Raw genomic sequence first — 142,477 nt, forward strand, 5'->3', positions numbered from 1 at the left:
GTTTTATGCAAATGGTGGTAGCGTCTTGAACATGAAGACGGGATGTGGCAAATGATTATTAAGAAAAAAATATCTCTATAACTCCTCAATTGCTTCTATGCATCATAGAGTTGATGATTCCCCATGCTGAACTTGTCTTCTTAAGATCAAACCTTTATACCTTAATGGCAGAAGAGTTAAATTAGGTATGATAAACTAGCCAAGTTTTGGGAGGACTCATGGATTACTCCTCAACCTTTGGACTAACTTATTTCCTGTTTTGTATGGCATTTGTATTGATAAGAGGATCCTAGTCCATTCTGTTTTGATAATAATTGGAATCTTTCATTTTTAAGATGGCTTTACTTGGGACGGCAGAGGCAGTGAGATTTGATTCTTAGTTGGGTTTTGAACATCCAGTTATCTAAGACTGATGATGTGATATCTTGGACCTTTGACAAAAAGGGCATCTATACTGTTAAGTCACTTTACAATTGGTTTGTGAGAGATTCTCCTAACTAACCTTTTACTCATATTTGGAAAGTCAAAATCCCTCTTAAGATCAAGATGTTCATGTGGTTTTTAGAATAGAACTTATGCCTTACAAAGAATAATCTTCTCAGGCGCAATTGGGCTGGTGGAACTTGTGTCTTTTGTACCCAGCCTGGATATTGTATTCATCTTTTCTTCTTATGCCCTGTTGCGAAATCAGTTTTTGGGGTTTGTGGCCCTTTGTATTGGTGTTGATACAATCCAAAACTCTATACATCAGTACCAGTCTAAAACCTATCTACCTAATGGTTGATCTTTCTGTTATCATTGGATTCTCCAGCTACTGACTCCGACTGGTTCTCTCGAAGCACATTGTCCACCAGATCACATTCAACGGTCTTGGACTCAGCCTCTCCGACGCTTTTGTCACCACCGATGACCTGTCCACATCCAACTACCTTGGACTCAGCTTAGCACCGCACTCGCATCTCTCTCAATAGCATTTTGTTAGCTCTCGAGTAGGCTAGCACCTCAAGCACTCTTGTATCAAGTGTATAAATAGAACCATGTAATGTACATTGAAATCAATTAAGGCAATACGTCCCATTTTACATGGTATCTGTTTCCCCTTCCTATGACCTTGTTTCTCTTGCGCTATGAGCTCTAACTACACCTTCCCATCCATGGAAACTCCTCCTGCTCCCTTAGCGCCATCGGCTCCCACAATTCCCATCGCTCAGGCTAGTACCTCTGCCGCTGTTCCAATCTCTCAAGCCATTCATAGCATCCACATCAAGTCCTCGATCCCCTTCCACCTTGACATCGCAGCGAACAATTTCACCAAATGGCAAACCTTGTTTCTCGTCATCCTTGGGCATTTCTACTTTCTCAATCACGTCAAGGACAACGAGCCACACTGTCGGTGAATCAGGAACCAGGGGTCCCCGAATCCCGAGGCTAGGCCAGCAAACCGCCACGTGGCGCCCTCCCGCGGGGATCATCTCCGTGAGGTACGAAAAGACTAAGTCGCGGGAGAGGGCGCTCGGGGCCACGAACAGTGGTCCCCGAGTACCCAGGTTCCCCGATGATCTGCGAAGACCAAGTGACCGGAAAGAGAGTGCTCGGGGTCATAAACAGTGGCCCCCGAGCACCCAAGTCCCCTGACGACCAGAAAAGCCGAGTACCGGGAAGGGTGTGCTCGGGGCTGCGAGCAGCGGCCCCCGAGCACCCGAGTACCCCGAGGACCCAAGGAAGGTAGTTCCGGGAGAGAGTGCTCAGGGCTGCGAACAGCGGCCCCCGAGCACTCGGTTCCCCGAGGATCCAAACAGTTGATTCCGGGAGAGAGTGCTCGGGGCTGTGAATAGTGGCTCCCGAGCACTCGGTTCCCCAAGGATCAAGAGAGGGCGTTTCCGGGAGAGAGTGCCCGGGGAGGTGAACAGTGACACCCGAGCACTCGGTTCCCTGACGGCCCAAGAAGTCCTTCATCGGTGGCCCCCACAGGGGTCCAGCGATGAGGTGTCAGTCAGTGAAAGGCCCGATGCCGCATTTAAGAGGGTGCGTGGCCTGTCACCTCCAACTGCTCCTGCCACGCTTGGTGTCAGTCTCTGCCACATTCTGGAAGAAGGGCGTGGGGACATTTAATGCACAGGTCCCATCCCGCGTCATCCAGCGCGCCTCGGGATAGCATTGCAAGGCCCGAGGCGCCCCGCCTGCCGCCCTGCTGTGTCAAACGAACAAGACCAGGCGGGCACGTCGGGCTGCTCTGTGACTGCCCGGTGGGCCCTCTCCACGGCGCCCGTTGCCAGTGCCATCATGACGACCGAAGACAAGGCGGGGGGCGCTTTTTCAACCCCCCATCACTTCGCGCTGGCGAGCCCATGATGACTGCCTTTCCATTTATGGCACCTTGGAACTTGTGCCCTCCCTTTCGGGGCACGCTACCACCGACGGGTATTTAAGGGAGCCGGCGGGCACGGACAAAGACAACTAAGAAACTCTCGAACACTCAGAGAACTCGGATACACATTCTCAGAGGCTGAAGAACACCTCAGTACAAGCACAGAAGCTGAGACCACCGAAGAACAAGGAGCCCGAAGCTCTAGGATAAACAAATATTCTTGTAACCAGCAACATTCCTGAGAGACATTCTCAGGGCATTTATAGCATCCACATAGGAGTAGGGTATTACGCTCAGTGCGGCCCGAACCTGTCTAAAAATCCCTCCAGTGCATTTACTGCATCCTGCATTCGATCCTTTCACCCCACCTGCCATCGCATTTACATCCATTTATTTCTCCTGCAAACATATTCAGAATCATCCCCCCGGCTGAATCTCAAAAAGGGGTCCCTCAGGATCTCTGCGATAGCAGTTCACCCTCCGACACACACAATGATTACCTGGAGTGGATCAAGGAGAATCTCATAGTTCTAATGTGGATCTACGCCACCATCTCCAATGAATTGCTTGACATGGTCATGAAGCTGAGCGCCACAACCCTTCGGTGTCTGGCAACATCTCACCGAGATCTTCTCTGGCAACAAGCCCAGTTGGGCGGTGCACCTTGAGCCTGAGTTCCATGGCCTCTGTGAAGGTGATCTCTCGGTCTCGACCTACTGTCATAAGTTGCAATCTCTTGCAAACGCGCTTGCCAATTGCGACCAACCTTTCTCCGAGTGGGCCCTCGTTCACCAGCTCATCCGTGGCCCTAACCTGTGGTTAACTGTCCTGAAGACCCTCCTTTTAGTGCTGCCAACCTTCATACAGGCTCAGGATCACCTACTGCTTGACAAGAAGTCTCAAGCCAGCTCCATTGCTCAAGAATCCGAGTCAGCACTCGTTGCTAAAAACGGTGCTCCTACTTCCAAGGACTCTTCTGGATCTCTGCGCACTCCTACTCAGCACACCGGATCTGGCTTCGATTGTGGTCGCGATCGTGGCAATCGTGGCAAGTGGTCGCTCGAAGGGCGGCCGCAGTGGCAGCAACTCCTCTTTTGACAGTCGTCCACAATCTCCGTTCTACCCTTCATCGACTTACCTGATGTGGGGTGTTCCTCTAGGAGAATATTAAGGTTCCCCTTGGACCGATGCTACTGGTCCTGGAGTCCTTGGCCCGCACCCGCCATCCACTGCGACGGGGCACGCATTCTCCAGTTGCTGACTCAGACCGGTTCTCTTAGAGCACACCGTCCACCAGGTCACGTTCAACAGTATTGGACTCAGCCTCTCCAACGCTTTCATCACCACCGATGACCAGACCACGTCCAACTACCTTGGACTCAGCTCAGCGCTGCACTCGCATCTCTCAACAACATTTCGTTAGCTCTGTAGGCTAGGCGCTCTTGTACGAAGTCTATAAATAGAACCGTGTAATGTACACTGAAATCAATCAAGGCAATACATTCCACTTTTCACTTTCTATATCATTGGCTTCCTTCATTACTGCTATTTGTTGGACAATTTGGAAAGCCAGTAATAAAGCCTATTTTGAACATAAGTTGATTCATGAGTCGAGTGAAATTGTTTTTCATGCTTGTACTTTCCTCCAAATTTAGGCAGATTTGCTTCATGTGATGAGCAGGGGAGAGCTTCTGCGAGGGGCGGGCTCAGGGTCTCCTTCAAACCGCGGTTCAGGTGCTTGCTGGTCATCAGCAACCACATTCTGGAGGAAGCTTGGTGCTTCTTCCAGGTGAAACTCGGCTGGAGGATGATCGGGCTCCGCTGGAAGAGGATGACAGGAACTGAAGTTGTCTTCTCTCTCTGCCTCTGGTTGATGAACATCATGCTTAGCTGAAGACTCTTGGACTTTTTTTTCCCTTTATGATGTGTTGAACTTTATCTAGTAGTGTGTACTCTATTTCTTCCATCCTATCCGCTGTAAGATGCGGTTGTAAACATACCTGATTCCATTGCTTTTGTAATGGAAATGGGGTATCCTCGTGTTAAAAAAAAAAACAGAACAACCTATCAGCCTCTGCTAAATTGATTTGTCATTCAGCTAGATGGATGCAGTACCTGCATTTGTATAAAAGAAATTCAAGATCTTGTACAGTGGTATCTCACGTTAAAACCATTTTGTTGAACTCTGTCGATATCAATTCTGCTTTTTTTTTAGATGATGCATGGGTTTGGGGCATTTGCAAATTTGTAATTGGTTTTTTATTTTTTACGAGAATGCTATTTGAATAATAGTTTTGATGATATTTTTATAATTTTCTAGTAAGAAGTTTTCAACAACGGTTCGAAGTAGTGACAAATTTGCAATTATTATTTTTTTATTGTTCTTTGGGTCTAAAGTCTGAAGCACTGGATTTTGGATCGGACGGTCAAGGGTAGCGGCAAAAGCCAGATCCTTCGTCTTCCTCAGGTTGCCGAGCAGAGCACCTGTTTCCTCTCCTCGTCCACCCGCCTCAGCAACCGCATGGCCGCCCCCGCCCCCACCTCCGCCGCGGCAGCAGATCCCGGGACGGCGTACAAGCTCCTCCTCTCCTGCCCCGCCGGCCTTCCTCGCTCCCGCGTGCGTACCCTCTCTCTGTCTCACTCCTTCTTCATCTCCCTCCCTCCGTCTGATTGCATGGAGTGGCGCCTGCCGCAGTTTCCCCATTGGACGACCGCAAAACCCAACTTTTGGTTGGCTCGTGTTGTGAATTTCCGCCTTTGGGTTCCCGGCTCGGCGAATGCTTATCATCTCAATTGTCGTTCCCCAATCTATGTACAATGGATCTGATTTTAGCTAGCTATGTAGAATTCTCAACAAGAAAAATGGTGAGCAGTAAAGTGCCAAAGTACTTGGAAGTGTCCTGCTATTGCCAGGAACTGCCGTGTAGATTTCTTTATCTTGTTACAGATTTTGTAGAGCTCTATTGCTGTGATTCCTATTATCAACGATTGCTAGTAGTACAGCACAATTCTGATGGGACTGATGTTGTGAACTGAAGGTTTCGGTTAAGTTTGATCAGTCATTCGACAGGATTCTCCATCCAGATGCAACCTTGGAGGAATCTATAAGTGAGGTAATGTGTCCATTGATGTGCCTTTTCGCAATCGCACGTTTATCCAATGCATGCATCCGTGGTCGTTATTCATATGTTTTGATCTTGCAGATATGGAACCAAAGTACAAAGTTTCGGGTATGTACCTGTTTTATCTTTGTACTATGCTGTTTTCCTTCTCTACTTGTACATGGAGATGCTGTCAATTAGTGATAAGCACCTCCTCTTAAACTCATAAAAAATAAATGTTTCTTCCATGTTATGTGATTTGGAGTATGCTCTATACAGAGATTGCATATAGTGAAAATATTTGTACATCAATTTCACGCTATCTGTTCAACATCGCTGTTCAAGGTTAACATTAAAAAGTAGGTGTGTGCTACCTAGTACCTAAAGGCAATTCCTAGTCAATTCCAGACACCATATTCATCCAAATGAACTGGCATCTTCATTTTTATTATCACTATGGAACTGCCAAACAATGAATTTATAAGTAGCAATGACTTTTGTCTTAGCTTCTTTTAGTATTTCTTATTTTTCTATTATAGATAACCATGTGCCATTATAAAAGTCCAGGTATGTATTATTTTGAATTAAGATTGCAAACTTTCACCACAGTCACAAATTTCAGTACGGAGGAAATGCCTTGCACCACAAAGATGGCCCAAATCAGGAGTACTGTGTCTCACTTCATTTGGGTCTCACGACTACAGGTTTGTTTGACCATCTTTATTCTATTTCACCAGCTTTTCGGAAACAAAATCCTGGCAGCCTAAATTTCTTCAACTTTTATCTCTTCGTCTACAACTTTCTGTGTAGTATTTGAACGGAATGCCTCTATTTAACAACTGTGTTTTCTTACACACTACAGGACATTTGTGGGAACAAATCTCAATCCATTGTTGGAGAAATTTTTGGTCCCATCTGAAGGTAATTTGTAATATTAGATAACTTATTCACACCTGGCTCTATGTGTCAGGGCCTTTTGCATCTCAAAACTTTTGAGTCTTCTAGTTTCATGACCTTTCACTTCCTAGTACCTATCTATTTCTTCCATGGTAAAATCTAAATTTCGATCATGCATGCGTTAGGTTTTCGACCTGCACACCTCCAGGACCGTGGGATTGCGATTCATTGGCTTTGAACCGAAGCGGATTACTGTGGTGATAGAGACATCTGTTTTTGTCACAGCGTGGAGAGGACGAGTCCCTTTCCTCTCCATTCCCGTCTCTCTCCCTCTCTCATCCACCAACCTGCTGCCCTACGCGTGTGGCGGTGGCTCAACGGAAGCCCAGATGGTGCATGCGCATATCGACAGGCTCGCTTAGAGCATCTCCAACTCACTCCTTAAATTTGCGTCCCTATTTCCTCCATGTAGGGAGCTCCCTATCATGATTCCCTCCCTATTTCTCAGCGCGCTCCAATCCACTCCCTAAATTTAGCTCTCTATTCTCCACTCACCTATATTTTATTAATATCTTGTAACTACCAACTCCACTCACCTATATTTTATTAATATCTTGTAACTACCAAATAGTTCTAACCGTTTTATATTCAACGACTATATTTCCAACTGCTAGATTTCCGACGGCTATATTTTACAGTTCTATATATGCATGGCCATTCACCTGGCTCCTAGACCAAGTCATTCGCCTTGTAGTTCCTTCTCTCTGTAATCTCTCCCTATTCCTCCTCTCTCTCCCAATCCTCCTCTCTCTAATCTCTGCAAAATGAGTAGAGCACGACGGCCGGGCGGCACTACGGCCTGCATGCGCTATGAGAGGATGGCCGGGCGGCGCTGCGGGATGCCCGAGCTCCCATGTAGCCCATGCCGGAGACCCCCGACGACGGCCCGTGCGGGAGGTGGGCGGTGGTGCGTGGCTTCAGGGGCAGCGGCGAAAGGGGTGGTAGCGCGAGTGGTGGGCGGCGGCGCGCGGCTTCAGGAGCGGCGACGTGCGGCTACAGCGATGGTGGCGCATCATTGAGCCAGCGCTCGGGCCTACGGGACGGGGAGAAGGAACCATAGGAAGCCGGGAAGGGGAAGGAGGAGCGAACCTGGGTCTTGGTGGGGCGGGAACGCAGCTATCGTCCAGGATAGCGAGCGGAGCAGTCTCCCTAGATGTGGTGTGCGGGGACGACGAAATAGCGAGCTCCTAAAGTTAGCGAGGCAAGTAGCGAGCCGATTGGAGACCTGTTTTTGCTACGTTTGCTAAAAAAAATAGGATAGTGAGTCGAGAAGGGGTGGGTTGGAGCTAAAAAAAATAGGATAGTGAGTCGAGAAGGGGTGGGTTGGAGCTGCTCTTAGGCGACGGCCGGTACGTGCAGTGCAACAGGCACTGGAGCAAGCAGATCGGCAGTAGCTCGTTCTTGTCCCCAACTCTCTCTCTCTCTCTCTCTATATATATATATATATATATATATACAATTTGTTGCGGATTGAACTCAGGAATGCCATATTCGAACCAGGATGAGGTTTGTGGAACACTTGTGCTTTTCATCGGTTTAGCAGAGCGATGGGATTGCTTTTTTTATTATTATTTCTGATGTGGTAGTGAGTTTCTAATGGATTTGGGTGGCTGTGGATGGCCCTGACCCCTGTCGCGTCGGCAACGCAACCAGATCTAGACGATAACGATGACGAGTTAGAAGTGCTGGAGGAGCTGTTTGCCTTCTATGTGGAGGCGGCATGAACTCCTTCGAATCTTGCAAATGGGTCCATGTTTGTGTGCTCCCTGGCAGATTCGTCCTCCTATGGTGAGCGCCCCCCCCCCCCCCCTGAATTTGTGCCTTAATCTATGCAGTTTGGCCTCTCCTCCCTTTTTCATGTCAGGATCGATGGAATGCTAGGAGACTTTGGTTTTTTCTGTTATGTTTTGTTACGAACGAATGATGGTGATACATGGTGTTTGGATTGGTTTATTAGAGTTGCAGGCAAGGGGCCAAAAATGGATTACCAGGGACAATGTCCCGTAGCATTAGGAAGCTCAGCCACCTACAGACAATGTATCGGTTTGGAAAAATGATTTCACTTATCAATTTTTGATCCATGTGTGTGATTGAAAGTAGCAAAATTATAGTGAATAGATAAGCAAAATTTCAAGTTTGATGGGATCTATTTTTCCAACATCTGTTCAGTTTAGTCTAGCAGCAACTGATGTATATGTATCATGCCAGTTGCAGCGTTTTGAATTGAGAAGCTAGAGACTTTATATTATGACTCTTGGTAAGTTAAGAGTTGTAGCTATTTTATTCTATCTGATAGGGTTTATTAAGTAAAACAAATCTGCCTTTGTATTTTGCTTAATTTTCTCTCTCCAAATTAAGCTACATACTATCGGTGACACAGGAACCAGGGGTCCCCGAGTCCCGAGATCAGAATCACAGAGTGCCACATGGCGCCCCTTCCGTGGGGGTTATCTCCCCGAGGTGCGAGAAGACCAAGTCCCGAGAGAGGATGCTCGGAGCCATGAATAGTGGTCTCCGAGTACCCGAGTTCCCCGATGACTCGAGAAGACCAAGTACCGGGAAGAGAGTGCTCAGGGCTACGAACGGTGGCCCCCGAGCACTCAAGTCCCCCGACGATAAGGAAAGCCAAGTACCGGGAAGAGGGTGCTCGGGGCTACGAACAGTGGCCCTCGAGCACCCGAGTCCCCCGAGGACCCAAGGGAAGTCAGTTTCGGGAGAGAGTGCTCGGGGCCATGAACAGTGGCCCCCGAGCACTCGGTTCCCCGAGGAACCGAACAGTTAGACCCGGGAGAGAGTGCTCGGGGCCGTGAACAATAGTCCCCGAGCACTCGGTTCCTCGAGGACCAAGAAAGGGCATATCCGGGAGAGAGTGCTCGGGGCGGCGAACAGTGGCCCCCGAGCACTCGGTTCCCTGAGGGCCTGAGAAGTCCTTCGCCGGTGGCCCCCACAGAGGCCCAGCGGTGAGGTGTCAGCTGGTGAGAGGTCCGATGCTGCATTTAAGAGGGCGCGTGGTCTGTCACTTCCAACTGCTCCCCCCACGCTTGCTGTCAGTCCTTGCCACGGCCTGACAGGGAGGCGTGGGGAGATTTAATGTGCGGGTCCCATCCCGCGTCATCCGGCACGCCTCGGGATAACGTCACAGAGCTCGAGGCGTCCCACCTGCCACCCTGCTGTGTCAGACCTGCTCTGACCGGGCGGGCACGTCGGGCTGCTCGGTGGCTGACCGGTGGGCCCTCCCCGCGGCGCCCATTGAAAAACGGCATGATGACGAACAAGACCGGACGGGGGCGCGTTTCAACCCTCCCCGTCACCTCGCGTAGCAGCCCATGATGGTTGTTTTCCATTTATGGCGCATCGGAGCTCGCGCCATCCTTTCTGGGCACGCCATCGCCCCGGCTGGTATTTAAGCTGGGCGGGCTCCCCGGGGAAAGACAAGGAAGTGAAGGACGAACGAAGTTCAGTACGAGCTAAGTTCAAGGCGAAGCTGAGACCGAGACCAGTTCGAGATCAGCCGAAGAACAAGGAGGACGAAGCTCTAGACTAGACAAATATTCTTGTAACCCAGCAGATACTCAGAGAAACATTCTCATAGCATTTATAGCATACACACAGGCGTAGGGTGTTACGCTCAGTGCGGTCCGAACCTGTCTAAAAATTTTCAGAGCATTTATTATTTCCTGCATTCGATCATTCCACCTCCACCTGCATCTCATTACTCTCATTTATTTCACCTGCGAAGCGGATTCAGAATCATCCCCCCGGCCGAATCTCAAAGGAGGTCCCTCCGGATCCCCGCTTGAGGAGTTCACCCTCCGACACATACACACACATTTTCTTTATTTTTGCTGATTTTTTATGTGTATACAACAAGGATTGCGGGGTTCCATATGTTGATGCATGCTGAACACTAGGTTGGTCACGATGCTAAGAGGTGTTGGTACAAATTTGATGAGTCTGTTGACCAGGATAGTCGAGTGGTGAACTCGGTTACGACTACGGCCTACAACCTCAACACCAACTGGTACACGGATACGGGGGTGACAGACCACATCACCAGCGACCTCAATAGGCTAACGATGTGTGATAAGTATCATGGTCGCGAACAGGTGCAGACCGCAAACGGGTCATGTATGTCCATTAGTCATGTTAGTAATGCTAATTTCAAAACCCTATATCGTGATTTGGATCTTAAAAATATTCAACATGTCCTTCAAGTTGCAAAACATCTCTTGTGTATTCACCGTCTTGCCCTAGACGACAATGCCCTTCTTGAGTTTCACCCTGATTACTTTCTTATTAAGGATCAGAACACAAAGAAAACCCTCCTTCGCGGCCCATGTGAAAGTGGTCTTTACCCTCTCAAGACTAGTTCTGCAGTCACACACCAGAGTGGTCTTTCAGCTGTCAAACCTACCAAGGAGAGGTGGCAAAGTCGTCTAGGTCATCCATCGTTCAACATCGTCCAACAAGTTCTTAGTTCAAATAATTTACCTTTTGCTAGCACATCAAGCAGTGAGTCCGTGTGTGATGCCTGTCAACAGGCTAAAAATCACAGGTTACCATACTCGGTATCTAATAAAGTTCCATCTTTTCCGTTGGAACTTATTTTTTCTAATCTATGGGGACCTACTCCTCGTTCTGTTGGTGGAAACAAGTATTATGTTAGCTTTATTGATGATTTTACCAAATATAATTGGATGTATTTACTTAAGAGTAAAGTTGATGTGCTACACATTTTTCTCCAATTCCAAATGCTTGCCGAACGTTTAGTTGGACAGAAAATCCTTTGTGTCCAAACTAATTGGGATGATGAATATCATAAACTACATCCCTTCTTTCAAAATATTGGCATTGCGCATAGAGTCTCTTGTCCTTACACACACCAACGAAATGGTTCAGCCGAATGAAAATATCGCCATATTGTTGAGGTTGGCTTAGCCCTTCTTGCGCATTCTTCCATGCCTCTCAAATTTTGGGATGAATCCTTCCTGTCTGCCACTTTTCTTATAAATCGATTACCCACAAGGACGATTAACCTTTTGATGCCCTTGGAAAAATTCCTAGGGGAAAAACCTGATTATGGCTTCCTAAAAACTTTCGGTTGCGCTTGTTGGCCCAACCTTTGGCCATACAATCAACAAAAGCTACAATTCCCTTCTAAACAATGTGTGTTTCTCGGATGTAGTCCCTTATACAAAGGATACAAATGTCTTGATATATCCACTGGCTATATCTATATTTCACGTGACGTTGTTTTTGACGAGAACATGCTTCCTTTTGCGGCTCTAGGTCCCTCAAGGTCACATATCACTACTATAGAATAGACGTTATATGCCAGCCTATCACTCTCAGTTCCTTACGAGCCGATAATGATAGAGTATTACTACCGGTTCGTATCAAGGACCGGCACTAAAAGTCCATTCGAAAAGAACAGGCAGTAATACTGTCACTGCTGGTCCTTTTTATAAACTAGTAGTGAAACTTGACTATCACTACTGGTTCTAGTCATGGATCGGCAGTGATAGTTCATCAAGTATCACTGTCGGTCCATGTTACGAACCGACAGTGATAATGGATGACAGCTTATCTTAAAAAAATCATAACTTTTTCATACAAAGTCGTATGGGTATAAACTTTATATGAAAATTATAGTCTTCGATGAGATGTACAACTTTGTAGTTGAAAACTTTTTCATTTGAAGTATTTAGGTGTTCAAATAATCATTTGAAGTTTTAGACAGAAGAGATTAAAAGGATTGCATATGCTATTATTTTCACTAGTACTTCTATGGTGGGATGGTAAGGACATATCGCACGAGCTGGGAGGTCCTGGGTTTGAGTGCCATGAACCCCACGTGCGCATATTTCATTTGAAAAATCTTGTGACTTGTGACGGTGTGGGCGCGGGGGGGGGTGCCTGGTCGAGCAAAAAAATCGCTTTTTTTGGTCAAAAAATGTCAATCGGGGACTGACTATCACTGCCGGCTGAAGCCTTCAGCTGGCAGTGATAACCCCCTTAACTGCCGGTCCCTGGGCCTGTAGTGATAGTCAAGGGCTTTCATTGCTCGTTGCCCACTGCTGGCTCCAAAACCGGCAGTGAATGTGGTTTTAGAGCCGGCAGTGAATGTATTTTCTGTAGTAGTGTATGCACACATGAGGAGTCTGAGGAGCCTGATTCACTAATAGCTGCATTGAGTAATCCAAATTGGAAGCATGCAATGGATGAAGAATACAGCGCACTCATTCACAATCAAATGTGGCGGCTTGTTCCACCTGATCGACGACAAAATGTCATTGACTATAAGTGGATCTATAAGGTAAAGAAGAAAGCTGATGGTAGCATTGATATATATATAAAGCTAGATTGGTTGCAAAGGATTTCAAACAGAGATATAGAATAGATTATGAGGATACTTTCAGTCCTGTGGTGAAACTTGCTACTATTCATTTATTTTGTCCTTAGTTGTATCAAAGGGGTGCAGTCTTTGACAGCCGAATGTGCAGAATGTGTTTCTACATGGCGTTCTAGAAGAAGAGGTGTTCATGAGACAACCTCCTAGGTATGAAAGTGCGAAGCTACCTCAGCATATGTGTTGTCTTGATAAAGCTTTATATGGTCTCAAACAAGCGCCTCGTGCGTGGTACTCAAGATTGAGTACCAAACTTGAGGATATTGGTTTTGTGTCTTCCCGTACTAATATATCATTGTTCATCTTCAATAGTGGAAAATTTGTGGTGTACATACTCATTTATGTAGATCACATCATAATTACAAGCTCATCAGATCAAGCCATTGTAGGTCTTCTTGGTGAACTACAATCAGATTTTGCACTCAAGGATCTCGATGAGTAAAGAAACATGATGATATTATAAGCGAATCATAGTCCGAGTACATCAATGATATCTCAAGAAATTTGGTATGACTCTATGCAAGCTAGTTACCAGTCCAATGTCCACTTCAGAAAAGCTATCAATTTCAGAAGGAAAATTGTTAGACCCTGCAGAAGCAACCGTACTGTTGGATCATTGCAATACTTGACTCTCACACGTGACCGAGTCCCATGCCCAGCTGTTCCGAGCCCACATCCTATAGACACGTATGTAACAGTTGCACTGTTTGGTTGTTAGGATGGGTTTTGATTTGCCTGTATCGTATACTCGGGCTGAATGAAAGCCAGCTGATGCAGGAACCCGTCTATATAAATAGATGCAAGAGCATGTATCATCCAAATCGGAATAAAACTATATATTTACACTCGTTAAACTATACGACAACAGTAAATAGAAATAACTAAATATATCTTTTTTTGAATTCGCAACTAACTAGCCCTGATGAACTAATACGAAGTACACACGCACATGCATGACTTAATAATGCACAGGCACACAACCACCTTGCATGTGACTTCACACACACACACATGGGACCCGCAAACATGAACGCCTGCAAATAAACACATGCATGTATGACAACTCTTCTTGTGCCATGACCACGCGTATAGCTGTCCTACCAATGACGCAACCAGTTGCAAGTCTGAAACCTCCACTTTATATGCACTGTTCTCAGCCTAAAAATCCCGCATGAAATGCATACATGTCTGTAAGACCTGGTCCTTCCCCAGATCTAGTTCCAATCTACTGTCATCAACTATGTTTATCCTCAAGAAACATCTCCACATGAAAAAACATAAAAATATATACAAGTATAAATTTTTTCTAACTTAATTCAAGATCAATTCATACAATATCACTCATATAAGTATATTACATCAACATCAAATCAACATATATTACTATGCTACTACGAGTATATCTAAGTAACATATTAGCAATACATGGACACATTATGTCATCATGCTAAATCACTTTGTTTTATCAAATTTATCACTAAATCAATTTTTAATGTTGTCAAGCTGATGGAGCATCTTGGAAATGTCTGAATCAAACCTAAACTACTGCTCCTTCTTCTATATATGCGGGCATGCATCTTCGTCGCTCTATCTTGCGGGAAGATTCAGATCACAAGCCCGAAGATTTAGCTATCCTGCTCCTCCTATTAATCCTGGCCATGTCAAAGACACTAGAGCAGTATTCTTTCTGTTATCCGTACAACGCGCCAGTCAGCAAGAGCAGTGCCACCACCAGCGCGCCCTCCTCCTCCTCCTCCGCATTCCCTTATCCTCCTAAATCTTCCTTTTCCTCGATACCATGTCCACCTAAATCTTTCGTTTCCTCGATCGAGAATCCGCATTCGTATTCGTTGCGTTATTCGTACAACATGTCAGCAGGAGCAGTGCCATCACTAGCGCGCCCTCCTCCTCCGCGTTACCTTATCCTCCTAAATCTTCCTTTTTCTCGATACCTAAATCTTCCTTTTCCTCGATCATGAATCCGCATTCGAATTCGTTTTCATTTTGTTATCCATACAACGCGTCAGTCAGCAGGAGCAGTGCCACCACCCGTGCGCCCTCCTCCTCGGTGTTCCCTTACCCTCCTAAATCTTCCTTTTCGTCGATACCATGCCCACCTAAATCTTCCTTTTCCTCGATACCATGTCCGCAATCGTATTCCCTTCCGTTCCGTTATCCATACAACAAGCCAGTCAACAGGAGTGACGATGAAAATCCGAGTGACTGCTAATCCTCTGTTGTCGTTCTCTTTCTTTTATGGCCCGTTCGGGAATATATGTGCTCTACCTCTAAGAAACATGACCGAGTTTGACTAAGGAAAAAGTTCTTTGAAAAAGACTAAGGGTAAAAAAATCAATTCAAGCGAAAGAGGAAGCGATGCTTACTTTGTGTGGAGCCCTGAGGAATAGATATTATTTTCTGTGACTTCACCGATGAGCGTCACGTCAGGTGACGCATGCCTGCCTGCGTACCTTTTTGTGTCGTCAAGCGGGTGGAGCATCTCCTTGGAAATTTCTGCCATGTAAGATTCAGATCACAAGCCGGCCCCGTGATGCGGTCCGAGAAAAGATGGTATCTTTGGCCGGAGACGCCCGCAGGTGCTACGCCGACGACCGCAAGCTCGCTCGTATGGACGACAGTTGCTTCGCCGACATTATGCTTTCGGACGGCTGCTTCCTGCTACAGTTCATGGCCTCCATGTGCCCCGACGACCCAAACGCGTCGCCGGAGGCGGACACGCTCATGCCCTGGATTCCGGGTGCTCGGGGCAGTAACCCCGCCCGCCCTGCCCCAGAGCCGGCCCTGGTCGCACGTTTATAACCTTGCATTGTTCTCTAATCCAAACGCCTCGTATGACATCTTTGATTACTAAAATTTCAATTCCTCACTTAATCTAGTTCCATTTCGCTTTCATTCACTGCACATGAAAAAACACAAAAGCACAATTTTTTCTCAACTTGATACAAGATCGGTCCATACAACACTACTAATATAAGTATATTGTATCAATATTAAAATCGCAAATATTACTATGCTACCACAAACATATTCAAGCAACATATTAGCAACACATATGCATCACTTATGCCATAATGCTAAATAACCTTGTTTTACCAATTTTATTACTAAATCAATTTTTCATCACACTTGATCTCACAATGCTAAGTCAGTTGGAACCTTTTGTGTTGTCAAGCTGATGGAGCATCCGGATCGAACAGAAACGCTAGAATCGAATTCTGCTTTACCCTCCTGCATTAAATGTCCGATAGATCCTCGCAGCACAGAACATGCATGGAAACTGTTAGGGATGGAAACGGATCGAATTCGGATAGTACGATTTATCACATTTTAATTTGAATGTGAATACGGATCTGGATATCCTCGAATACGAATACGAATCGGATAGTTCAAATACGAGTCCGCATTCGGATATCAACTCGATCTTCGAAATTCAGGTCGGAAATTTAAATTTTTGAAAATTTTTGATTGAAATTTGATAAAATTAGACTGAAATTTGTTCTAATTTGATTGGGCCGGAATTTTAGAAATTTTGTTCAAAATTCATGTTGGATATTTAAATTTTTGATCAAATTTAACTGAAATTTGATGAAATTTGACTGAAATTTGTTTCAATTTGATTGGGTTGGAATTTAGTTCTCTGGTTGGCAGATACGGATACGAATCGGATATATCTCGAATTCGGATAACCATATTTGAATCCGAATCTCGAAAACGAATTCGGATATATCCATTTTAGTATCTATTTCAGAAACGAATACGGATACAGATATCCATATTCGTATTTTAACGGATATGGAATCAGATAATTCGAATTTCCTGCCATCCATTTCCAACCCTAGGAACTGCCTTCCTTGAGGTCAGGTTTTGCTCTTGCACATCTTCTCCTATATATGCGTATGCGGGCATGCACATCTTCGTGGCCCGAAGATTTAGCGTACCCTAGTTTGCCCGACCATGGCTCGCTATTGTTCTAAAGCTTCTTTCAGATTTCCGCGGAACGAGCCAGTCAGCAGCAGCAGTGCCACCACCATCCAGAGGCTCCCTGAAAGCCTTCATCAAATCTTTCCGTTGAACCTCACCAACCCGACCGCCGTGTCCGTAGGCCCCTACCACCATGACTCGCCCAACCTCCAGAAGATGGAGGCGGCCAAGCGCGTCGCCCTGGAGGAGTTTTGCCGGGTGGCGAGCCGGCCCCTTGAGGCGGTCCGAGGAAAGATCGACTCTTTGGCGGGAGATGCTCGCAGGTGCTACGTCGACGACTACGAGCTCCGGGGCATAGACGACGGTTGCTTCGCCGACATGATGCTTTCTGACGGCTGCTTCCTGCTGCAGTTCATGGCCTCCATGTGCCCCGACGACCCCGACGCGCCGCGGGAGGCGGACCCGCTCGTGTCCAGGGCCGAGGTGCACACCCGCGTCGACGCCATCGCGCGGGACGTCCTGCTGCTCGAGAACCAGGTCCCCTGGCTCGTGCTCTAGGCCCTCATGGAGTTCAGGCCTCAAGTGCCAGTGGACAAGTTCCTCGCTCTGATGGCGACCGCCTTCGACGTCGGCAACAACCCAATTCAGCAGGCTCTGGCCGGAGAGCCAGAGCATGACCAGCCACCGCCGCATCTCCTCGGACTCTTCCACCGTCGTCAGGTGGGCGCGGCGCGAACCCAGAGCCTCCGCGTCCCGACCCTCTCTTCCGTGTCCAGCACCGCGGTGGAGCTCGCCGAGATGGGCGTCAAGCTGACCGTCACCAAGACCAAAAAATTCGGGGACATGACCATGTCCAAGCGCCGTCACCGCTTCGGCCTCTTCGGCGAGCTCTCCCTGGCGCCGGTGGTCCTGAACGATCTGACCGCATACTGGCTCCTCAACATGGCGGCGCACGAGGCGTGCCTGGGCGCGACGCGCGCCGACAACTTCGCCATCAGCTCCTACGTCTCCGTCGTGGCACTCCTCGTGAACAGGCCCGAGGACGTGCAGGAGCTGCGCGGCAGGGGCATCATTGTTAGCGAGTTCAGCGACATTCAGACGCTGCGATTCTTCAAGGAGCTCGCCAGGGAGCTGCGCATCGGCCACCGCTACTACGACGTCTTCGAGCGCCTCGAGGAGTACAGGCGGGAGAGGTGGGTGTGGATCGCCGTGCACAGGTTCCTGTACAAGAACATCAAGACCATCATCACCGTGCTCTCCGTCGTCGGTGTGCTCGTGGGGCTCTTCAAGACCATCCTCTCTCTCAAGCAGCCCCAGCGGTAACCGAGCAAGCCATGGCCATTCGTTGCACTGTTTGTTGATCGTGCAAGCCCTGCCAATCTGCTATCCTGTCAAGTTAATCGTCCGCTCTTATACCGCGTTTAAGTCTCATAAACAGATCGACGGTAATTCCGATCTGGTTCTTGTGCGGTTAAAACAAGAACAGAATAATTCGAAATTTTTATTGTTCCGGTCAGCCCTAGTACACTGCACATTGATAACTGGAGAGCATTCGCAGGCCGTGCAGAGCCTGTATCCGCACGGTAGCACTAGATACGAACTACGCTGGAGTTGGCCTTAGACATTAGGTACATGGACATTTGATACATGGGAACATTAGAGAGATGGGGAAGAAGGTGCCAGAGGGCTTAGCTCAGTGCTTGAGCCCGTCGGATTTGGGCTTGGGCTCAGGGATTTGGCCAGCGGCACTGGGTTTTAACCGGCAGCTCTCTGCTCTTCTCTGTTCTGGTGCTGTGCTCTACTGTGTGGAGATGATGGGAGGGAGACAGGGGGTGTGGTGGATGGAGGACGGAGGGGGCGCGGTTGCGAAGGGAGGGAGGGGGCGCGGTGGCAGAGGGAGGAGCTGGGGGAGGGGGCGGAGTGAACAAAGAGGAGATGGTGAGGGGTGGAGTGAAGGAAACGGTTAAAGAAAACCAATTTAATATATGAGAGAGAAGATAGGGGATGCAATATAGAGTATCTGTTGTAGATGGATGGAATGAGGGATGCTGTAATAGTGATAAAGGATATTGTAATAGTATTTTAGATGATAGAATTTTAGAGTAGCTGTTGGAGTTGGCCTAAAGCAGTCATAAAAAAGGTGGGTAGATCTAGGAGATACTTCATCCATTTAAGAATAGAAGACATATTTTGTTTTGGCTCGGTCTTCAAAGTTAGACATTGATCATTGTTTTCTCACAATATATATAGTTTAACAAAGCTAAAATGGAGGGAAAACATTTTGAAATATGAATCTAGTTGCATAATTTTTATACACTAAACATACTTATAATTTGACTAATTGTTGATCAAAATATATAAAGTTTTATTTTTTCAAAATAAAATACATCTTGTATTCTTAAACGGGGGGAGTAGGGTTTTTTTGGCAAGGTGGTGGTCTTAAAAAGAAGTATCATTTAGTTAAATGGTCTAAAATATATAGACCTAAAAAGAAGGGTTGTCTTGTGATTAAAGATTTGAGACGTACGAATCTTGCTGTTTTATGCAAATGGTGGTAGCGTCTTGAACATGAAGACGGGATGTGGCAAATGGTTATTAAGAAAGAAAAAAATATCTCTATAACTCCTCAATTGCTTCTATGCATCATAGAGTTGATGATTCCCCATGCTGAACTTGTCTTCTTAAGATCAAACCTTTATACCTTAATGGCAGAAGAGTTAAACTGGGTATGGTAAACTAGCCAGGTTTTGGGAGGACTTATGGATTACTCCTCAACCTTTGGACTAACTTATTCCCTGTTTTGTATGGCATTTGTATTGATAAGAGGATCCTAGTCCATTCTGGTTTTGATAATAATTGGAATCTTTCATTTTTAAGATGGCTTTACTTGGGACGGCAGAGGCAGTGATATTTGATTCTTAGCTGGGTTTTGAACATCCAGTTATCTAAGACTGATGATGTGGTATCTTGGACCTATGAAAAAAAGGGCATCTATACTGTTAAGTCACTTTACAATTGGTTTGTGAGAGATTATCCTAACTAACCTTTTACTCATATTTGGAAAGTCAAAATCCCTCATAAGATCAAGATGTTCATGTGGTTTTTAAATAGAACTTATGCCTTACAAAGAATAATCTTCTCAAGCGCAATTGGGTTGGTGGAACTTGTGTCTTTTGTACCTAGCCTGGAAATTGCATTCATCTTTTCTTCTTATGCCCTGTTGCGAAATCAGTTTTGGGGGTTTATGGCCCTTTGTATTGGTGTTGATACAATCTAAAACTCTATACATCAGTACCAGTCTAAAACCTATCTACCTAATGGTTGATCTTTCTGTTATCTTTGGATTCTCCAGCTACTGACTTCGACTGGTTCTCTCGAAGCACACCGTCCACCAGGTCACATTCAACGGTCTTGGACTCAGCCTCTCCAACGCTTTTGTCGCCACCGATGACCTATCCACATCCAACTACCTTGGACTTAGCTCAGCATCGCACTCGCATCTCTCTCAATAGCATTTTGTTAGCTCTCGAGTAGGCTAGCGCCTCAGTCACTCTTGTATCGAGTCTATAAATAGAACCATGTAATGTACATAGAAATCAATTAAGGCAATACATTCCATTTTACATGGTATCCGTTTCCCCTTCCTATGACCTTGTTTCTCTTGCGCTATGAGCTCTAACGACACCTCCTCATCCATGGAAACTCCTCCTGCTCCCTCAGCGCCATCGGCTCCCACAATTCCCATCGCTCAGGCTAGTACCTCTACTACTGTTCCAATCTCTCAAGCCATTCACAGCATCCACATCAAGTCCTCGATCCCCTTCCACCTTGACATCGCAGCCAACAATTTCACCAAATGGCAAACCTTGTTTCTCATCATCCTTGGGCGTTTCTACCTTCTCAATCACGTCAAGGACAACGAGCCACACCATGATTACCTGGAGTGGATCAAGGAGAATCTCACAGTTCTAATGTGGATCTACGCCACCATCTCCGATGAATTGCTTGACATGGTCATGAAGCCGAGCGCCACAACCCTTCGGTGTCTGGCAGCATCTCACCGAGATCTTCTCCGGCAACAAGCCTAGTTGGGCGGTGCACCTTGAGCCTGAGTTCCATGGCCTCTGTGAAGGTGATCTCTCGGTCTCGACCTACTGTCATAAGTTGCAATCTCTTGCAAACGCGCTTGCCAATTGCGACCAACCTTTCTCCGAGTGGGCTCTCGTTCACCAGCTCATCCGTGGCCCCAACCTGTGGTTCACTGTCCTGAAGACCCTCCTTTCGGTGCTGCCAACCTTCATACAGGCTCAGGATCACCTACTGCTTGACGAGAAGTCTCAAGCCAGCTCCGTTGCTCAAGAATCTGAGTCAGCACTCGTTGCCAAAAACGGTGCTCCTATTTCCAGGGACTCTTTTGGATCTCTGCACACTCCTACTCAGCACACCAGATCTGGCTTCAATTGTGGCCGCGGTCATGGCAATCGTGGCAGTGGTCGCTCGAAGGGCGGCCGCAACGGCAGCAACTCCTCTTTTGACAGTCATCCACAATCTTCGTTCTACCCTTCATCGACTTACCTGATGTGGGGTGTTCCTCCAGGAGAATATTGGAGTTCCCCTTGGACCGGTGCTACTGGTCCTGGAGTCCTTGGCCCGCACTCGCCATCCACTGCGACGGGCACGCATTCTCCAGTTACTGACTCAGACCGGTTCTCTCAGAGCACACCGTCCACCAGGTCACGTTCAACAGTATTGGACTCAGCCTCTCCAACGCTTTCATCACCACCGATGACCAGGCCATGTCCAACTACCTTGGACTTAGCTCAACGCCGCACTCGCATCTGTCAACAACATTCTGTTAGCTCTGTAGGCTAGTGCCTCAGGCGCTCTTGTACGAAGTCTATAAATAGAACCGTGTAATGTACATTGAAATTAATCAAGGCAATACATTCCACTTTTCACTTTCTATATGATTGGCTCGACTGGTATTTGTTGGACAATTTGGAAAGCTAGTAATAAAGCATATTTTGAACATAAGTTGATTCATGACCCGAGTGAAATTGTTTTTCATGCTTGTACTTTCCTCCAAATTTAGGCAGATTTGCTTCATGTGATGAGCAGGGGAGAGCTTCTGCGAGGGGCGGGCTCAGGGTCTCCTTCAAATCGCGCTTCAGGTGCTCGCTGGTCATCAGCAACCACATTCTGGAGGACGCTTGGTGCTTCTTCCAGGTGAAACTCAGCTGGAGGATGATCGGGCTCCGCTGGAAGAGGATGACAGGAACTGAAGTTGTATTCTCTCTCTCCCTTTGGTTGATGAACATCGTGCTTAGCTGAAGACTCTTGGACCTTTTTTTCCTTTCTGATGTGCTGAACTTTATCTAGTGCGTACTCTATTTCTTCCATCCTATCCGCTGTAAGATGCAGTTGTAAACATACCTGATTCCATTGCTTTTGTAATGGAAATGGGGTATCCTCGTGTTAAAAAAAACAAGAACAGAACGGCCTGTCAGCCTCTGCTAAATTGATTTGTCATTCAGCTAGATGGATGAAGAACATGCGTACCTGCATTTGTATAAAAGAAATTCAAGATCTTGTACAAAGTGGTATCTCACGTTAAAAACATTTTGTTGAACTCTGTCGATTTCAATTCTGTATTTATTTATTTTTAGATGATGCATGGGTTCTGGACATTTGCAAATTTGCTACTGGTTTTTTATTTTTTTTTGCAAAAATATCGCTCCAATAACAGTTCAAAGCAGTGGCAAATTTGTAATTATTCTATTTTTATTGTTCTTTGGGTCTAAAGTCTGAAGCACTGGATTTTGGATCGGACGGTCAAGGATCCTTCGTCTTTCTCAGGCTGCCGAGCAGAGCACCTCTTTCGCCTCCTTTCTGAGGGACCTCTCCCTCTCCTCGTCCCCCCGCCTCAACAGCCGCATGGCCTCCCCCGCCCCCACCTCCGCCGCGGCAGCAGATCCCGGGATGGCGTACAAGCTCCTCCTCTCCTGCCCCGCCGGCCTTCCTCGCTCCAGCGTGCGTACCCTCTCTCTGTCTCACTACTCCTTCCTCTCCCTCCCTCCGTCTGATTGCATGGAGTGGCGCCTGCCGCAGTTTCCCCATTGGACGACCGCAAAACCCAACTTTTGGTTGGCTCGTGTTGTGAATTTCCGCCTTTGGGTTCCCGGCTCGGCGAATGCTTATCATCTCAATTGTCGTTCCCCAATCTATGTACAGTGGATTTGATTTTAGCTAGCTATGTAGAATTCTCAACAAGAAAAATGGCGAGCAGTAAAGCGCCAAAGTGCTTGGAAGTGTCTTGCTATTGCCCGGAACTGCCGTGTAGATTTCTTTATCTTGTTACAGATTTTGTAGAGCTCTATTGCTGTGATTCCTATTATCAACGATTGCTAGTAGTACAGCACAATTCTGATAGGACTGATGTTGTGAACTGAAGGTTTCGGTTAAGTTTGATCAGTCATTCGACAGGATTCCCCATCCAGATGCAACCTTGGAGGAATCTATAAGTGAGGTAATGTGTCCATTGATGTGCCTTTTCGCAATCGCACGTTTATCCAATGCATGCATCCGTAGTCGTTATTCATATGTTTTGATCTTGCAGATATGGAACCAAAGGCATCAGCGGAACCCATCGTTGTACAACGGTACAAAGTTTCGGGTATGTACCTGTTCTATCTTTGTACTATGCTGTTTTCTTGCTCTACTTGTACATGGAGATGCTGTCAACTAGTGATAAGCGCATCCTTTAAACTCATAAAAAATAAATGTTTCTACCATGTTATGTGATTTGGAGTATGCTCTATACAGAGATTGCATATAGTGAAAATATTTGTACATCAATTTCACGCTATCTGTTCAACATCGCTGTTCAAGGCTAACATTAAAAAGTAGGTGTGTGCTACCTAGTACCTAAAGGCAATTCCTAGTCAATTCCAGACACCATATTCATCCAAATGAACTAGTATCTTCATTTTTATTATCACTATGGAACTGCCAAACAATGAATTTTAAGTAGCAATGACTTTTGTCTTAGCTTCTTTTAGTATTTCTTATTTTTCTTTTATAGATAACCATGTGCCATTATAAAAGTTCAGGTATGTATTATTTTGAATTAAGATTGCAAACCTTGACCACAGTCACAAATTTCAGTACGGAGGAAATGCCTTGCACCACAAAGATGGCCCAAATCAGGAGTACTGTGTCTCACTTCATTTGGGTCTCACAGACTACAGGTTTGTTTGACCATCTTTATTCTATTTCACCAGCTTTTCGGAAACAAAATCCTGGCAGCCTAAATTTCTTCAACTTTTATCTCTTCGTCTACAACTTTCTGTGTAGTATTTGAACGGAATGCCTCTATTTAACAACTGTGTTTTCTTACACACTACAGGACATTTGTGGGAACAAATCTCAATCCATTGTGGGAGAAATTTTTGGTCCCATCTGAAGGTAATTTGTAATATTAGATAACTTATTCACACCTGGCTCTATGTGTCAGGGCCTTTTGCATCTCAAAACTTTTGAGTCTTCTAGTTTCATGACCTGTCACTTCCTAGTACCTATCTATTTCTTCCATTGCTTCAGCTTTCGGAAATGTAAATCCTTGATAAGTATATTTCGTTCCCTCTGTTTTGCCTTCCATTTTTTAAGAAGCTCTCTCTTTCTAACGCATACAAGTCCATTATGAAGATGAACTTACTGGTCATCAGATAGTTTGTCTTAGTACTTTGTGTGCTCAGACAGCTGGTGTGAATCTTTGTACAGAATTATAAGAATGATCAATCTTGACCAATACATTTCCTCTTTCAATCTGATCGGGTTAGATGATTCTGTGTATTGCCAACACATGTCAAATCCACTGGGCAATGGTGCAATTGTTGAAACATCTGATGAAAAGATTATTGTACTGCAAAGGAGCTACAACGTGGGGGAGTTTCCTGGATACTATGTTTTCCCAGGAGGACATTCGGAGGTAAATTCTTAAGATCGTTTCACTGTATTGGGCACAAATGATGAAAGTTAAGATTTGCTTATAGAACTAATCTACAAATATAGGTCTAGGTGTAGTTCCTGTTACACTTTGAAATGACGAAGACAATGGCATTGCTACTGCCTGATTTAGTGGTTCTTCTGCCAGTTAGCATGCTGACTTTGGAGTGATTTTTAGAGGAGGAAGCTATACCTGATAATGAAGAACTTTGAAAAATTTAAATTGAGACAATAATTGAAATTTATGACTAGAAATAATAAATCAGGCATTACTACTGCCTTATTTATGGCTTGAAAGTGTTTTTTCCCTGTCAGTTATCATACTGACTCTGAAGTGACTTTTAGTGGAGGAATCTAATTTAGAACTTGGAAAAAACTTAAGCTGATACAATAATTGAAATGTGGTTCTGGAAAGTATTCTGTTTATACAGCCTGAAAGGATTATGGATTGATGAGTATTTGATCAGTAAGGTACATATGTCATAATTATGAGCTTTATTTGTTTATATTAGCCTCAAGAAATTGGAATCATGGGTCATCAAACTGATGAAGAAGACCTTGCTCGTCTCAGTGAAAGAGTTTCACAAGAGATGTTTGAAGGGATCATCCGTGAAGTGGTTGAGGAAACTGGAGTTCCTGCTAGTTCCCTGGTAAATGGAGGCCTTTAAATATAATCCATGACGCTTTTGTGGTGTATACTGGTGTATATACATGAACAGGACCCCATGGAAAAGGATGTTTTAACTTGTTTCTAATTGCTATGCAAGGAAGATTTCTTCAGTCCAGAATTTTCTTGCTAAGTTCGTTAACTGCCAACGTTTAATTTTGCAGACAGATCCTGTCTTCATTGGAGTTTCTCGCCGAGAAATGAATGTTAGGCCAACTGCATTCTTTTTTACAAAATGTAACATTGATTCCAGTGGTGTAAGTGAACTTTATTCTAGAGCTCAAGATGGCTATGAATCCACTAAACTATATGCGGTCTCAGTGGTGAGTTTAGTTGCGCTAGCAACTCTTTTGATTCTTAGCTTTCTTTTGGTTGCTTCTGATCATTGAAGTTGTTTTTGAATTACAGGATGAGTTACGAGGAATGAGCCAGCGGATGCCTGGTTGCCACAATGGTGGCTTTGCTCTATATGAATTGATGAGGAATGCTGCCGAAAGTTTTGAACATATTGATGTAAGTGTATCTCATTATCAATTTTACTCGATGGAGATTGCTTTAATACATGTGGTGTTGCAAAGCTGCAAATGATTATGGGACCTTGTCCTCTTTCAAGTTTCAGTCTTCTCTTATACCAAAGTCATTTCCTTATGCGAGTTAAAGTTATCCGATATTTCCTTTGCAGGCCTAGATTATTATGGTGGTGCTATATCACAAAATAAGTGTGGAGATATTCACAGCTCACAGAAACACGATGCGCAACACGATCGTATTGAAATTCAACTTCTTTGGAGTACATGTGCTATTTCTTTCTTCGTTGGGCTCGCTAGACCCTTAGCGGGAGTGCTGAAAGAAATAAGAGTAGCAAGCTTAATTTTTCCTGTCATACTGTAACGAAAAACTAAAGACTGATGTGGTGGTGCCTGATCTGTTGTTGCTTTGCTAACTGAGGTGCTCAAGGTTGCTTTCCTCTGTTCAACTTCATGGAGAGCTGATTTGTAGACTGTAATGGTCTTTCAGGTTTCAGTTTCCGGCTAACGCCGATGGCTGTGTTCGCTCAGTATATCACGTGTCAAACGGTCCTGAACAATTGTGACCATATTCATAGGCGTGCAATTATGCTTGCTCTTCATGTTCTACTTTAGATTCTGAAACATACGGCCCATGGGTACGCTCTCATGTTGGGATTACGTATGTTGTATAATACGCCGTCAATCTTGCAATACACAGAGGAAGCCAACGCAACCATCCATCACCAGGGTCCACTGACATCTACTTGGCAAGGGAACATCTTTTGTGCGACAGTTGACACACGCACTAACGTTACTCGCACGCCATTGATTCCAATAAGGCTTCACTTTAAAATTTTGATCGCAAATCTCCCGCTATTGAGGTTCTGTTATGATATTATTCACTTAGGATGTATTTGGTTGTAGTACGAGATTAGATAGGGTATAGTTATCTATATTTTTTTAATGTGATGATCTAATTTTCTGTTTGGTTAGGATGAATGGGATGAGTTAATTTTCTGCTTAGTTGGTGAGATTATAGTGGATATAATGAGCTAATTTTCTGTTTAATTTGTATGATTCGAATGGATATGATGATCTATTTATATTTATAGGCATTCCATAAGTATTTGGATCAATTTATGTATATTTGAATTTGTTTGAATTCAAATTAAATTAAAAAGAGAATATCACCTGAAATAATAAAAATACATATAAATAGAGCGTTATAAAGGGACTTATTTTTTCACCAAATAATCTAGGATTGAAAACTTTTTTATAAATTAGTAAATCACACGAGAAGAATATTAGTGATTTTTTTTCAGATTTGTGAGAATTTATTTGAGGCATTAAAAATTGCTAGAAGTTATAAAAGTAGGCTTCTTTAGAGAATTTTAATTAAATATTAGCTCAAGGTTTTTAGATCAAACTAATTAAAACGAGTTGCTAGTGAGTTTTAGTTTACTCTTTAAAATGTTTATAATGTTTAGTTCACTCTTATACTCTCAAATAAAATCAAGAGTTAAATGAAAAAACAAATACACACTTACCAACCAACAAAGAACGAATGTGGATGGCTACATCCACCTGATTTCGCACGGATAAGCTCTTTCAGCATCTAATTGAATATTAACTAGCGTTAGATCACTCCATGCACTCTCGTCCATGAAACAAACACTAGCTGTAGCCAAAAAAGTTGGACGGTGCGATTCCATCTGAACTCATCCCGTGAACCAAATAGACTCTTAGAGCTTAGCTAAGGATTTCATAAAAGAAGCTTTAGTCTCATGAAATATGTGATTTCGGTTAGATCAAGATTAGAGCAAAACGACACTAGAAGGAAGAATTATTTCATCGCATATTTCCACTATGATAACGGGCATGAGAGATTCCTATCCAGTTGCATATTTTTGGCTATTTTGTTGATGCTACCAGTAGCAGGTGAGATTACGTAAAGTTACAAGTACGCCTTCTATGTCGGAATACACACAGGATTGGGATGCAGCCATCTATCACGAGGGCCCACTTGCCAGAACCTTCGTTCACCCCGGTCCTCGGCCAAATCGAATCCCAAGTTCGATCTCGCCGTCCTCTCCGGTAACCGCTGTCCCTCCTCTCTCTCTCTCGTCTTCTCCGCGTCTCCGGCGAGGCGGCGACTTCGTATCACGTCACAACCCAGTTCGATTCGTTCCCCCTCCCGACTCGCTCCTACAGTGCCCGTCCAGCGGCGCCGCCGCTCCTTCCCCGTCCGCTGCCCCCTCCCCTCCCCCAGGGAGTGGGAGATGGACGCGGAGCTTTTGGATCTGCAGCGGCAGCTGGAGGCGGCGCAGAGCGCGCGGTCGAGCGTGCGGCTGTCGGAGCGGAACGTGGTGGAGCTGGTGCAGAAGCTGCAGGATCGCGGTATCATCAACTTTGAGCTCCTCCACACCGCCTCTGGCAAGGAGTACATCACATCCGTACGCCCGTCCTCCCTGCCCCCCCCCCCCCCTCCCCCCTCTCTGTTCGTGCCCTGCTCCTTTTCCCTCCACTTGTTACCCAATCCCACCAACACAGCGGCCCCTCCTCTATCTCATCGGAATCCTTTGCAGCGGAGGGATTGCAGTTGCCTCTAATTTGCGTTGCAGAGAGAAATTGAGAAGAATGGACTTGGGATCATTGGTGTGAATGATGTACACAACGTAGAAATTATAGTTATCAATGAATCTAAGCACTGGACTGCCAGTGCAAAGTATTTTTCTTCTCCATCCACTTTCTCGGGTTGTCTGAAATTAGTTCCTGAAGTAACAAATTGATAGAGGGTTTTTTTGGATAATGGGGGTGTAGAGTGTGCTGGTCATTGGGTTCTCATATGACATCATTCACCTCGAGCTTCGAAGCAGCGAATTCTATGAAAGCTTGGTCTGATGGAATAGGTGTTTTTGATTGGGTGCTGGGCTCTACTTCAAGAGTACCTTACAGCAAACCTTTAGATTGGTTCTAGTGTTCAGAAGGAAAATGTGTTCTTTCTCGCATATCCTCACTATAAAAGCAGGCTTGAGAGATAAAATATCCAGTGCTCATTTTAATATCTCTAGCAGGTTAAGACTTCTAGTGGAATTTTGTCCAGAAACTGCTATGATATAGCTCATGTTAGTTCAGTTTAGAGCAGTTACTCAATTGAGAATTCATTATGTTTAGCTGATCCACGGTCAACTATGGTGTGGCAGGACCATTTGAAGCATGAGATTAAGATGGAGATCAAGAAGCGAGGCCGTGCATCCCTAGTTGACTTATCAGATACCCTGGGGGTGGATCTTTACCATGTTGAGAGGCAGTCGGAGAAGGTCGTCTCGGATGACCTGACTCTTATGCTGATAAATGGCGAGATCATGTCACAATCTTACTGGGACTCTGTGACAGAAGAGATAAATGAGAAGCTGCAGGAGCGCAGCCAGATTGCCTTGGCTGAGATTGCTGCCCAGCTGCATATTGGATCAGAGCTGGTCATCAATATCCTCGAGCCTCGGCTTGGAACTATCGTACGCTTCTCATGGTTTTCCTTGTAGCAGTAGTTCATTTGTTGCTGTTCTTTATTTTAAATTCAATAATTTTGATGCAATCTTCTGTTTCAAGAATTATGAATTTGCTGATTGAAATGTATCAGCTCTTAGAAGAACCATAAGATAATTCTAGGCAGTAGTGAATGTGTTTAGTCTCTTGCTAATTCTGGTGCTCTAGATTGCAGTTCATTGGCATATGTTTCCCCAAATGTGATGCTTAGGGTCAGAATATTTAGTTGATTTCCTCATATACTAACTTTACCATAAGATAATCAGATCTTCTTGTTGCAATATGGCATTTTCAAATCTTACACATATTACACTTAAAAAAAACTTTACATATGTTCTGCCGTTATTATTATCCTCCTTCCAGGTGAAAGGAAGGTTAGAAGGTGGACAGCTATACACTCCAGCATACGTCTCACGAATTACTGCCATGGTCCGTGGTGCTGCAAGGGGTATAACAGTTCCGACAAACTTGCCATCTGTTTGGAACTCCTTGCAGCAACAGCTTCAAGAGATGCATGGTGCTAGTGGTGTTTCTGTGGAAGGTTCATTCTTCCAGTCCATTTTCAATGGTTTGCTAAAAGAAGGTGCTGTGCTGGGATCAGTCCGGGCAGGAGGGCACTGGACACCAGCTGTAAGATCTGCAATTGTTTAATTCATATTCTTAATTCTTAAACTGTGTTTAACATTGTTGTGTTTTCTTCTCTGTTAGGTTTTTGCCCATGCTCAAAAGGAGAGCGTTGATGCTTTTTTCTCACAGGTTGAGACATTTGTAATGTACATTTTAGTTCCTACAGTTCAGAGTATGTTAGAATCAGAGTATTTTGAGCTAGTAGCACAACTTGACTTCACAGAACTAAACAAGACCTTAACTCTACCTTAACTCTACGTGAGTATGGTATTCACACGCACACGTGTGCACACCCGCCTGCGGCGCACACACATTGTATCTTGTTAGTACTAAATCTCTAGGTCTAGTATGTAACACAATTACTTTATTCTGATCACATACTCTGCATTATTGTCATGCATTATCTCGTTTTGTATTGACTTCTCCATTTTGTTTACAGAACTCTTATATTGGGTACAACGTGCTTCAAAAACTTGCAATTCCACTGCCTAAACAGTACTTGGAGGTACTTGAGGCTGTCAATATGCATCTCCTGTTCCAATCATCTCTTTATTTGCTTATACTGTTTATCTAATTTTCTTCTATAGGCCCGATATCCAGATGGTATTGCACTGGATTCTGTTTTTGTTCATCCTTCTGTCAAGGATATGCTTGATGCTGCTGTGGGTGATGCAATTGAGAATGGACACTGGTATTGTTAACTTCCATGTCTCCTCAATAGTTAATTGCGATTTTTTGCTGCTACAAGCTCCTAACTTGGCACACATTGCAAAAATGAGCCTTTTAGTTCTCTTTGATTCTCTCCCTTTGCGCATGGTGTTGAACTATTACAAAGGGGTTGTGATCTAGTAACATCATAGCAGAGGAGCAAAGGGGGTAAACTAATCAAGAGATAACAAGCTATGGATTTATGGAAACAGATTAGCTAGTAACTTTAGTTCAGACTTTGCAGTATTTATCTAAGTTATGTTCACTGAAACAGCTGGGACTTAACACACTATCAACAATTTTGAGTAGCATCATTGTCTTTTGGGAAAAATGCAAACACCCCCCCCCCCCCCCCAAAAAAAAGTCACTTGGATTTTGACTTTCCCCCCCAAAAGTTGTTTTGTTGCAAATAACCCCCCAAAAGTTTGACTTTGTTGCAACCCCCCCCCCCCAAAAAAAATTCAAAAAAATAAAAAAGATCACAAAAAAATTCTTAAAAAAACTAGAAACAATTCTAAGACCTTCTGTGAATTTTTTTTTTCAAAAATAATACCCTTTGCATCATATTTCATGGAGAGGAAGTTTGAAAAAAAAGAAAAATGTGCAGCTCATTTATTAACTCATGTTATTTTAACTTTGTCATGTCTAACATTATTTTTCCTACACAAATAATTGTTTAAGTAAACTAATAAAAGTGGTTTCACTAATTTTGGGGGTGTTATGGATTAGTTATGAATTAATCTATCTGCAACACATTTACTCAATCATGCACGTTACAATAACTATTTCAAGATTTCATGTATTTTTATAAGATAGAGGATCATGTAAGAAGACTAAAAAAATTGGTTTCATGATTTTTGGATTAGTAAATAATTAACTATGCATTTAACTCGAACTAATAAATGAGCTGCACGTTTTTCTTTTTTTTCCAAACTTGCTCTCCATGAAATATGATGCAAATGATATTTAAAAAAAAAAATCACAAAAGGTTTTAGAATTGTCTCTAGTTTTTTTAGAATTATTTGTGATTTTTTTTAAAAAAAATTGAATTTTTGGGGGTGTTTTTGCAACAAAACCAAACCCTGTCTTTTTGCAGCGTTTTCCTAGCTGACTGTAAGTACTCTGTTTTTCTGCCGTGCCAACTACTTTTGTGGTGCCATAAGATGTTCTTCATTATTTCAGGATTGATTCTCTTTCGGTTCTTCCGTCATATATCAGTGGCTCTGATGCAACCAAAATTTTGTCTCTCTGTCCATCTCTGCAGAGGGCTATCAAGGTGGGTGCCTTTAAGTAGTTCGAGTTGTAGATTTTTCATGATGACCAAACATTTCTTTTTCTTTTGCAGTCTTCGAAAGCAGTGGTATTTGGAGAATCATGTGCCTTTAGTAATGTGTTTATAAAGGTGAATCCTCAAGGCCTGCTTCATGTCCTTGCGATGACCTTTCTTGCAATTTTCTACTCTGTGTATTTTATACCATTACAGCTTCTGAATTAATGCAATCTCTCTATTCTTCTGCAAACAATTTCAGGGTATTTTTGACCGACTTGAGAAAGAGATGGACTCGTTTGGTATTAAACATAGTGTTGGTCATATTCAAGGAAAGCCCATGAATATGAATCTGGGCAGTGAGCACGGGACAGGATCTGGTCAGTACTCAGACACAAAAGATGTTGGTGATAATGACACCAGCAGTACAGGTGTTTCATCAGACAGAGGGTCAAAGAAGAAAAGGGGGAAAGGGACAGGGTCTACCAAAGGTGGAGCACTTGAAAAGGATGATGACAACGAAGAAAACATTCCTGCTAAGGGCAAGAAAGCTCATAGGAAAAACAAGGATGCTGGTTCATCAGGTGATGTAAAACATAGTGGTAAAAAAGCGTCAGAGAAAATGAAAGAGGAGAATACAAACATCTTTCCTGATGAATTGATCGAGCAAAAGGTTTTGGCTGTTGCTCCAGAGTTAGAAGAGTTGGGAGGTCAGAAATTAGATCAAGATTTACACAATTGTTTCTATTGAGTTGAAGTGATTCTAAAAGATTTTCTAAATGTTTAAATGAATATTAGGCTCTGATGACTTAAATGGCCCCCTTAAATTGTTGTCTTCTCACCTGAGGCCAATGCTTGTCGATTCATGGAAGAAGAAACGGAACACTATGCTGTCAGGAAATGCTGAAAGGAGGCGACGCTTGCTTGATAATCTGCAGAAGCAGCTAGATGAGGTAATTAGCTTATGCATCCCATTTACGTGTTGGTTTCTTTTTGTACCATCCCTGATATTTTTTAGTTCCTGGGTAGCTGCGTTGGAATTATCGATCTTGTTCTATATATGTATTGCCTCGGGTTTTTATGCCATTGCTACTCTATTCTAATTTCTAAATTGTTTTTTCTGTACCTCTGCACCCTTTTATGATGCTAAATCATGTGTCCATTTCGATGCTATTTTCATATATTCTTTGTCTGTTGTGATCAGGCTGTCTTGGATATGCAACTCTATGAAAAAGCTTTGGATGTATTTGAGGATGATCCTGCTACTTCTGTAAGCTGCTATAGGCATCATTCTCACAAGATTACTTGCTTCTCAATTAGTTATGAGCATTTACTTATGGTCCTCTTGATTCTCTGTTTTCTGGTTGCAGGGTATCTTACACAAGCATCTGCTAAGAAGTATGGGCACTCCAATAGTTGACAAAGTTTTGATTACATTGGTAACCTTTATGCTCCTGCTCATGCACAAGCGTTTTTCAGCAAGTTTGTAATTTAGAAACAGTTTCTTTGCTGTATTCTAGTTTTGCTTCCACAGTTTTACACTTGCAATACATACTACTGCTGCTGAATAATTATCTTGTGGATAACACCCTGCTCTGGCTGTTTTACTTATCTGCTTCTTCTGGGTGTTTATTGTTTGTTGAACTAGAGAAACACAACTATTTTTAGCTTCTTGCTCAGCTTTGAATCATTTAAAGGTTCTTTAGAGCTAGACCTCTGATCATTGCATATATTTTGCACCGAACTACCAATAGGATAGGGACAACAAATTGAGGAATGGAGTGGAGGTTGAAGATAGTGAAGAAGAGCTAGTTCAATTGAGCACTGCTGACCGTACCTCTCTGGTATAGTTCACCTATATTTCATTCTTCCATGTATGATGTAACGTTTTCCTGCATCAGTCCTGAATGGAAACTTCATTTGGTCTAACTTTATGGACTTGCTCTCTGTTGTAAATGCAAAAATAATTCTTCAGGCAAAGGATCTTCCTGGTGCTTTGTCGCTGAAGACTCAAGCTTTAGTTGATGCACTGGAGGGAAAGGTTAGACTTTGAGTAAGAAATAAAGTTTGGCATATTTATTGAATATTTGAAATCCTGAATTTCGTTTTTCTTTACATCTTCTGTAACGTGTAACAGTTATAATTCTTGTAATGTGTTAGCAGTAGAACAGTAGCACTTATCAGTTAATGTATCGCCAAACTTCAGTCTGTGGTATGAATAGGAGAAAATATTCTCAAAGCAATGAAGTTCTTCAGTGAAGCTTCTGCATTATTAAGACATTCTCAAGTGGCGGAGCCTGGAGGCCAAAAAGAGTCTTGGCCCTCCCTTTGGCTAAAAGTTTCTTAAGAATAATACTAGGTTTTACCTTCTATATGCTAACTAGATGCTAGATTAGCCCTCTTGCTGAAGAACCCAAGTATGTTTGTGTCAGTTCACCCCTCCCAATTTGACTTCAAGCTCCGCCGTTGAATTTGTTTCAGCACCAGACTGTCAAGATGCCATATGCTGATATCGTAGAAAACATTAGCGAACCATAGTTTGTGTATTGTGCCTATATCTTTTAAAATGTTCTGCCAAGATACCAGCTCTTTTATTTTGTAATACCAGGTAGAATGAATATGAAAATAGTATCCACGAAAAATATTCATACACAAAGATAAGTGTTGAATTTGTTCTTAGTATATCTCATAACAAAAACTTATCTAATTCAAAACATGGCTTTAGACAACGGTTCAAATTTTATGAGATCATGCTTATAATAAGTATAGCATACCTAACAACTAAACTGTTATATATATTACTTCATCAAATATACACATTTAAGCATATGGTTCTAGTTCCTTATTGTCTAGTGAGTTACACTAATGACAAATTGCTATGTCTTGATATATAAATAAAGCTACTTAACGTCAAATATGAATTTATGGTCCTTTCTAACCTTTTATGTATAATCCATGGCAGAGATTTGATTCATTTATGGATGTCTTGAGAGATATACTTGAGGAAAGGTAATATTTAATGTTTGCAATTGCACCTGTAACCCACATTTTTCTTAAATATCAAAGTGTTTACTCATTTTTTTTGGGAGGCAGTGGCTTAATATTTAAGAAGCTTGATAAAAGATTAGAGAGGACAATGCTGCATTCTTACCGCAAGGTATGTTCTTTGGCTTTCTGGACTGCACAGCAGGGTTCAGAGAACCGGCATGAACCAGTTGGTTCCTTGTAACCAATCCCAGAATAGGTTCTAAATTTTAGCCGGCTCAGGCCCTAAACCACATCCACCCCATTTGATGTCATAATTCACAAGGAATTCGTCTACTATTACTCACTAGATATGCATAATTGCATATGCCCCAAAAATCAAATTATGAAAAGCTCAAATTGAAAATTTGGCAAACTCTGGGAAAGCTGGAACCATTCTGGTTGGATTTTGAAAACTCTGCTGTACTGCAGTTCTTTTTCCTTGTTCCCCTGTTTGTTTGGGTTTTTCTGTATCTGGCTAAATATTAGTTTGTTGATATTTACACATCAGTTATACGGTATGATACTGTGGTCTTAGTATCTCCATGAACATATACTATTTTATGTATTTAGCTCAAATTAGTGCAAGCACAAGTACCAGAACGGATGTCAAGCTCTCCATGATAATATAAAGTTACCAACAGACTGATAGATATAATTTTTGGAGTTCAGACTGCTGAACTGGTTGGGTTGGTATTGCATGTGTGAAAAAGATGATGTCCAATATAGTATGCAGTGTACTGAATAAAGAATTTGGTATTTGTTTGACATGTTAACTTTTTTATTATCTGAATTTCAATTGCTAATTATGACACCTGAACTTGTATATGCAATGAAGGACTTGACAGCGCAAGTTTCTTCAGAGAATGATCCAGTTTCTTTTCTCCCAAAAGTTGTTGCTTTACTTTTTCTGCAGGTTTGTTTGATTATGTCTTTCTCGTTCTCTTTCTTGACTTGTTCTATATTCTTATATTGATCTGTGATGCATCCCATTTTAATATTTTGTAGGCATTCAATAAGGCTCTTCAGGCACCAGGAAGGGCTGTTGGCGCTGTTATCACACTGCTGAAGGTAACTACAAGTACCCCGACTTTCATTTGTTTGAAGATAAGCTTCATGCAGTTCTTGCAGAATATGATCTTTTTTTAACAATAGTAATTACGGATGGCAGATTCATGATGATCTGCATATTTGTCATTTAGCTTCCTGAGAATTTTCTCACATCTCATAACAATAAACTTCATTATTAATTTTATGTTATTTCCCCTGGGAAAAGTAGCTGGTATGATGTGTTTGTGTGTTATGTACTCAGCTTAGCTTTGTTTACTCATGAACAAATGAGGCCAAAAAATGTTATAAATGGCTAGGCAACTGTATACTGGTTGCTTCCTGACTTGGCGTGAGAGCACAAAGGCAGAGTCGGTTCTTTCCTCACTGTAGATGAGGTATACTTTCATAAGACTGCACAGCTGCATGTATTTCTACTCATAGTGCAAAACCGAATTGGTAGCAATGTTCAAATAACTCAGTGAACATGCACTCCCTCTCTGTTTGCCGGAAACTGCCTGGTTTCCAAAATTCTTCTAACTGGTCTTATTTAGTTCAATTTATGTTTGTATGTTTTTAAGTTATCTGTTTCCTTCAAATGGAATCATTGCCAATGTGCATAGTATTCCATTGAAATAGCGTTATAAATACCCTGATTACCGCCAGTGTAACCCCAGGCCTCACAGGATTTCCAGAAACCAGATTAACCAGCTGACTCCTTAGTTTTTTTTTTTTCAGAATGCTGATTTTTTTTTTTTTTTTTTTTTTTTGGCCCCGGGGGGTGAGGAATCTAATGTGATGCTGCATTATGTCTCTTGTCTCATATTCAGATTAAATTCAATGAAAGCAAAATCTGTCTCTGTGTGGTTGTACAATTCTTCCCCATTTTGCAGGATAAGCTGCCAGCTTCAACCTACAAGGTATTGGCCGATTATCACAGCACTACAGTGAAACTTCTAGCACTACAAGCTGCTGCTACTGATGATGTAAGTCCACTTAAAACTGCAAATTTATATCTACTTATTCATGTCTTTGCATTGGAGAAAAAAGATTGATAATTTTGCAATAGTTATTTGATTTCTGGCTTGAAACTTGTAGTGCATAATGTTGTAAAGTTATATTCCCATTTCCAATCTATTTGAAAATTCTTGCTGTAACTGTATATATTGGTTGGGTTTACTTTTGAGATTACGAGGGCATGTGTGCTCAAGCACCAGCACCTACGCAAATGCGCACCCTAGCGGGCTAGCGCACCCATACATGGGCACCACCACCCTACCAGGAGGTGATTCCATATATATTGATTGACTGCTAATTGTTCATTATTCAGCTTGTTTATTCATTCATGGGCATGATGCATGAACAATTCACCGATCTTCTAGCATACGAATGAGTCTATAAACTATGAAATACTGCTGTGTTGTCCACTCGCAATCATGCATTGGTTTTTGTGTCTTTGCCCTGCAGGAAGAAGATTGTGCATCTGATCGGATGCTAGAGAAGAAGGAAGATCTGGAACAAAGGCTGATGCCAGAATTGAAATCCCTGGTCCTCGGCACAGGCAAAGAATGAGCAGGAAGATCGCATGCGTTTACACAAACAAGGCTATCCTCTTCGTTAGAGCTGATTTTGCATTCTGCTCCTGCAGATTTGGCCCTCTCGAAGCGAAAGAATCCATGTTCATAAAATAATGTACATTCCAGGGGTTCTTTCCACAACAGAATTGTCTTCCCATGTACTTAGAATGTAGTGGATGTTCATGTTAAATTTAGAAGAAGAGGTCACTGGTTTTACTACTGAATCCAGAATTCCAGATGAAACGGAGCGCCAAAAGCCCAAAACGAATTGCGATTTTTAATCAAGCTATCCGATCTGGCCCCCCAATTTGCAACAAAAAAAAAGGTAATCAACTGCGGGGGTAAAGCTGTCAGCTAGGAATTAAAACTCTTTCATCAACAAAACTTCGACAAATTTCAACTTGTCTACTTGCTATAAGATGCTTGCACGATGTTTCAGAAGGTAGTGTTTGGTTTTTTGTACGAGGTGATATATAGATGAGATGATACTAAATATGTTGTCATATTTATGTTTGGTTGGATGAACGATACTAATTTAGGATAAGTGTTATAGATTCTAAGGATACTCTATTAAGATGTTAAATCATTTTGTGTTATAGATTCTAAGGATACTCTATTAAGATGTTAAATCATTTTATATAGGAAAATTAGCTGAACGACTTCATACAAACCTTGTCGGTTCCTGTAATTACATATGTTTAGTGAGTATTAATGAGAATTAATCTTTTTAGTAACTAAATACATTTATATGCATTCTATATATCCAACCAAATATTCTCATGTATCACTCTATACATTGAAACAAACATGTTACTGGTATCATCTCATCTGAAATCATTCTATCCAGCCAAGACGATCCCATCCTATTCAACTTCCTACACCTAAACAAACACTACTAAAATGTTTGACAATGTAATAGGCTTTATGCAAACTCAAAAGTCTGACCTGCAAAAGTCCTTTCTTTGTTATAGTTTGGCTCTAGGTGCCGTGATCTCCTACATCTCCCAGCTAGTGGTATGCATGCATGTGCCTCCAACGAATTCTTCAAGCACACAAGACGCAGAAAGATTCATCTCGATTTCCACGAGCTCCTTGAGTGTGGGCTGCTAGCTCCTGAGCAAATAGGAAGTTTTTCTCCAGATCAGCTTTGACACCACACTGGTGCTGAAACTTAACAGCAGCTCCAGCGTTGATTTGTGCGCCCAGACGGTGAATCAAGAACCGTCCACCCCGGTGTCTTGCAGAGATCAGATTTGTGCGCCCGAGGATAGAAACATAGTAGCCGTTAGGGATGTTAACGGGAATCTCCATCCCGAACGAAAGAAAATTTCCTATCTTCATCCATAAACCCGTTTGTGAGGAATATTTTCTCCTTATCTCTGTTCCCACTACAGTTTCTATATAGCAGCAGGTCGTGCTCTGGACGGTCTCTGCCTCGCAGTCCATGCGTCTGGGCTAACTCTCGTGCTGAGCTGCACCACCAATCACAACCTGCTCCCGCTCCCGTATGGGCCTCGCGTCAAAACCATCTGCTCAACCGCCAGCCGAATACGCACCAAGCCACCCAGCCTGCTTCGCTCCTGTGTCTGGGCCGACAGCCTTGGCTACAGTTAGGCCATAGCCCTACAGGGAAACGGGGATGGGGGAGGGGGAACTGTACCCGTCCCCGCCATACTAGATGGGGGAACTTTTCTCCCATTAAACCTCTCGTGGAGGGGAAATTAGCCCCATCACTATTCACTAATAGGGGAATTCCCCATCGAGGAACGGAGATCGAAACCATTGACATCCCTAATAACCATTGGATCAGCCCTGTGCGGTCAAAATTGGCGTGGACAACTACAAAGACATAATTTCAGGTATGCCACTAAAGTTTAATCAAATTCTTATTCTTTCATACCATTAAATTAGTTTTTTCATCCTAACATTCGTCATAATGGAGGTGACGATGGTGGTACAGGATGAAAAATTAGGTTTTTTTTATTATTTATGTGTCATTGAAATCAACTTCGTTATGACAGTGATATCATGTAGGGAAAAAAATTGAGTGATGCTCTAAAAAGAACCATAATTTTTTAACAAATAAAAAATTTCGTTAATGTCGGCACTCGGCAATTATCTCAACTACAAATGGAGGCCCGTTTCTTCTTCCTCACACGACCGTCGACTCCTCGTCGCTTCGTGTCCCGAGCCAGCGGAAGCTTCTAGAACGTTCGCGACCAGATGGTGGTGCTACACGTGAAGCTATCGGCGCCCGCCTCCTCGTCGTCTCCGGAGGCGGCCGAGGAGGAGATGGAGTTCCTGCACGAGTGCGCTGCCTCCGCGTCCGTCGCGGACGTGGCGGCCGCACTCGGCGCGCTCGCCGGCCTCCAGGCCCGCCTCCTCTCCCTCTGCCATCGCCTCAGAGGTGAGAGACTTCCGAGGCCGCGTCCTCTCTTCGTACGGGCAGATCGAATCGAACTGACGCAGGCGTGGCGTGGCTGGTCAGGTTCTGCAGAGGCGTGCGGTGCGGATGCAGGTGCGGCGGGCGAGCTCGAGAGGGCGCTAGACGAGGCCGAGGCCTACGCCTCCAAGGTCAGATTCTCGTAGTTTTCCCCCACTTTTTCCGCGAGGAATTTACGTTCCATTTGATTCAGGTCCCGGTTTGTTAGCCAGGAGTTGCTTGAATTAGATGCGAATTCGCACTTGATTTTCAGAATTATTTGAGAGTTCAACTATGTCACTTGATTTTGTTGATCAGTGTTTAGTTGGTGGATTGAATACTAGTCTTTCGAATTGAACTCCATAGATCAAATACAGAAGGATACAGTGTGTGCTACTATAGGATGAGACTGCTCTACTCAGTCACTTGCAGCAGACACTTATATTTCTAATTAAATCGACCATGAGATATGTGCTAATTTTACTGGTGGGAGTGCCGTGCAAGTGTATTTGCCGGTTGAGTGCTTTGTACCTGCATTTCTAATTAAATCGACCATGAGATATGTGCTAATTTTACTGGTGGGAGTGCCGTGCAAGTGTATTTGCCGGTTGAGTGCTTTGTACTGGCAAAATTTTAAAAATAAACGACATGTTTGTTTCAGGAATTAAGTTCCTATTATTCAGTTGACGTTCTTTAAAAATTCACCAAACAACTCGTTGCCTGGTTGGGTTTCCATTCACCACTTCGTATGATCCTTGTTCTATATATCTAAAATTTAATGTTTTAGATTGGGAAAATGAAGCGAAATTAGCATTTTCCTTCAGTTCATAATCGATAAAAGAAACTCTGTACATGTTTCTGTGACCCAGGATATGTTGATCTAATTTAGCACATGTGCACCGCTTGTAATGAACAACATTATAGCTCCTAACGATATGAAACAATCGAGAACGAGTTCGATCCCTGGAAGAAAGGATTGGTAGTGGCTGGATTTCTTATAAATTTATTTTTTTAGTGTATCTGAAGGAGATTTTGAGAGGAGTCTGAATTTTACTGCAGGAGCAAGTGCAGCATAATAAATTTCTGTTGCCTCATGCTCTAAGGGAACATATCAAGAACATTCAGAAGAAATGTGCTACTGCTCTACAAGAATCTCCAGAGGCATTGTGTTTGCAACAACCATCATCAGGTAACATTCATTATAGTTAATAACGTAGGTGCAATTTACTGAAAAAAGTAATGCAGATACAATACTCCAGGAGAAAGTTAAATTGCTCGTTAGATGGGTTGTTATTTCTTTTGTAGTTTTGTTGTACCGGCATTTGAAGTTTTTTAACCTGTTATAAAGTTTATCAACCAAATTAAGTACTAGTTCCAACAAGCCAGCAATGCTTTCCTTTGATGAAGAGTAGTTACATCATTACATAGGGTAACTTCTGCTTACTATCAAGTTTTTCTTGTAAGCAATACCCAGGCAACAAGCATGAGAAGATACAGCTTTGGTGGGCTGGAAAAGAGCTAGCAATGGGCCAGAAGTTATCTGACTATATCGGTGTTAATGATAAAACAAAGGTAATATGCATCTGTACTTCTGTAGTACAAGACCGGTTTCTTCACTTAATGATTGCCTTTTGTAACTTTTGTGTTAATATATGCAGATTGTCATCAGGCTAACACAAGCTCCTGATGAGCCTTGAATGTGCTTCTACCCTTGAGTGATCTTGCAGAGTTAGTTTCTTTTTGGATAATGTATGCAAGCTATCGTCTTGTAAGATGTTTTTCATTTTCATAAGCAAGTATCCTCTTCACATGTACCACTTATAGTAGTTATTTGTCTCGCAGTTTGTTTCCTTTTGTGCCAGTTATTATCCCCTTTTAAAATGTTTTTTTATTTTCATAAGCTAGCATCCTTGTCATCTGTATAAAAACCTTAAAACTTATGGAGAGTTTTCTTATGATAACTTCAGCTGCACGATTTAAAGATGCCTTCTAATGCAAATATATGGAATTTACTAAGTAGAAAAATGGTGCATGCATTGCTCTTTAAATCGTTTTACTTTGGAGACAAGATGCTTACTTTGATTAATGGAATACTGTGTTTGAGAGCCCAAATTACTCGGGCTTGCCTCCTTGCACAAACTTAGAGGTGCATACCTAATGAATACTAATGGCTAGGTACAATCATGCAAATCACTTTGAAGCGGTTTCCCTTGGAGGGGGATGATGTTTCATTTGACAGCAGGAATGGAACTCACATTACTCTAGCAGACAAAGTCTCATTCTGTCCATGAGATAAGGATGGCTAGTCCAGAACTTATTGGTGCAATACAATTTTGAAGAAAAAAAGTCATAAACTAGTGTTCACACTTAAGTTCAGAGTAGAGATCTGAATCTATTCACTCTCGGAAATTAGGAGGCAACCTTGTAAGTGGATTGGTCTCCTATTCACATTAGGAGTTTGTTTTCTGTATGGAGAACTGGAACATGGTAATATGTTATCATTGACAGCTTCTTATCTATTTTTTTGGTATCTAGTTGTAAAGGAGACACTGGGAGATCATTGAATCCCTTATTCTCTCATGTCCCATAAGATAGCAAAGAAAAATATATATTCTTGCTAAATAATGTCCCCTGGTGTTTTCCTTTAGAAGATGGTAGCCTTATTCTGCAGTATCGTTTGTTATTCATAATGATGTTCTTATTTGATTCTTTTTGTTAACAAACTAGAGAATCGTGCTGAGAAATGTGGTCCAATGTGTCATTGCAGCCTACATGAGGGACCTAACATGCTCTGCACCCTTTTGTGTTTGATCTGGCTCAACTTTGGCTGTTGTATTTAGTTCCCTACTGAGGCTTGCTTGTCCTCGTATGCATGTCTCTTGATTTCCCATGAACAAACACTCACTGCCAAGCAAAAAGTGTGCTAACGTCATGTGGGTATCTAGTTTTCTATGTCAGTAGATAAACTTACCCCACTGCAGTCTGGTTGCAGACAGATGCAGCTGATTCTCTACTTGTATTTGGCTTTGAACACTAGGCAAATCAACACAGTGGTACTGGTACAAGCTTTGTTATTTGTTTCATGGATTATATATTTTTTTTTCTAGGAGAAAATTCCTTATTTGCCATCGAATGATAACCTAATGCCCTGCATGCCATTGAAAAAATTGAGTTTCCTTATTTACCATTACTTCTAACTTGCATCCCCTACATGCCATTGCCGTTTGTTTGGCCCCTAGATGCTGTTAAGTGGTAGTGTAAAAGACGCATTTGCCGCCGGTGATGTACAGGGGCACTCCCCGCCGCGCTCCTTGTGCTTGCCACCGCGTCTGCGCTCCCTGCCCTAGCGGCCGAGACGCTCGCGCCACCCCCACACACGCGCCCACCGTGTGAACCAAACCAACACTGTTCCTTCTGTCATCACAAGTTCAGGAACCAGCCACAAGTAGTGGTTTTGGCATGTCTCACCCAAGATATACCCTGCTCTGATTAGTGATTACTTTAAACTGGCCTGCTGTTGAGTTTTGGAACCACCTCCCAACAAAATTTCATTAGATTCCTATGTTTCGCAGTTTTGGCCTTGTAATCAAGCAAGTGATGAAGTCGGTGCCTCCTGTCCACAAACTACAGGTATAAATCCTGTTTCTTTGCCAGATCTCTCGTCTTTTGCTGATAGAAGATATGTTTCTATTATTTCTCTTTGTTTTTCTTTTTGACAGAACATATCATTTCTTTTTATAACATGAGCTAAGTGGCATAAAGCATTGATGCCTATCCTGCCACACAGTTGCATTTTGCAAACAAATAATGTACTACCATATCTTGGTCGATTTGTTCAGCTTGTCTGTTACTGTATTTTTATACTCCTAGCTTTGACCTGTCAGTCAAACCATCTGCTGGACTGCTTCTCCTGGCGTCTGCCGCTGCAACGCCACCAGATGCTAGACAGCGTAGCAGTAATTCCGTTGTTCTTCTGCTCCATCTGCCGACTTCTTGGCTCTGGTTTTGCAAATACTAATTATTTTGATCAATTAATTGGCTGCCCCTTCATCTTTGGTCTATTTCTGAATTTGCCCTCCATTCGGTCTGAGGCCGGAACACGACAATCATTCTACATGATCATGACCTAGTTATTCGCTAAGGATGCACACGGACCAAAGCAGTGCTGCAGCACACGAGACTTTTCCCCCCTTTTCCAGTTTGTTGTGATTGCAAATCTCTCTACATCACCTTTTCTCTCCCCCCCTGAACATCAGAAACAGAATGGTGAGAGCTTTTTTCATGGCCCCTGTAACAGTACCAGCTCCCTTTTCCTCCTCTCCTCTGCAGATTCTTTGGTTTGCTCCATCCATTGTTGCTGTTGCTTAAGCCTTTCACTTTAACAGACACTCGGAGAGAGGCATAGAGACGGTGAAAGGAAGGAAGGAAGGAAGGAATCTCTCGTGTTTGTATCGGGCTCGCTTTCTCTTTCTTCTCTGCCTGTTCACTCTTCAGTGCCCGTGCTCATCAGCTGGGCCTGTTGTGCTTGGATTGCATGAATGACCCGTCTCAATCAGAATTCAGAAGAGGGAGGAAGAGCTGAGCTGAGAACTGGCAATCATCAGCTCAAAGCTGCTCGCCTTTTCACCACCCTTGCACCCTATCTATCAATCTATAATGTTGCTGTGACCTTGTCAGTCAAGTGGCAAATGCTACTCTGCTTGTACCTCCAATTCATCACAAGCAGTAGCGATTCTTTTTACGCAAACAACATTCAAATGGTTTGGCTTTTTTTTTAAAAACAATTGAAATGGAGACCTGGCTAGTAGTTTGTTGTTCCTTTGTGGACAATGCGACAGCGGCATTCCAGATCTGCCTACAACTGCTTTGCTTCTGCTAATCTCTTCATTTGGATGGGCTGATGGGACCTTAACCTTGTTCGGTAGGGTTCCTTAAAAGCATCATGCTTGGAAAAGCCCAAGCATACGCAAACATTTTCATGGAGTCCAAATCTTTGTTTTGAACTTTAAAGCCAAGCAATGGCGAGACGCAGTTGCGTAGCGTGGAAGAAGATGATATGGCATGGCAGATACAACAGAGAGGTCTGCTACTCTGCGTTGCTTTGCGTAGCGTGGAAGAAGAAGATGGTATGACATGGCAGATGCAACAGAGAGGTCTGCTACTCTCCTCTGCACTCCACAGTCATTACAGGCTCCATGGACTGGGAATGCGAGGTAGGTGGAAGCAAGGGGGCGGTATGGTATGGTCAAGCGGTGTACTTTGTAGTGGAATCAAATCTGCCACCAAGTCAGTGCCACCCTTGCACCATTTACTACTCAGCAGTCAGCACTGTACACTACCCTACCCTGCACCATCTGGAGCACTAGCAGCTGCAGCAGGCACTTCTTCACAATGAATGGAGCAGCTTTGAGAGAGATGGAGAAGAATGGAGCAGCTTTGAGAGAGACGGAGAAGAATGGAATGGAGGAGGAGCTGCAGCTGGAAACAAAGAAGGAAGTACCAACAAGATCCACAGCTCAAATGAGAAATCTTTGCTCCAAGAAACCAAAAAAATTGGACAGGAAAAGAAGGGAATACAACAGCACATTGCATCCTCACAGCAATCCACAGCACAATGCTCGCTCATCTTCGCAAGCAAAGAAACAAAAGAATGTTGCTTTGATTTGTTCCATCTCATCTCAGTGGCATCTGCTGCATCAGCATCACCCCCTGCACATCTCCTGCCTCTCCTGCGTCGCCTCGCCGGCGGCCACGGTGGAGGCCCTGGGCGTGTTGGACACCGAGTAGAACACCACGTCGCTCACGCTCCTCCTCGCCGAGATCACCATCCCCTGCGGCTGGAGCTGCTGAGACCGCTTGCAGTGCGCGATGGCCCCCTGGATGGCGCCTTCCTCCGGACCGGCGCTGCTGCTCCGCTTCAGCGCCGGCGTCGCCGCCGCCCGGAAGAACCCGTTCGCGTTGCCACACGACGGCGTCGACGACGAGGAAGAAGACAAGGACGAGGACGAAGAGCACAGCGGCGAGATCCCCGGCGCCGCCGCCTTGGTCGCCACCAGGCGCACCCGCCGGATGATGCCGGAGAAGGACTTGCGGTGGCTGCACACCACCTCCTGATCCAGCACGCTCCCCCTCGCACTGACGCTGCCGTCGACAACAATGTCGCTCGGCTTGGCCAAGAAGAAGGACCTGATGTACTCCCTCGACGCCCACCGCTTCACCACCTTCAACCGCTTGGACCAAGACGGCTTCTTGGCTGCGCACACCTTGGCGGCAGCGTCACCCTCCCCCTCCGCCGCCGCCTCCCTCTTCAGCCCTTGCACCGGCAGCTGCTGCTCCTGCAGCAGCCTCTGCACGAGATGCAGCCGCGGCGGCAGGTGGAGCGGGAGCAGGTTGCCCTTGTAGAACAGCTCGTCCGCCGGCGACGCGAAGGCCTCCTCCCTGTGCTTGGTGGCGACGCCGGCGCTCTGGAACTCGAAGCGGGGCGAGGAGGGCGGCAGGGGCGTGGCGGTCGGGGCGAGGTCCATGTCGATGTAGTCGTCCTGGATCACCATTGCGGGGGGCCTCGCCATTGCTGCCACGCCAATGCCAGCTTTGGAGGGAGTGAGGGTGGAGAGGGGATTGGAACTTGGATGAACACGGCGAGGCGAGCCTGAGAGATGAGAGATGGTTTATAGGGTTTTGGGGTTGGGGGCAGTGTGTGACAGTTTGTTTGTGTTGTCGGGCAGGGCAAGGAAGTTACTGTGATCTGGCCATGGCAAGAGGGAGAGGAGTGAGGCTCTCTCTCTCTCTCTCTCTCTCTCTCTCTCTCTCTCTCTTCTCTTCTCTTCCAATAGAAATAGAAATAGAAATAGAAATAGAAATCAGGATCATCTTTAGGCTGTTGCTTGGCTCTTTTTGGGTTGGCCATAGAAATAGAAATGGGTGTGATGATGGATCAGGGATCATCTTTAGGCTGTTGCTTGGCTCTTTTTGGGTTGGCCTTTTATTAGTTTTGGGTTTTGCCCCCTCGTCTTTCTTTTTTCCTTTGATGAACTGTTTTGCTGTTAGGAGGCAAGCGTGATTTCAAGACCAGCTGCCGCTGATGCATTCTCTAATCTTGCTCGCCAATGACAAAAAGGAAGGAGGGGGGGGGGGGGCTACATTGCCGCTTCTTTTATTCCAAGCAATCTTCAGCTTATGCACGTCTATGGCAACTCTCTGATCCGAATCAGCATCTGCATTTCTAACTTTTTTAGTACTAGGGTACTCCACATTGCCTGCTCTCAGTCTCAGAATCTTGTGGTGATGGCAGCGGTAAAACTGTGAATTGTTCCGGTTGCCCATTCCATGCTGCAGCGCAGGCAGCCTTGAAACGTCGCAGCTATTCAATTGAATGCGATGCCGGGCTGGAAGCAAAGGCAAGCAGTGAGGGAGGGAGGATTGGCTCGGCATTCCAGGACAGAAAGGCGGTCAAAAAGACTTTGAACGGTTAAAGATGCAGCACTTATTAAGACGGGACGGTGGTAAATGTGCTGTATTACAGTGAGTTAGGTCCCGTTGGATTGGATGGTAATAGGCTAGCCCTAAGGGCTTTTTTTTTAAGACTAAAATTCGATCGTGAAGAGATTTTTTTTTTCTTTTAATGCTTTAATGGTTTTTATTTACGGTTCCTTTATGATGGGATTCTCAACGTCATTCCTTTCAAGACAAGATTACCTCTCTTTTCTCTTCGCTATTCCTCTCGAAGAGAAGCTGTTAGAGATGAGAAAAAATAAAGTAAATACGAACAGAAAAAAGGAATCGAAAAGGGAACAAAATGAAGGAAATATGGTTAAGGATGGTCTAAGCTTTTTCAAAGCCTCAAGCCTTGCCGGTGGCAGCACACCAACCAAACCACATCACCATGTTTGAGAGAGAGATGTTTGTGTGGTGTCTCTCTGTCTGATGCCCCTCTCTATCTTCTCTCACAAGGGAAGGGGAAATGCTGGCCGCCAACCGGAGATGGGTTTGTTCATTTCTTCTCTTTATCCCTTGGACTGATGTTATGCTGGGGTTAAACTAAACATGCTTTTATTTTACGGATTTACTACGTTTCAATCAATTGAAATTATAACTTTTTTCATTTGACGCGTTGTCTATCCGATCGTATGTCTGTCTTTTGATCTGTACTCAGTCAGGAATTTTTGTCTGGCATGCAACATAAAATTATATATATCTCTACTATAGAAAATTATTATTCACCAAAAAAATATTATTTTCACTCGATTAAAAATTAGCAATTCCCTTTATTTTACTACTGCTGGGGTTTGGGGTGCTTAAAAGTTGCAGGCGTTCATTCAGTCACAACTCACAAGAGGGCAGGACAGGGCAGGGCAGTTGTTTGACCAGCCTTTGGCCTTGGTCCAGTGCAAAAGGGGTTCTACCACTACCAGCTTCAACTGTGGACTGGGAGGGAGCTCAGCTCTGAGCCCAAAGGGAACCCTAGATATGTGTGCACCCTGCAGGGTAGTGGCTGTGTAGGTGTGTGACTCACTCCCAAACACTGCAAAATCACTTGTTTAGTAACCTGAGGCCCTGAGCCCATCATTTTTTAGTGTTAGCTTAACTCATTGTTTAAGCTGAATTGCTATCAACTTAAGAGCAAGAGAGCACTCCTAGTACTGTAACTACTACAACTAGTATATATATTACTAGTATGTGTGTAGGGATCAAGAGCTGCTTCATCTTTAGTTTATTTGTTTGTGAAGACTACTGTCAGGGGTTAGCTCAGTATGGTAATGATTCAGCCAATAAGATTGAGATTGCACTAGGATTAGAGATCAATGCCAACGCAGTTAGCAGCAGCAGCCTGTAGCTTTGGAGCTAAACAAGATATCTAGAACACTTTTGCTGCCCTCCGTTCATTTCAAGCAAAATGTTGTAGCGCCCAAGTAACATAATGGTACTTGCTACGAGTGCAATTTAGACCCTGGGAACTCACTTTTCTTTCATGTGAGTTTCTCGATCTGCTGGTCTATAACCAAAATGGTCTCTCTCTTTTTTTGCCAGGTTTAACATAGGGACACTGGAAAATTGAAATCCGGAGTTATGGCCTTATGAATCCTTCTGATTTAATCAGTGAATGGTGGGATTTCTACAAAAGAAAAAACTGCATTACATTAGTATTTTACATGCCCTACGAGAGTAAAAGTGGAACCTAGATAAGTATATAATGCTGTGATCTGATGAGATGTCCGTCATAGACACACACACTCACAAGGCTATATATAGGAGTATATCTCAATTTCTAGCTATTAGCAGCAACAGAGAATCATTATAACCCGGAGAGAAGAAAGCCTAAGCTATGGAGTGTGCTAACTCGGCATCGTCTCCTAGTCCTATCTCACATCTGGCCTCTTTGCTACAAGCATATATAGGAGCTGAATTCGATCGATCAGCATGCAGCTCTCAGAGCCTTTCCTTCGTTCCATCCCTTTCTTCCTCCTCTCCTCTTCAATTCACGTTGACGTGACCATCCATCCGCTTGTGCTGCTGCTGCTGATTCTTTTTTTTAGAGAGAGAGAGAGAGAGAGAGAGAGAGAGAGAGAGAGAGAGAGAGAGAAGATGAAAAATGTGAAGAGGGCCTTTATTTTGTGTGTTGGGCTGATTTCGTCCCACAATGTAGCTGAGGCCGAAATAAGGCCTCTCTCCAGTTGTGGTGAAGAATTGGCTGATGATTACACACACGTATGGTATGGAATGGATTTCAGCTATTCATTCATTCAGATGCTGAGACACTTTGAATCTTTGTTTTTTTGTCTATATTCATTCATTCTACTGCAGCAGTAATCTTTACAAACTCAGATATAGACTCCAAAGTGTCCACGTCGGATGATGTGTCCTGCTTCATAATCATAAAAAAAGGCATCACAAGCAGTGGACTAAACTCATCACGCTACGTACACTGCTGACAAGAAAAAGAGAAGCACGCAAAGTCACGAATTCAGCTGCCCTTGTGTTGTCGTGTGGTCAAGTACTGCAAGACAGCTCTGCTGCCAAACTTGAAGCACCTTACCTTCCCAGCTATTTAGAGATCTCTTCTCCTAATTCGATGTTCACACCTCCTAACTGTACTCTGATTCCTTCCAGCCCAACACCAATTCTTGCAAGCATCTCATCTCATCCCAAACTGTACTCAACTCTCCCTATGCAGATCTGAGCTGTCTGTCGAATGAAATTAATCAACTTGACTTCCTACCAAACTGTGGTCAGAGGCACATGCTTGCCCGTCTGGACCTCACCTCAAGAGGGACGAATATTTCTCTTTTGACAATCTTCTCGGCATGCATGTTACTCCATTACCTTCTGGTCGATTTAGCATAGTTTTCTAGCACTAGCACCATTGACAACTGAAGATAATCTCCTGCATGTTACTCTCTCTCTCTCTCTCTCTCTCTCTCTCTCTCTCTCCCTCTCTCTCTCTCTCTCTCTCTGGGTTCTCGGTGTCATCTTGTCACGCTGTGATTGGATACTGTTATATGACACTATATAGTATATAGTTAGCAGGAGTCTGAGCTGAGCTGAGCTGCTTATCAGTTGGATAACAAACAAACAGGAACAGCTCATAGTTAGCGGCAGCTTATCTCAGTTGGATAACCTCCAAGTGTCAGTTAGCACTACTATAGTCCTGCCACTATATATGAACCGTCACTTAAATTTAAGCATCTCTATCGCTGTCACCCTAACAAAACACGGTTAGCCCAAAAATCAAGGGTCAAGTGCGACCAAGTGGAACGCACAAGTTGGATGTCTGCCCCGTTTAGCTAAGAAAGAATAGATGCAGAGACGCAACACTCGCTCGCGCACATGGGCCATCTATCTCTCGATCTGCCGCGTTTCGTCGTTTCACATCGCAGGATTTCCTTCATCTCCTCTCCGTCGTCGCTGTAAAAGAACAGCGGCGCAGATTAGGAGCGATGAGTCCATCGACGGCAGATTCATCATTCGGCAACAGATCGATGGGCAGATTTTGCAACATTCTTTTATTTTTCCACGACCTGTTTGCGTTTTTGAACCATGCAAAAGATTCAGTCTCGCTCTGCTCAGAGTTTTTCTTGTTTTCAGTCAGGAACCGCCTTCGTTTCCTTTGGGTTCTCTGTCTTTTTTTCCTAGTACTCCAGTTGCTTTCTGGGCGGAGTATAAGAGGACAGCAGAGCAGGGAGGAGCGGCGCTGTGTGTCATTGTCTGCTAGCTGCACCGGCAACCGCCATTGCTTTGCTTGCTTTCTTCCAGCTGGTTTTCGTTGGCGCCCAGCACAGCCTGCCAATTTGGCTGATGTGCCGTGGTCTGTTGTATTGGGATGTTTTTAAAATAATATTGTTTTAATAGATAATTGCAAAAATAGATGACTGTCGCTTCCATGGGTTTCGAAAAGGGAGAGAAGTCATATTGTATTGTTTATTTTGTATACTGTAGGCAGTTTCTTTTTTTTTTTTCTCCATTAAGTTTGCCACCATAGAACTCCACCACCGCTAAGCCTTCTTGCTCAACGTTATCCTTCGGCTCGATTGATAGCCACGAGAGGTAATTTTTTTTCTTTTTTTCTTTTTTTTTTCTTTCATTTCAAAACAATGTGGGCTAGCAATTAGAGTAGAATAAGGATTGGACATGTTGACCTAGGGTTTAGACATGTGGATCTAGGGTTTTGAAATATAGATATTAGAGATTTATCGGGATTTCTAGAAATGTAGAAATTATATGTAGAAATACATTTAGAAATTATTTTAATTATAGTAATCATTATTGATATTGATGATATTTTTTATTTTATACTTTGTAACATTTTTTAGTAAGCGTACCATTTTGGTCGACATTGTTAAATTAGCTTATCCAAATTAGTATAATGTTGGATTAGGGATGTCGATAGTAGTATTTAAGAGTATTTTACGGGGATGGTTACATCAGGCAATGTGATTTCAAGGTAGACTTGAGCAATTTTAAGTATGTGGACAATATCTTCAGTGATTCGAAAGATATACAACCAGGTGAAGTGTTTGGGTGGCTACATAATTGCAAGTTAGTCTGTCACAACAACGCTTTGCAATGAAGGTTATGATTCCTAGGAAGCGTGAAACCGGGTGGTAGTGGGAACTAATGGAGGTCAAATGTTTGAAGCAATGGAATCAATTTGTGAGTTTGGGGTTGAAATGGGATTTCTCCATGTGATGCGTGTAAAATGGAACGTGGTAGGTGCCAATGGTTCAGGTTGAAACACAAGATTCGGATGACGAAGAATATGAGGCCTCAATGCTTGTTGATCGGGGGGAGAAGGGTGAGACAATTGTTGACTAGATGGAGATAGATAACAACGAGTTCCACATCTTTTTGGATGGCACCACTAGAATAGAATGGGACATGGGTCCCGGAGCAATGGAAAACCTGACAGTTAACGATGGCCGCCATTCATTTTGGGAATATTGTGATTGAGGTGACGAAATGACAGATGATCCATGACAAGGGGCATTTGTAGTATGTAGTAAAGAGATAGGCTTTCTTAGAGAAGAGGGAGTTTAAGTAGTAATTTCTAACCTAACGATATACAACATCAAGTGCACAGCTCCAGGTTGTATGTAGCAAGTGCATGATTATTGGCCGAAGTGTGACAATGTATAGGTAGTGTCTATTGTGGAGTAGCCCTCTTGCAATTCAGAGATGACTCTTGCCTCCCACAGGAACATGACTGCATCATTTGCGACTAAGGAGATGTACTTGAGGTCGTGAAGAAGATCGGTACACCATGTTCGCAATAATGTATGTTATGAATAATAGATTTGGGTTCAAGATTTTATATGATATGGTCTGAAGAGCAAAGCAAAAGGCATTAGAGAAAACGTTTGTGACATATCATGATTTGTACCACAACTTGCATTACCTACTTAATGTTCTTCAAGCAAGAAACCCATGCACATGCATTGCAATCCATGACTTCGTGAATGCAAAAGGAGACATGGTCCTTCGATGTGTTTCTGGTCATTCAGCCATATGATTGTTGCATTCAGACATTGCCACCTAATGTTGTGCGTGGACAGTACTTTCTTAACAAGTAGTTACAAAAAGACAGATTCTTACAACGATCGAGATAGATGACGAAAATCAGGTTGTGCATGTGGATAGTTGGTTGTGGCATATCCTTGAGTGAACGTGAAAGAAACAAATATATTGACGATTTCGATGGCTTTAAAGGAAACACGTCAGGTCTACAATGCTATTTGCATCAATCTAGCAACATCTACTTAAGCTCAAGTATATAAGAAGCTAAAGATCATACAATATATGCCAGACGAACTTGCCTTAATACATGATCACTACATTTTAGCTAGGGCCCTAATAATCCACGGCAGGAAAATGAATAACAGGACGTTTAAGGGTGTCTATCAGCTACATACTCAAAACCTAATTGGCCCATCTTATTCCTTTGTCAATTGTCATGTTGATATCGACTTACCCCTACGCAGAAGGGCATAGGTATATACAACAATGACACGAAAAATGGAATCTCACTTTTTTTTTATATCACTGGCCGAGCACATTTCCCTGTTCTGTAAAGCAGCGTAACAAAATTCCGATATATTTTAAAGGCAATTAACTCTTTTCAAGATAATCAGAATGAAACAAAAGAGGCGGATTTGAAGGATTTGGTCAAGGCTAACATGCATGTCCTTCCCCACAAAAATCAAACATCCATGATGGAGAAACATGTGACCACACTGCCATGTGCCTGCATTTTCCCAGATAATCATGCAGGGAAATGTGCTAGGCCAGTGATATCAAGGGAAAGAATGTCGCTTGCTTTTGTGGAGAATTAGAGTAGTAGAATAATTCTTACTTCATATGAACAATTAAATCATTTGCATTTTTCTTAAAATTCTTCATCTTGAGCTTCACTTGTGGTCAACATTCCAATACTAGAAAGTCTCACTAGCTGTGTGGTAGAAACATATATAAAGCTCAACTTGTTGATAATGTGACACTATTTAAATTTTAATCATAATTTAGATAGATCATGCTGTAGAAAAATAATGAGCTTCGAAAAGCGTGTGATTGATCGAGCTCTCATCACGGCGCAAATGGCTCCAAAAGAGAACAGCTGGAATAGGTAATTAAGGTTTGTACACCGTAGAGAATATGATTAATTGGGGGAACAATTAACAAATAGCTGTATACTTGAGTACACCTCATATATACAAAACAAGCATAAAAATATTGAAGCCCGTGTTGCACGATTCCAACAAACCAAAACGGCCGTACCGACCAATTAAAAATGCAGAAAAAAGACAAATGAATGATGGCTTCTCTCTCTTTTGCGTTCTTATAGTTTCTTCATTCATTATGATTGAATTGTCTATATGTTATTTCTATTTGAAAATTTGAGTTTCAACGTCGACATAAAGCAGGTATATATGAATGACGAGGTTGTAAGGGAAGCTTGAATGTCTGGTTTTTATTTTTCAGAGTTTCATGCTTCGCTATGCGGGCGCTAGTCCGGTTGGCAAGGACGGTGCTCGCACGGCGTAAGAGCTCGAGCCAGTCCGCGTTCGAGCCCAAAGATTCGTATGGGCATGCACGGAGCTGATGTGCACGGAGCGGCCTTGCTCGACTCTAACTAAAAAAAAAGCTATAAAAATAGATGCTACTGTTAAAAAAAAAAGAGTGTCATGCTTAAATGTCTACTAATCAAATAACTTCCTTTCTTGTTAAATAAAAATATTACAAACTCCAAAACAAATAAATGCAATACCATTTACACCATCCATCCCAAAAAGAAAAAGAAAAAGAAAAAAAGAAAAAACTTGATACATGTATAGCACACATATTACTAGTTGGATGTGAGGATACGAAAGCGAATGTAGCCACATGAACTGATGGTTGGAGGAGGAAGTGATAAACCAATTTACTTTTAATCAACGAAAAAAATGTTTTTTTCTAAAAAAGAAAAATATCTGGAAGAAATCAAGGACTAGAATCACTTCTTGGGAGCAGTAGTAGATATGGCTCATTTTTCGAGGTTTGTTAGGAATGGGCAATCTTGTCGTGAGCAAGTTTGTGATCCCTAGCATAAGATTATTCCAGGCAATCCCTAAAAAATATCTCATCTATAATAGTGTAAGTTTCTATGAAATTTTTTGTACGTAACGTAGTTCAGCCATATTTTACTCGATTTGGGAGAAATTAGCTTTGGTCATGTAGCGACTGTATTTCTAGCTTGTTATTCTTTTTATTATACTAATTCTACCGTTACAGTCTCGCCTTCTTGACAAACTCCGAACTTATTAGTAGATAACTTTGAAAATCAAATTAAACCTTAAAAAGGGGGAAATTTCATTGGCTTAAACACGATTATTTGTTTAAAGTTCGGACAGAAATAAATAAATAAGAAATATGCTAAATTTTTAGATGTCTAAAAACAGAGCTCCCTTCAGGTGACGTCTCAAAACCGTTTGAGCCCTATCTAACACGTAAAACTTTATCTTCAACCTTTGATTATTTCTTCTATAGTGTGTTTCTCTCTCATACTATTCACCCGTGCAATCGACCTACATCATCTTCGTCGTCAGATCCACTGTCATCGTCCACTGTCAGGCTAACCAATCTAGTTTCAAGGTCCATCGTTGCTAATCTTGTCAGCCCGTGGCTCCGACTACGCCACGGCCATCTTATGGTACTATCGTGTCGTAGCCCATCATTCATCTTATGGTCATCCTAACCTTTCTTTAACCCTGGAGTCATTGCTGAAAAAAAAACTTCAAACCATAATCTCTCTTCTAAACTCACCAGGGTTCACACGATTTCAGCCGCGTGGAGATTAGAAAGCGTGAATAAATAAACAAAACCCTCATTTGCGTTAGCATAATTACGCGGCGGATCTAACGGTAAAATAAAACAGGAAAGCTAGTACAAAACTCGTGCTCCCCACTCGCCTTTTTCTCTCCCTCCCTCCCTTCCTTCTCCCTCTCTCTCTCTCTCTCTCTCTCCAGCCGCCACCTTTTTTTGTGCCGCATCGTCGGTGACCTCACCGCCGGCGACGGGACACAGCAAGCCAGGGTCTACTTCCACAGCATTCTGCTCTCGTCGAGAGGCGTCGCCCTCCCTCTTCTTCAGCGACCTCTGCCGTTACTGGACTGGCGTCGAGTGGAGCCGGAGGAGATCCATCCGTGCTCCTTGGATCCGTTTCTGCTTTTGATGGTAAGTATCCCCGGCTTGCTTGGACGTGTAGTTCTAGGAGTTGGTGTTGTTCTTGGGGCTCTTTGGGTTGCTGTAACTGTGGCTGTGAGCAACCAAATCCAAATCTTTCTTCCTCTCCATTCGTTTAGCTGCGGATCTGATTGCTGCGTGGTGTGCTACGAGTTCAGTCCATCCACCCGTACTTCGATTAGGTTATCCTTCAGCGAGAGAGATCAATCTACCCAAGGCGCTAGTGCAGTTTATTGTCCAAAAACTTTTGGGAATTCAAGTGAACCTCATGCCAACAAATTTTGCCTTTTTTTTCTTTTTAGGAACCACGGCTCAATTTGATCCTGTCTCTGTTCTTGCCTATTAGATTACAGATGCCCAGTTTTTTTTCTGAGGGAGGAGGTTACGGTTTTGCATACCATCTGAAAATTGTGAACATGCTTTGTTACTCAGGTCAACATCATGATGGCTCCTTCGGGGAGGAAGGAGCCGCAAGTTGCAACCTTCATCGTGCTATGCATCTTGTCGTCCATTTGCGTCTGCAAAGCGCAATTCAAGCCTGCTGACAGCTACCTTATTGACTGCGGGTCCACCAAGAGCACGACGGTCGGCCAGAGGACCTTCGCTGCTGATGGGGCGTCTCCGGTGACGGTGGACACCTCCCAGGAGATTCTGGCTGGTACCTCGGCAAATGGGGTGGCCTCTTTCGATAACTCGGCGCTTTACCAGACCGCTCGCATCTTCACCAGCCCGTCGTCCTACACTTTCCCGATCCAGAAGCAGGGCCGGCATTTCGTCCGGTTCTACTTCTTCCCCTTTGCCTACCAGAGCTATGATCTTTCACTTGCCAAGTTCACCGTGTCTACTCAAGATGTGCTCCTTCTTACTGATTTCCAACAGCCAGACAAGACTGCACCGTTGTTCAAGGAGTACTCATTGAACATCACCCGTGATAAGCTTGTGATTTCCTTCAAGCCGTCGAACGGAATTGCATTCATCAATGCAATTGAGGTGGTCTCTGTCCCAGATAATCTCATCGTCGATAACGCCCAAATGGTCAACCCTGTGCAGCAGTACAGCGGTTTGTCTACACAGCCACTGGAGACGATGTATCGGGTGAACATGGGTGGTCCAAAAGTCACTCCGGATAATGATACCCTCTCGAGAACCTGGGTTACTGATCAAAAGTACCTATTGAACCCAGATGTGACCAAAAAGGTTGATTATGGCAAGGATGTCAACTATCAAAAGGGCGGAGCAACTCAGCTGACTGCCCCCAATATTGTGTATGGTACAGCTGCCGAATTGGCAGCATCAAATACTTCCAACGCACTTTTCAACATGACATGGCAGTTTGATGTGGATGCCGGCTTCAGCTACTTGATAAGGTTTCACTTCTGTGATATAGTCAGCCAGGCACTTAACCAGCTCTACTTCAATGCATATGTTGGGAGCTTCTCTGCGCAGCAAAATAATCTGGATCTTTCAACAATATCTGGGAATCAGTTGGCTACAGCTATCTATATTGATGCGGTTCTTTCTTCTAATGATGCATCTAGCAAGCTCAGCATCAGCATTGGCCCATCGACATTGAACAATGCATTGCCTGATGGGATTCTTAACGGGCTTGAGGTTATGAAGATGAGCAGCGGAGGCTCTGCTTTTACTGTTGGGCCTGGTGGTGCAAACAAAAATTTGGGTGTGATTCTTGGTTCAGTCCTTGGAGCTGTTGGACTACTGATAATTGTCCTTGTCCTTGTACTTCTTTGCCGGAGGAAAAAGACTCTGGAAACGCAGCATTCAAAGACTTGGATGCCTTTCTCTATCAACGGCCTTACCTCACTCAGTACAGGAAGCAGAACTTCTTATGGTACTACTCTTACATCAGGGCTGAATGGAAGCTATGGATACCGCTTTGCCTTTAGTGTGCTCCAAGAAGCGACTAACAATTTTGATGAGAACTGGGTCATTGGAGTTGGAGGTTTTGGGAAGGTCTACAAGGGAGTATTGAGGGATGAGACCAAGGTTGCAGTGAAGCGTGGAAACCCAAAGTCCCAGCAAGGTCTCAATGAGTTCCGTACAGAGATTGAACTCCTCTCGCGGCTGCGCCATCGCCATTTGGTGTCTCTGATTGGGTACTGTGATGAAAGGAATGAAATGATCTTGGTTTATGAGTATATGGAGAAAGGGACTCTCAAGAGCCATCTTTATGGCTCCGATAACCCCTCACTCAATTGGAAGCAGCGGTTGGAGGTTTGCATTGGAGCAGCAAGGGGACTGCATTATCTTCATACTGGTTCCGCAAAGGCCATTATCCACCGCGACGTCAAGTCTGCAAACATATTGCTTGATGAGAACCTCCTCTCAAAGGTTGCTGACTTTGGGCTGTCAAAGACTGGGCCTGAGTTGGACCAAACTCATGTCAGCACGGCAGTGAAGGGTAGCTTTGGGTATCTTGATCCTGAATATTTCAGAAGGCAGCAGCTGACTGAGAAGTCAGATGTCTACTCTTTTGGTGTTGTTTTGCTTGAGGTCCTATGTGCAAGGCCGGTGATTGACCCTACACTTCCAAGGGAGATGGTGAACTTGGCAGAATGGGGAATGAAGTGGCAGAAGAGAGGAGAGCTGCAACAAATTGTTGACCAGAGAATTTCAGCCACCATCAGACCAGATTCTCTGAGGAAGTTTGGTGAAACAGTGGAGAAGTGCCTGGCAGATTACGGTGTGGAGCGGCCAGCGATGGGAGACGTCCTCTGGAACCTGGAGTATGTTCTACAGCTTCAAGATGTGGATTCTACAGTCTCGGATGTGAACAGCATGAACCGTATTGTGGAACTCCCATCCCAAGTTCAGAACATTGGGGCCCTTGAGAGCATCAGTGTGACAATGGCAGAAGCTGGAGCTTCAAATGAGCCTGATCATGACCTCTCCGACGTGTCGATGAGCCGGGTTTTCTCTCAGCTAATCAAAGCTGAGGGGAGGTAAAGGTGCATGACACGATCTGTAGGGTACTGGCGAAGCCTTGAAAGTTATGTCTTGTCGAAGTTTACCTGAGAGATCATGTGTAATTGTCTTTTTTTTCTTTTTTGTTCTCTATAATTGTACTGCACTATGGTTTCGATTTTTTACGGTTTTAGCTATTGTGAGCCTACGCAGCTACATGTTAGTAGATAGCTTGTTTCAATTTGTTTCTGGCTAAGTGCTGGATTTGAAAAGCTTAGCACTGCAATTATGCAAGCACCCAGCCTGACATTTGAATGTCTCGCTCTCCAGCTCTTGCTATCTATGTATGACCATTTTCATGTATTTTTCGTGGCAGGTCCTGCACATACCTATTTCCTACATTTGACTAACTTCACCTTTTCTTTTTCTCTTCAGTCATTTTCCTGGCATTGCTTTCTTTTAGCTCCTTACCAGTGATCAAACGCAAATATTAGCTATGAAGCTGACAAATTGTTTATTTGGCCATAAGCGTGTTTAAGGCTGGAGCTCTAACTGTGAGATTTACACAAGCTACTTTGGTCAGTTTGCGGATCAGGCCTACGATCAAAGTTATCATATGCATAAGAGCTGACTTGCTGCTTCAACTTATGATTTCAGACTTTACGAACGTTTTACTATGGCCTCAAATTATTTGCAGACACTTCATGGTCAATTTATTTACCACCCAACATTTCTTGTTAAATACTGTTGCAGAAACATTCCAGGTTACTTCTGAGAAACAATGGAAAAGAAAACATTCAGAGATATCACAAACTTCTCCGGCTGCTAACGTTGGCCATCAACTCCTTCTATTTCTCCCTCTTACTGAGAACCGATATTATTGATTCCTTGGCTGAGTGCTTCAGAACTATCGATTTATTTCAAATGGATACAATGTTACGTTCTGCCATGAATTGGATAGACTATATCGACAATATGTATTTATCAGAAAGGCTTTAGCCTTCCTAAATCATTTTGCTCATCTGTTCGTTCTGTCATGTACTTACAGTACCACAGATGAGTAGTAGTTTTTTTTTTATTCCAAACCATAGGTACATAGTACATACCATGCACTAAATTCAGACCTACACCTACTTATAAGGTTGTCATACCAGGAGAGCATTTTTCCATTTTTTGTGTGTTACCTCAAGCCAATGACACGAATTTTCTGTACCCTTAGAATTCAAATCTGAGTTCTTTGATAACAACCAAGCAGTCACAATGAGGAAATAGAATCAGATGCACAATAACAGTAAATCAGAAACAGCCAGCTACCTCCGCACGCCACAGTAATGTATAACTTTTTGCATCCCTGCTTCACATATTGCAGCCAAAAACTGGGAAGTAGCATACTCAATACTATATAATTCACAGGATAACAGGTTGCCAACTAACTACTAAAACTTAAGAACAAGGCAACTAATTTGTTTTTGTTTAGCATCAGGAGAAAAAGGGAGAAAAAACAGCAAAAGCTTTTTCTGTATTGAATAGTTTGCTGTTAACATCCTTTAGCGACCACCTTTACATGATCAGAACAAATTGATTGATTTAGTTACTGAGGTTTGAATGATGTTAGTCATTACTCGCCCTTCTGCTTCCTCGATCGCCTCTTGTGACCTGAAGGGCTTGAAAGCCTGCCCGCAAACTTGAGAACCTCATCGATCAGCACCACCGGGAGTGCAACCAGCAAAACCAGCAGCCACTCGTTCAAGCTGAGCGGCACGATACCAAACACCGTGGCGAGGAATGGCACGTAGAGGATCAAGAAATGGAGCCCGAACGACACCAACATCGCAAGGAGCAGCCACGGGTTGACCCAAGGAGGCATTCTGAGCAGGCTGGTGTCTTCAGAGAGAGCATTGAGCGAGTTGAACATCTCAATTGCCACCAGGACAGACAGAGAGAGCGTTGTTGCCTTCACTTTGCCAGCCTGGAAGTACTCGCAGGGGTTGTCGAAGGTGAAAGTTCTAGCTCCAGCAGTGAAAGGTGCAACCGTGAAGTTGTCCCAAGTTGAGCACTGCCCCCAGTTTGAGAGCTGAGAGTAACTGACAAGAGAGTGACCATCTCCAGTGAGGTCGATGCCCATGAAAGATCCATGTGTGTACCAGATGACAAAGATGCCAACAGTGGCAATCCCCACATAGAGGCCAATGATCTGCAGGCGAAGTATAACTCGTGAGAAATTATCTCAAAAGATAAGATTCTGAAAAGACAAACAGAAAAGAGGGAGTAATACAAATCTGAGAGGTCATTTACCAGGTAACGGAACAAAATCCAGGGAGTTATCAGTGAATCATCGCTCCTTCTTGGTGGCTTCTTCATGATGTCCTTGTCAGGTGGATTGAAACCTAAAGCAGTCGCAGGGGGACCATCGGTGACAAGGTTAACCCAGAGAAGTTGAACAGGTATCAATCCCTCAGGAATACCCAAGGCAGAAGTTAGGAATATAGAGGCAACTTCACCAATATTTGAGGAGATCATATATCTGCAGCAGCCAAAAAAGATGGTCAGAATCCCCAAGGAGAACAAACATCATAGCTGGTCCAACTACCAAACGCATAATATGAAATGTCTATGCATTTGCAATCATGTAGTTGTGCTCCACCCAGGGGGGTTTGCATTATCAACTGACGAGAACTACAATGTATGCAAGAAAAACAAAAAATGCCAATTGTGAACCATAATAGAAACAAGCTCCCAAAGCAGACCTTATGAAAGCTTTCATGTTGTTGTAAATTGATCTTCCTTCACCAACTGCAGCAACTATAGTACTAAAATTGTCATCAGCTAGCACCATGTCAGAGGCCTCTTTGGCAACCTAAAACATATAAGATTTGTCAAAAAGAAAGTTCAAATCATAGCATGACGAAGTCATAGTCTTGCATTTTGCAGAAGCTATTTTGCAGACGCCACTCTGTCTCTGGTCCCTTTCAATAAAAGCAAGCATTGGAAAACCTTTGTCCAAAAAAAAGGGTTCTTTTATAGGCTCTCAAGCAGAAATAACAGAACAATTCAAAGGCCAGTAGGTTTCTATCCAGGAAACTTCGAAAAAAAGCAGTTTGGGTACAATCTAAGATGGAAAATTAAATATATACCTCAGTTCCTGTAATACCCATTGCAATACCAATGTCAGCCAGTTTAAGAGCAGGGGCATCATTGACTCCATCTCCAGTCATAGCAACAACTTCACCATCTTCTTTCAACAGTCTCACAATCTCTTGTTTGTGCTTAGGCTCTGCCCTAGAGAACAGAAGGCCACCTTTCCTTCGCAGCAGTGTCTTCTTGTCCTCAAGTGCCATGAACTCCTTCCCTGTAAGGCTCTTTAAGCTGATATCCTCGCCAGGTGAGAACACACCTATTTCACAGCATATAGCCTCAGCAGTTTCTTTGTTGTCTCCTGTTATCACCATAACACGGATGCCCGCAGCTCTGCAATCTTCAATTGCATCAGAAACCTCTTCCCTGGGAGGATCCTGACATAGTTAAGACATCCATGAAAAAGAATTGTTAATGTTGCAGAAAATCGAGTGCCGACAAGAGGATTTGGCACATTTTGCATATATACTGTTAAATCCAGGTCCCTGTGGGACAGGTTTCTGCATATTTATACTGTGAAGAAGAAAGTAGAAACAAAATTTATTCAAAATAGCCCAAAGTAGGAGCATCATCTTACCCTTAGGCCAACAAGACCAGCAAATATTAGTTCGGTCTCAATTGCTGCATAATTGGCTGGGTCCAGTAAAAGCTTATGAGCAGGATGGTTTTCTCCATTGTATGTTGCAAAGTCAGCTAGATCCTCCTTGTACGCAAAACCAAGGCAGCGCAAAGCTTTGGTTGACATTTCATGGAGGCTTGCCAAGATAGTTTTCTTTGATTTCTCATCTAATGGCACAACCGAACCATCCTTCAGTTGAATGTGGCTACTTCGCTCAAGCAACATTTCAACAGCTCCCTGACATAAAGGATACAACATCAAGCACTCTGAATACCAATCCAGGGAACATGTGATCAAATAAAGTTATATTTAGAAAAGCGGGGAAAGCTGTACAGGAAATCTTTCAACAAAGGGATCGGTGCAAAATGTCAACAACTAAAAATAGGGAATCGTCACCTTCACGAGTAGGGCATTGCTTCCTGAACTGGTCTTCACAATGACACCCATTGATTTCCTCATGCGGTCAAATTCGAGGGTGGCAATCCTTTTGGCAACATTGTTCCACCATCTGCAGCAGCCTGTCAGCAAAAGACATTGCAATTCACTCGTGTGAGAGTCGTTGCATGCATTGATTAAGCATCAAATATTAGGAAGGAAACAAAAACTAAATTAGGCACGAAAGCATGTATTTATTACCTAATGTATCAGATGGGTCCAAGGACAGTCCATTCATTCCTCCGGACAGACCCATTTTCTCAACCAGAACCTAGAAGAAACCAGAAAAGGAAGTTAGCATGAGCGCTAAACAACACACTGTTTCCCAACCGCAGTCTTGTCCTGTTTGGCATTGGACCAACACATGTGAGAAACACTACTTTCAGTTGTCTGTTGTAACCGTACCTAGACTGTTTATAGCATGATCATTACATTTGTAACTGGTTACCATACTCTTGGATTAAGACACCACAGCAGTTGTATAACTGAGAATAGGATGTAAGTTTAGCAATCCTCACCTTTAAAGCCGCCTCAGTTGGCATTCCAGTGGCGACATACTGTTGTGAAGAATGCGCTACACTGGCATCATTGCACACTGCTGCAACCTTTGCGATTGTCTCAAGGTTCGCATCCAGGCTCCTCGCAGGCCAATCCTGAATTTTCCCATCTCGGGGATCGTATGTTGTCCCGTCCACCTTGAAGTTCCTAACTTCCCCTGCCGAATTGCCGATGGCCACGAGTTTTGCCACTGACATCTGGTTTGTGGTCAATGTTCCGGTCTTGTCTGAGCAAATCACCGTGGTGCAGCCCAGGGTCTCCACACTGGGCAGCTTCCTCACAAGTGCATTCTTGGCGGCCATCTTCCTGGTTCCGAGCGCAAGGCAGGTGGTGATCACGGCAGGCAGGCCCTCGGGTATCGCGGCGACAGCAAGCGCCACGGCGATCTCGAAGTAGTATGTGCACTTCTCGAACGAGAACCGTATGTTCCTTGGCACCCATCCATCAAGCTCAAACGTCAAGAAGTACTTGACATTGATCAGCCACACCAGAGCACATACGAGGCCGATGATCTTGGTGAGCGCCTCGCCAAACTCGTTGAGCTTCTTCTTGAGCGGCGTGTCGTCGTCCTCCTGGGACGCCTCGTGGATCTGCGCGTGGATCTTGCCAATCTCCGTGGCCATCCCGGTGTGCACGACGAGGCAGACGGCGCTGCCGTTGACGACGGTGGTCCCGGCGAACACCATGGACTCCTTGGCCTGGATGTCGGTGTCCTCCGTGGGCACGGCGTGCGCGGTCTTGTTGACGGAGGCGGTCTCGCCGGTGAGGGAGCCCTGCTCGACGCGGAGCGTGGAGGTGACGAGGCGGAGCACGCGCATGTCCGCGGGTACCTTGTCCCCAACGCGCAGCTGGACGACGTCGCCGGGGACGAGGTCCCGCGCGGGGAGTGCCGGCACCCACTCGCCGTCGCGGAGCACGGCGGCGTGGTCGGACTGTATCTCGCGCAGCGCCTCAAGCGCCTTCTCGGCGTTGGTTTCCTGCCAGATTCCGACGGCGGCGTTGACGACGAGGATGAGGAAGATGACGAGCGGCTCGACGAAGGCGGAGAGCGTGACCTCCCCCGCGGAGTTGGAGAGCGCGAGGAGGAAGGAGACGGCGGCGGCGGCGAGGAGGATGCGGACGAGAGTGTCCTCGAACTGCTGCGCGAGGAGCTGCAGCAGCGAGGGGCCCGGGTGGTCGGCGAGCTCGTTGGGCCCGTGCGCGCACAGCCTCGCCGCGGCGTCCTCGGACGAGAGCCCCCGGGACGCGGAGACCGCGAAGCGCGCCTCGCACTCCTCGACGGAGCGCGCCCACGCCGGGAACTCGTCGTCCACCACCGGCGCCGCCTCGCCCATCGTCGTCAGTTGACGATCCCGAAGCCGCGATCTTTCACACGAAGGCTCAATCTGCCGCGGCGGAATTGGGGTCCAAGACGCGATTTTGGCGGCAGGGAATCCCCTTTATCCGGCCACAAAAGCCGCGACGAAGGAAGACGCGATCTTTTCTGTTGTCGTTGGCGTGCGGTGCCTGGACTCCGGACTCGGCAAACAACCAATGCCTCGGGGCTCTCGTCGCGTCGGGAACACAACCAATCAATCAAGTGAACCCGCGAAGACGCGACGGGAATTCTGTCGAGTCCCGGCGCCGCACGGAAGCCACGACGACGCGGCGGCGGAGGAAGGCCGCGCTCTCGAGTCACTCACCCTGCCCGCCTCGGTGCGCGCCGACGAGCGGAGAGGAAAGGGAAGAATTTGTTGGGTGGTGGGGGCCTAGGAGAGGAGGTGGCAACTGCATGCGCGCTGCTCCCTCTCCTCTTCCTGTGCCTCTGCTCTGCTGCGAGTCGAATGAAACGCGAGGGGAGGGGGTTCAAATACAGCCGGGGGCTGAGGAAGGTGGCAGGAAGCTTCCTAACAGTAGGGGTGACGGCTGCGCGGCCACTCTCAACCGCAACCGCAGCAGTGCTGCTGCTGCTGCCACCGCCGCCGCTGCCGCCGAGGCGCACGCGCCGCGGATTGATGAACGCGTTCGGTGGGGGCGACAGATGGCGCGAGCGTCGCGTCGTGCAAAAGAATCGGTGGCCATCTGTCACGGCTGCTTCTGCTGCTACCATTGCATTGCATCGTACTGCGTGCCTTCGAATTGATGCCATAATTAATCCAACCCTCATGTTTGATGAACAAATTAGTCCAGGTAATAAGTACTCCTCCGCGTCGTTGTGATAAAAAGTAGTATATCATTGGATTCCTATTTGGTTGGAAGCATTTAGTTTCGACACCAATGGAAAGAGATTGAATTTAGTTTCAGAGACTGCAATGGACGGAGATAGAATTTAGTTTTGATTTGGTTTTAGAGACTGCAACGGTTAGAGATAGAATTTAGTTTTATTTTAGTTTTAGAGACTGCAACGGTTAGAGATAGAATTGATTTTAGTTTTAGAGACCGCACCAATGAAACCGCAGCCGGACCGAGGAATATACGGAGAGGCTGAGACTCAGACAGACGAAGCTTCCTGGAGGCTTCCTCCTCCTCCATGAGACCATGAGAGATGAGACAGGACAACGATCGACGTCATTAGCCACCGCGATGACGACGATACTTTAACTCCCCAGTTGCTGCTCTCAGGCGACTCCAACAGAGCCAGCAAAAAAAAATCAGCAACACTGTACGTGCTTTTTTCTCCGCTCCAGCCATCAGATGCTAAGGTACTCTCAATACTGTTTATAAATATTGATTTATGGTTTTGAAAATAGAGGAAGAGTAATAAAATGTAGAAAATATAATAGTTGTTTGAGATAAAAAGATAAAAGATATTATAATAATATTAAGAGATACTATAATAATAATATATAAGATAAATTTTTAAGTAAGTGGAGACGGTCTATAGAGTTGGATTTTGGGGGCGCTCTGAAATTGACCACACTTCTTCTTCCCTGTGGGCCCAACAGCGATGACGACGATAGTTTAACTCCCCGGTTGCTGCTCTCATGGAGTTGAATTCTGGGGGCTCCGGAATTGACCACTCTTCTTCTTCTTCTTCCCTGCGGCGTTGACCTCAAACTTTCTTTACCTCCCCTGTGGGCCCACCAGCAGTGGCACACCAAAGGCCATTTTGCTGTAGGCTGTACACACGCAAAGGCGCCGCTGCGATCTCCATTTCTTATTCTTCTCTCTTTTTTTACACCTCGTTGTTGGCACCGCTGTGGGTGCGGGCCCACGAATAAGCGATTGTGCTGTACATGTTGCTTTTTAGACTGTGCCAATGCTCCACCTTGACTTATATTTTAGATATTAATTAGTTGTCTATCTAAACAATAATTTGATATGACAAGCAATTTAAAAAAAGAATAATCTTGTTTTTTATAAAAGACACTAGCTTTTTGAGCAATCCATATAACTAATTATCTTGGAGATTAAGAAACTAAAAACATATATATATATAAGCTTATTTTTTTAATATCAATGTTTTACTCTCTCTCCTTAGTCATTAGCTAAGACATAAGGCATTGGAAGTGGTCTTACTTAGGTTTTGTTTGTTTGCCCATGAATTGTAGATTTTGGATTATGGATTGTAAATTTTGCAAACAAACGATTAGATTTTGGAAGTGGATTCTGCAAATATATGTCTAAGATTATGGTATAATCCATAATTCACTCAAGGTGAACTTCCACAATCCACAATCTAGAATTCATAGAGGAAACAAACGTAACCTTATCTTACTTGAACCACTTGCAGTTGTTTTCTATTCTTGTTCTAGGAGTGAAGTATTTTATTTATGAGTAAATTTTACAAATCTATAATTATTGGTACCTTTATAACATAAAACTACAATTTTAGAGATCTATTTTATAAAACTATAATTACTTGTACCTTTTATAACGTAAAAATACAACTTTGCTCTTTACGCATCTTGCTTCGACACGTTACTCGTCTTCCCTTATTATGTTAAAAATATTATGTTAAAAATATGTGGCTGACGGATATGATCAGACTAAAAACTTATAATTTTGTATTATAAAGTATATAAATAGTTATAGTTTTGTAACATAGATCTTAAAAATTATAGTTTTACATTATAAAGATATAAATAATTAGAAGTTGGTGAAATTAACTCTTCATTTATTTATGTTACGGATATAGTGTATTGTTTCCGTTTCCTGGTTTATCCGGCTTTTCCTATGCAGGCATGACAGATTGACAGATACAATTCACCATCAACAAGAAACACAAAATGAATCTCTACTATATAAAATTTGAATTTATTTAAATTAGTAAATAATATTTTTTATTCTATTTAAAATTAAACTACGGTATCATAACATCTTCACATATTCGTATCTTTAATTTATGTTTTATATTACCATATCTAATATTTATGTTTTCGTTGTAACGCACAGATACTATTTAGATAGTATGTATTAATTTAAAAAGAGAGAGGGGTTATGAATAGATTAAAATAAAGCCCAGTTGCTATAGGTTATAACACGAATTAGTAGGTGTGTTTTGTTAAAGCGACGACACTTTGCTTTTTAATAATATGATGGGGCTGTTTTCAACGGGGATGCTACCTGCTTCAAACAATATAGAAACATATCTCTGGATGCTGTACGGGAGTGTGAGCTGGAAATTCGCTCGCGTATCGCCTTGATCCTCGCGAGCAATACTTATTTGTAACACGCAATTCAAATTACCTACTACTACTATGCTCATGGTCCAAAAAAAGAAGAAAAATACCGACTACGACTATATATAGTTACACATGGTAGATAATATAGCTATAACATGCATGGTTAAGTGTGATCTAGTTATGACATAGTAAACACCTAGTTACAACATGCTGATGAAAAATATAGCTATAATATTATCTCAATTAATTATAATCAGTCAGCCTGTACAATTAAGTTGCAATCTCGCTATGTATATATTTATAACCGCTGCATGTATATAGTTGCAACAGGCAGTTACGATAACTATATGGTTGCAATTGTTTCAAAGTTTGTCAAAATTATATCTATGATGGATTTAATTTTGTTAAGCATTTTTTTAAAAGTAAAATGCTCTAAGTAGTTTGCCAATCGGAGTTACAGCTTAGAAGAAAAACTATTTCAAAAATTAGATTGAGAAGGGGTGGGATTCATTTGATCAGCCTCTTCTCATGCATATATATATATATATATATATATATATATATATATATATATATATATATATATATATATATATATATATATAGTGTGTTTATTATGTTGTAACTAGAATATCTACCGTGTTATGATTAGTACTCACTCAACATTGCCGTGACCATATTGCAATAGGTAATGGTGTAACTATATTATTTAGCATGTTGTAGCTAAAGTGTTTATCATATTGTAACTAGTTCACACTCGATAAGACATGTTATAACTAGATTATCTACCATGTTATAACTAGAATGTTCACTATGTTATAACTAGAGTGCTCATCATATTATAACTATATTACAATCTTAAAATTTCATCCAAATATTACCTTCATGGATTTTAATTTGTTAAGCACATTTTTCAGCAATATGTTTCAAACAGATCAAAAATTGGATATGTGATTATAGAGATATTGAATTTTAAAGATTCTAATCAACAAAAGATTTCCTGCATACATGCATATTTTGTTTAATAGGTGGATTTGAATGTATACATGGTATTATCAGATTGGCTCTCATAGTTTGTTGGCTCACACGAGGTGGGATTATGCTTGTTGACTAGTTTGTGTGTTCCGTTCTGTGCCTATATATATAGGGGAAGTATATTTGATACCCTCACATACATCTCATAATATAGAGAGTATCTTACGTGATAAATGATATATATATGGAGCATGTGAATATATAAGATCATTCACGTGATATGTATATTTTTTTAGAAGTTTGCACATATTTTTTAAATATATTTTATTTTATATATAATTATAAATGTATTATCAAAATCTATTAAAATTTATAGATTTTTTTCCATTTTTCATCTAATTCACAGTAGAGTATATAAGTATATTCATAAAGGACTATATCGGATTGATTTATGTGATATATATATAGTAGTAGGAGTACTAACAAGTTTTTCTATATATATATATATATAATTACTAGAAATGTCGATTGGGGGAGTAGCACTTCACTGATCTTTGAGACATTTGACCTGTCTCCAGGCACGCAACCGTGACAAGACTACAGCTCCATGGCTCCATCCGTAGAATTCTGCATCTTTTTCCACAAGCCATCGGCATCGGCAGCACTCTTTATGCTTTTCCGGTTTCTTTCTCTTTTATATAAACAATAAATTTCAGAAAATTATTATTATTTATACTATTGTAACATAGAACTATAATTTTTTAATTCTATTTTACAAAATTACAACTATTTGATCTTTGATAATAAGAAACTATAATTTTTTAGCATATATGTGTTTGACCGGTGGAATGAGGCTACGTGATATATGTGTGGTTGACAGGTAAAAGTAGATTAAAAAATTATACTTTCTGGTTATCAAAAATATAAGTAATTGTAGTTTTATAAAATATGCTTCAAAATTTATAGTTCTGTATTATAATAATATAAATAGTTATAACTTTATGAAATTTATAGTTACAAAAGAACCCGTGATGCTTCAGGTCGCATCCGGAAGAAATTCGTCATCTGAAGAGCTACTGTGGATAGATAGAGAGAGATGCATATAAAGAAAAGAAGAAAGCAAGAGCAGTTGGATTCGGAGACTCCATCGACGCATCTGTGTGCTAGGACAGGACAGGACAGGTCATGCAGACAGACAACAGAGCCGCTACGCCACGCCACGCGTCCTTCTGTTGTGGCTTGAGAAAATGAAAAGGAGAGGCGGCGACCATGGACAGTGCAGTACTGCAGTGCAGTGTAGCGCAGGGGTCAGGTGTGGAAGAAGTTCAAGCTCCTCTCCTGCTCCTACTCCTACTGGCTACTGCTACGAGGATCGGATAGGATAGTGTGTGGTCAAACTCAATTCTGGCGTGTTTGCTTGTCATGTCCTCTTGCTTCGTCCCATCACACGTCCGTGTCATCAACGGTAATGCGCCTGTCAACGACCGGTCTGGTCATCTCTCTCGGTACTTCTCGAGATTACATGACAATTAGAAAGTAGGTTTTGTCTATAGCCCACCTGCATATCTGCCTCTTCATTTCGATCCAAAAGTCCCTTCGTCTTCCTCCGGATACTCTTCCTCCTCCCGACAGCAAACTTCTCCAAACGGTCGCCCCTATCCTGCTCTCCAACTCTAGTCTCCAATGGCTCAGATTAACCACTGCCACACTAACTTGTCTCGTTTTAATACCCCCGACCCAATCGTATTCATCGGCCATTCTCTATCACCCTAACTGATGGCACCCCTGCCTGAATTCGATGAGATCCTAATCCCAATCCTAAAAACTTCACCGGTGAAGCTTAATCCTAATCCGTAACTCTAAACCTTAAAAATAAAGGGCCGACCAAAAACACGAATGGCTAAGCAAATGAACAAATCAAAAATCAAGTGTTTGTCCCTCAAGAAACACTCACTACTACGGAAACTGTTTTTAAAGACGGATGATAAACTGTTTCCACATACATTTAGGTATTCGTCTCTGATCGAAGACCTATGATAATAGATGATTTTCACTGAAAAAAGATCGCATGTGAAAACCGATTACCACAGATGATTCACTTAAAGAACCGTCTGTGGTAATATATTTTCACAAACGGTTCCTTAAGTCGACCACCTATACTAATATATTACCATAAGCGGTTCCTTAAGTGAACCGCATGTGGTAATAGGTTTTTATAGGAGACGCATTTTAGTATCCGCGTGTAGATAGATAGAATACCACAGACGGGTGATATAAGGACCCACTCGTGTTATGCATTTCTTTCCAAATTCATAATATGCATTTATTTTATTCCCTTCATATTTCAACACATATTTTTGAGATAGACAACAGCATTTGAACACATATTTTTAACAGAGTAGATTTCAACATAATATTTATATCGCAAGCCAATATTCAACACAAGTGCAACAATAACTCAACTAACACTACTAAAAGTCCTTCCTCTCCCACTCACATAGCATCGGATGACTAGCCATTCACCTCCGTGGTCAAAGAACCTGCCGTTCTTATGGATGACTTCGTGCATGATGAACCGGCACATGTTACGTCGAATATTTTGGATATCTTCGTCACTGAGCAAGGTGTTAGTACATGCAATCTTCCGTGCCTACAATTAAACACAACTAAAAGAGTTAAACACTACTTACAACAGAAACAAAACCAAATAAGAATGTGCAAGCGCAATAATGACTTATGTCATCGGGATTTGTTGTATACCTCCCGTTTACCCTAAGAAACTGGCAAACATAGTATAAAAAAATGGAGTTGAAACCTTGCTTGTAGCACTTTAAATAAATGCAATGTATTAGTTAGTTCAACAATACTCTTCGTCATAAATAATGAGATACAAGCATTAGATGTGTGCTATTACTGTAAAGTGTGTACGGACCGCCATCGCGTCCGGCTTGGCCGTATCGTGTCTCTCACATTTTAGTGCGTACCACTTGTAGGCCCTATTCGAATACCAAGAAGTAATTATCAATTCATAAATGATTTATAAGGATTTTATGTATGGAAATTTTCTTTACATCAGTATAACGTCGATGAGATCTTGGTAGGATGCTTGAGAGAGATCGGCTGAATCAAGGACCACGAGTTTGCTTCACTTCGACATAAGAATTATACAAATAAAATAATCGCTACATAAATACTTATGTTAGATTCTTGATCGACCAATTAAGTTAGGTGTAAAATAAACTTTTAAGACTAATTGACATATCAAACTTACTTAAAGTTGTAGAGGTCATGATGTGATCCTTGTCTTGCATTTCTAGCATATCCCTCCGTATATAGGTTAACATATCAAGCTTTCGTGATTTGGTCATTTTTTTATGACCCTTACTTTCTCTCTATTACTCTTCCTCTTAATTTCTATGACATCATTTCTCAACTTTACGACTAAGTTGGGCTAGGAAATTCGTTACAGATTAAGGAATCTGACAAGTAAGTTCATCTTTTCCACATCGTTAAATTGCATTCTGCAGAACAAGTCACTAGTCATTAGCTACTATATCATATATTGGTAGATATATGAATATAGGGGGTAGGTTGTAGGCACTTACACGCCCCACACGCTTATGAGATTGATGTCGAGTTTTTCGCAACGGAATAAAGTGTGTATGTCCTTAAAATCCATCATGAGATAGGAGTCTCCGCTTGTAAAAACGTTAGCGGGGACATAAGTAGTGATTATCGAGAACCCTACGCGACATGCCCTCATGTACTATTTGTGGAATCTCCTCATATCCCATGGACTCATCTTAATACCTCTTCGGCGGGATCGTATTCGTGGCTACTTTCCCGACGTCGGCTCTCCCACTCGTACGAAACATGGCTCGGGCTGTGATATGAGCCCGAGCTTTTACTGTTGTCGGAGGACGACAACGGGTGTGAGCTTGGGCTCCTATCCGACCTCCTGCTTGCATCCGCTACATCTTGTGCCGAGGCACTCTCTAGTGCGATCATCCTCTGTACTTCTGATTTCTTATGAGTTGTTGTCTTCTTTTGCCTCATGGTATTTAATCAACCACTAGGATTAAGTGATGTATATTATGTTCTCAATAGAGGAAGAAAAGGAATCAAGGTTAAGATGACTGGTAATTAAACCTTGAGATCAAGCAACAGTATCTGTAATCTTATCGGCCTGAAATTTCTAAAGAGATGTAGTGCATATGAACTTGTGATTCATTCAGTGGAACCTACGGAGGATTTCTAGGACTTTGAAACCAATAATATACTACTTATGCAAAATCAGTACAAATTTAAGCTTTGCACCTAGAGTTCATATTAGCCAATTGCCTTAATGCTAATTGTGTTGGAATGAAATTGAGAATGACCCATGCAATAGTACTGTTATGGTTTAATTAGTAGGAAATTAGCATGATTGCCAAATTGCCTTGATGCCAATTCTATTGGAACCGGGAATGATTCAAATTTTGTATTTGCTAGTAAAATTTTGTATGTGACAATGAAACTAACACATTGGCTATGACCTCATTAACACCTTTTTCAAGCCTAAAAGGAACATGTTAGGGATAGTCTAAAGGTCCTGGAACTTACTCATCAACTATTAACACGACTCTAGAGCTCATTTTCGATCAAAACCCTATTTTTGCTCCAAAAAGCTCCAGAACACCAAGAACTTCAAGAACTACTCGATTCCTCCACGGAAACGAAAATGGATTGGATAAATGAGTAGCTCATGAGCTAGAGAATGCAATGGTACCACATGCATACCTTGAATCCTCCACTTGAGCTCGGATTTTGGGAGAAAAGAGAGAGTGAGCTTGAGTGTGAGAGTGAGAGGGGGAGAGCTGCTGCTGCAGCTTGGGGGGGGGGGCGTGTGGAGTGAGGAGGAGAGAAAGAGAGCAGGTGGGGCTGCCCCATTTGGTGGTGGGATGGTGGGGCTACTAGTGGGACCCACATGTTAGAGAGAATGGGTATTTCCAATACAATTTTTATTCTTTTCTCCCCCAATTTTCTTTCTCTTATCTAAATGATTTTTAACGAAATGCATTAGCACTCCGAATTACCATTACGCAAAATTAAGCATAAAACATGATTTTGCTTAAATTCGTGATTAAGAATTTGGGACGTGACAATATCTCGATCACATTCAAACCCTAATTAAGCCTTAAATCCAAATCTAAACTTCAAAAAAATACACAGCCTTTGGAAATGATGGTGGGTGTGGTTCCTGTGATAATGAAGCTATTTTCACATGTGGTTCCCATAAAAAACCACCTATAAAAAATATTATCATAGACGGTTTATATATGGAACCGCATGTGATAATCTCTCTATAAATAGTACTTGCCTGCGGGGAGCTCTATTCATACTGAGCTCGCTGTGTCTGAACAATGCAGCTTAAGGCGACCGCGAGATTTAAAAACAAAGGAGAAGGTTTTGTTTTTAATTTTTTTGGAGGAGCCATCTGATTTGGAAGTTTAAAAGAAGGAAGGGTATGGACTAATATTCAGATAAATGAGTAGCTCTAGTACTAAGAGATTCATTTGTGATACAGGCAGCCAGCTAATATGGTCATGTCCAACACACTGAAACTGCTTACGATAATGAAACTATTTTTACATATAGTTCACATAAGGAACCGTCTGTGAAAACTAATTTTCACATGTGATCCGAAATAGCACGGAGCTCTAGCCTACTACTCAAGCGATTTGGCATATGAAACGCATGTGGAAAGGAACCCTAGATATTGAAAAATAGCTTTTGTAGCAGTACCTCTATTGAGAAATAGGATTCCCAAAAAGAATTACTACCAAAAACAAATATAAACTTGGTTGTTTTCAGCTAATTTGGTGATGGCTTGCCGGCACATACCAATGATCGAAATCTTTTCCCTCCTACTATACAACTACTTTCCTTTAGTTCTACTCAACGACGTCGCTATTGCACGTGTACACATGCATGCGTATATATGTTTGCAGCTTTGTTGATGCTTGCCCGCTAATCCTTCTGTATTAAGTAAAGCACAGAATAACCAACAACGTATAGTAGCTGCATGACAACTATCAAACGTAGGGATTTTTGTTATTTACTTGTACTGTAATGCTAGCCACCAATAGCTGCAAATGGAATTCACTCGGAATTTCTTTTTTTCTGTTGTAGTATACGCGAGAGAAATATCTTAGGAAAAATACAGCTTCCTCTGATTGTTCCTGGGTTCCTCTTCCAAAAAATTTAAAAGTTACAGCAGGAAGAGGATCAATTTGGTGTTGTTTAATTAACTGAATATGATCCTAGCAGGCTTGCTAGCTTAAAATATAAATGGAGTCGTTTAGGACTTGGCATCCAAATGGAAGACAGACAGGCTTTATCTAGTTTAATGTTCATTTATTTAATTTTAAAGGCCGTCATTTGTGGGGTTTGGAAATTAAAACCCATGCTACTACTTGTTTTGAACTTTTACTCCAGTTTTTTTATGTTTCCAACATTTGTCGTCAGAAGTTTTCTCGGTTTAACCGAAATGCACTTGGGATGTTGAATACATATGTCGAGTCAACCATCAACCATCGAAAAAGGTAAGAGACAATATTATGAAACATTTTGAAGCCGGCAGCTGGATATATTTGGAGCCAACATATATAGTTTTGGATAATTGAACGTCACTACGCCGCCTTTTCAAAGTAAAAAAAAGGAAAGAAATAAAAATACCATAGGATAACTGCACATCTTTATATTAAAAAGAATAAAGAGTCTCCTTTTCAAAGTACAAACGAAATTAAGAGGATCAACGTGAGCAACAAGTTTTGCCAAGAAAGACCATTTGATTAATACTTGGGAGGTAAGGCAGTTGCTTTAACAAGTACAACATGATTGTTGAACAATCTTTCCTAAACCATGCCCAAGGGAATCCCTTCACGGGCAGATTCCCGTCGTGAAGGGATTCTCGTTCCCTTCAGCGCTCCCAACGGTTTCCCTTCACGGTTCCCTTCACGACGGGATTCCCAGGGTCATTCCCTTCAGGACGGGATTCTCTCTCCGTTCCCTTCGCGATTCCCCTCGAAGGGAAGCTGTTGGAGATGAGAGGAAATAAAGGGAATGAGAACAGGGAAGGGAATCGGGAAGGGAACGAAATGAAGGGAATATGGTTGGGGATAGTCAAGTAGCTTTCGCCGAGATCTCTTTTGGAGCGGTGGAGGCAAAGCCTGTTGTTTTACTCTCTAGTGTATATACTTCTCCTCTAATAAATATTTTTTAATATATATATATATATATTAAAAAGTAGTATATACATTAAAAAAAAGTATATTTCACTAGTAAAGAAATATATAAATATCAAAAAATAGTATATACATCTTAGAAAGTAATATATACATATAAGAAAATAGTATATACTTCAGTTATAATGGGATCAACTATGGATTGAACTAGGAGTTAGTACTCTCAGAGTACGAACTAGTTTTTCTATACACATATATAGGAAAACTAGTTTATACTCCGGGGAGTATATATATGCTTTTGGCTCGATCCATAGAAGATCTTGTTATAACTGAAGTATATATTATTTTCTAATATTCTATATATTACTTTCTGATATATATATGGGGTCTTATTTGGTTATTATTGTGATTTTAGTGATTAATGATAATATAGTCATTGAAATTAACATATTTGTCAAGAATATATGTTAGTAGGTTTTATGGATGTAATACATAAAGAAGTCACCAGAGTCGGGATAAAGTTTGGTTGAATTGGAGAAGTCCTAGGAGATTTGTTCTCACCGGATGGTCTGGTGTACTGAAGGTAGTACTCACCGGAGCATAGTCAGTAAAGGACAAAGACTTTGTTCTCAAAAGCAAGCAAGCTCTATGCCAATATATGAAGGTAAGGATGAGGAAACAAGAGCAAGAATCAAGCTCAGTGAAGATGATGGTGATCAAGATGAAGAGAGCAATGAAGAGGATGATCAAAGCACATCAAGCATGAATAAATTGATCATAATATGGCTAAGCTCTTCTTAAAATTGGAGAAGAACATGAAGATGATTAATGCCAAGATTGATCATCCAATCTCAATTGAAGACGTGCTCAACACAATTGATCATATCAAGAGGGAGAAGAAGACCAAGAACAAGAGAGAGATAAGGGAAGAGCCAAAGTATTCGCAAGTATATGAGTATAGGTGAGCGATAATGAAGAGTCAACCTCAAGTGATGAAAGTCTCATCATCCTCCCTTCCAAGAAAAGCTCTTCCTCGAGATCATCATCGCACAAGTCATCACGCAAGCCATCTCACAAGTGTCTTATGGCCAAAGAATAATTTAATGAACTCATTACACAAGAGAATTATGAGCTAAAATAAGAAATGGAGAAGCTCAAGAAGGACTTGGAAAGATTAAAGGGCAAATGACATGTCCAACCTCCTCAAGATAACCATGATAGCTTGGCGAAGAAGCTTGCGGATGGGTCCATCGTGACATGCTTCATGCCATCAAGAAGGCCATAAGTCCTTCCAATGCAAGCAAGTCAAGAAATAGATCAAGGAGAAGAAGAAGACAATGAACCTCTCCAAAAAGACCTCCAACATCTACACCAAACCTAACTACAAGACCAAGACCAGGAGCAACCACTACAAGCTCAAGAAGAAGAATAATGGCAAAGTAGATGCACATATGGCTGAGAGAAAGGACTGGAGGTGGAACCAACCCATTTGAGTGCCCAATAAAATCATCACTAATATGAAGGAGCCTCCATCAGTTTGGGTTCCAAAAAAGTCTTAAAGTCCACAAGTCGGCTCGGGGAGTTAGAGACTTGATTCACAAGATGAAGTGAAGGTGCAAGCAAAGAAGCCAAGTGTACAAAATTAGACCTATTAATGAAGATCATAATCATCATATATCTAAATTCTCATCCAAAGATAAACAAAGCAAAAGTACTTGATGCTAAATCGTCTAAATTGATGAATTCACTTGCCTTGTCTAGGATTGCATGCTCTTAATTCAATTTATTGCAATATCTAACGTAAGTTTTTCATATGTTAGGTTAGTTATGTTTCTCTATTTCTTATGAGCAACCTATATGGTTTATTAGTTATAGGTTTCTTATATAGTACTAGTTTTACATTTAATATCTTTTATATGCCATGAACCAATCTATAGGGTAGCCTCCCCATTGTTATCAATAACAAGTGCATATCTCTCACAAGTATTTAACACTTATATGCACACATTTAGGGGGAGTATATCCTATAGGTTATGAGAGACTAACATGTGTTTCAAGTAATATTTTTTTTAGTCTTATGGAGTGATCAACAAGTCCCCGAAGATATGCAATGGTTAAATGCCTCAATTGGTATCATTGTCAATCCATTTGTTCATTTAAGCTACCTCCATGCATGATATGACTTAAACTTTCTACTTCTATTTATTGTCTAATTGTGCATATATTGCTATATTCCTACAAGTGGTATTCACAAGTTGATCTCATTATATGTGTGCACACATATAGGGGGAGTTTAGATTATATTATGTGAGTTTTATAAATTATGATCATTGTTTGTACTTTTCAATTGATATCAATACCTCCTACCCTTATAATTGATATATCTTTTCAATTAGTATTATTTTATTGAATCATGATTTATGAAGCTCTCTCCCATGTGCTCTAACACTATTCCTTGAGTTCAGCATATGTTTGTAGCTCTTTTTGAGATTGTTGACAAAGGGGGAGAAGTTTGATGACTAAAGCAAAAGGCATGTCTAGTGGAAAATAAGCAAGATACTAAGGTTGACAAAGGAAAACTCATCTACATTTGATATCAAAAGCATGCAATGAAGAAGATCTTGCATGAGTCGATCAAGGGAGATAGTTGCAATAGAGAAAGAGGGAGCCCCAAAAAATGTAGGAGTAAGTGGTAAGAACATGCATCCAAGCAATACGGTAAGGCTTTGTGCTCTCTACAATTTGTATCATTTATTATTTGTCACTTGTTTTTGGTTGTGTTATCATCAATCACCAAAAAGGGAGATATTATAGCAAAAATGACCATATTAGGCCATGATTGTGATTTTGGTGATTAATGACAATAATGTCATTGAGACTAACATGTTTATAAAGAATATATTTTAGTAGATCTTATGGATGCAATACATAAAGAAGTCACTGTAGCCAGAATAAAGTTTGGTTGAATTAGAGAAGTCCTAGGAGATTTGTTCTCACCAGATGATCCGGTGTACTGAAGGTAGTCTCACCGAAGCATATTCAACAAAGGAGAAAGACCTCACCGGATAGTCCGGTGTTGAGGCTCGAGTACTCACCAGAGTGTTTCTGCTCAGAAGGTAAAATGGAATAAACCACCATATGGTTCGATAGACAGAGGAGGATACATAACGAAGTATTTCTACTAGAGAAGGTTGCAACCATTGAACATTGAAGATCAACTCACTAGATAGTCTGGTGATCAAAGAGATAGTTGCACTGGAGCATTTTCAGGGAAAAGAAGAGAAGATTCAACCACCGGATGATCCGATGTAAATGGGATGCACACCGGATGTTTACACCGGAGCATTTTACACAGAGATGTTGCAAAAGCGCGTATTGGCTCAGTATAACTCACCAGATAGTTCGATGATGAAGTTAAGTATACACCGGAGCATCTGGTGTACACAATGACTTCGAGTTGAGTCCAACAGCTAGTTTCTACTAGTGTACACACCGAATGGTTCGGTGCTTGTACCACTGTTGTCACTGGATCATCCAGTGTTAACAGTAAAGTTAAGCCGTTGGAGCAATGGCTAGTTGGTGGGTTTGAGGTTATAAATACCCCTCCACTCAGTCATTTGAAGGTGTTGGAGTCCAAAGAAGTCCATATACATTTGAGAAGACATCCAAACCATCAAAGTGTTAAACGTGATCATCTAAGGCAATTAGCACACTATTAGAGAGTGATTAGTGCTATTAGCCCTAGAGAGAAGTGTTACTAGGTGCTGCAACCTAGAGAGTGGATCAATGAGTGATCCAACCTTGTACTAAGAGGTACGCCAGCGTCCTGGAGTCTTTGTAACTCGTCGATAACTTATTGACCCTCCGAATTGGTGTGGAGCGACTACAAGAAGATTGTGAGGGGACGCGAATGCCCTTGTCTTTACGATTAAAGCTCTGAAGTGAAGACGACATACAAGTGACTGGAAGAGAGGTTAGTGGTGAGATCTCGCCTTGGTGACTTGATGGCTCATCGTACTTGAGGACTTGTCTTGGTGACTTGGTAGGTTAAGAGCCGTGACCGGAAGAGATTTGACGATCAAGAGTATATTCTTTATGGAGCTCCAACGCGGATTAGAGGTGGCTTGTGTGACACCAATACCACATATAAAAATCTCTTGTGCCGAGTTTGTCTCTCTATCTCATTTACATTTCCTACATACTTGCAATTTACTTTGCTAGAGTGTGTTGCAATCATCTTGAGCGGTAGAGTAAACACACTAGATAAGCTTAAAGTACATTTAGATAGAAATTAAGATAAATTTATCTTGTGAAATTTTTGAAGCCATTAATTTTTAAGTGTCATAATTTACCATCTATTAGGATGTCACATTTCCTCACTATATATACTATTTTTAAGATGTATATAATACTTTTTAATATATACCTACTTCTTTCTGAACACCCATTAAAGAGGAATATGTACATTCAAAAGTAAAGAAAATACTTCATACATACATACATACGCAACTTAACCTGCATTCGAGTGTTGTGTTTTGATCCTTCCACACCTTAAAGAAGAAGAAGAAAAAGTGATTAAGGGTTTGTTTGGATAATAGTAAAAAACTAAGGAAAACGAAGAAAATGTGTGCTTCGATCTCTTTTGGATCCTTCCACACCTTAAAGAAGAAAAATTGGCCTCTCCGGTTCAGTTGCTTGTGGACGAAAGAATCACTCTTTGATTTGGACGTGATGACTTGTAATTTCCAGTAGTCCAATTCAACCACCAAATTCGCCAATTTGGTGAAAGATTAGCCAAAAAAGCAAGTAGATGCCTTTTCGTACGGACGAGCAGTAGGGCCGTACGGACGGTGAAACATGAACCGAAGGCCAAATTTTAATTTTAACTTTATTAATCAATTTCCTGAACAAGTTCATGAGGGCACGCGACAGCGATCCGACGGCCACAAGGAGGCTTGTAGCTTACTCCAAGTCTGATCAGACGGCCACGAGGAGGCCTGTAGCTTACTCTGCCGGCTTAATCTCAGCCGTCCATCCAACATAACATATGGTATCGCTTTCAGAAACTCCGCAGGTAAGAAGAAAACGAACGATAAAATTTAAGCCGTTTGGTAGGGATTTTGATTCTTCTAGAAATATTTTGATTTCTAGATTTTTTATGAAAATGTTTATCTAATGAATCAAAATAACTTCTAAAAATTATTTGGTAGATGCCAGTATATGCCACAAACCAACAATATTGTATCATTGTCGATTCGTAAATATAAACTAACCGTGATAGTGGGTATCGTTATCAATTATTAACGGCTCAATGATTAATCGGCTATTGGAACTTATGAATCGATAATGATATTTTATTTATCACTACTGATTATTTTTAAATTGATATTAAAAAAATATACAAATAACTTGTTATGTATCAGTCTAAGTCACAGTTATTTTTAAACCGGTAATAAAAAGAGGCACGTATAACTTATTCTATTGTAATGCAAGTCCTCCGCAATGCCTTGACTATCACACCATCTTGCCTGCAATGTGATGCATATCATCCAAAAATCCGTACATCATCATCACACATTATATTCTCTTTTGTAGTACAGCGATGTTGTTTAAATGTTTAAAACTAAACAACTGTGCAGGTCAGCTATCCTAGTTAATACTCTGCAACAAACAAAAGATCTTTTGAACATCACACATGGCATAAACAAGTCGTCGGGGTGCATCGTACTAGGAAGGCTTACCTAGCAATGACACTACCAGGATTAATTAAAATATACATGGTCAATAGCAAACAATATGGCGCGAGCATCTTGTCACGCAAAAGACTTGATGGCCATTTGTCGCGGCTCACTGCGATAAAAAAGGTCATTTTCTGCTCTTTTTCATCGTCGGTTTGGTAATAATCGATAAAGATAAAGTATATCGCCCAATAAACTGAATTGACAGATTTAACATTAAAGCCATTAAGAATCGATAATAATAACTCTTATTACTACCTGTTCTAGCTACAAACTGACAGTAAAGTATCAATGTCGGTTTGAAATATAAATTGATAGTGATAAGAGTTATCATTGCCGGTTCATAAACTTACCGACAAATCAATAATTAAGCTAATACGAACCAGTAGTGATAATCTTTACCACTGTCAGTTCGTATTCTAAACCGGTAGTGATAACCCTTCTATAAATATAGAACCCCCCCTCACTCCGCTCCCCATCTCTCTTTGCTCCCAAACTCATTTCATTCTCCAGAATGTCAATCCCGAAGGGTAGTAGCGGCCGAAGTGGTGTGATGGCGTCACGTCCCAAGAATGCTAATTACGTAATTATGCATGCATAATCGTCATCGCATGTGCTTACACGTGTTTGTCTACTAAAAAACTAGTTAAACATGTTTCAAATACCTCAGGGATGGTTTAGAACACTTTGGTGAATCCCTAAATACTTTGGAGAAAGAAAAGAATAGAAGGAGGATAATGAGGGGAGACTTAGGAAAATTTCACCAAAAGAACACCTCGCAGTGTGACCGGAGTCACCCACGGCCTGACCGCCAGGTGCGCTACCATGTGTGCTGCCACGTGGATTTCCCGCGGTCTGATCGCCTGAGCTTGCGGTCTGACCGCCAGCACACAGAGGCTCGGGCTAAGTAGATCGATCATTTTCTTTTTCTCTCTCCCTCTCTCTTTTCTCTCACTCTCCCTCTCTTCACTCGACCCTAGAGAGAGAAAGGGAGGTCCGTTCGTCGTGTTCGAAGACCGGAGATCGGAAGTGGGAACTCCACGAGCTTTCTGGAGGATTTCTCCAAGTTTGCCCCCTCTTTTCCTTGCTGGAAAAACGTTCCTCGGGTGTTTCCTCCTCCGCGAGCTTCACCACCACTCCGGGAGCCGATCTGCGAATCGGAGCCTCCCCGAAGTATTCTAATCAATAGAAAGTTTACATAAGCTGAGGTGAGCTATCCCTTACTGTTTCCCCTTTTTTTTTTCTTTTTGAGCTCGATTCGACACTCGTGTCGTTTAGGCCCAAGTTCAACCTAGGCTAGAACCAATCCATAGGGTATTTTGAATTTAGCTCAGTGAATGATGTCTGAATCACTTTAATACCCTTCACTAGTCCCATAGAGTATTTTGGTACCCTTCCTTGTTGAAGGTTTTGCTGGAGTCCTCGCCGGTGACCCCGCAAAGACGCTGCCGGCAAGGTCTGGTGGTCTGACTGCCACCAGGGTCGATCTGACCGTCAGTTGGGGCCGGAGAATCCAAGTTGAAAACTTATACAGGAGTCTGACCGCCACTAGGGCCGGTATGACCGTCACCATGCCTATGGTCAGACCGCTAGAGGCCAAAACTCTCTACTGGCCGCCGATCAGACCGCCACCTACACGTCGGTCTGACCGCCAACCTATTAAGGCTAGGTATACTTAGGTTACCTTGTCCGGGGTTTCAAACTTTAAATCCTAATCACTTAGCAGTCCTTTGCAAATGTTTTCGAAACACGATGCTCTATTATACTTCAAGCATGTATCATTTGCACATTTTTTCTATGGTTCATTTGTTTATGCAATGCATTTTGATTCGTGTAGCGAGTGAAGGCAATGCCAACCTCTCGAAACTTTGTGAGTGTTGTGCGGAAAGTATCAGACAAACCTCAGAGCAGCAAGGCAATCATCTAAACATATTGTACCCTTTGATTTGAATTGTGGAGTCTAAATTTTATAAACTATGCTTTATATATGTAAGTTTGGATGTTCAATGTGTCGATGTCGGGCTTATATGGGTAGAACCTATGCGATGCATTGTCCTACCTTGGTTATTTGATGATCCATATACTTGTAGCCTTGATAACATTGTTGATGTCTAAATTGAAATTTATTCGAAATGCTTAGCAATGCATAGGTCCTCAGTAGAAGTCGAGTGATACTGCAACCATTGTTCGTGAGCTTAGGGCTTACTTATTGTTTACGAATATTGATCATGATGTCGATGGTGGGATGGGATGTGAGGATGAGACGAGATGTAAGCGGTGTTAGGGGTGTCTTCTGCCCCAAAGGAGTTCCTCGGTGTAGTTCGGGAGAGGAGCCCGAGCACCATAGACCATTTTGCATCGGTTAAGCACCATCCGCTGGTGCAGTTGGCTTTAGCACTTTCCGCACTTACTACATGTCACATATGGGAACGATAAGTCGAATACCTTTGTAGTTGTGGCCTTTTGGCGTGCGAGTCAATAGTGTGAACGGACGGGCTTGTAGGGGTATCTAGTTTGCTCCGGGAGTAGTTTTGGATGACCCCCGCACCTATCGGCGCATGATCAAATGGTTGGGGCTTATTGGGAAAGGTTTACACGAGCACCCCCTCACGTGGGCCTGTGTGGACACATGAGTCGTATGATCCTCGAGTTGTGTAGGTAAAAGAGTACCCCCTACAAGGTGTAAAAATAATTTGAATTGCCGTGCTCTTGATCATGAGCATGCTTCTGTCCATTTGCATTAGTTGTAGAGTTACGAATATGGGATGTATGGATGGTATGTTGGGTAATGTTGATGGTTGGCTATTGATGTATTACTATGGTTCCATTTACATTTATGTGCAGGTTGATAGTTACATGTTTGGAAGGGTATGTTGGTTATGTTTAAATGCTCACACATATGTGTCTAGGTTGCGGACGCATATGTTTTAATCAACCTTGTATCCTTTTTTCTTGCTAATGGCCCAATGCATAATTCTTAAAGTCAGGTTATTTATATGTACACTATATGAATTAAGTCTTGCGAGTACGTTCGTACTCAGCTGCTCTACAAGTTTTATAGGTGAGGAAGAGGCAGTGTTTGTCTACTTCATGCCCGCCGATACTAGCGGTGAGAATGAGTAGACAACTACTCGGAGGTCACGCTTTTGAGGTGAAGCCTAGGCTTCACCCATCTTTTGCTGTTTTTAGCTTCTGTTTTCGCTGCGCAGTTTCTCTTTCGGCTAGGAGTTGATCAGTTTTAGTATCCTCCTAGATCTCTTTTGTTGTAAATTGTTAAATTTGTAAATAGTTAAGAACTTGTAATATGATTTAATTACTCGCTCTTTATTAAGCTTGGTTATGATTTCTTATGTTGGAAAGACACGTGTTCCGATCTTGGGCACAAAACACGTACCGAGACTACCGGGATGATATTCTGGTTAATCGTTGAAGTCGTGATTATGTAAATGATCAACTTGGTGATTAACTAGAATATTATTTAGACAGTTCCCCTACAGCTGGTAATAGAGCCTAGTTTAATGAAGTAGCCTAAAAACACATAGAACATGGGTTAGTAAAGTGTCAAATCCACTAAGCATCCCATGAAAGTTTCTTTTATACCTCCTCATGATTAATATGTATGAACTTGCCATATTATGCCCCTAAGTGTAATACGTTATTGTGTGCGATGCTCATGTCATTTAGTTTCGTATTGTGATGTTCCTTGTCATGAATCATATTGCATCGATGAAAAAGGTAAGTAACGCACCCTGACGGCGGTAAATATCGGGGGCTCAACTAGTGTGAGGTAGGGGCCTGGTGTGTTTCGTACGGCGATGGTAGGGAAGTGAATACGTTTGCAATAACGTATGAACAACCACCATACGATGGTAGATATGGTCGTCTACCCATGTGGCGATTACATGGGGTGTCCCGTAAGGCGACGGTACGGGACGTGAATATGTTGGTAATAACGTATGAAACGGTGCTTGTGCAACTCACACCGTTCGCACGAGAAATAAATGGTAGCGCAAAGGGTGATGATTGAAAGCTATTGTATGTATAAATGCATGTGATCTTAATGTTTATTGCGGAGAGACGCGTTCGAGATAGACGCGTTCGAGAGAGAAACGTGTATATAGGAATCGAGCATACTTTCATTTCCTATAGCTCATGTGCATGCATTTTTCCAAATACACGGTGTTATGGGTCCAAGTAAATGATATCCAGCTAATGCTATTATACTAAGTCAGAATTTGACTTTTCCCTCTTCATCTTATCGTCACAATAGGATGAGAATCTTCTAAAATCTCGGAGACCTTCCTGAGGGTTCCAATGAGAATAACTCGCCTCCACCGCCGAGTGTGGCGGATGTTCTGATGCAGATCGAAAAAAACCGTCAAGCCCAGATAGCGCTCCTCATGGCTATCGTGCGCAACACGACCCCTCATGGAGGAGGTGGGGCCGGGCGCCGAGATGACTTCTCGGATTTTCTACGGACTCAGTCGCCTACCTTCACGCGTGCTAAGGGCCCTCGATGCTGATCATTGGCTTCGCACCATCGAGCAGAAGCTCGCGCTTCTTCGGTGCGAGGACCACGAGAAGGCGCTCTTCACCGTCCATCAGCTCCAAGGCGCGCGGGCGCGTGGTGATCCAACTTTCTAGCCATGCACCCCCACCAATCACCGAGTGTCTTGGGCAGAGTTCCGCCAAACATTCCGTGACTTTAATATTCCTAAGGGCCTTATGGAGATCGTGAGGCAGGAGTCTATGGACCTCAAGCAAGGAGGCAGATCGGTGATGAAGTATATGCAGGTGTTCAACCACCTTGCACAGTATGCTCAGGATGAGGCTAACACCGATGAGCGGAGACAATACCGCTTTGTGAATGGCCTTAACTCCAAGATGCAAGACTGGCTGTTGGCGCATGAGTTCACCGACTTTAACAAACTAGTGAGCATCTCTCTCACGATGGAGTTCAAGATGAAGAACCACCAAGAGGAGAAGAAGCGCAAGAGGGTTCCGTCACCTTCCATGGATGGGAGTTCTCAACGTGCACGAACGAAGAGTGAACCTCCATCATCTCACATGTCGGCTTCGACTGCTCCATGGCCGATGTGGATAGTGTGACGTCCATCCTTCTCCACTCCGCAAGGACATCCTCCGAGACCCGCCGGTTCTCAAGCGAGTGTGACTGGTGGCCCCGACGGCCTGTACTACAACTGTGGGCACATCAGGCATTATACGCATGATTGCCCTTATCCAAAGCCAGGAGCCGTGATGACTGCTCCAAGGCCGTCACTGTCAACTCAACCCCCTCAGCAAACCTCACAAGCTCCGAATATCCCAAAATTTTTGAGAACTTGTAAATACCGTTGTAATTTTTGCACATTGGAATATCTCACATGTCTATATTCATCGCTATGTTGAATAGAAGTTTTGTTCCAAAGATTTATGCCTCAAAAATACCAAACCGAGAGAGTCATGCTCCTGGCGGTCTGACCGCTGTTGGTCTATCGGTCTGACCATAAGAGTCCAAAACTCTATATATAGATTTTGGTCTAACCACCATTTCCGTGGTCTAACTGAGTTACGGTCTGACCAAGCCTAGCCGCGTTCTGACCGCCAGTTCACAGAGAGGCTCGATGGCTATCTTTTCGTTCCATCGATGAAGGTCGACATCATTCTTTCCCCAATAGCGGAGAATCCTTTCCCATTTCATCACCGTCCCCTTCTCCTAAGAATTTTTTAATCTCGAGATGAGATTCTTCTTAGGGGGGGGGGGAGGTTTGTCACGTCCCAAGAATGCTAATTACGTAATTATGCATGCATAATCGTCATCGCATGTGCTTACACTTATTTGTCTACTAAAAAACTAGTTAAACATGTTTAAAATACATTAGGGATGGTTTAGAGTACTTTAGAGAATCCCTAAATACTTTGGAGAAAGAAAAGAATAGAAGGATGATGATGAGGGGAGACTTAGGAAAATTTTAGCAAAGGAATACCCTCACGGTCTGATTGGAGTCACCCGCGGTCTGATCGCCAGGTGCGCTGCCACGTGGGCTGCCACGTGGATTTCCCGCGGTCTGACCGCCCGAGCTTGCGGTCTGACCGCCAACACATAGAGGCTCGGGTTAAGTAGATCGATCACTTTCTTTTGCTCTCTCCCTATCACTTTTCTCTCACTATCCCTCTCTTCACTCGACTCTAGAGAGAGAAAGAGAGGTCTGTTTGTCACGTTCGAAGGTTGGAGATTGGACGTGAGAACTCCCACGAGCTTCCTAGAGGATTTCCCCAAGTTTTCCCCCTCTTTTACTCGACAGAAAAGCGTTCCTTAGGTGTTTTCTCCTTCGCGAGCTTCACCACCACTTCGGGAGCCGATCTGTGAATCAGAGTCTCCCCAAAGCATTCCAATCCAATAGAAAGCTTCCATAAGCTGAGGTGAGCTATCCCCTACCATTTCCCTATTTGTTTTCTTTTCGAGCTCGATTCGACCCTCGTGTCATTTAGGCCCAAGTTCAACCTAGCCTAGAACCAATCCATGGGGTGTTTTGAATTTATCTTGATGAATGATATTTGAATCACTTTAGGAACACTCCACTAGTCTCATAGAGTATTTTGGTACCCTTCGTTGTCGAAGGTTTCGTCAGAGTCCTCGCCGGTGAACCCGCAAAGGCGCTACCGGCAAGGTCTAGCAATCTGACCGCCACTAGGGCCGGGAAGGATGCTGGCCTCTCCATGTCCTGAGTTCATGGGCTGCCACAGTTCGGTCCATGCCCACTGGATGCGGACGAGGCTACACTTATGCAGCACTATGAGGTGTACTTGTACGTCCTGCTCGGAGGCATCATGTTCTGCAACACAGCAGGCGATTATGTCGTCTCCCATATTGTATGGTTAGCGGCCCACCTCGCGTCACATCCTTATGAGCCTACATCTTACAGTTGGAGATCTGCAGTGTTGGCTACAACCTATAGAGGTTTGTGTGATGCAACGTAGCGAATAAAGAGGAAGGCAACTATTACAGGGTGCCTACACCTCTTACAGCTATGGAGTTGGGAATACCTCCCGGTTTGCAGACCTTGGGTGCTCAAGTGCTACTACCCAGTCCACATCTCCGATGACATTGCAGATGACATAAGGCCGACGATGGGGTATCGGTGGATTAATGCCAGGCTAAGATGGAGTCAGCAGCAAGACCATGGTAACTACTTCCGGGTGATCAGTGACCTGGACGTCCTCAGCGCTGATCTCGTGGAGTGGGATCCATGGCGTATGGCACGAGTGAAAGAAATTGTAGATGATGGACTCCTCGCATCCTCTTGTAGCCATGACGCAGACTTATGGTTGACCACATGCTTCTTGTTGTACATGAACTGCGTGGAAGTATATTCTTCAGAACGTGTACAGAGGCAGTTCGAGTACCGACAGCTGGTGCCAGTACCACCACCACGAGACACCGGATGGGCACACGAGTAAGTGTGTTATTGTATGTTGCTTTAGTACATTGGTTATCCATGTTAACAAATTATAACTGTTTATGTCACGTACAGGAGGAGCTCACAGGGGGGCGGAGGCACGCAGAACTGGGCATCCAAGAATGCCGACTACATACGGAGGTGGACGAAGTCAGCTGCGGTGGATGTCATCATTACTGCTTGGATTATGTTGTTCTCCTTTAAGGGATCATCGTTTCCTTCACGCACAACCTGTAAGGAGGCATTAAGTGCTATAGCGATCGTTGAAGGTGTCCATGAAAAGCCTGTACTAGAGGATCTTGCCATAGATTTATTGATCACTGACTGTAACACTCTGTCTCTGCATCAAAACACGGATCCATGAATATTTAAGAAACAGAAAATAAATAAAAAATTACAATAACAATACAATGGTTGTTGCTAGAGGTGTTGTCATTTCATAGTTAAAGCAGAGCCGTGTGGTCACTTCTTGTCTAAAGGGGTACAGTGGCAACCACATAATACAAAATAAGTAGTACGACTAACAGGTGAATAATATTTTACAATACAAACTATTTCTGCGAATAGCTTCTAAGAACAAAATAAAATGCAAAGACTCTACTACAGTTCAGTTCGATAGTGGCCTAATAGTTTACTGACGGGTCGGGCAAGTCCTCCTGTCATGGCCAGGTTGTTTGCAAAGTTTTCACCTGCGTAGGCCATCAACAGCATCTGCTTCATCCATGTCACCTTGCAGCCTCATAGATCTAGGCCTTCCAGGATCTGTGCGTCGTGCTCGTGGATAAGGTACCCACTTAGGCCCCTCGATCGCTTTGTAGTTGGTTCCAATGTTAAAGGACCGTATCTTTGAAAGCCATGTGCTCCTCAATGCATCGATCGTGAAGTACGGTGATACGTACTATGATCCGTCATTACCACCTATGTCCCTGCAAGCGGTTAAGACATGCGAGCACGGGATATGGTGCAATTTTGGCTTATTGCATGTGCACTTCACCTCGTTAGGCCCAAGTTGACATTGCTGTACGGTGTCCCTTGCACTATACCCTGAAGTATACCTACGGTGGCACATGACCTCAAAGTCATTGTTGGCCAGGTCGTAGATCCTCGACCGATGAAAGTGTGCCTTGCTCCTCCTTCTGGATATGATTTGCTCCACCTTAGGTGCGAACCGCGTGCTGCACTTCATAGCAGCATTACCACGGTCTCAAAAGTAGTCCGCCGTTCTGTAGAATGTGAGCTCAATAATGGCACACAACGGGAGTTTTCGCGTTGATCCTCTCCGACTGCCCCCTCTGCTCGAGCTGCTTCTCCTAACGTTGCTCCGCTGCTGCTCTCTTCTCTCCACTGCTGCTCTCTTCTCTTCTCCCTTCTCTCCTCTGCTGCTGCTCTTATCTCCTCTGCCAGCCAGCGCATTTTATTAGGCACAAAAGCATCAGCAACCCCGCACATGGCATGCATACACCGAAAGCATCGACACGACGCGACGTGACAAGACGCAGCGGCGATTGCGGCTAAAATACAAAAATAGACGCATTTTCGGAGTTTGAGGTACCGAAATTGATTTTCGGATTTTAAGGTGCCGAATACAGGTGCTAGATTTACAAATACGCCGATATGTTGTCTATTTTCGCAAATACGTTGACGTATGTTGTCTATTTTTGTATTTTTTCCGGGCGACTGCAGGCCAAGCTTATTTCGGCAACTCAGGTGCCGAATACGGCACTGTGCATTGTATTCGGCACCTCAGTTGCTAAATACGGGGAGTTTTCGGCAACTGAGGTGCCAAATACGGTGAACAGTGCCGTATTCGGCACCTGAGTTACCGAAATCTGTGGGGCCAGGGTGTTTTCGGAATTTGAGTTACCGCAAGCTAAATTTCGGATTTTGAGTTACCGAATACGAGTGCTAGATTTACAAATACGTCGACATGTTGTCTAATTTCGCAAATACGGTCACGTATATTGTCTAAATTCCCAAATTTGCCAGCAACAATTAGTCCACCTAATATACATAGGTAGATTTTGTGATAAAAATATATCATTGGGTTCGTATTTAGTTGGAAGTATTTTCTATACCAATGGATAGAGATAGGATTTAGTTTGAGACTGCAACGAGTGAAACTGTGCATTATAATTCGCGGTGGAGGGGATATTGTTTAACTGGTCCGATGAATATACGGAGAGACCCAGGCTAAAGCCAAATATATTGGGGGCATAGTTACCCAATTGTGTGCCAGGGGCTGCTAGAGCGAAAGACATTTCAGCAAAAGAATATGCCATTTCATTAACGTTCAATTTCTTTTTTCCCCTTCATGATCCATCTCTTCCCTGCATAATAAGAGCAAAGGAAAGGAACCAACATATATAAGAGTGGGAATTCTAAACCTCTGGTTATGTTTGCTTCTGTTATAATTGCTCCAATTATGATGACTTTGCTAGCCCCATGATTCTTAATAGAGACACCAGGAGAGCTAGGTCTTCCATTTCGACTTGAACTCCACCGCTGAAATATATAGCATATATATGAAGAAATCGATAAATTAGTTCTATACCTAGATTATTGCTGCAAGATGTACCTTGTGAGAAAGAGCATAAGCAATTGCCATTTCTCTCTTTACCGCACCCTCATGCCTCGTGTATCTTTGATCTCAAGTCATCCACGGTGCCTTGGCTATCGTACCATCTTGCCTGCAATGTGATGCATATCATCCAAATATCCAGACATCATCATCCCATATTATATTGGAGCAATTCCCTCTATACCATTGAAAATTTTACTTATTCCTTCTATGCCATCCAAAATTTTGAAGGTCCTTCTCAGTCATGGATTTAGGGTCCGTTTATTTGAGTTTTTATTTTTAGGTTTTTCTGAAAAGCTGTGCTTTTGGTTTGTCTGAAAAGCTATTTTTGGAAATAGGTTATTGATTTCTACAACAAATTTTTGACTTCTCAGCACATAGCTTCTCAGAAAAACGTATCTCAGCGAGCTTCTCAGCTTTAGTTTATTTTTCTCAGAAGCAAACTTCTGATTTCTCCATAATCCCGTTTGTTCTGACTTCTAATTTCTAGCTTCTACCATTAGCAGAAGCAAAACCAAAAACAAAAATAAACAGGACCTTAACCTTCTTAAAAATTTTACTTATTCCTTCTAGGCCATCAAAATTTTTGAAGTTACTTCTCAGCCATCGATTTTAACTTTCTTATCCGTGAGCCTTCCGGCAAAACTGCCATCTAAAATCACTGTTCATCAGTATTGTTCATGTGCACTATTCACAACGCAGCGGTCCTACGCTTTAAAAAATCAATATTCTTCTATTTTTCCAAATATCTTTAACTTTTTTATATGTTTCATAATCTATGTACAATTTATTTTAATTGGATTAAAAAAAATGTGTAGGATTTAAACTAAAATTCTATAAAAAGACTACTTTTATAACTTCTAACAATTGTTAGCGTCTCAAATAAAATCCTAAAAATCTCAAAAATTCACTAATATTCTTATTATATGATGGACTAATTTTTAAAATTATTTACAACCCTAAGTTATATGATGAAAAAATGAGTTCATTTATAATACTCTATTTATATATATTTTTATCATTATATATAAATAGAGCATTACAAAGAAAATCATTTTTTTCACTATATAAAGTAGTCTTTTTTGAGAATTTTAGTTTAAATCTTACACAAGATTTTTGAATAAATTCAATTAAAATAGATTACATATGAATTATGGAATACGTAAAAAAAATTATAGAATTTTTCAAGAAACAGAAGACTACTCATTTTTGAAAAGCGGAGGACCGCTACACCCATAAATAAGGCTGGTGAACAGTGATTTTAGATGGCAGTTCTTCCGAAAGGCTCACGGAGTTAAAACTAATGGCAAAGAAAGAACTTCAAAAATTGTAATGGTATAGAAGGAATTAGTAAAATTTCGAATGACACAGGAGGAATTGCCTCTGTTATATTCTATCATACCATCTGGCCTGTGCAATGTGACGGCCAGCTGCTGGCGCACGCGGCGGCCGCGCACTAGCGTCCGCAGCAACACGATCACGCAAGCTTCAACAAGAAACAGTGAGAAAAAGGTGGAAAAGAATCGAGCGGCGGCGGATAGCCTAACAATATTAAACGAAGGTTCCTCGAGGCTTCGTCCTCCATGGACTATGGCGTCCGCTGAATGTCACTATTAAAGTGTCTGTGCGTTGCAATGTTCCTTAAATCGTTCACCCATTACATATTTTACTGCTCCAATGAAGCTAACATGCAAACTAATCAAACTATCATGACACCAAGTGACAATGCATTACAAGTTTACAATAGATGTTAGATAAATTATCATAAATTTTCTATTTGAGATCTATAACATTATCTTGAAAATATTTTATTTGATTCTGATAGACAAGGCAATTCATTATTGTATTAGGGGGTCATTTGGTGCAACCACTACTTAAAAAAAGTACTTTTACTGTAGGCTTTAAAGTGGCTTTCACTGTCGATTTTGGAGTCATCAGTGGGCAACAGGCACCGACAGCGAAGGTGTTATTACTGCCGGCTAAAGGCTTTAGCCGGCAGTGATAGTCCTCGTCCAAATCGACATTTTTTTTGTTTGAAAAAATGTTTTTTCTCGACCAGGAACCCCCACGTGTGCGTAGTCGCAAGTCACAACTCATATGATTTTTCGCACAAAATACGCGCGTATGCGGTTCGTGGTATTCGAACCCGGGATCACTCAGCTCACGTAATACATCCTTACCATCTCACTATAGAAGTACTTATCGTTCTTACCATCCCACCACAGAAGTGTTTGTGATAACAATACTATATGTAATCTTTTTTATCTCTTTTGTCTAAAACTTCAAATGATTATTTATAATTTTAAATGGAAAAATTTCAACTACAAACTTATAGATCTCGTTGAGGACTACAATTTTCACGTAAAGTTTGTCTTTATCCGATTTTATATGAAAAATTTATGATTTTTTTAATATAAACTATCATTCGTTATCACTACTGTTACGTAACACGGATCAGTAGTGATACCTATTATCACTGCCGATCGGTAACACGGACCGGCAGTGATACTTAACGAACTATCACTGCCGGTTCGTAGCTAGAGTCGGTAGTGATAGTCAGCCCATCACTGCCTTTATCACTACTGCCTCGTGACTAGAATCGATAGTGATAGTTAAGTTTCAATATCGATTCTTTTCAAATGTATTTTTAGTACTAATTCTTAATATGAATCGACAGTCATACTTAATCACTGTCAGCTTATAAGAAAACATCAGTGATAGTTGATATATAAAAATATATAAAAACTATTCTATAGTAGTGAACACAACTGTTTGATTGATGCTGAAGCTTACAGGCAAGGTGAGAGCTCAATATCCATGCTTTTAAATACCGTTCTGTTCAATCTACAGTTCAATATACATAACAATGTATCAACTGTGAAAAAAAAGTGCTCCTCTAAACGCAATCGTACATTCGTACTTATACTATTACATGAAGCCTTTATGCCATGGACCACCATCTCAAATTCTCCTATTAGGCTCCCTTTGAAATGTGGTATTTTTTTCCGAATCCTACGGGAGTGGTATTTTTTCTTGTGAAATTTCTAAGAAATTCCTAAGTTTCAAAGCGGCCTTTAAAGGTTGCTCGATGACTTTGGAGTGCAGTCAGCCATATGTATACTAAGGGTAAAATTTTGAAAGGGAGGTTACAGATGTCTAAAGACTGATAGAGAGAACTCCGTAAGTTAAAACACCTATTCACGGTATGTGCCATGTTATCCATAACAATTATAGTTGAACCTGCAAGAAACATATGGCTTCAAACACTATATAATCATGCCTTCAGCAGGTAAATGCCAAAGAAAAATAATATTCCTCAGATTCAAAGATTCCATTGTCCACAGTTTCAAGAAAGCAAATTCAAGGCTGCATCGTCAAGGCTGGGAACTTTTAGCGATGAGAGTATAATGCCCCATGAGTGTAACATCCCAAAAAAAAAATCTATTTTAAAATGTTAATAAATTAATAAGCAGTAATACTAATTAAATAATGTAAAATTGGGTTTTCAATAATTAAAAGGGAATTATAATCAATTTAGAGTAAGCAAAATATTTTCATAAGCCATTTTTTATTCATCATGCTCTCTTTAATTTATGAGAATTTTCCTAGAATTATTTTAAGTGTTTATTACTTTTTTGATTTTATTGATATTTATGGAATTTTAGAAGAATAGAAAACATTAAAGAAAAGAATAAAGAAAAATCCAAAAAAGAACTCTGGGACGGAAATCCAACTCCTAATTGGGTTGAGCCCACACACTCTCTCTTTCCTTCTCCTCTGGGACGCCGACCTCCTCGCCCTATTGGGCCAAAGCCCATCTTACCCGCCCACTCTCTCCTCTCTCTGTCTCGCTGTCGCATAGGCCCACCTGTCATCTCTTTATTCCAACCCCGGTCAACTCTCTCTCTCGCTTCTAGACCAGCATGGTGATGACATCTACCGCACTAAACCGACTCTATCATGACTCTAACTCCTTCCAAAAGGTTCGGTCAGACTCTCTATTATCTCCTCTCTCTCGATTTTGAGCGCTATTTCTAATCGAAAACCTTTAAACACCTACGGCAAGGCAAACTCGAGCTCTACCACCGTTGACTCCCACTCGAACCCTAATTCCCTCTCCAAGCTTCCTACCGTATAAAAAACACCCTGTCGAGACCTCTTTGACCTCAAGATCACCACCGGTGAGTTCCCCATCTCACACCGGCTCCATTTCCACCCCTTCACCCCCGCGTTGGGCCTCTCCCTCTCTGTCATCAACTTGAGCCCACCAGCGTCCGGATCCACTTGCTTACATGTGGTGGGGGAGAAGGGTGGGACGAACTGATGGTTTTCTTAGATGGTGAAGAGACCAGTTTCGTGGGACAGGTGTGTGTGGGAGCGGTTCCTTCCGTTTAATTTTTCCTTCATCTTTTTATTGTTATTAGACAGTGTTGAAACTGCTGTTTTATAGTAATATAAAGTAGCCCGATGCGGCCACCGCGATGACAATGCTCAACTTCCCACTTGGCACTTGCTGCTATTATGGAATTTGGATACTTCTCCCTGCACTGCATTGACCTCAACCTTTCTTTTCTTTACCTGCCAGGCAGAGGCAGTGACCTGTTAAGGATATGGCGTGGTCCCACTCCCTCCTTTGGGATCCCCTGTGGGCCCACCAGCATCGACACAAGCCATTTTGTTGGAGGCTGTACATACAGAAAGGCGCCGTTGTGAATTCCATTTCTTCTTCTGTTTTTTTTTTTTTTGCACCTCGTTCTTGGCGCCGCTGTGGGTATCAGGTAGTATCTTCTTGGGCCACTAGCAGCTGTTTTCTACTCTTGTTCTAGGTGTGGAGTATTTCGTTTATTTGTGTTACAGATGGAGTATAGCATTTGTTTTCTTGTTCATGGTGAACCGAATGCTGCATGCCCAGTTGTTATACGTTATAACAGAAAATTAGCAGGTGTGTTTTGGTAAAGCGACGACATTTTGCTTTCTAATAATATGATGGGGCTATTTTCGACGGGGATGCTGCCTGCTTCAAACAATACAGAACCATCTCTGGATGATGTATGGGAATGTGAGCTATTAACAGCCTGGTACAATCTAGTGTTCAAATTAGTTAACATAAGATTGACACAGGAAAGAGACGTTTTTAGATGGAACCTTGATAACAGTGGACAATTTACGGTCCGTTCCATGTATAGTTAAATAGCAAATAGTGATCTTTTCTTCTCCAATAATTTTTTATGGCACTTAAAATTACTTTTGAAGATAAAGATCTTCTCGTGGTATGTAGGACGAGGGTCCTATTGACTAAAAATAATTTAGCAAAACGCAATTGGGGATCTTAAATGTAGTTTTTTAAATAAAAATGAAAACATACATCATTTGTTCTTTAATTGTCATTTTGCTAAATCAATTTGGCATGTTATTGAAATTGCTCTTGGGATTGAAATACCTAGAAACATCAACCACATGATAGATAGATGGGTTACAGGTGTGGGACAACCTAACAAGAATAAGATCTTTGTCGATATAGCAGTCATTTTCTAGGCTATATGGCTATGTTGAAATGATATTACTTTTGAGAAAAAACCAATCACAACTTTTATGCAGACACTTTTCAGGACACATACTGGTTAAGATATTGAAGTCCGTTGCAGAAGGAGGAGGGCAGAGATGTCGTGCGCAAGGCGTGCCATGTTTTGGAGGTTGTGACTATAGATATCTTCATCAAGAATAAGTGGCGCCTTAATAATAGACTCGTTGGTAGCTAATCTGTATACCATAGAGTTTATGAACTTTTTTCTCCCATTTTGAATGCTTGTAGCATTATTATAATAATGAATTAAGCTGTGTGCACTAAGTAGTACAGAGGTTGAAAACTCTTTTTCCATTATTAAAAAAATGGGAATATGAGCTTAAATTCGCTCGCATTCGCCTTCAACCCCCCCTGAGCAATACTTATCACAGTACGCATTTCAAATTACCTACTACTATGCTCATGGTTCCAAAAGAAGAAGAAAAATATTATGACCCCGTTTATCACAGTTAAAATTTATAGGTTTTTTTAAAAAAAAATTGGATTTCGCTAAAAGATATTTACAACTTGTACCAAAAGCTATTAGTTTTTATTAGAAATGTTTAGGTTCTCAACACATTAGCTTTCAAAAATCACTTTCAACTAGTTTATCAGTTTTTCATTTATCAGAAAATAACTTTTTAGCTTTTTAAAAACTAACAATAAACCAACTTATTTATTTGAGTTTATGGTTTTTGAGAGTCAAAAGCCAACTATTAGCTACTATTACAAGCCTATGAGATGTGTGAATTGCTTTCTCCACGGAAACCAACCACTCTAGATAGTACCTTTGAATTGTTACCGTAATGTAACCCACACGTTTGACCAACAATTAGTCTACATAAGGTCTCTTTTAATTCTCCAATATAACTGGTTTCTTAGATATTAATTAGATATTTACATAAATAAAAATTTGATATGGCAAGCTATTTAAAGAGAAGAGAGATGAAACTTGTTTCTTATGAAAGAAACTGGCTCTTTGATCAATACTAGAAGATTGTAAAACCATAAATTACTTTGTGAGACCTTAAAAAATAAGCAACACATGTACATGTATTGAAAGCTTATTTCTTAATACCAATTTCTTACTCTCTCTCCTCTAAAATATTACTTAAGAAACAAAGTATTGATAATGGTCTAATATACATAGGTAGATTTTGTGATAAAAGATACCATTGAATTCATATTTGGTTGGAAGTATTTTCTACACCAATAGGTAGAGACTACAGATATTATGATTCTTACGTTATTGGCTACATTTAATGCTACCATGCAATGGTTAATCTAAATTACAAAGCCACAAATGTGTTTTGTGTTGAGCACCTCATCCAACGCCTCCAGATCAAATCTAACACCTCCTTGCGTGTTCTACCTGATCTGCGTCTTATCTTCCTACCTATTCGCATATGAAAAGAATCGATCATGTTCTCATATGGAAATAATAATCCATTTTGCCTATGGAAATGATGATCCTATTCATGTATGTGTTTCACGGATTCGAAACGTCTCGTGTTTGAATTTATATTTGAAACTATGTATGTAATATTGCGGGTGTGCCAGTATACAGAGTATACAAAAGACAGGAGAATGTAATAATCGAAAACATGTAACTTTATTCATTCATGTCGAAATCATAAAGTACAGTTTCTCATATACATTTTTACTCCACAACGCACACGCTATCTGACTATCTTCAAGATCTAGCGATTGCTTTGTCTTGGTTCCCGAGGCTTCGTGAAGCTCTCCGGTTAATTACGCCCGTCTTCGGGCTACCTCCGATTAAGTGCGCTGGCGGTCGTCATACCAAGGTCGTCTCCGAGTCTGCAAGGCTGTAGTCACACGCAACAAAGACCAAGCAAAGTAAGCGTTAGCAACAAAATGCGGTAAAGTACGGGACAACAGTCTGGCATAAGCTTTTTGGACTGTTCATGTATCCCGGATCATCATCGGCCACATAGGCCTCAGAATTGCGTTTTTATGAAGAGGTGGGCTAGGAGCGCGGCACGACGCGTAGCTTCGACCGAAAGCATCAGCATGGCCACAACCGGGAGCTCCGACGCCGTGCTTGACTCACTAGCTCCTCTTTGGGCCTCGGACTTGTCCTCATCGGCCGTCTCCGAAAAGCAACTGGCAACGAGCCACACAAGCAAAAGCCACAAAGGTGAGGTGATCACTTGTGGGCCACGCAGGCTCCAGCCACAAAGGCGCATATTTTGGTAAGCCACAAAGGCGATAACCACACAGGTAGGGTAACAATGTTAGCCGGCAACCGGAAGCCACAAAGGCAATGTAACAGTATTAATCTGACATAGAAAGGCAATGTAACAATGTTGACGAACACTAGAGCAGCACGGCCAGCAAAAGGAACAGCCACCACTAATCAATTATCACCAACAGAGATGAAACAAGCATCACTGAATAGCTAAACATCCGCATGAGTACATAACCATCAATAGGACCATGTTAACTCCAAAGACAGTGAGTCACAACTACCATGAATAGCTCCTTTACCACAGGAACATATTAGAGACTATGGGGCCGGAAAGAGCAGCCCTCACTATTCTTTGATCAACCACAGCAGTAGGGGATTAACAACAACAAGTAACGGGTCATAGCACCGAACATCTTATAAAAGGACTAAGCATCTAGCAATAGCATAACTCAGTATTGGGGCAACCAAAAGAAACCCATCCTCTGAATTTTCTGCAACACATGATCATCGACATGCAGCAGCCATATCACCGAACATCCTATAAAAGGATTAGGTCTCTGGCAATAGCATAAATCAATATTGGGGCAACCAAAAGAATGCCCACACTCTGAATTTTCTGCAACACACGATCACTGACAAGCAGTAGCCATATGAATGCAAGCCTCATGGCACGACGGCCAGACATCAGTGCATAGCATCACCATCATAGAGAAGGGTAGCACTAGGCCACCACCACTCGGCTAAGAACAGGAGGAGGAAAGGAGAGCCTCAGTTTTAGCATTATCGGCGGTCTCCGAGCACGATGGCACGAAGGCCGAGCTATCACAGAACATCAGCATGAAGCATAGCGGCCAGGCCTCAGTTTTCATCACTGGCCAACGGGCACGCCGCATCAGCGAGCACAAAGGCGGCACGATGGCACGCATAGAGACGATCCTCACGGCGCGATGGCCGGGCACCACAGCACAACAACCACACGCATGCGCATCGCACTGGACTGCCGTTCCCGATTTGCATGCAGGGATCGAACTCGGGCCAACAGCGACGCGGCACACGCACGGCACGATGGGCGGGGACAGGCGTGAGCACAACAGCAGCCGGGCCAAGGTAAGGCACAACGACGCAATAACCGGTACAAAGATGAACCCCATGGCGCGATGGCCGGGCATCACAGAGCAGCAGGGAGAGTCACGGTCGGTGCTCACCTTGGGTTGGAGACATGGCGATGACGGCGACAAATCCGCGGCGCGTCCCCGGAAGCGGAGGTGCAGCAGCGGCACAGGTTCGGTCTTTCCTCCTCGGCACAAGGTGGTTCGGCCACAGGCGGTGCAGCCAAGACAACGGCGCACAGTCGGAGCAAGGGCGACGGTGATCTAAAGGTGACGGCGAGCTGGTGCTAGAGCAGAACTTCCGCCTCCACAATCTCCAATCCCCCCCTCCTCCCGGGCACCCCCTCCCTTCCCTTTTATAGGGGGCCGAGGTCCCCACGGGAGGAGATAAAGATGCAGTGAAGAGATAAAGACTCGATCCTTCATGAATCCAACCAAATCCAAAACAAATCAGCTTCCCCGGGAGATATACACAGGAATCCGCTGAGACCCCCTCCAATTTGGAAGCGAATCAGGTCAGGCTTAGAGATAGAGAAGGGAGAGTTAGTTTGGATTTGGATGGGGATGGCTCGGTTTGGGCGCGAGAGGCGGCGCGACCAGGCACATGTAAGCCAGGAGGCGTGAGCGAGGCGGCGGGGGAAGAAGCACAGGGCCACTCGGGCGCTAGGGCGGCGGCGCGATCAGGAGCGAGGAAGCCAGGCGACGTGAGTGAGGAGGCCGAGGAAGAAGCACAGGGCCTCTCAGGCGTTTAGGGCAGCGACGTGGAGGAGAAAAGGCAGCCGGCTGGGCCGGGCCGGCCTAGCCGGGCTGTGCGGGAAGGAGGAAAGGGACCGGACCGGCTGAAAGACAAAAGGCCGGCTGGCCTTCTTCCTCTCTTTTTTTCTTTTCTTTTCTTTGCTTTTTATGTATACGCATAAGTATACGGGAGATTGCGTATATGCACGGGAAAATACCATCGTACAGTATGGAAATAATGATCATATTCGCGTATGAAAATAATCGATCATGTTCCTGTATGCAAATAATTGATCACGTTAATCACCAAACCTTGATAGCGGTGGTCTGCCCCTCGCCCATGTATCCGCATATGGAAATAATTGATCATATTCGTGTATAGAAATAATGATCTTGTTAGTGTGATCACATAATCAATTTCATTTCGATTCACACAATTATACTTACTATCTCTTCCTAATCTTGTGATTGTTCATGGATCTATTCGTTTAAATCCATTCTCCTATCGTGTGATCACGTAATCAATTTTATTTGGATTCCCACAATTATTTCTTGCATGATAGCTAATGGCATCCATGGTGGCTCAACATCCATGGGGGCTGGTGTGGGTAAAAAAATATTTTTTAGATTTTGTAGCTCAGAAAACTTAGTACAGACGGTTCCAATAACGAGATGTCTGTACAAATGATTTGTATAGACGGTTCAAAAACCGTCTGTATAAATCTAATTTGTATAGACTCTTTTCCATATACGGTTCAAAAAAGTGTCATATATGGGGTTTTCGAACTGTCTATACAAATTATTTTTCTACTAGTGTGTGCCTGCGGATCCCATGAAGAGATAAGGGAGAGTGAGAGATGTGGACTAGAGCCGGACGAGCCAAAACTAGAATATATAAATATTTCGGGTCATAGACATTCATCACTGCCTCTTGTGGATGGTATCAGTGCCGATTCGTGGATGGATTCGATACTGAAAGTGTTTGTGTGTGGGAGTTTAACAACTGACACTGATATGTATTCAGTCACGATTTTTATGCAACCGGCACTAATAAAATGTTATTTATGATATATTCTGTAGTAGTGGGAATTGGTAGATTGCTTGCTCTAACCTGATTGAATTTGGTGTACTCCAATATCTCAAAACAAAAGGAAGTAACGTAGAAAAGAGTATCATAATTGGTTGTAAAATGTCGATCGACGCACAATAGTAACAGACATTAGTAACTAATCCCAGTAGAGATGGTGGCTTGCTTATATACTGCTGTGCGGTGAGCCTGCCATTAGTTAGTTACCGTGAGTAACTAACTATTCTGGCTGGAACAAGTGAGTCCGTTAGCTCAACAGTAAATCCATCATCCCACCTATTATACATACTTATCGTTTTGATCAAGATTTAATCAAATTTTTAAAACTCTTATCATTAATAGCTTCCAAAATATCTAGTTTAGAAACATAAAAAATTATATATACAAATTTATCTTGAAAAATACTTTCATAATATTATATTTTTATTAAATATTATAACTATATTTTAATAGAAAATAATGGCCAAAAGTTACAAATCAAATACTGTAAAAAGTCAAAAACGACAAGTATTTATATTCGGATGGAGTACTATTTACTTTCCAACTGAAAAAGGATCATATTTTCATATCTATCGCTTAGAGCATTTCTAACCATATAAGATATTTGTTATCTACGAGAGCCGTACATGTCACAAATATAGGTAACATCTCTAATAGCTTAAGTATAGCACGGCCTAGACAATACTATTGACACACCCTAGAAAATTGTCTGATTATTGTACTAACCTCCAAGTCCCAAAACTAACTTAGTAGTTACCATTATCTGACAAGAAATATCATATACGAATGCACCTAATATCAAGGACATGAACATATGAAGGCAGGGTGTGTTAAATCAAGAATTATTTTGTATGACCGTTTCCGACAAAAGGCACAAAAACAAAGTAGTACATCTACTTCTACATCCACTAGTCCGTCGCTTCTACCTGTCCTCCTTTGACGACCTCCATCGGGTGAATTGGTGATCTCCAAAATAATTGAGAACCTGTCCCAGTAAGAAAAAAACAAAAAACAGTGGACTGACTCAGGGAGGGAGCACAGTGCTACCAGAATAAAATACCCCGTGGATCTACGGCCGTCGGATGATTTGCGTCCATGTTTTACTGCAGATTAGTTACTTCAGGTAAACCGTGAGTAACTAACTATTCTCCTAGAACAAGTGAGTTCGTTGATGTGTGTCCATTAGTGTCATGACTCCATAGTGCTGGGATCGTCACGGACGGCAACAGATGAGAAACAAGACGAGATGAAGAAACAAGACAAGAGGACCGAGTGAAGGCAGAAGTGGATCGACAAGATCAGAAGCAAACACTGGAGAAACTGCGGCAATCGGTAGAAGAGCGAGTAGAGAAGCTTCATCATGCGGTGGACAACCTGTGTCAGCAAATGGAGCAACTTCAGCAGCATCCGCTTCTGGCGACGTTGAACTGGAGAGGCACGTTCCAGAAGCCGCGGCAGGAAACAATCTGCCCACGGCTGACTCTCTCTGTTGGGGATGCCTTCACAAGAGGCATGGCCCGGGCCAGAAGATCACCACAAGGATGACGATCACCAGAGGCAGGCATACAGGTCAGTCACGAACCTGTTGCCGACCCCGGTCAAAGGTATGCCCAGCATGCGGTTCAATTTCGCTCCAATTGATCAATTGGATTGCTAGTATCGTGAATTTTCCAACATTAGTTCCTCCTCCGAAGTAAGTATCCATGGTTTTAAACTCGAATTTCCATGTTTCGATGGCGAGAGTCCGCAATACTGGAAGAGGCATTGTGAAGATTATTTTGAGATGTGCGTGGTTCCTTCACAGCTTTGGGTGAGGATCGCCATCTATCACTTCTTGGGTCACAGTCGTATTTCTCTTCCTGGAATGATCTCTACACCAGGGCGCGATTACTCGTTCCGTCACCTTTTTGAAGTAAAGCCGACCGGCACGGTACAGGAGTACATGATCAGGTTTTAACCTCTGATGAATCAAATTCTTGTGCATAATTTGTCATACGATCATATCTTCTTCACAACTCGATTTTGTGGATGGTCTGCGAGAGGATATCCATGCTTCAATTATATTGCACTGCCCAAAGGATTTGGACACGACATACTCATTGGCCTCGCTGCAGGAAAGTGTGAATGGAGTGATGAGGTCAAGAGACTAAGAAGTCAGACTCTTCAATGGGTGACCGTACTCAGGTGTGCTTACCTGTCCAGTTACTCGTCCAATTTGCTCGCTCAGCTGGTGACAATGTCACTTCTGGCCGAAGAGGTGTAGAAGGGGCACGAGCATCAGAAAGGAGGGGCTTGCCGCCGGGTGAGAGGATTGTGTTTTAAGTGTTTTAAGTGTGGGGAGTGTTGAGGTCAGAACCATAGGTGTGCACCGACAATAAATTTACATGTGATAGAAGAGTTACTTGATATGCGACAGGATCATGATAGTGTACCAGGCATAGTCCCAAGAGGAATTGGAGGAAGAAACACTAATGTGCATCTCCAAAATTGCTATGCTTGGCACAGAAGGGCCTATAATAGTGAGGTTGTGGGGTATGATTGATAGTCAGGAAGTTCTCATTCTAGTAGACCCTGGAATTGTGAGGAACTGTTTAAATTATGTTTTAATTAATCATCAGGAATGATCATTTAACATAATCACATATATAATCATTAACAAAAATACAATCCTTGTAATCCTGACACGTATTTTGTGCCCAAGATCGGAACATATGTCTTTCCCACGTATAACATCACAACAAAGTTTAAGAAAGAGCGAGTAATTAAATTATATTACAAGTTCTTAAGCATGTAACCATTTACACAATTCACAACAAAAGAAAGTTAGGGAGATAAAGAACAATTCACCTCCTAACAAAAACTAGAAACTACACAACGAAAGATTAACAAATATGAATCAACAAAAGCTATGTGAAGCCATATACCTTTAGGCTCCACCCAAAAGTCTCGCCACATGAGTAGTTTATACTATTCATTCTTGTTACCTACATCGATGAACATAAAGTAGTCAAACACGAACTCCTCCTTACCGGTAGAACCTGAAAAAGCAACATGAGTAGGAAGGTATTCGTAAGATTTAATCCATAATAGACACATATAAATAACCCAACTTCAAGTATTATGTATTGAGTCATTAGCAAAGAATAGGACACAAGGTTAAGTAAATTCACATGTGTAAGCAACCTTAACACCTATGTGTGAGCACTTGTATTTAACCACATATAATTTTTTACTCTGTAACCCTCGACTTGCATATAAACGTAAATGGAACCATCTCATGAATATAACTGTAAATCGAACTATCTCAAACCCATCCCATCCAACCATATCACACATCCTACATTCGTAACTCTACAACTGCTGTAAATAGATAAAAGCATACTTATAATCGAGAGCATAGCAATTCGAATTATTCTTACACCCTGCAGGGGGTTCAACTTTACCCACAGGACTCGAGGACCATTCGGCTTGAGTGGCTACACAGGCCCACACAAGGGGTACTCATGTCAACCTTTCTTATAACTAGAACTACCCACTTACACATACCCTTATAGCACCAGGGTTACCGTGAGCGTGTTCCGGACACCTCCGGCTCTCCGCCACCTTACTTCTCCTTTTCTTTTTTCTCTTACACATCATAGGAACGCACAGCAAGCGTCAGCACGACGTATGGTAATCGGCTTGTCTTACGATTAGATCAACATATGGTTAGTATGGAAAGTGCTAGAGCAAACTGCAGCAATAGATGTTGCTTAAACAATGTAAGCGGTCTATGACATCCATGTTCCTCTCACGAACTACAACGAGAAACTCCTCTGTAAAGAAGATACCCCTAGCACCGCCCACATCCCAGCTCATACTCACAACTCATACAATCCACATCATTATCATTGTGTTTGTAAACAGTAAGTACTAAGCTCGTGAACAATGGTTGCACCATCGCTCGACTTCTACTGGGGACCTATGCATTGCTAAGGATTTCAAATAACTCTTAAGTGAGACATCGATAAGGTTAACAAGGTTACAAAGATATGGATAATCAACAACTCAAGGCAGAGGTAATGCAATTCAATATATGTTCTACCCATATAAACCTGACATCAACTCGCTAACCATACAAAGGTACATAAGAGACCACTTTATCAATTTAGACTCCATTCAATTCAAATAAAGGTGCAATATGCTTAGATGCTTGCCTTGTTGCTCCAGTGTTTGACTGATACTCCCAGCGCAACATTCACGAAACTCAGATAGATTGATGTCGCCTTCACTCGCTTGGACCGTCGACGCAATGCTATCTAAACGAATCAAGAATGCATTGAATAAACAAACGAACGATGAAAAAATATGCAAATGATGCATGCTTTGATAATAATAGAGCTCTGTGTTTCGAAAACATTTGCAAAAGATCGTCAAATGAATAGAGTTTCAAAGTTTGAAACCCCGGATAAGATAACCTAAGTACACAAAGCCTTGAAGAGTTGACGGTCAGACCGACGAGCAAGTGGTGGTCAGATCACGAGCGTGCAGAGAGTTTAGGACCCTGGCGGTCAGACCGAAAGCATGGTGGCGGTCAGACCGCTGACCAACGGTCAGATCGACCCTAACAGCAGTCTGACTCCTAAATTCAGATATTTTGAACCGACCTACTGGCGATTAGACTGACCCTAGTGGCGATCAGACCCTGTCGGCAGCTCCTTCGCGGGGTCACCGGTGAGGACTCCGGCGAAACCTTCGACGACGAATGGCACCAAAATACTCCATAGGTCCAAGGAAACGTATTCTATGATTGTTCGGATGACATGCATGGTTCGAATACGTAAAACCCCAAAAATAAGATCTAGACCTAGTAGGGGATGTTTATCGCGGTGTAGAGGAACTTTGTATTGGATCGGAATCCTTCAGGGAAGCTTCGATCCATCGATTTAACTCCTGGAGGGTGAATGAGCTCGTGAAGGAAGAAAACGGCGAGGAAACCCTTCCGACGGAGAGGAAAGGGGGAAGAAGCTTGAGGAAGTCCTCTGAAAAGCTCGTGGGAGTCCCCACCTCCGATCTCCGGTCGTCGACATGTTGATTTAGAGCTCTCTCTTTAGGGTTTGTTTGAGTGAGAGAGTGAGAGAGTGAATGAGAGGGAGAAAGAGAGGCAAATGACAGAGGGAAGGAGTGAGAGAGGTGATCGACAACTTAAAGGAGCATCGGTGCGCTGGCGGTTAGACTGTGGGAAGGGTTGGTTAGATCACAGGAAGCCTACATGGCAAGCCTACGTGGCTGTCCATCTGTAGGTCAAACCGTGGTTGAGCCCGATTAGACCGCGAGAAGGGTTTTTGCTGAATTTTATTCTAATTTTCCCTTCTTTTCTTTCTTTTTTCGTTTCTTCTTTTCTCCAAGGTATTTAGGGTCTTCCTATCTCTTCCTATAAACTTTTCACTCCCGAATATCCAAAATAATAACTAATCGCATAAAACATACAACTATGATGATTATGCATACTTAATCCCGTAATTAGCGTTTTGGGATGCGACAAACCTCACTCCTTAAAAAGAATCTTGTCATGAGATTCCGCAAAGGGAGAAGGTGACGGTGGTGGAGTGGGAAAGACTTTTCCATAAATGGAAACGAACCTCGCCAAATTCATCGACAAAATAAAAAAACAACTATTGGACCTTCACAAGAGCTGGTGGTCAGACCGCAGCTAGGCTTGATCAGACCGTGGCTCGATTAGACCTCAAAAATAGCGATTAGACTAAAATCTATACAGAGAGTTTTTGGGTTCAAAAGCCGAAGCAGAAGCCCCATTCTAAGAATGGAATCTAAAAATCCACCACTGGATCCACGATCTGGATTGGAGGTGCCTTTTAGATTCCGAGTGACAATGTTCTGATGTCATCGTTAGTGATATTACAAACATTATACACTTTCTTCACATCAAAAGTTCAATAAAAAAAAACTAGGATGACAAACAGTTACAGCTTTGGAGAATCAATTTTAGGAAATACAGTCAGAACCACTAACTTTAGGAGAATATAAACATGTCCTTAGTATGTTTTGTAATTTCCGCTGTATAAGTGAAATATTTATCATATAAAAAGTTGAAGAGTAACCCGATGATGTAAAACAAAAGGAAATGGGATTAAAAGTGTTGCAATGTATCATTTGATTCTGGAATCATATCCCAAGTAGGTGGGATGGGCACAGGGTTTTTGGCCCAAAACAAACCGCGCTTTTGCCAGTCAGGCCCGGTCCACAAAATTCTCAGGTGTTTCTTCTTTCTGCGAGCAATGTGTTATGATAACTTTGGTAGAACTACACGTACAGAAAGATGTAACATTAACTATTCTATGTTATGGAGTAAATTAATTGTGTTGACACTTTCCTAATTAAACAAATCACGACAGTCATTGAAAATCAATAACACTGATGTATGCATCTGTACAGGTGGTGCTTGCCAAAATTTTAAGTACTAAAAACAATTGTATCCAAAAAAAAATTGTTGTTACATTTCTACGGTGATAAATTAGCAAACATGTTTTGCATAAATGCGCCATTTTTCTTCGGTTTCTTATGTAATAAAAACGAAGCGGAGTTATATGCCTCTTATTTTAACTCATTTCAGTTCAGCTATCCAATCTGTCTGTCCTCTTTCAGCAATGGCTACATGTCCAACCCTGCCATTTGATGAAAAACAGTGGATCATCCGAATCCGCCGGATCTTCGACGATGAGATCGAGATCACCGACGATCAGTCCATCTCCATCTTTGATGTCCCCAAGCCTCTGTTGTCTACAAGACCTGAAGCTTACATGCCTCAACTGGTCGCCCTTGGCCCTTACCACCATTGCCGACAAGAACTCTGTGACATGGAGAGATACAAGCTTTCAGCGGCCAAGAGAGCCCAAAGCCACCTCCCAGGCACGGACTTTCAACAGCTCGTGGACGTCTTCACTAAACTAGAGCATTGGATTCGTGCTCACTATCACAGGTCAGTTACATACAGAAGAAACTAATCTAGTTTCATACACTTCAAGAGTTTCTAATTTGTTGGTCCATTCTTCTTTCTAGGCATCTGAATCTCAGCAATGAGACACTAGGGTGGATGATGGCGATCGACGTGTCCTTCCTTCTCGAGTTCATGCAGACTTTCAGCAAGAACAGTAACCAGAGGACGCTGCAGAGGATCCCCTCAAGGATGTCACATTTGGTCGATCCCTCTCGGAGGACATCCTCGCATAGCATGCTGCTACGTGACATAGTGATGCTGGAAAACCAGATCCCTCTTTTTCTACTCCTAAAGGCGATCGAGCTCCGCTGCTCGCCGCCGCAACCTGCACAGTCTGTGCTGAGCTCCATGCTGATTGGGTTCTTTCAGGAGGTGTCCACACTCAAAGGAACCGGCTGTCCATGCACCGACATCAACCAGCACGACCACTTGCTTGGTTTCCTGTACTCGAACATGGTACCTAGATGTGCGGAAGAATCACATGGCGCTACGGAAGAAGCCGGAGACGAGTTGTGTCACAAACATGATCACAGAAAGAGGACTCTGAATTCAGTGGCAGAATCGCTTGTCAAGCGCGGCTCAAAGCTCGTTTCAGTGATAACGGATTTTATGGTGAGGATCCTACTGAAGTTTGTAGCGAACCTGCCTTGCCTCTCAGTGCTCACACAACCAATTGAGCAGCTAACACAACAAGCATCAGAACCAAGCGGCTCACCGGATGTTCAGAACAAGAACGTGACGCCTCTGCTTGAAGAGATTGCAGTGCCTTCTGTTGCTGAGCTCGCTTACGCCGGTGTCAGCTTCTGTCCAACGGTCGGTGACCTCTCCATGATCGACTTCTCCTCAGCAACCGCGACGCTGCACCTACCGGTGATCAGCGTCGACATCAACAGCGAGGTCGTGCTGCGAAACATGGTCGCGTACGAGGCATCAGTTGGTTCCGGTGCGCTGGTCTTCGCGCGGTACGTCGAGCTGATGAACGGGATCATCGACACCGAGGAGGATGCGCGGCTACTGAGGGAGTGCGGCGTCATTCTGAACCATCTCAAGAGCGACCAGGAAGTGGCCGAGCTGTGGAACGGCATGACGAGGTCGGTGAGGCTGACGAGGGTGCCGGCGTTGGACAAGGTGATCGACGACCTGAACAGGCATTACAGCAGCTGCTGGAAGGTGAAGATCAGGACGTTCGTGAAAGCGCACGTCCTCGGCTCCAAGGAGTTGCTCGGGTGCGTTGCCGTGGCTTTGATCTTCCTCTTCATCGGTCTCCAGTTGTTCTGCGTGACCCGTGGCTGCGTCCCTGCTTCGTACGGGATGGCACGCAGAAAATGAGTTGGTCTCATCTCATTACAATGAGTTGCTAGTGAGCATTATAGCTTTGGGCACTTTTGGATCATAACTTGACTGAATTCGGTGGGCTCCAATATCTCAGAACAAAAGGCTTGAGTAGAAATGACGCTTCCTGGATGCACATTAACTAGTAGTTTAACCTATATATTGCTGGGTTGCTCTTCAATGAACAACAAATGTGACTTGGTGTCATCTCATTACAGTGAGTTGCTAGTGAGCATTATTATTAATTTTCTTCCCCTAGCTAGTAAGCCAAACTGTAAGCTAGAATGCCAGATGCATGATTGCTGCCCTAATTTGAAATTAAATTGTCACCAAAACATAAAAAGAGAGATTTTGTCCAGTTGCCTGGTTTCAGGTGAAATCTTGACTTTCTTGTTCCATTTGTTTTGATGGTGATCTTGTTGAGTTGTCATGAGTTATGACCAGTGAGGATCATCTCTATAACACCTAAAGTGTACCTCACGAGTTCACCAAAAAAGTCAAGTTTTTCGATCTTGCCTTAGAATCATCCATTTTGAAAAAGCTTCAAACTATCTCATGATCCAGAGTTGATTCTTGTTGAAAAATGATCTTTAAGCTCATATTCACGGGTCCTCCAAGTTTCATGTGATTTGGAGTTAATTTGGTTGGTTCTTGACTCAAATTGGTTTGTGTCGGGCTGCAGTTTTTCTGCTCTCTGTTCGCTGCAGCACTTGTTAGCCATCATTAGCACTCATCGTTTTACTGTAGCAGCTTGGCAGATTTTCCTTTTCCTGTGTATCGATTAGTGCATGGCAGTAGGGTTGCTGTAGTTGCATGCATAATTTATTTTCTTTGTCTTGGATTAGCACTTAGTTTAATCTTTTAGCTATGAATACATATACCAAATAAATAACACCAAAACTATAATTAGAAAATACCATCAATTTAAAAAATTAGCAAGGCATCTATTCATCCTCCTATAGTCGTCTTTCATAACCTTCAATATGTATATGCAGTAAGATAATCTCCTACTGTTTTCGTAAAGAAAAGATTAACAGGATCAACACAAAAACTGAAGTCTCTGAGGTAAAATATGTACAATAGCAAGTGTATACATATACCAAATAAATAACACAATCACAAATTGATTAACTTACAATACGTACAGCCGTCTGATGATTTGCGTCCATGTTTTACTGCAGATTACTACTACTTACTGCTTGCTACTGTACTGCAGCTCGAGAGGAATGTAATTTAATTTACTAGCAGCATTGCAGTGGCACACGAAAATTAACACAAGCTAGAGCAGCATGCATGCATGCATGCAGAAGCAGAACAGCAAGGCAGCACACTGCACACGTGACCATTTCAGCTCGACGGCTGCGCGCCGCTGTCGGCGACGTCCACGCTGGTGGTGCAGGCGAGGAGGCGGCGGAAGATGGCGCGCACCGCGCCGCACGACGCCTCCTGCAGCCTCCTCACGATGGCGCACCCCTTCTTCTTCTTCCTCCTCCTCCTCCTCGCCCTCGCCTTCCTGCCACGGAGTCCCACGTCCTCTCTGTCTCCGCTCGCGCCGTGACCGCCGGCGCCGGCAATGTTGCTCGCGCTGCCGACCGAGCCGGCGTCAGAGGCGGCCGCAGAACCGCCGCCGCCGCGCTGCGGGAGGAATGGGAACACGGCGGCGCGCTCGCGGACGCGGCCGAGGCAGGCCATGGTGCGCTCCGGCACGGTCTCCTTCTTCTTGGAGAAGGTGTAGCTGCGGAGGTACATCTGCCGGCACGAGTAGCTGTCCACCACCCGCGGGCTGCAGTACCCCGCCGCCAGCTCACCGCTGCAGCCGCGGCGCATGCTGCCGCTGCCGTTGTAGTAGCAGTAGGACGAGCTGCCTGGGCTCTCCTCCTGACCTCCCTGGCGCCGCGCCATGGCCACCGACTTGACGAACTCGGCGTCGGACTCGGGCCACTTGTACAGGCTGACGTAGCTGGCCCGGACCGGCGCGCGCGCGTCCACGCAGCCGATGGCCGCCTTGCACCCGGCGGCCATTAATGGCGGGCCACCTACCTAGCCAGCCAAAGCCAGCTGCTGCTCAACTAATCACTCCTTGCTTAGCCTGTGGCTGTAGAGTGGAGGAGGAGGAGGTGCTCAGTGTGGTTGTGGTGTATATAAGAGAGGGACAAGGACTGAAGGACGACATGGGTGCGGCGCCATGTGAAGATCGATGAGAGAGATTAAAGGTGGGAGAAGAAGGAAGAGTGCTTGGCTTTGGTTGCAAGGAAAGGTACTGCAATTTTTGCTGCGAGAATTATGTGGCATCATGATCGTAGTCACTCTCATGCAATGAGTGCTGCTGCTTTTGACATCCTGCCGTGCCATCCTGCCCGGTCAAATTCTGAGGCCTTCGATCTGCACTCTAAAAAATGTCAAAAACTTTTGACATTAACCAACAGGTTAAGATAGTTGAGATTGATTCATTGATCCATTTGCATTCTCAGGATGAGGTAGATGAATACATTAGGTTGTTGTTGCTTGTGGTTTGGTAGGAAATTAAATTAAACAGGATCTTAAGTAATCGTCGTGGTTTTTTTTCTGACTTTCGACCGCCTTTTTTCTGTCAGGTAGCCTACCATGTATGTTTATAGTTTTGTTCCAGTGGCATGGATATGTATCACCTAGACAATAACCAAATTGTTCAGTTCATGATCTTTTCTTCAAGAAAAAAATGTTCAGCTAACCCTGATCAATGGTGCAGATCTGTATATGAGTTCAATAAACACAGACAGCTCGACAGGGGCACGGAGCAGCTATGGATTGCCATGATTGAAACTTGTGGTTAAAGGAGAACGGACTAGTAATACGCATAATCGGGTGCCTATTTCGAGGGCCACACTTACTGTTAACAAATACACCCAATTAAACATTGGTTAATGGGCTGTAATTAGGGACAGGGCAGCACACTAAAATGCTATTAGCCAGTAGTACCGATCATTTGACTAAAGGTCATGGAGGCAGGGAAGGGACAGGAGCATGCAGCAGGGGTAGTGTAGTGAGAAGTCCAGTACACTTCGACTGATTCCCAGCAATGAAAGCAACATGTCTCTGCCTTTCTTAATGGCATGAGATTAGCATGTCTCTGATGAACAGCGAAACAGCTAGGTAGATGCACAACCGATGGATTACTTGCACCGCACTAATAGCTGGATTTATCATGTTTTGATGTGGTCTAGTTAGTTTTATTTTTCCTTCCTTCAGAAAGGTAAAATTTTCTGATGTGGGGCATAGCAGTAGCGCTGTCAAGTGACATGATCAGTTGCCCTTTCGTTAATCACAATCATATTGGACGGATGCGTGCAGTACGTGATGTGGTGGTGGTTCGTCATGGGGATGTCAAAACGAAAGGGTTGGAATTTTTCTCGTTTAGGACACCCGTGCGACAGGCTATTAGCTTAGTGGTAGAGCACGTCTCTGAAAATTGTGTTGTTGTGCCTAGGCTGTGAGGGCTCTCGGGCACATAGATAGTTCAATATGCTCATCAGTGTCTGACTCAAAGATGTGAATTATCTAAGGCATATTAGTATGATGTATTCCTTCTGTTTGAATCGAGCTTGAAACCTAACAATTGAACTTCTCAAGAGGATAGATGGGGAGATCTAGGTGAGATCCTATGTAGATCTATATCGTGGGAGACTGGGAAGGGGGCACCGCGGCAGGTCCACAAGCCTTTTCCATGGACAAATTTAGGTAGAAATTTGAATTAATCAGGATAGCTTAACTTGTTCTTCAGAATGCATGATTCAGGTTTACGTCTTTCAGCTATATATACAGGGACGTATGCAGGCAGCAATGAGGATTACCTCCTCCCTGTGAAACAAAATTACGTTGCTAATCAACTGTTGAAAGTTGATATTACAACAGTCAATCAATCCCTTTTGTTTTCATGAATGCATGAATTGCGTGTTCCCTCGGTGGCACAAGCAAGAACAATGCTGCTGCTGCGCCACCTGTTTTTCAGCATGACAGCATAGGAAGAATGAACAACGACAGCAGTAGCAGATCAAACCTAACAAGCAGTTCATATACTCCAAATTACCCTGCTGCAATCCTAGTTTGATTTCGATGAGATAAACAACCCTACTCACGCAGAGACCAGGGCGAAGCACTAGGCTAGTGGAACAATCAAATGTCCATGACATCAGGGCATCACGAGCAGCAGCAGAAATGCATGGAGCATGGACTATCATTGCGGTCACCATGCATGCGCGCCATTGCCGGCCGGCCAGTTCGGCAGCGACCAGTGTCATTTCAGCTGTCCCTTGCAGAGATTACTAGCAGTCGCTGACCAAGATCCAGAAAAAAATGCGTCTCAAATCGCGCGCACACGCATGGGGCCGATGCTGAAGTCTGAAGACAATAGCTAGTGTCGTCACGAGACACCATCATGGCAGGCAGAGTATTCTGAATCTCTTCTCTCATCCTTGAGTGCTAGCTCTGCTGTGTGTCTTGCAGCCGTAGTCCATACTGCAAGCAACGAGATGAACGTATGTATACCACTCGTACCAATACGGATAGACTATATATAGAAGCAATGTGCGTGACAGTGGCGCTCATGGAGCGGTGGACGATCATTGGCGCTGCTCCGGCGACGCCGGAATCGACCAGGGCTGCGACGTGTGTCAGAGTGATGACTGTTGCGTCCATCGGCGACCACGACAGAAAAAGGTGTCACGCACGAAGGCCACCCTTAATATTTAGTGACGTCATTGTAATATCTAGTGATGTAAAAAATGAGCATCAGAGGAGAGGACGTCCTCTAGTATTTTATTAAGAGTATATCGTGCTTCGAATCTGGATCGATTCACTGGAACTATGTTCGATTGATCGTTAGCACCGTGAGATTTTTGACATATCTAGTGATGTACATTTTGAGGTTTTCATCACTGATGAAGGCCAGCCTTAATCAATGAAAAAAAAAACCCAAATCTTTCAGGAAAGTTTAGAAAAATCCATCTTTGCACAAGAGGGCTTTTGTGAAAGTTGAAAATATTCCTTTTTTCAATCTCTGATGTAAAGTAATTGTAAAAGATCCTCCCTTTGGAGAAAAGATGAAAAATGTTGTTGATGTGCTTGTGCTTCCTCATACACGATGAATTTATGTTGTTTATTGGTACTAGGGTTTGGTGAAGCTAGGCTTGCCTGCTTATGGTTGTACTACAGCGAGAGATACACACACGCGCCGATGACTGCTTTGGCATCGGTCCGCTGACAAGGTGGAGCTGAACAACCACTGTAGCATCCTCTACAGTTCATCAAAGTCAGCAAAACCTGCAAATTGAACATGGCCACATGCTTTGGCAATGACCACATGTCAAAACTATATGTGTTGGGAGAATGGTACAACATTAGCCCCCGTGTGACTTCGGCAAGCCTCAACCAACCTCAGAGATAGGAAGTAGGCAGCGATACTAACACACCAGAAGAACTATTTTAGTCATAGAGATGGAGCTGAAGGGATAGCCGACACGAAGCGAGGAGTCCGAAGGCCAAAGCCCCAGCCACAAGGTCGAGGATCGAAGTGAGGAGCTTGGAGGCTAAAGCTTCGGCAGCAAGGACGAGGATCGACGAAGGCATTGACAAAGCCCGAAGACCAAAGCCTTAGCTGCAAACTCAAGGATCAAAATGAGGAGCCTGGGGCTAAAGGTTCGGTCGCAAGGACGAAGATCACCAAAGGCACTGGCGAGGCTCGAAGAGCCATCTAACACAGAGTGAAGAACTCGGAGGAATGAAGCTAGAAGAAGGCTTGGAGGTAGTTGCCTAAGTTGCCAAAGGGTCGACTGACACGTGTAACATCCTGGGATGGTACAACATGTAATAATGTAATGATTGTAATACCTCAAGAATATTCTGATAATGTTCTTAATCGGGGCACTGATGTAATGCGAATCTAGATAGTTAGAGTATGGCTATAAACACTCCTCCCTTTGATGTGATGGTATAAATAGTTGATACCTAAAAAAAAACATATTCACTGTGTTGTGATTGAGGTCCCAACGGTATGTTATGTTCCATTCGACATGTCGCTTCCAGCCAGCACCAATAGTGATTGGTCTCACACAACATCCCATTGTTATAGAGCGACACTAGGGACTGAAATCTCTATATGATTCATAAATTGTTATGCAAATTCGACTGAGGGGTATGTGCCCCTGCCCCCCTATTCAGCTGGCCAGGGGGCATATCATTGTTAATGCTAAGAAGCATCTTGCTGGATTGTATGAAAATAAATTGTTCAAGGCCAAATTTCATAAATGCCTTTCAGGATGCTTTAGTGCAGATGAATTCCAGTCAACTTGGGATGACATCATTAGAACATTCAACTTATCGAGTAACCAATGGCTCAGCAAATTGTTTGATGCCCGTGAAAGATGGTCAACAGCATTTAGTGTTGATATCTTCTCAGCGAGAATGAAGTCCATCCAAAGAAGTGAGAGCACAAATAATGTATTCCATCAAATACTTGGCTTAAGGTTACCTCTGGTTGAAGTGATTGAACATTATGAAGAGATGGTTGAAGTGATTGAACATTATGAAGAGAAAGCAAAAGACACGCGTCAAGTGGAGCAAGATGAAGACTTTCAGTGCAAAAATGGTACTTTTGATGATTTTCTGCACAAGGTAGGAATATTGGGGCATGCTGCTAATGTATACACAATCAAATTGTTTATGATGTTTAAGGAGGAGTTCTTTGAGGGCATGGGTTTGAATTTCCTTGAAATTGAGAATGGTGGCCAAATCATCCAATATGCTCTAGATAAAGATGGCAAGAGGACTTTCGATGTTAAACTTAATCGCCATGACCTCAAAATATCTTGTAGTTGCAATGTGTTTGAAATTCTGGGCTTGCTATGTTGCCATGCTTTGAGGGTACTCATCATTAACAATATACAGAGCATACCAGATTACTACATTTTGCAGCGATGGACTAAAGATGCTAAAGAAAGGATTATTAATATTGCTCTTGAACCATCATCTGATGACAAGACTTTGACCTGTGCTTTACGTGTAGGTGAGCTAAATCACTTAAGACACATTAATTTTGACAAGGCTTCATTGACACCCTAAGGGACTCAGATTGTGAAAGATAAGTTGAAGGAGGCCAAAATTTTAGTGGAGAAGGAACTGGAAAGTAATGTCACCGATACATGTAGCGGAATGAACTATTCAAGTGAAGGAATTGAGGTGTATGATCCACCACATATCAGGATGAATGGCTTAACTAATGCTAGAATCAGGTGTCAGTTCAAAACCAAGAAAAGGAGAAAAAATGCTCCACATGCCACACTATTCAAGTGAGTGTTGCTGCTGCAAAAAGGCGAAAAATTCATTCTGCTCAAGGCCACCAACAGGGACCTAATGAAGTTACACAAGTGTCTCAGAAACAAGTGTAATATTACCCTTTTGCTTTATTTTGCAAGGGTATCAGTTGCATGCAAATCTCATTACTTTTGTTTGTTTCAGGACCTGTATTTTGCTTAAATAGAGGATGGCTCCATATTTCACTTGTACAGTTGGATTATGTGATGCCATTCATGATGAATGCACAAATCGTTTCATTTGGACAGTGGTAATAGCAGTGGGGGCGGAGGGGTAACCAAGAGAGAGCTCGGGTAGCAGCGGCAAGGACCAAGACAATGGCGACGAGTGCAGCAGAGGCGCAGAGTCACAGAGAAAAGCTGAAGCCTAAGGGTAGCAACGGCGAGCTGTGGCGGCGAGGGCATCGACGAGGGTGAAGGCAGTAGCGGCGAGTGCAGCGGAGGCGCATATTCGTAGAGAAGAGCTGAAGCCTGAAGGTAGCAATGGCGAGCTGCAGCGGATTACATAGGCCTAGTAGAAAGACGGCCCATTTGCTAAGGTGCCTGGCAAGTCAAAATATTCTTGTATCTGCTCCAATCCACCTACCCACCAACCTTCAGGTCTGATCAAATCCTGGGCTAATCATGCCCTGTGTTCCTCCTTGATCTGCGGCGCTCCAGCAGCTCTCTCTCTCTCTCTCTCATGGTCAACCACAAGCCAGAAAGTAGATGCAGCTGGAATGGACGGTCTTGTCGTCTCCCAATGCCAACCTCCTTTGAACCTCAACTGCACGGATGCAATTTACACATGTGTGTCACTTCAAAATGGTTAGTAGAGTTGTCATGGAAAAGAGCTTCAACTCAATATAATTTCAATAGTTTTCGTTGACACATATCTGCGAGATGTAACGGAGAAAGACCGCCTTATGTCCGACACAATGATCATAATATAAAAAGGGAACAGGGAGTGCCATATAACGTTTCCTTTCGAAAAAGAATTTCCACAAGTTTATACTTTATTTTGCTTCACTCAAGGTAGCGAGAGGGAATCGGCACACTAATCATATGCCTAATGCAAAGACGATATTTAATAGTTTTCGTTCACACATATCCAATCTGACCGTAGGATGTAATGGAAAAAGGCATGCATGGAAGACCGTCTTGTTAATGCCGGAAACAACGAGTCGTAAAAAGAGTACCATATACAATATTGTTCCTTTTTTTTTGTTATATCTATATCTATCTATACTACTATAAAATAGATGAGTTATGTCAAATTTAAATGAACTCCGTCATATATCTTACAGATCAAATTGTCAATAATCACAATTAGTTATCGTCTCTCCCCCTCTCAATTGTTTGAAACTTTCAATCAATTTCGAAGCATGCAATTAATAGATGCTATAAACATTAATAAATATTAATACACTATTATATCATTCCATCTTTATAGGTGTATCATCAACCTTTTGTTTTTCAATTATTTTTTCTTGTAAATTTTTTTTACTCTGTCGTAATATTATTGATATAACGTGTGTGAAACCTATGCTATGCTTGGTTGCGGAAGAAAGCTAGCATGTTAATCATATGCAAGGTTTTAGTTACCATTGTGGTGTCGGTACCACTCGATTTTTTCGATTTATCGAGCGGTTTTCTCAATTTTTATTGAAGTTAAAAAATCCAAAAATTAGCTTAAACTTGTAAAATCAATAACTAATTCATGTTAGATCCAAATCAAGTAAAACAAATTTTGTTGGTTTCTTTGTAACATGATCTACATGATAAAAGTATTTATACTCATAGAAAAGTTAAAAATTTTCTGTGAGAAAATGTATTTATTAAACCAAATTAAATACATAGTTTACTCTTTGCTAATCCAAAAATTATAAAACTAATTTTGTTAGTCTTCTTACATGATCATATGTCTTTTAAAATTATATGAACTCATGAATTAATTATTGTAACATGCAGGATTATGTAAATATCTTGCGACTAGATTAATTCATAACTGACCTATCACACCTCCAAAATTAATGAAATCACCTTTATTAGTTTATTTATACTATATATTTTATGTAGGAAAAATATGTCTACCGCACGGAAAGATTTTCTGTAGCCTGCAGGTCCACAGTCCACACCAACGCCAATTAATACTACTCCTATTACTTATCGTTAACAGTTGGGGAGCACCGATCAATTCGGCTGGCAAAAATCCAGGACTTTAGGGTTCATGAGCAGCAGTTGTCATATCAGCATTAATTCGGCTTTTGCCATTCCATTTTTCCATCTGAATGGAACGTGCCATGACAGTTGGTACTGTTTCTTCTTTTTTATTTCTGCTGCTGCCAAAAGTTTGGCAGCTGCTGGGGCAGCAGCCGCGCGAATTTTCTGCAATTCTTATCTGCGATCGAGTTGGACTTGAGCCTCGGTCGTGTGAAATTGATCGGGGGATGCTGGAGATACGAAGGATCGATGTGGTTTCGGTTTGACCATCCGTTGGTCTCCAATTCAGCTGGAAACATGCGCATGCACAGGGGCAAAGCATGACAAATACATTTTTGCTGATCCTTTGTTGCTGTTGCTGTAGCTGGTGTTGAAGAGGCAGCTGAAGAAGCTTGGAAGAAACCAGGACTGCAACATGCCAAGACAAGACAGATACTGGATTTTCTACAAACTGTACATGTGCGCAAGCTTGAGGGCAAGAAACTGCCAATTTCATTACCTAAAAAAGAAGCTACTCCGAATTATTTTTCCAATTCTCTCTCTCTCTCTCTCTCGTTTTTCTGCTTCTAGTTTTCATATTGATCAGCTGGACTTTCTGAGAAACCTTGCATTTATCACATTCAATTCAAACCGTGCATCATCTCGCAAACTCCGAATCCGCTTTTTCCTTTTTCCTAGTACCTTGCCGTGCCAAGTAAGAACAGCTAGCCACGAACTCTGAATCAACTTGATGGATTTCAGCACTGCCATTGATTTTCTTCCTTTCATATATGCTAAAATCAGCACGGTGTGAGTACACCAGTACTTCGAGCAGTGAGATCACCAAATGTGGATACCAAATGTGGATAAAGTAATAATGTAATGCGTTTAGTTGGTTTCTTCCCTGAGATCCTTCTGAAAGCAAGGGGGACAAAGTTTGGTTGGGAGGGGCCATCAGAGGTAGCCCAAACACCTGAGCAACACATGCAGCAGCCAATGGCGACGTCTCCCTGATGAGAGACGTGAGGGCATGAGATTTGGCTGATAGATAGTCAGATGGATAGAGATCATCTCTCTCAGCCTCCGTTCACCTTGGCATCTTGTCGCCTCTCTCTCATCGACACTTCTCCTTTCTTGAGCAAGGCACACATTTTCCTTGCGATGGATGGCTAACCAGCCAACTCTGACATGTATGCATATAATTGGGTTATCGATCAGGTTCAGCTTTGCCGGTCTCTTGTTTGACTTGCCAGCTCCAGGCCAAACCACTAGTTTCAAGTATAACCATCAAGACGGGTATTTGACCAATGGACACACGTATGTACTGCCTGTCGTGTACAAGAGAACTACGGTTGCATTGGCGCGTAGTTGCCTGTGCCTGATTGACAATGGAGTAGCAAAAATCCTTAGTCTGACATTAGGGAACACTAGTTTTCAGCTTTCACTGTCAGAAAGTCAGAAATAAGATGTCGGAATTTACTCGAAATATTCAGGCTAGGTTCAGAATGAATTCAGCAGCATGGATTTGGTTCCGTTGTTCTTGGTTTGGTTTCTAGAAGTGGGGCCATGTTTAATTTGCTAAGCTCGGTAGGTTTTTGCATTGACAAAGATAACAAGACCGCACAAAGATAACTGCTCCTGAAATGAAGGAGATGCCTGAAAACACAAGTTCCTGCAGATTTAACAGCTGGTTGTACACAGGGGACACACCGCCGCGTGCCCTTACGCACGCATGGTCTATCTTAACCGTCCATTTCATCCATCTGTCGATTATCTCATATACCTTATAATTATTTCATCTACCTCTCCACCACGATTATCAATATAAATGAACGATCCTAATAAGTCATATGCCCATATGCACTAGTAAAATTTCCTTGTTAGTTGTACACTGTATATGTGAATATGTAACCTATGAATTCTCGTGGCCATCAGAAGAATGGTAGGAGTTGAGTTGACGTATATATCAACAACTGCACTGCAGCTATTTATATCGACCAAATAAAGCTCTTAGGACAGATGTCTCACTCTGATCATATAATCAACCATAAGCAAACACCTGAACAAGAACAAGTAAATAACAAATCATGTATGGTGCAACCTTTCTATACTGCACACATTAAATTTAACTGAGAGGTTTGGTCACTCCAGAGCAAACATCTTATTCGTAGTGGATTATAACACTACGCCTATTTAGCCGCACCAGTTAAACAAAACGATCGATGCAACGAATCAGTTTTTTTTTTATAATTTTTTTTTTGAGGAAATCCAAATATGCGGTAACTTGTCTTATTCCCTGGTGACTGGTGTCATCCTGTCTTTTCCCTTGGTACGAACCAACATGCTGAATTGCCGAGTAGTTTTACTTGAAAAGAATGGCACTTTATTTTGATCCAATAAGGAAAAGGAAAAATAAAAAAGAAAAGAAAAGAGCAATATGACATATTACAGGTTTTTAAATTCCAAGCATGTTATAATTATGTCGAAGTTGTATTATGGCAATGCTTTTCTTCCTGTATTATAGGACACCGCTATCTTGTCACTCCTCAAGTTAACTTTGTGATCATATTCTGTTCATTAATAGTTGTTGTACAAAGAACATCACATAACAGTAGGACAAATTAACCATAAAACTCTGAGTGATGGCACATTAACAAAGGTAGCAAGAAACTGAAAATAACAGTCATTCAACACTACAGCATCTGTATTGTTGCATGTATTAGTGTGTCACAAACCAATAAAACTGAAGAAAAAAAATGGACAAGATGTTGGTGAAGCTGGAATTTGGCAACTTGGCTTGTGGATTATGAGATTTTGCAGTATAGTTTGGCTTGTGAATTGTAAAAATCAGCTTTTATATTGTGATCGTTTGTTTTTGCTTTTACTTTTGAGACTAGAATACATAATCAGAATAAAAAAAAACAATGTCTTTTTTTAGAGGAATCTACGTGGGGTGACCCACCTGAATTTCTCATTGACTTGACAAAATTTTGCAAATGTTCATGCCTCGGGGTGGGGCGGGGATACAACAGAATAGAGAGATAGAAAGGAATTTTTTTTAACTAATTACATCAATTACTTGTGAGCACTAAATCATGATGTCATCCATTGGGGGGTAAAACGCTTGGCACGGACTGTCCAAAGGTGAAGATGGTCATATATCATCCGAGCTGTCCTGGTTAGCAACATATCCAAGTTGTCAAAGACCTTGCGGTTACGCAGTTTCTAGGTAATCCAAAGAAGCAACAGCAGGGCGGTGTTTCGGTTCTGGGGCTTCCAGTGAGCAAAGGCGTCGGCCACTAGGGAGCACAATTCATCCAAAGAGCTGGGCAACACGGCAATGCCAGGAACAAGTCGCAACCACATTTCCTCAACCAGTGGGCATTGGACGAACAGGTGATCAATGGTTTCCACGCTTGAGGGACAGAAGGGGCAAGTGGATGTCAAATTAATTACATGGCGGTGTAGGAAGGAACGTGTCCAAGTGTTGCCATCTCGCATGATCCAGAAGAAAACCTGCACCTTCTTTGGAGCAAAATTATCCCAATTGAATTGTTGAAGGCGGATGTCTTGTGCTAGCGGCCCAATCATCTTGTAAGCCCAACCGATGGTGAATCCCTAGGACGAAGCCTCCTACAGCCACCTGATATCAACACGGTCCTCAAGGATCACATGCGAGATGTTGGAGCTGAGGAATTCTAGTTCCTCTAGCGTAGCAGCTGACACACGTAGCCGGAGAGCTAAGTTCAGCGACCCGAAGGAGAGGGTCGCATGCACTGTGATGTCAGGCTCCGCAGTGTGAGTACGCGGTAGGGAATGTGTCGGCTAGAAGCCTAACGATCATCCAGTCATCATGCTAAAATGATGTGGAATGCCTGTTGCCGACGTCAATTGAGGTAATGGCATGGTACAATGGCATAAGCTGGGTGAAGGTGGCCCAGACACTGGTGTCCATTGGCAACGAGGTGAATCCGCACTCTAGTAGTCGGTAGTAGTGCATCACCCAGCGAGTACAGGGGGTACAGACGCCAGACAAAAACTTGTGGAGGAATTTCATAAGTGGGCACAAATTCTGAGAGTGTAAGCCTTTAATCCCCAGCCCTCTACCATCCTTCTCCAAACACGCTACTGACCATGCAACCTGGCAGTCACCGCCACTGCATTCCACAACATGGCTCGTCGGGGTTTATCAATCTTGTCAATGATATTCTTGTGTAGTTCAATGGCGAACATGGCATAGGTGGGTAGAGCTGAGAGGACTGCAGTAGTGAGAGTCAGGCAATTGGCCATGTTGAGGAAGTGTGTGCGCCATCCAGGTATTTGACGTGTGACTTTAATGGCAAGAGGCTCCAGGGCGGCCATCGACAGCTTCTTATCGGAGAGAGGTAACCCCAAGTAGATTTGAGGAAAAGAAGAAATGGGGCGCCCGAATGTTGCAGCCAGAGCTAAAGCATTGTGATCTTCCACACATATAGGAACGAAGCTGCTTTTGTGATAATTGATATCCAAGCCAGTAGCTAGAGAGAACTAAGAGAGTAGTGTCTTGAGTCATAGTAGTTGGGTAGCATCTGCCTGGAGGAGTAGAAGAGTGTCATCTGCATACTAAATAATAGGGCATTGTTAATCATGGAGAATTGGGTGTAGGATTGTTGTGTCGTGGATGATTAACTACCGTAGGACATCTTCCACAATCAATAATAGGTACGGCAAGAGGGGATCACCTTGCCTCAACCCCTTTCTACACTGAATCCATCTCCCCAACACTTTGTTGAGGAGGACGACCGTGCAGCCTGTGCGAAGAATCAGCCCCATCCACCCTCGCCAGCGGTCACTGAACCTGTGGGCCTCCAAAATGGTGTCGAGGGCGGCCCACTCAATTGAATCAAAAGCTTTCTTAAAATCTACTTTAAGCACTACAGTTGGGATTTCCCTCTTTGGTAGCATTGAACCAGCTTGACTGCATATACAAAGCAATCGGAGATACTTCGCCCTTGGATGAATCCAACCTAATCTTCAGAAACCAAGTTGGGGATTGCGACCTGTAGGAGGGAGGTGAGGCATTTGGCAATGAATTTCATGGGAAAATTTTGATGTGATATTGAAAGGACAATGATGTCGCCTAGAGGGGAGGAGAATATGCGTTTTTACAAAAATTCGTCCCCTTTTACCGTTGGTCTAAACTTGCAGCGGAATATAAACTAACGGGTTTTTCACAAGTGAAAAATCTAAATATACTAGGCTCAATTAGTGTATAATCACCCTAAATAAGTGTGGAAATTACAATCCTAAGGTGACAAAAATTACTCTAATCTAGCAAGAGATATGCAATAAAACTTAAATTGAAAAAGGCTGAAAACACTGTTCATATGACTGAAATTACTGTCCACCGGATACTCCGGTGAAGATCGGAGTCTCCAGGTTGTACAGGTCCGAAATCTCCGGTAAAGTCCGGATTCTGTACAAAATTGAGCCCGAAACTGAATATAAAGGATGGGTAGAGAGTTCTAACTCAAACCAAGTGATATCGTGTGTTTCCGGAGATGATTCCAAGTAGATCCATGGAGAACCTACACTCAAATACACACAAACAAGTAGATCGAGCAATATGCACAAAGATTTGAGCAAGAATTCAAAAGTAGAGGAACAAAGAGGAGACACAAAATTTGTTTCTCGAAGTTCGGATTCACCACCGTGAATCCTACGTCTCCGTTGAGGAAGCTCCAACGAGCCGGGTCTCTTTCAACCGCTTTCCTCGATCCACTAGCTTTATCTCTTCCCTTTCGGAGGTGAGATCTACCTTCATAAACTTTTCCGCGGCTCACCACACGTGCGGGAACTCACCGGGCAACATCTAGCCGGCTAGGAGGCTTCACCTCCAAGAGTAACAAACGTTTCGAGAACTTCTTGTCAAGAACTCAAGTGCTCAAGATTAGATTTTAGCTCACATGCACTCAATCTTCCAATCTCACAACCCAACTCTCTTTTTTTCTCAAATCACACACTAGATTAGAGTGGGAAGAAGTTCTTTTGGCTCTAGAGGATGTTCTTTTCATGCCCTTGCAGCAGCCCCAAAGGATGGGGTGAGTGGGGTATAAATAGCCCACTCCAAAAGAACTAGCCGTTACTGTTCTGACACACCTACCCCGGAGTATCTGGTGAACACCAGAGTATCCAGTCTCAATTCCAAAAATGGCGTTAGAACAGTCACAGAACGTGTCAGAACTAGCCGTTATGCCTTTTCTGGACTTTTACCGGAGTATCTGGCCTACACCGGAGTCTCTGGTCGGCACTTAACACAGAAAACAGCCCCGGAGACTTCCCGGAGTCTCCGGCCACTCCAGGTACCGGAGTATCCAGACTTCACCGGAGTCTCCGGCCTTTCCAGGTACCGGAGTATCCGGCCTACACCGGAGTCTCCGGCTACAGCACAGCTGACCTCCGAAAAATGGCGATAACTTTTGATCCCGGAGTTCGATTTCGATGATTTTGGACTCTATGGAAAGCTTATTCATAGGGCTACACATCCCAACTGAATTCATGACCTAAAACACATAGGATCAAACTAGAAACACTCCAAAACTCATTTTGGATACTTCCGCACTTTCCGCTCCGAACTCTTATCGACAAACTCTCACTTTGGGTTTGGTTGGGAACTCTTGAGCACTGAGACGCGACAATTAGCTCACGTTGCATCCCTCTTAATAGTGCAGCATACCTAGACTCAATTTCAAAGATAAAACACATTTGAACCAATTTGAGCCGTTTGAATACTTTCAAGTACCGCTTCTTACTTTCAAACCTTTGAGGGTTGCCAACTTCCATAAAATCTTCACTTCATCTATTCTTGATTTCTTATGTGATTGATGCAAATCACTCATAGCTTCTCATGGCCTTGCACGGTTCATTGGCGCAAAGCTTCACTTGCTCTTCACCATCGCCTTGGTCCTTCGGTGTCAAGCCATTTGCTTACCCTTCACCACCGGATGGTCCATCGCAGCCGAGTCTTGCTTGCCCTTCACCGTCTTACCATAGAAAACCATTTTGTATTCGATATTCAGAGAATTCACCTTTTCATATATGGAGTCCACTTTTGTTCTTCACTCTTGGCATATGTGATTTCAATTCAACTTATGCCTTCTTATAGATCCTAACCCCAACTCACTCTCAAGCACAAAGCACATAGGTTATTCCATAAAACCTAAATGACAACTTTTATACCTTAAGTTACTTGATCTCCACAAGTAACTTATTAGCCTTCATGCATATTGTCAATCTTCATATAGAACCTAATCCCACTCGTTCTTAAACACATAGCACATGGGTTAGTCTATAAAACTCTATTAACAAGTTATACCTTTAGTTACTTGATCTCCACAAGTAACTTAGCCTTCAAGCTTATTGCTAGTCTTATTGAGCTTCTTCTTCTTCTTATGAGCATCACTAAAATCTCAATGACTTTTGATGCAATTCTTTGAACTCATGGTATTTCTCAAAGAATTCATGCTTCATCATTTATACATCTCCTATGGAATAACCTAATAGCAAATCTCAATATGATTGTTAGTCTATAGGCATTGTCATCACTTACCTGAGCATCACCTAGAGCTCATTCATCTTGATGCATTTTCAATCTCCCCATTTATCTAGAGCTCATGCATATCTCTTATCCATGCATCACCTATGGAATAACCTACTAACAAACTCAACACCATTGTTAGTTCATAGGTATTGTCATTAATTACCAAAACCACACATAGGGGCTAGATGCACTTTCAGATATGGGACGGAACGCATTAGCCGTGGTGACGTCTTCCTTCTTGGGCAGCAATACTATATATGCTTGATTGATGCACTCTAAGTTGGCATGACCATCATAAAAGTCTTGACAAAGGGCTAAGATATCATCCTTGGTCAGGTTCCAAAAAGATATGAAGAAACTTGGACCGAATCCATCGGGTCTTGGACTACTATCAACCATCATTTGCCATAAGGTTGTTTTCAACTCCGGCTCTATCAAGGGCAAGTTGAGGTTGGTAAGAGCTCTCTGATCGAAGTACAACTGCTGCAGATCAAATGCCTAGGACACTTCTCTGGTAGAGCCTAGGAGTGTTGTATAGAAATCCCATAGGATTATTTCTTTACCAATGTGAGAGTGGACTAGCATACCTTGGTCATGTAGAAGTTTGATTTGGTTCTTACGAAGGCGCGCATAAGCACTTGCGTGGAAGAAATTAGTATTTTCATCACCCAACTTGCAAGCCTTGAAGTTATATCGTTGACACTAATAGATGGTCAGAGTCTTGTTTTGCTCGGAGAGTTGTTCCTTGAAGTGCTCCATGTTGAGCCGGCAGTAGCGTCGGCGGACAAGAGCAAGGCGTAGATGTCCGCGTGCACGATCGTCGTCCCGGTGGTGGACGGAGTGTCAACGAGGGAGAAAGCGTAGCGATTGAAGTGCTCCATGTTGATTGGGGGCATGAACACCTCTGAGTGCATTGGCCAGCGGTATCCCGAAGAGTCGTTGGACGGCTAGTCATCGTTCGAGCTAGATTGAGAGGATCGCAGGTCGGCTGGTGGTGAAGAGATGGGCTCGACGTCTGACGAGTGTTAGGTAGGGTGGGTGGGGTGTTTGTGATAAGAGGATGAGGGGATGTTGTTGGTGCTGTCTAGGGTGGATTGGAGGGCTCATGAGGGATGGGTGATGGAGGCGGGGATTAGGTGGGGGGGGGGCAAGGTGTGTGGGGGAGGTGAGAGCTTGTGCGGAGACCCATAGCCGTCGGCAGGGAAAGGAGTCCCCGACATTGTTTGCCGCCAACGATCGGAGTAGCAGGGGCTTCGGTGCCCAAAGCCGCAGCACCACCGACACCGAAGAAGATCACGGCAGGTAGAGACCAAGTGATCGCGGCTGAGGCACCGAAAGCATCTTTTTGCCTGCGAAGGAGAAGAAGGGGAAGGGAGGAGAGCCTTACGGTGGACGGCTTTGGGAGAGGCAGGGGATGACGGTAAACATGCAACGTCAGAGAAAGAGCGATGAAGCCGATGCGGGAAGGTGGTTTCATCAGCTGCGGGCCTAGGGTGGCAGAGAGATAGCACCTAGTTAGTTGGCAGGGGTCCGGGACACGTTACCCGCGACGGGGCCGCTAGTGCAGGGCGTGGGGGGCGAGAGTCGGTCACATCCCGACTCGTGTCAACAGTGGTCCCGATCGAGCAGACAGCGGGGGCATTGACACTTGCAGCTGTCGACGACCTGGTCCAAGCAAGCCCAGACAAAGGGGGGCCAGGTGAGGGGACCACTGGCTGTGGGCCAACAAACAGAGTCTTAATTAGGAACAAAAGATTGTTTCTAAACTGACTGCATAGACAGAATTTGAAATAGCCGTTTCATCTCCAACCAACTTGTGTAACATATATACTCGATCTTGCTGGGTTGTTGATGCTCTACAATGGGGCATGCAGACTTGCTATTTCTATCCGTTTCCAACACGCAAGAAGCGTGAGTTTGTCATGCCGTTTCTATGAGTACCGGTACGGTCCTGCTCTTGTGTTGAAACCTGGCACTGTTAATTTTCTGGCATGCCTATCATATATATTTTGGTGAACTGTGAACATCCATCTATAACAGATCCAGATTGAAATAAGTCTCTCCATATGAACAAACCATTGCCGTGCACAACCAAAAAGAAAAACATTGCTCGTTTATTACATTGACAACCCGGTCGAAACTAGTAAGAGTTTAATTTGTACACCAACCATTGTATCCTTAGGCCTAAAATGTTGAAAAAAGAGGACAACATATAGATAGAATTAAGAAGCCGTGCGTATACATATCCATGGAATGGAAGGATCTACACATACATTTTGTTCATCAGTGCACCACAAATCAAATAACTTGAGACGACTGTTTCTTTCTTTCTCTTGTAATTTTACTTTCGCTTATTCTTGCTGCCGACGAGCAAGACGATGTAGAAGAGAGCCCTGAAGAAGAACCCCCATGCCACAGTCACCAGCAGACACTTCCACTTGCCGATGTCCGTCACGGCCTGCTGCGCCAGCACGTCGGCGCCGGTGGTGACGCAGGTGTTGGTCGTCACGTTGGTGCCCAGGGCGGTGCCGATGGCGTGGAGCACCTTCAGCTTGACGGCCTCTGGCATGTGCCCTATGGGCGTGCCGTCGAACATCTGGACGCCGCGGGAGAAGCAGCGTGACGCGTCGCTGAATTCGTTCTGAAGCACCGCCTGGTACGGGTACTTGACGAGGGACAGGTAGTGGAACCAGATCCAGTAGTCGGGGATCCGGTCGCGGTTGATGAAGAAGCCGGAGAAGAGGAGGAAGTAGGCTAAGATGGCGACGACCACCGTGTATCCGAGCATGACGTGCGGCACCACGGCGGAGAGGAAGGTGACGAAGCCGCTGCCAGCCCAGAAGGATGCCAGCACGACGAGGACAAAGAACAGGAACGAGCTGCCGCCACCGGCGAGTCCCACCGCCCAGAAAGTGGTGACCGCGAAGGCCAGGGACAGGAGCACGAGCGGCGGGAAGGAGACGACGGCGTTAGCGAGCACGTAGGAGATGCGGCGGTAGGCGTTGTGCGCCGTCTCGCGGAGATAGATGTGGCGCTCCTGCACGAACACCGGCAGTGCGTCGGCGCACACGTAGAACATGGTCGACATGGCCATGGCGAAGAAGCCCAGCCGCTCCTGGACGCCCTTGGGCGTGTCGTCGAGCCGCCAGAAGATTGTCGCCAGGATAAACCCCGTCACCAAGATCGTGCCGAGGCGCATGGCAAAGAGCTCCGGCATGCGCCCCGTGTTGGTGAAGGACCGCTTCATCAGCACCCACACCTCCGTCCACGGCGGGTTCGCGAACGTCGGCACGGAAGAACCGGTCACCGCGTTCCCCGACCCGCTCCCGGCGACCAGCTTCCCCCGGGACACGCTCTCGGCGATGGCGAGCTCCAAAGGCATCGTGCACATGAGCTTGTCGTCCTTGTTCTTGTCCTTGTCAGATGAGGTCTGCTGCCACTTCGTGTTGAAGTCGGCGAGTGTGGCGGCGCCGTCGGGCTGTCGCTCCATTTCGCGGATGGTGTCGAGCGCGAACTCAGCAGGGTTCTCGTTGTCCGGGATGGGCGCGCCGAACTCGGCGAAGAAGGGCTTGAGGCCGGCGGGCGTGCCGGCGTAGACGGTGCGTCCTCGCGAGAGGAGCAGGAGGCGATCGAGGATGCCGAGGATGCGTGCGCTGGGCTGGTGGATGGTCATGATGACGACGCTGCCGCTCTGCGCGATGCGGCGGAGCACTTGCACCACCATGAAGGCGCTCGCCGAGTCCAGCCCGGAAGTGGGCTCGTCCAGGAACAGCAGGATCGGGTCGTGTATGATGTCCGTGCCGATGGAGACGCGACGGCGCTCGCCGCCGGACACGCCGCGGTGTCCCTCGTCGCCGATGATGGTGTCCGCGGCGCGGGACAGGCCGAGCTGGTCGATGAGCGCGTCCACACGTGCGCGCTTCTTGTCAGGGGAGAGCGCGCGCGGGAGGCGGAACTCGGCGGCGAAGAGCAGCGTCTCGCGCACGGTGAGCATCGGGTACAGCAGGTCGTCCTGCATGACGTAGGCGGCGATGGCGCGGAGCCGGCGCCCGTGAAGCGGCTCCCCGTTCAGCGCGACGCTCCCGTGGAGGCTCTCCCGCGCGATCCGGCCGGCCAGCGCGTCCACGAGCGTAGACTTGCCCGACCCGCTGGCGCCCATGACGGCGAACAGCTCCCCCTCGCGCGCCTCGCCGAAGATGCCGTCGAGCAGCGTCTTGGTGTTCCCGGGCTCGGACGGAGGCGCGTCCGCGGACGCGAGGCGGTTGCTGGCCCGCGACGGCAGGCAGCCCAGCCCGCCGCCATTCTTGACGCTGTACGACAGGGCCGTAAAGCTGAGCACGTACGGGACAGTGGCGAGCGGCTGCATAGCCTCGCCGCCGGCCTCGTCGATGTCGACCACGGCATGGCCGGAGGCCGCCATGAGACTCGTTGTTGCTGGGGTGCGCGGGCAAGTGGTTGTTGGGTTGATGCGTGGAGGACGGGGCGTGGCGTGGGCTGGGTTAAATAGGGAGGCAGGCGGCAGAGCGAGTCGGCTCCGCTTCGTACTTGTACCAACCGGACTGCCGGAGTAGGAGACCGACGACCGATCGACCGTCCAGCCCTCTGCCTTCTTTCTTCTTCGATCACGACTCGTCTCTTGATTCCGAGAGAGAATGAATTCGGATGTGTTTTCAGCCATGTAAAATCGAAATTGCATACTACTCCCTCTAGTTTAAAATAAATATCGTTTTGAACGTTGACATGATTCTCAAAATATAATTTTAATTACTACTTTTTGTTGTAATATATTGATAAAATATAACAGAAATATACTATTATAAATATGTTTTTCGAGACAAATTTACTCTTATTATTTTCAAATATCCAAACTCAATACATAAAAATTATTTGTAGCTAAAATTTAAAATAATTAACTATACACAACCTAAAACGACACTTATTTGATTGCATTGCACACAATCTAAAATCGTACTTATTTTGAATTGGAGAGTGTAGTTACTACTTAGCCAAAAAAATTATGGTGCTAAGATTATTCTTAATTACATTTCGTCTTGTATTTATTTTACACGGGCTCACTAAACCTTTTACCAATATAGAGAAAATAATAGGCCTAGTGTTGCCAAATACCATTACGTACACCATGCAACTACTCCCTTATTCAGTTCCGCATGGCCGCATGCTAATAAATAACAAGTTAAATTATCTCCGTTACACATCACTCATAGCCCGAGGGCAACAGATCCTTACAGGTTTCTTGCTAGAAAGCACATAAAAAATAAGCCTCGTTCGAAAAAAGGTGCAAATACAGTTTGTCCCGTCTTACTGAAAATATAACCATTACAGCCAAATCAGCGCACTGCACTGCATCATATGCGTCACAAACTGTGATGGGGTTCAAGATTTTTCACGGGGACGCACTGCCTCTTGATGAGCCACGGCGATGGTCATCATCACCGTTGCCATTGTCCATGGGGCTTGCACTACGTTTATCCCTAGGGCTTGGGCTGCGCCCATTGGCAGCAGGGCTATGGCCCCCATCAGATGGGCTTCGGCTCCTGCTTCTGCTGTCCTCCCTGCCACGAGGGCTGTCACCATGGTCCGAACCATTGTGCTCATCATTATCCTTCGGTGGCGGGCTCACCCGATCCTGGGGGCTGGGAATCCTCGGGCTCCGACTTCCATCAGGTGTGGGGCTGCGCTCCTTTTCCTTTCCTGGTGGCGAGACAGAGCGCCTGGGGCTCCTGCTGTAGCTAAGACTCCTTGATCTCTTCTCATCACGGTCTCGGCGGCCTCCCCTGGGAGATCCAGACAGGGATTTGGATCTTGATCGGCTGAGAATATTAAAGGAGGGTTAAAACAAGCTGGATGACAAAAACAGAAATACCAGATAAACAATAACGAAATAACTAATACACACACAGATAGATATAAATAACCCACAAGGGGGCTTTCAGAATACCTGTAGCTCTGGCTCCGGCTTCTGCTGTAGCTCCGACTGCGGCCACGTCCACGGCGTGGAGATGGGGACCGTGAATAACTTCTCTCACGCCTGAAAAATATTCATCAACAGATTTTTTTAAGTAAAACCATTCAAGGATAAGCGAAAATATAGCAATCCAATGCAATATAGCATTGGAATAGAATTGAAGAACATTATCAATAAACACCTGAGACTCCTTGGACTATTCTGGCAATTCCTTTCTATATGGCCCCTTTCTCCACAACGGTAGCATTTGTTCTTCCAGTCTCCAGCCTTGCAGTCTCTTGCCCAGTGACCATCAATACCACAGTTAAAACAACGACCTGTTCCTGGTGGAGGCCCTCTTCCCAAAGACTCACGTGAGCTACCTGGACCACGTGGAACCTGCAAGCACAAGTTGTTTGGAGTATCATAAGCAAATTCAATATCAAAATAAACATGCTCGTTCCAGGTGTGGCTTGAGAAAAAGATGATAGCTATAATCAGTTCGTTGAGAGATTATGTAACTAAAGAGAAAACTCACCCCTCTAGCAAACTCAACAGTAATACGGCTCCCGTCAACATCCCTGCCATCAAGGTTGTATTGCGCGTCATCAGCATCACGAGGCTCACTGAATTCCTGTTTCAGTAATTTGGTAAGAAGGGGCAAAACAGAGGATGCCATGTATGTAAAAAAAATATTTCCCATACAACAAGTATGCTAATATCAGAAAATGTAAAGTGTTGCTGAATTAAACTGAGGGATGTAAAATTTACATACAATAAACGCATAGTCCCGCTTCAACTCCACTTCTCGTATTCTGCACAAAAGTTTGCCACAAACAGTAAGCCGTCATGAGCAAGGTTGTCAGGATCCCGGTACGTATCTCAGAATCCTATGATCCCACGAAGCCAGAACAATCCGTATCAATATGTGGATCTTAATTTCATAGGATCAAGATCCTATGTGTATTTATCAAGTGAATTGCGTAAGATCGCATAGGATCGGTAGGATCAAGCATAGGATCCCGATCCTGACAACCTTGTTGTTAATGTCTAAAATTGGGTAATACTTACGATTAACCAGGTTAAATGATTGAATTATGAAAAAATAATATTTAAAACTAAGTTAAGTTGAAATTGTTGTGAAAACTGCATTCGAATTTACAAAAATTGACTAAATTTATCAAAATCAACATTATAAATATCCATTTCTTGGAACAAATTGCAGTTCTTATATCAAATATATGCATTTAAAAAAATCTGATAGGATCATGATTCTACGATCCAATCCTGTCAAGCAAAACACAATCCTACCTAGTAAGGGCACCCTTCACCAATGTCCTCCACAAACTTTGGAGCAATGGACACCAAATCCACCAAGGCCACTCTTCCACCACAGACCTCCCAGGTTGTGTAAAAAAACAAAAAACCTTCAACAAGATCATTCAAGCCAAACATACAATGTCTGGGGGGGGGGGGGGGGGGCTTCTACATTATGCTTAATGAAGTAATACGAAATACCAAAGACAACAGTTGGAAGAGACTCATCCACACATAGCTTGGAAAGGCTCGTAGTATTACTGAACACAACACTTCTATAAACTGGCTATTAAAATGGTAGGAAGGACCCCCTCACTTATTAGTCTATTTCAGATACCAGACGATCTGTGTCTACACCAGTTCAGAAGGATTAAACTTTAACGAATGACAGCCTGATGTGTTCCACAAAAATTAAGTATACTGAGTCAAGTGCCCATGATAGTTCTAGCATAAAACCGGTGTTTGACACTCATCACAAAACTGGCATATTTTGACAAAACTATCTAAAGCATTGAAAATTCTTTTACTTCTGGAAGCTTTGAAGAACTCTTAATGCACATGGTGTGAACATGGTGTTACGCGCTTACCTTCCATATCTACTGAACAGATATTCTAGGTCGCGAGAACGAGTACGAGAGGATAATCTTCCAACATACAAGCGTGTGTTTCCATAACGATCATCAGAGCGAGGCATACCTCCTGAACACAAGAAAACCATCCATCAGTTGTTTCATCAAAAACCTAATGAATAACGCAACAGTGCACAACTACACAGAATAGCATTAACACTACAGTTGGGAGATAACGGGTGGTGGGAGTAAGAGTACAAACAACTCTATCAGAACCATACTAAACTAGTAGATTGTCACTGTCCCCTTGCTCAATTCCATGGCAGTGATAAAGCGGGCAGCTGCACTTAGGAACCCTCCCGTCATATCAGATATAAAGCAAAGTAGCAAACTATGCTTCCTGCTCACCAATCATGAGAACCACCATACGGAGACTTCTAAGTGAACAATAGCCTATGCTAGGATTGAAGCCTATGGATTGGGGCTCAACGGTACTAGCACTCACTTAAGCCTTGTGATTTGATTTCAAGCCGCAGTTGTCTCTAATCGCCGAGAGCAGCGGAACACTCTTCAATTAGAGGTAAAACAAAAAGTAAAATTCGCCTAAATATCCCCCACCTAATCCGACGGAAACAGCTTGCGCCCCAATAAAACCCTGCAATTCGCCGCACCCACATATCATTGACTCCGTAAAAAAAAAAAAAACGAATCATTTCTCGGAAACCCTTAAGACAACAAGATCCGACCAGAAATTCACAAATATCCAACTAAATTTAACCTGGGGGCATGGGGACTCAGTTCAACCTTCAATGTTTTTTTGGGAAAAAAACGATATCAGCTCGTAATCTCCACCACGGAGAAAACCTAAAAGAAATATCTTGACTTGCGCTCGCAGAACATAACAAACAACAAAAGAAGAAACAACCGCTGGACCAGAAGGGTGAGGACCCGAGGAAGAAGACGAGGACGCCTCCGGGTAAGGAAGAGAGGTGCGGCAGCGGCGGCGGGCGGATGGATACCTGGGTCTGGAGGGACCTGGGCGTGTTCGAGCCGGCGGCAACAGGGGAGGGGATCGGGGAAGGGAATCGGATATGGTGTTGTCTCTCGAGTCTGAACTCTGGACTCGGCTGGTGTGAGAGAGAGAAGCCGGCGGGCGGCGGCGGCGAAGTAGAACCCTAGCACTAACTGACAGGTGGACCATATTCTGGGCCGGCCCGGCCCGGCCCATCATCGTCTCCTTGACCACTTAGGGCAGCTGCAGCCTGCAGGCATATGCAATGTTGTATTTCCTGTAAAAATGCAATGTTGTATTTCCTCTAAAAATGTTGTATTTCATCTAAAAAATGCAATATGTGTATTTAGTTTGGTTTGAAGATTTTTTTGACTAGTTACTTGGAGTGAAAGTGCAAATGTTGGAGGTACTCTTGGTTGGGGAAATCGACGATTTACTGACTGATGTGTGCGTTTATTATTTATATTTTTATTCGGGTGTTCCTATACCCCAAAAATTTGATTTATGTTTTTTACAATCCTTTATTTGATGTATTTTTCGAGTAGTGTCGGTGTAAATCAACAATTATGTACCTATATTGATTTCATGAATCATTCTAAGTGTTTTTCTACTTAATAAACAACTAAATATTATGCTAGTTTATTAGTTGAGTAAATTTCAAAAATCTACAACTATTTTGATATATGTTGCAGAAAACTACAATTTCTGTTGCCCATTTCAAAAACCTACCACCATTTTGATATATGTTGTAAAAAATTACAACTTTCCCACATTAGACCCACCTGTCATCCTCTATGACATGTAATAGGAAGATTAACTGTATGCCCACCTGTTGCTAGAGAATGACAGGTAGGTCTACGATAAAAAGTTGTAGTTTTTTGCAATATGTGTCAAAATAGTTATAGTTTTTTAAATGGGTACTAAAAGTTATAATTTTTTTAACATGTTTTGAAATTTACTCTTATCAGTTACATCCAATCTGGTCATTGGTTTCTGATCTAAGATATGAGGGTGGTGGAGTAAAAAACACTATGTTGTTAATTGACACCTCCTTTTTCTTGAAATTCTTTTTTTTTATGGAAAATAAATTCTATTAGACCCTAGGCTCCGCTAAATCGTTGGCCACATGACTAATTACAAAATCCGAGAAATGATCAAGCCATAGATGGGGATCATCCCCACCTAGGCTAGCACCGTACTTTGCAAAAGCATATGCTACCGAATTACGATCGTGGGTGCAGTAAAACGCCACAGCTTCAGTGAAGTGTATCGGTACCATACTTCGCGCTTCCATCGCCAATACCCCTAGAGGAGAAAGATCAAAAGTAGTTCCCTTCGGATAAGCAACGAGATTCGAAGCATCAGCGTCTAGAATAATTATGGTAATACCCCATATGCTCACCTAACGAAGAACTACCAGCGCTGCTTCTAGTTTCGCATGCAGGGCATTGCCAACTCTAAGGGTTGTATTTTATTTCCTTTTGAGGGAATGGAGAAGGGTTACCATTTGCCACATGTTAGTAGCTTATTGTTGGGCCATATTCAGACCTGATGATGTAGGATCGATGAAACCGGCTAGAGGGGGATGAATATGCGGTTTAAACTAATTGCTAAGCAATCAAATAAAATTCGTGAAAATTAAACTAGAGATCACTAGAGTAAAATAAAGTAACTACAACTATATCAAGGTTTGTAATTCTGGAGTGACATACAAAAATTCATATTCTAGAAAGATAAATTGTATGAACGTAAATAGCACAAGAGATACCACACAAAAGAGACGAAGAATTTTATCTCATGGTATTGGTAATTTGTTGATCACCCCTAATCCACATTGAGGTGAGTTCAAATTCGTAATCGCTCATATATCAAGTATGAAATTCTTACAATGAAATGAGGCTCATAAAGAGCAACTTGATCTTGAGCCAGATTAGAGCAATGAACTACTCAATACCTTGATTCCACTAGAGTAATACTTTATCACTCCGATGAAGTGTGCTCAAAACCTCTCACAATCACCACGGGGGCTTCTTCACAATCTCCTTTGAAAGGCTCAACGGTTCCACCACCTCTAAGAATTACAAGTCGATGACGCTTGCTTAAAGGATCACTAGTGCCACAAAAGGTCAAACGATACAACACAATGCACTAGAAGCTCCCACACTTAAAAAATACAACCACTAAATCAAGAGAGGGAGATGAGAATGCCAAGTACTCAAGAGATTAGAATAGAAGTGCTAGAGAGCTTTCTTGAACCAGCAATAGGGATATTTATAGACTATGACTCGAAATGTAGCTGTTACCTGAAGTCTGATAGTTCAGTGCCCCTGGTGGTCAGATCACAACTCGCATAGCAGTCAGACTGCCGTTAACCCAACGATTACTTTAGAGCAATGATTGCTCTGATTCTAAACAACTTCTGATCTAGCGGTTAGACTGCCCTAGTCCTGGTAAGACCACCAACCCATAATAGACTCAAAACTCTATGTTCCTATAGGGGTCAAACCAGCATGACCACGGTCGGACCGTGAGCCAGAACAGAGACTCCAACATCTGTTTGCTATGGCGATCAAATCGGCACGATCATGGTCAAATCGCGAGGCTCTAAAACCTGGTACCTTCTCCTTACGTAGATGACGGTCAGATCACCGTACACTCAAAACACTGAAAGAACAAGTTTTACGGTTTGTCTCAAAATGAATCCCTCATTCTAGATAAATGCAAGTTTGAGGATATATTACACTTTTGATATTTCAAGTAAACGAGCATCAACCTATTTTAATAGTGCGATATTTATAATATTAATTCGATTATTTCTCTTCTCTGATGACTATTAATCGACAAAAAGAATATACTATATTTTATACCTTTATCTTGAGCTGGCTATTTACATATCTTCCGCATATGACTTTTCTAGCTTTTTAATAATTCTTAGGACTAATATTTTTCATATATTAAATAAACATATTAGTCTATGTGTAAATATTATTATTAATTACTAAAACATAAATTAGAGGTCTAGATGTTTTGGATGGCCGGACTGTTCTGGCTGGGCTGGAAAATCTGGACTGGGCTGGGCTGGACTGGACTGGAATGGAAGTGGTCCGTACCGTGCTTGGGTCAGACCGTGGGCCGGCACGAACGGCCAATTCCAAATCCCACCTCCAGCTCAAACTGGGCCACGTGTCCTAGTCGACTCAGACCACACCATATCCGTTCCCCAACCCCTCCCTCCTCTCACGCTCTCCACCGCCTCCCTCCGCGCCGCCGCCTGCCGAGCACGCCTTCATCCAGATCCAGGCGTTCCGCCGCAGCCGCACGTCTCCTCCTTCCCAGGCAGGTATCTTCGTCCTCGTCCTCACCCCCTCCCCCCTGATAGGGCGGTCCTAGCTTGCCTGGACGTCGTGTTCTGCCGAATCTCTACATTGCTGTGAGCCCTCAAATGCAAAAAAAACTTTTTGCTGTTGCTGCGGATCTGTTGGGTTTACCTTTTAATTTTTTTTGGGAAATTTCTAAATTTTGATCGGATCTAGTTCTCGTAAGGGTTTTCGAGCAATATATTGGATACTTTTGGTTGCGGACTCCCTGATCTGTTGGTCCAGAGAGCTGCTTAGGGTTTTATTGGGGGATAAGTTGTTTTAGTAAGATAAATTTGGAGGTTTTCTAGTGCGAATTTCAGTTTTGTTGCGTCTAATTTGAAGATTGTTGCGCAGCAGTATTACTCTGTCAGCAATTAGAGATCGTTGCAGCTTCAAATTCAAAATGTAGTTGTTGCTTGAAGTCTGATAGTTCTACGCCCCTGGCAGTCAAATCACAACTCACATAGCGGTCAGACCGTCGCTAGCCCAATGGTTACTTCAGAGCAACGATTGCTCTGATTCTGAACAACTTTTGATCTGGTGGTTAGACTGGCACTGGTCCCGATCAGACCACTAGCCCGGAACAGAGACTCAAAACTCTTTGTTCCTATAGCGATCAAACCAGCATGAAAATGTTCGGACCGCGAGCCAGAACAGAGAGTCCAACCTCTATGTTTGTATGACGGTTAGATCAGCATGATCACGATCATACCGCGAGGCTCTAAAACCTGGTACCTTACTCTTGCGTAGATGGCAGTCAGACCGCCTGACACTCAGAACATCCAAAGAGCAAGTTTTATGGTTTATCTCAAAATGAGTTCCTCATTCTAGATAAATGCAAGTTTGAGGATATATTGTACTTTTGATACCTCAGGTAAACAAGTATCAACCTCTCTTAATAATACGATATTTATTCTATCAATTCAATTATTGCTCTTCTCCGATCACCATTGATCGATAAAAGAAAATGTTCTATATTTTATACCTTTATCTTAAACCAACTATTTACATATTTTCCGCACATGACTCTTATAGCTTTTTAACAATTCTTGAGACTAATATTTTTCATATATCAAATAAACATATTAGTCAATATATAAATATTATTATTAATTATCAAAACACAAATTAGAGGCGCAGATGCTTCGGATGGCCGGGCTGTTCGGTGTGGCGCAGGAAAATCCGGGCCGGCCCGGGCTGGAATGGAATGGAAGTGGTCCGTACCGTGCTTGGGTCAGACCGTGGGCCGGCACGAACGGCCAGGTCCAAATCCCACCTCCAGCTCAAACTGGGCCACGTGTCCTAGTCGAGTCAGACCACACCATATCCGTTCCCCAACCCCTCCCTCCTCTCACGCTCTCCACCGCCTCCCTCCGCGCCGCCGCCTGCCGAGCACGCCTCCATCCAGATCCAGGCGTTCCGCCGCAACTGCGCGTCTCCTCCTTCCCAGGCAGGTATCTTCGTCCTCGTCCTCGTCCTC

General features: G+C 43.2%; 11 protein-coding genes and 1 pseudogene across 20 annotated transcripts in view; 7 read left to right on the forward strand and 5 right to left on the reverse strand.

Moving 5' to 3' along the window:
- The first annotated feature begins 4,814 nt into the window (after positions 1–4,814).
- LOC133928310 (nudix hydrolase 9) lies at positions 4,815–26,589 on the forward strand. Of its 2 annotated transcripts, none has more exons than XM_062374577.1 (10): positions 4,815–4,985; positions 23,229–23,303; positions 23,394–23,450; positions 23,942–24,024; positions 24,183–24,241; positions 24,616–24,764; positions 25,294–25,431; positions 25,613–25,771; positions 25,857–25,961; positions 26,131–26,589. In XM_062374577.1, exons 1-10 carry the CDS (start codon positions 4,890–4,892, stop codon positions 26,134–26,136), a joined length of 927 nt encoding a protein of 308 aa, XP_062230561.1. In that variant the 5' UTR covers positions 4,815–4,889; the 3' UTR covers positions 26,137–26,589. The 2 variants fall into 2 exon arrangements, with proteins under 2 accessions (XP_062230561.1, XP_062230560.1); XM_062374576.1 differs by lacking the exon at positions 4,815–4,985 and adding an exon at positions 22,594–22,807.
- On the forward strand, positions 16,832–18,290 carry LOC133929661 (UPF0481 protein At3g47200-like; annotated as a pseudogene).
- Positions 26,590–27,948: 1,359 nt separating the features above from the next.
- On the forward strand, positions 27,949–38,038 carry LOC133928311 (E3 UFM1-protein ligase 1 homolog). The gene is made up of 20 exons (XM_062374578.1): positions 27,949–28,410; positions 29,161–29,472; positions 29,867–30,133; positions 30,212–30,259; positions 30,570–30,635; positions 30,718–30,821; positions 32,021–32,114; positions 32,184–32,240; positions 32,368–32,815; positions 32,904–33,058; positions 33,310–33,375; positions 33,476–33,544; positions 33,860–33,949; positions 34,081–34,146; positions 35,068–35,114; positions 35,199–35,262; positions 35,968–36,045; positions 36,138–36,200; positions 37,070–37,162; positions 37,644–38,038. Exons 1-20 carry the CDS (start codon positions 28,237–28,239, stop codon positions 37,746–37,748), a joined length of 2,466 nt encoding a protein of 821 aa, XP_062230562.1. The 5' UTR covers positions 27,949–28,236; the 3' UTR covers positions 37,749–38,038.
- A 1,828-nt stretch (positions 38,039–39,866) lies between these two features.
- LOC133928314 (uncharacterized) lies at positions 39,867–42,927 on the forward strand. Of its 4 annotated transcripts, none has more exons than XR_009911425.1 (6): positions 39,867–40,160; positions 40,242–40,327; positions 41,235–41,364; positions 41,650–41,747; positions 41,834–41,943; positions 42,351–42,783. XR_009911425.1 is itself a non-coding variant. In XM_062374583.1 (6 exons), the coding sequence occupies exons 1-5, from the start codon at positions 39,977–39,979 to the stop codon at positions 41,870–41,872; spliced, it is 537 nt and encodes a 178-aa protein (XP_062230567.1). In that variant the 5' UTR covers positions 39,867–39,976; the 3' UTR covers positions 41,873–41,903; positions 42,903–42,927. The 4 variants fall into 4 exon arrangements, 3 of the variants coding, with proteins under 3 accessions (XP_062230567.1, XP_062230565.1, XP_062230564.1); XM_062374583.1 differs by lacking the exon at positions 42,351–42,783 and adding an exon at positions 42,903–42,927 and having other exon boundaries at positions 41,834–41,903; XM_062374581.1 differs by having other exon boundaries at positions 41,834–41,903.
- Positions 42,928–45,581: 2,654 nt separating this feature from the next.
- LOC133928313 (probable membrane-associated kinase regulator 4) lies at positions 45,582–46,962 on the reverse strand. Its single transcript, XM_062374579.1, has one exon. The coding sequence runs from the start codon at positions 46,742–46,744 to the stop codon at positions 45,878–45,880; it is 867 nt and encodes a 288-aa protein (XP_062230563.1). The 5' UTR covers positions 46,745–46,962; the 3' UTR covers positions 45,582–45,877.
- Positions 46,963–56,115: 9,153 nt separating this feature from the next.
- LOC133928315 (receptor-like protein kinase HERK 1) lies at positions 56,116–59,705 on the forward strand. The gene is made up of 2 exons (XM_062374584.1): positions 56,116–56,375; positions 56,817–59,705. Exons 1-2 carry the CDS (start codon positions 56,373–56,375, stop codon positions 59,346–59,348), a joined length of 2,535 nt encoding a protein of 844 aa, XP_062230568.1. The 5' UTR covers positions 56,116–56,372; the 3' UTR covers positions 59,349–59,705.
- Positions 59,706–60,635: 930 nt separating this feature from the next.
- LOC133928316 (calcium-transporting ATPase 1, endoplasmic reticulum-type-like) lies at positions 60,636–66,103 on the reverse strand. The gene is made up of 8 exons (XM_062374585.1): positions 64,014–66,103; positions 63,697–63,766; positions 63,457–63,578; positions 63,019–63,297; positions 62,441–62,818; positions 62,054–62,163; positions 61,602–61,830; positions 60,636–61,500 (listed from the first exon to the last, which is right to left on the reverse strand). The coding sequence occupies exons 1-8, from the start codon at positions 65,385–65,387 to the stop codon at positions 60,925–60,927; spliced, it is 3,138 nt and encodes a 1,045-aa protein (XP_062230569.1). The 5' UTR covers positions 65,388–66,103; the 3' UTR covers positions 60,636–60,924.
- Positions 66,104–109,987: 43,884 nt separating this feature from the next.
- On the forward strand, positions 109,988–111,666 carry LOC133929598 (putative UPF0481 protein At3g02645). The gene is made up of 2 exons (XM_062376401.1): positions 109,988–110,319; positions 110,400–111,666. Exons 1-2 carry the CDS (start codon positions 109,988–109,990, stop codon positions 111,664–111,666), a joined length of 1,599 nt encoding a protein of 532 aa, XP_062232385.1.
- A 1,074-nt stretch (positions 111,667–112,740) lies between these two features.
- Positions 112,741–113,940, reverse strand: LOC133929720 (uncharacterized). The gene has a single exon (XM_062376504.1). The coding sequence runs from the start codon at positions 113,689–113,691 to the stop codon at positions 113,017–113,019; it is 675 nt and encodes a 224-aa protein (XP_062232488.1). The 5' UTR covers positions 113,692–113,940; the 3' UTR covers positions 112,741–113,016.
- Positions 113,941–130,842: 16,902 nt separating this feature from the next.
- LOC133928317 (ABC transporter G family member 1-like) lies at positions 130,843–133,305 on the reverse strand. Its single transcript, XM_062374586.1, has one exon. The coding sequence runs from the start codon at positions 133,193–133,195 to the stop codon at positions 131,117–131,119; it is 2,079 nt and encodes a 692-aa protein (XP_062230570.1). The 5' UTR covers positions 133,196–133,305; the 3' UTR covers positions 130,843–131,116.
- A 604-nt stretch (positions 133,306–133,909) lies between these two features.
- On the reverse strand, positions 133,910–137,847 carry LOC133928318 (serine/arginine-rich splicing factor RS2Z32-like). Of its 4 annotated transcripts, none has more exons than XM_062374590.1 (8): positions 137,646–137,847; positions 136,645–136,756; positions 136,052–136,138; positions 135,516–135,555; positions 135,279–135,374; positions 134,943–135,139; positions 134,735–134,824; positions 133,910–134,606 (listed from the first exon to the last, which is right to left on the reverse strand). In XM_062374590.1, the coding sequence occupies exons 2-8, from the start codon at positions 136,749–136,751 to the stop codon at positions 134,180–134,182; spliced, it is 1,044 nt and encodes a 347-aa protein (XP_062230574.1). In that variant the 5' UTR covers positions 136,752–136,756; positions 137,646–137,847; the 3' UTR covers positions 133,910–134,179. The 4 variants fall into 4 exon arrangements, with proteins under 4 accessions (XP_062230574.1, XP_062230571.1, XP_062230573.1 ...); XM_062374587.1 differs by having other exon boundaries at positions 137,575–137,776; XM_062374589.1 differs by lacking the exon at positions 136,052–136,138 and having other exon boundaries at positions 137,646–137,802.
- Positions 137,848–140,892: 3,045 nt separating this feature from the next.
- The window catches only part of LOC133928320 (serine/arginine-rich splicing factor RS2Z33-like), a 4,916-nt gene continuing 3,331 nt past the window's right edge, over positions 140,893–142,477 (forward strand). Inside the window, exon 1 of one of the 3 annotated variants that reach the window (XM_062374594.1) lies at positions 140,893–140,974. The gene's annotated coding sequence lies outside the window, so the exon portion shown is untranslated. Of the gene's footprint in view, positions 140,975–142,284; positions 142,452–142,477 lie in introns of those variants that run through there. The other 2 variants (XM_062374591.1, XM_062374592.1) reach the window with 2 other exon arrangements.

The sequence above is a fragment of the Phragmites australis genome, chromosome 9, assembly GCF_958298935.1.
Source record: "Phragmites australis chromosome 9, lpPhrAust1.1, whole genome shotgun sequence".
NCBI lineage: Eukaryota > Viridiplantae > Streptophyta > Magnoliopsida > Poales > Poaceae > Phragmites > Phragmites australis.

Bases quoted from the DNA above. Each gene is read 5' to 3' on its own strand.
- LOC133928310 (XM_062374577.1), top strand. From the start codon at position 4,890: ATGGCCGCCCCCGCCCCCACCTCCGCCGCGGCAGCAGATCCCGGGACG. The intron at 23,304-23,393 runs GTAATGTGTCCA...TTGATCTTGCAG, and splicing joins TGGAGGAATCTATAAGTGAG to ATATGGAACCAAAGGCATCA. The intron at 25,432-25,612 runs GTAAATGGAGGC...TTAATTTTGCAG, and splicing joins GAGTTCCTGCTAGTTCCCTG to ACAGATCCTGTCTTCATTGG.
- LOC133928311 (XM_062374578.1), top strand. From the start codon at position 28,237: ATGGACGCGGAGCTTTTGGATCTGCAGCGGCAGCTGGAGGCGGCGCAG. The intron at 30,260-30,569 runs GTTGAGACATTT...TTTTGTTTACAG, and splicing joins TTGATGCTTTTTTCTCACAG to AACTCTTATATTGGGTACAA. The intron at 33,545-33,859 runs GTAACCTTTATG...AACTACCAATAG, and splicing joins ACAAAGTTTTGATTACATTG to GATAGGGACAACAAATTGAG.
- LOC133928314 (XM_062374583.1), top strand. From the start codon at position 39,977: ATGGTGGTGCTACACGTGAAGCTATCGGCGCCCGCCTCCTCGTCGTCT. The intron at 40,161-40,241 runs GTGAGAGACTTC...GTGGCTGGTCAG, and splicing joins CCTCTGCCATCGCCTCAGAG to GTTCTGCAGAGGCGTGCGGT. The intron at 40,328-41,234 runs GTCAGATTCTCG...ATTTTACTGCAG, and splicing joins CCGAGGCCTACGCCTCCAAG to GAGCAAGTGCAGCATAATAA.
- LOC133928313 (XM_062374579.1), bottom strand. From the start codon at position 46,744: ATGGCGAGGCCCCCCGCAATGGTGATCCAGGACGACTACATCGACATG.
- LOC133928316 (XM_062374585.1), bottom strand. From the start codon at position 65,387: ATGGGCGAGGCGGCGCCGGTGGTGGACGACGAGTTCCCGGCGTGGGCG. The intron at 63,579-63,696 runs GTAATAAATACA...TTTTGCTGACAG, and splicing joins GGACCCATCTGATACATTAG to GCTGCTGCAGATGGTGGAAC. The intron at 61,501-61,601 runs GTAAATGACCTC...CTTCGCCTGCAG, and splicing joins GGATTTTGTTCCGTTACCTG to ATCATTGGCCTCTATGTGGG.
- LOC133929598 (XM_062376401.1), top strand. From the start codon at position 109,988: ATGGCTACATGTCCAACCCTGCCATTTGATGAAAAACAGTGGATCATC. The intron at 110,320-110,399 runs GTCAGTTACATA...TCTTCTTTCTAG, and splicing joins ATTCGTGCTCACTATCACAG to GCATCTGAATCTCAGCAATG.
- LOC133929720 (XM_062376504.1), bottom strand. From the start codon at position 113,691: ATGGCCGCCGGGTGCAAGGCGGCCATCGGCTGCGTGGACGCGCGCGCG.
- LOC133928317 (XM_062374586.1), bottom strand. From the start codon at position 133,195: ATGGCGGCCTCCGGCCATGCCGTGGTCGACATCGACGAGGCCGGCGGC.
- LOC133928318 (XM_062374590.1), bottom strand. From the start codon at position 136,751: ATGCCTCGCTCTGATGATCGTTATGGAAACACACGCTTGTATGTTGGA. The intron at 136,139-136,644 runs GTAAGCGCGTAA...ACAACCTGGGAG, and splicing joins CTGTTCAGTAGATATGGAAG to GTCTGTGGTGGAAGAGTGGC. The intron at 135,375-135,515 runs GTATGTAAATTT...TTACTGAAACAG, and splicing joins AGCGGGACTATGCGTTTATT to GAATTCAGTGAGCCTCGTGA.